General features: G+C 38.2%; 5 protein-coding genes across 11 annotated transcripts in view; 1 reads left to right on the forward strand and 4 right to left on the reverse strand.

Annotated features, from left to right (window-relative positions):
- Positions 1-13,848: 13,848 nt before the first annotated feature.
- LOC133556491 (uncharacterized) lies at positions 13,849-74,014 on the forward strand. 3 transcript variants are annotated; one of them, XR_009807528.1, is made up of 17 exons: positions 13,849-13,981; positions 21,347-21,458; positions 24,672-24,765; positions 28,928-28,982; positions 32,937-33,077; positions 33,155-33,315; positions 33,400-33,498; positions 37,925-38,070; positions 38,158-38,329; positions 41,856-41,968; positions 42,090-42,177; positions 43,602-43,661; positions 61,245-61,367; positions 61,749-61,869; positions 64,057-64,184; positions 71,144-71,283; positions 71,434-74,014. XR_009807528.1 is itself a non-coding variant. In XM_061906458.1 (12 exons), exons 1-12 carry the CDS (start codon positions 13,870-13,872, stop codon positions 43,653-43,655), a joined length of 1,347 nt encoding a protein of 448 aa, XP_061762442.1. In that variant the 5' UTR covers positions 13,849-13,869; the 3' UTR covers positions 43,656-44,671. The 3 variants fall into 3 exon arrangements, 1 of the variants encoding a protein (XP_061762442.1); XR_009807529.1 differs by having other exon boundaries at positions 71,440-74,014; XM_061906458.1 differs by lacking the exons at positions 61,245-61,367; positions 61,749-61,869; positions 64,057-64,184; positions 71,144-71,283; positions 71,434-74,014 and having other exon boundaries at positions 43,602-44,671.
- LOC133556489 (apoptosis-inducing factor 3-like) lies at positions 47,472-101,184 on the reverse strand. Of its 2 annotated transcripts, XM_061906456.1 has the most exons (20): positions 100,989-101,177; positions 78,491-78,653; positions 71,130-71,343; positions 68,462-68,571; positions 68,270-68,379; positions 68,158-68,202; positions 67,994-68,090; positions 64,048-64,160; positions 63,770-63,856; positions 62,115-62,206; positions 61,916-62,046; positions 61,716-61,831; positions 61,562-61,633; positions 57,997-58,060; positions 57,841-57,917; positions 54,074-54,191; positions 53,890-53,988; positions 53,728-53,803; positions 53,482-53,586; positions 47,472-49,411 (listed from the first exon to the last, which is right to left on the reverse strand). In XM_061906456.1, exons 2-20 carry the CDS (start codon positions 78,519-78,521, stop codon positions 49,369-49,371), a joined length of 1,800 nt encoding a protein of 599 aa, XP_061762440.1. In that variant the 5' UTR covers positions 78,522-78,653; positions 100,989-101,177; the 3' UTR covers positions 47,472-49,368. The 2 variants fall into 2 exon arrangements, with proteins under 2 accessions (XP_061762440.1, XP_061762441.1); XM_061906457.1 differs by lacking the exon at positions 53,482-53,586 and having other exon boundaries at positions 100,989-101,184.
- Positions 101,185-113,399: 12,215 nt separating this feature from the next.
- Positions 113,400-137,551, reverse strand: LOC133556492 (leucine-zipper-like transcriptional regulator 1). Of its 4 annotated transcripts, XM_061906461.1 has the most exons (21): positions 137,382-137,551; positions 136,940-137,212; positions 135,841-135,903; positions 135,710-135,766; positions 135,551-135,630; positions 135,361-135,469; positions 133,840-133,923; positions 133,708-133,765; positions 133,489-133,628; positions 133,216-133,417; positions 130,900-131,010; positions 130,735-130,827; positions 130,550-130,645; positions 127,892-128,066; positions 127,646-127,815; positions 127,262-127,545; positions 126,839-126,988; positions 123,402-123,507; positions 123,215-123,295; positions 122,740-122,863; positions 113,400-113,927 (listed from the first exon to the last, which is right to left on the reverse strand). In XM_061906461.1, exons 2-20 carry the CDS (start codon positions 137,116-137,118, stop codon positions 122,747-122,749), a joined length of 2,355 nt encoding a protein of 784 aa, XP_061762445.1. In that variant the 5' UTR covers positions 137,119-137,212; positions 137,382-137,551; the 3' UTR covers positions 113,400-113,927; positions 122,740-122,746. The 4 variants fall into 4 exon arrangements, with proteins under 4 accessions (XP_061762445.1, XP_061762444.1, XP_061762446.1 ...); XM_061906460.1 differs by having other exon boundaries at positions 136,940-137,551; XM_061906462.1 differs by lacking the exons at positions 136,940-137,212; positions 137,382-137,551 and adding an exon at positions 136,120-136,370.
- Positions 116,334-121,363, reverse strand: LOC133556493 (putative claudin-24). The gene has a single exon (XM_061906464.1). The coding sequence runs from the start codon at positions 118,831-118,833 to the stop codon at positions 118,087-118,089; it is 747 nt and encodes a 248-aa protein (XP_061762448.1). The 5' UTR covers positions 118,834-121,363; the 3' UTR covers positions 116,334-118,086.
- Positions 137,552-140,489: 2,938 nt separating the features above from the next.
- Positions 140,490-144,179, reverse strand: part of LOC133556494 (galactosylceramide sulfotransferase-like) — an 18,544-nt gene continuing 14,854 nt past the window's right edge. Inside the window, exon 4 of the mRNA XM_061906465.1 lies at positions 140,490-143,671. Within this exon, the coding sequence (XP_061762449.1) occupies positions 142,549-143,671 (1,123 nt within the window). The 3' untranslated portion in view covers positions 140,490-142,548. The remainder of the gene's footprint in view (positions 143,672-144,179) is intronic.

Consider the following 144,179-nt stretch of genomic DNA (forward strand, 5'->3'; position numbering starts at 1 on the left):
GTGGTGCTGGAGCCTATTCCAGCTGCACTCGGGCAGAAGGCGGGGTACACCCTTATAAGTTGCCACCTCATCGCAAGGCCAACGCAGATAGATGGGCAACATTCACACACAAGGGCCAATTTAGTTTTCCAATTAACCTATCCCCAGGTGAATGTCTTTGGAGGTGGGAGGAAGCCAGAGTAAAAAAAAAAAGTGCAAGGAAGGTCAATGGAAAACTGGATTTTTCGTTTCTCAAAGAACAAAGTGATTAAAAAAAATCTGAAAGAACAGTGATACTCATGCATTTATTCTAAGGAAAACAAAATACATGTGGTACGAAAATGTCCATCCATCCATCCATTTTTTACCACTTGTCCCTTTTGGAGTCGCGCGGGGTGGTACGAAAATGTACTCAAGCAGTTAAATGGGCACATGTAGCAACAACTGCAGGAAAAGGCATTGAAATATCCATCCATCCATTTCCTACCGCTTGTCCCTTTTGGGGTCGCGGGGGCTGCTGGAGCCTAACTCAGCTGCATTGGGGCGGAAGGCGGCCTACACCCTGGACAAGTCGCCACCTCAAAATCATCAGGATGTATTTAGCAAAACTCCAGCAAGGCAATCCATAATCCCCATAATCCTTTTGAGAGTTTACACCCAATTTAGGGTGTGTTTTTTTTAAGAAAAATAAACCTGGACGCTCCATTGAATGCACACAGGATGAACAGTCAACTGGAAGATGTCAAGTACAGGAAAGGGCTAAGCAAAGCAGCGTTCTATTATCAGAATGTTATTACTGGCGAGGGAAAATCGCCATGCCTTAGTGTGAGTAATAAGAGTGCCCCTTAAGAGTGTTTTAAAAAAAGAGCTGTTTCTTTGCTAATTGTTACGCTTTAAGCAGCAAAAAAAAATTTGAGTAACAAGCATCCCTTCCTTAGAATGGCGTAGCAAATGTCACAGCGAACCTCATTTGATCCGACCAAAACATCTGGTCTTACTCAGTATCATCAGCTTATAGCTAGAGATGGACATAAATGTGTTTTGTACCTTGTAAGTGAGTCTGAAGGACAGTGCTTAGAAGAAGAAGTGGACGATATTCATTGAATTGGAGAAACAAATCATCAAAAACATGACAGTGTCATCAACTTGGTGATGCAATTTGAACGTATCACTGCTAGTCTGCACCATACTGAAGCAGAATGAGTCTATCAAAAGCTAAGAAAGTTAAAATAATATACAAACGGCAGATGTTTATCCATGAAATATTGATAAGATGCTGCGATGAGGTGTCGACTTGTCCAGGGTATACACCGCCTTTCGCCCGATTGTTGCTTAGATAGGCACCAGCGCCCACCGCGACCCCATAGGGAGTAAATGCTGTACATTATTATCACATTACTTCATAAAACTGCTATAGTTTTTAGTAGTGCATTCCTTTGTATTGTTTTTATACAATATTTATTAACTAAAAGTTTGTTTTTCTGTTTAAAATACATGTCAAATGTTAGGATTGTGCTGTTTATGGAGGGGGCAAGCACCATTGATTTCAATTAATTTCAATAGGAGAGGTTGGTTTAAGATACAAGTGTTTTGAGTTAAGAGCTCTGTCAAAGAACCAATTAAGCTCGTAAGTTGAGGTACTACTGTGAAACAAACTATAAACGTATTTTTAGATTTTTCAGTATGCAGCTTTGAATGGAAAAATGTTGGTCACATCTCACCTGGGAGTTTCAAACATGAATCTTTTAGAGAGTAATCAACAAGAAGAACACTACATTTCACTGTTTGTCCCTTGTGGAGGAATAGATGCTTTGCTATGTTTAACATGTGTATGTTTTACATACACTGCCCGGCCCAAAAACTCTGTGATACTTTGTTGGACAGCTTTTAAATGCCAAATATTTTTTGGGGATGTCCATAGTAATAATCCAGCCAATCTACGATCATCTGTAATAATAGAACACACATACTGGACACCATCCGAAAAGGAAATGGGATTTAAAAAAACTGAAATTAAAACATCTACTGTTGTTTTTACAGTGTGTTACTGTAAATGGAAAAACTGTACCGCTGTTGTTTTTACGGTAAAATTCTGGCGACTCAGCTACCATTTTTTTACTGTAAATTATGCAATTGTTGTTTTCATACTGCATTACTGTTACTAGAAAAAAAACATTATTTTACAGTAAAATTCTGGCGACTAAGCTGCCAGTTGTTGTTTGTTTTTACCAAAAAATATCATTTACTTTAACAGTTGTGTGCTCCTCTAAAAAGAAAAAGTACCACTGTTATTTTCAATGCAAAATTCTGGCGACAGCGCTGACATTTTTTTTTTACCGTGAAATCTGCGGTCGTTTTTTTACAGTGTGTTGTTACTGTGACTGTAAAAACGACACCACTGTTATTTTTCCAGTAAAATTCCGGTGATTGTGCTGCTAGTGTTTTTTGTTTTTTTTTAACCATAAAATCTACAGTCGTTTTTACAGTGCGTTACCGCAAATATTAAAATTGTGCCACTAAAATTTTAATGGTAAAATTCTGGTGACCGAGCTGGCATTTTTTAAAAGCAAAATCTACACTCCTTTTTACGGTGCGTTGCTGTATATGAAAAAAATGGTACGACTGTTATTTTTTCTAAAAAATGTTGGCGAATGAGCTGAAAGTTTTTACAGGAAAAACTACTGTCTTTTTTACAGTGTCTTAGGTTGATTGGCAACACTAAATTGACCCTAGTGTGTGAATGTGAGTGTGAATGTTGTCTGTCTACCTGTGTTGGCCATGTGATGAGGTGGCAACTTGTCCAGGGTGTACCCCGCCTTCCGCCCGATTGCAGCTGAGATGGGCTCCAGCGACCCCCCGCCACCCCAAAAGGGACAAGCGGTAGAATATGGATGGATGGATAGATTAAATAGAAAAATTGTAAAGTAAATAGAAAAATGGTACTAGTGTCATTGTTACCATCCAGTTTTGCATAGTTGGTAGAGCGGTCGTGCCAGCAACTTGAGGATTCCTGGTTCGATACTCACCTTCTGCCATCATAGTCACGTCCGTTGCGTACTTGACCAAGACACTTCACCCTTGCTCCTGATGAACTCTGGTTAGGGACTTGCATGGCAGCTCCCACCATCAGTGTGTGAATGCGTGTGTGAATGCGTGTGTGAATGTGGAAATAGTGTCAAAGCGCTCTGAGTACCTTGAAGGTAGAAAAGAGCTCTGCAAGTGTGATTGTTTACCATTTAAAATTCTGGTGACTGAGCTGCCATTTGTTTTTTTTTTACCGTAAAACCCACAGACGATCATGTTTACAGTGTCACTGTAAATGGAAAAACAGTACCACTTCTATTTTAAGGTAAATTCTGGTGACCGAGCTGCCAGTTTATTTTACTGTAAAATTTACGATAGTTTTTACAGTGCGTAACTGTCGATGGAAAAACAGTACCAGTGTTATTTTTACAGTAAAATTATGGCGAAAGAGCTGCCAGTTTTCTGCCTTAAAATCCACGGTTGTCCTTTTCAAAGTCCATTATTCTTATTATTATGTTAAAAAACTACTGATACGATTACGTTAAAATTATGGCGAAAGAGTTTCCTTTTTTTAACCGTAAATCTATTCTTGTTGTTTTCTCAGTGCATTACTGGGACTGTTTTGCTACCAGTAGAACTGGTGCTTTACAGAGAGTAAATTGGACAATGAAAAAGGAGGATTACCTCCAAATTCTTCAGGACAACCTAAAATCATCAGCCTGGAGGTTGGGTCTTGGGCGCAGTTGGGTGTTCCAACAGGACAATTACCCCAAACACACGTCAAAAGTGGTAAAGGAATGGCTAAATCAGCTTAAGGTTTTAGAATGGCTTTCCCATAGTCCTGACTTAAACGTGTATGGACAATACTGAAGAAACAAGTCAATGTCAAAAAACCAACAAATTTAGCTGAACTGCAGCAATTTTGGCGTGTTCAAAAATTCAACCAGAAGCTTGCCAGAATCTTGTGTATGGTTACCAAAAGTGCCTTTTTGCAGTGAAACTTGCCAAGGGACATGTAACCAAATATTATTATAGCTGTATGTATACTTTTGACCCAGCCGATTTGGTCACAATTTCAGTAGACCCATAAAAGAACCAATCTTCATGAATGTTTTTTGTGACCAACAAGCATGTGCTCCATCACTCTATCATAAAAAATAAGAGTTGTAGAAATTATTGGAAACTCAAGACAGCCATGACATTATGTTCTTTACAAGTGTATGTAAACTTTTGACCACAACTGTATGTATTAAATTAGCTGGAGACAAAATATTTGATTTATAAGGAATAGTTCCTACTTTGCAGTAAATCATGCATCGCGGTCTTGCCCAGAACCAATTAACAGCGATAAACGAGGGACGACTGTATACTGGAACTGTGGGCCAGCTCTATACTCTCGGCAGGGTCTTTGAGGTTGCATGGGAGTTTGCCCAACCAGTCTACATGTGCTTTGTGGACTTAGAGAAGGCATTCGACCGTGTCCCTCGGGAAGTCCTGTGGGGAGTGCTCAGAGAGTATGGGGTATCGGACTGTCTTATTGTGGCGGTCCGCTCCCTGTACGATCAGTGTCAGAGCTTGGTCCGCATTGCCGGCAGTAAGTCTGACACGTTTCCGGTGAGGGTTGGACTCCGCCAAGGCTGTCCTTTGTCACCGATTCTGTTCATAACTTTTATGGACAGAATTTCTAGGCACAGTCAAGGTGTTGAGGGGTTTTCGGTTTGGTGGCCGCGGGATTAAGTCTCTGCTTTTTGCAAATGATGTGGTCCTGATGGCTTCATCTGGCCGGGATCTTCAGCTCTCACTGGATCGGTTCGCAGCCGAGTGTGAAGCGACCGGAATGAGAATCAGCACCTCCAAGTCCGAGTCCACGGTTCTCGCCCGTAAAAGGGTGGAGTGCTGTCTCCGGGTTGGGGAGGAGACCCTGCCCCAAGTGAAAGAGTTCAAGTACCTAGGAGTCGTGTTCACGAGTGGGGTAAGAGTGGATCGTGAGATCGACAGGCGGATCGGTGCGGCATCTTCACTAATGCGGACGTTGTACCGATCCGTTGTGGTGAAAAAGGAGCTGAGCCAGAAGGCAAAGCTCTCAATTTACCGGTCGATCTATGTTCCCATCCTCACCTATGGTAATGAGCTTTGGGTCATGACCAAAAGGATAAGATCACGAGTACAAGCGGCCGAAATGAGTTTCCCCCGCCGTGTGGCGGGGCTCTCCCTTAGAGATAGGCTGAGAAGCTCTGCCATCCGGGAGGAACTCAAAGTAAAGCCGCTGCTCCTCCACATCGAGAGGAGCCAGATGAGGTGGTTCGGGCATCTGGTCAGGATGCCACCCGAATGCGTCTCTAGGGAGGTGTTTAGGGCACGTCCAACCGGTAGGAGGCCACGGGGAAGACCCAGGACACGTTGGGAAGACTATGTCTCCCTGCTGGCCTGGGAACGCCTCGGGATCCCCCGGGAAGAGCTAGACGAAGTGGCTGGGGAGAGGGAAGTCTGGGCTTCCCTGCTTAGGCTGCAAGCGGTAGAATATGGATGGATGGATAGATTAAATAGAAAAATTGTACAGTAAATAGAAAAATGGTACTAGTGTCATTGTTACCATCCAGTTTTGCTTAGTTGGTAGAGCGGTCGTGCCAGCAACTTGAGGATTCCTGGTTCGATACTCACCTTCTGCCATCATAGTCACGTCCGTTGCGTACTTGACCAAGACACTTCACCCTTGCTCCTGATGAACTCTGGTTAGGGACTTGCATGGCAGCTCCCACCATCAGTGTGTGAATGCGTGTGTGAATGTGGAAATAGTGTCAAAGCGCTCTGAGTACCTTGAAGGTAGAAAAGAGCTCTGCAAGTGTGATTGTTTACAATTTAAAATTCTGGTGACTGAGCTGCCATTTGTTTTTTTTTTACCGTAAAACCCACAGACGATCATGTTTACAGTGTCACTGTAAATGGAAAAACAGTACCACTTCTATTTTAAGGTAAATTCTGGTGACCGAGCTGCCAGTTTATTTTACTGTAAAATTCACGATAGTTTTTACAGTGCGTAACTGTCGATGGAAAAACAGTACCAGTGTTATTTTTACAGTAAAATTATGGCGAAAGAGCTGCCAGTTTTCTGCCTTAAAATCCACGGTTGTCCTTTTCAAAGTCCATTATTCTTATTATTATGTTAAAAAACTACTGATACGATTACGTTAAAATTATGGCGAAAGAGTTTCCTTTTTTTAACCGTAAATCTATTCTTGTTGTTTTCTCAGTGCATTACTGTAAACTAAGAAAAAGCGCGTACATACCACTGTTATTTTTTACAGTAAAATTTTGGCGACCAAGCAGCCAGTATTTTACCATCAAATCTGTTTGTTATTTTTAGTTTTTTTTTTTACAGCGTATTAGGTTTGATCGTTGTGATTCAAATCCAAACTAAAATCATCATTACCTATGTCGTTATTTCAGTGTTGTTTGCAAAGCATGTTGCTTGTTTTAGATTTACTTCCGTCACACAGTTAGAAATGTGATGAATGAGGATTTTGTCTGCAGACAAAACCTGCCTGCAGCCAGTCAGCAGACTATAAGCAAATAAAAGAAACGCTCATGGGGAAGAAAAATATAGAAAGAAGGCCTGTAATTATCAACAAATGTAAAACTTATTTCGCGAATGTCTTACTTTGAATTTTATAACTCAGAGAATAAAGACACTGGTGGCTCAAAGGAACTTGTGTTCCTTTGTGTGTGTTTCTTTTCACCTCAGGCTGTGATGTTACTTATTTTGTTTTGTTCAACACAATTTTGTTAATTTTGGTTACTATTTATTTTATTCCTAATCAGTTATACAAAGATGTTGCTGAATATTTAGGATTTATAAATACAATTACGTTTAAAACAAACCATAATAAAATTAGGATTGCGACTCCCCACATCCAATACAATACAAGAAATTTAGCAAATATGGTATTGATAGTATTTTTACTGGGATAATAAAGTTTTGGCACTATTATTATTATTTTTTTGTTCTACTAAGTTATAATTAGACCTTTCCTGTATTGTCGTTTTTTTCCTCCTTTTTCCTGTATGTAAGTATGTACAGCTTATGCTTATATATATATATATATATATATATATATATATATATATATATATATATATATATATATATATATATATATATATCTATAAGTTCAGGAACGGGCAGAGCCTAAACATACAGTCGTGGTCAAAAGTTTACATACACTTGTAAAGAACATAATGTCATGGTTGTCTTGAGTTTCCAATAATTTCTACAATTCTTATTTTGGTGTTCCTGTAATTAAAGGCCTCACTTTTTCTCCTCCAAACACATTACTGGGTATTAAGGCCAAACAGCTCAATTTTTGTTTTATCTGACATTGCATGGACAAAGATAAGACCTTCTGGAGGAAAGTTCTGTGGTCAGATGAAAGAAAAAATTTGCTGTTTGGCCACAATACCCAGCAATATGTTTGGAGGCGAAACGGTGAGATCTTTAATCCAAGGAACACCATACCTACCGTCAAGCATGGTGGTGGTAGTATTATGCTCTGGGACTGTTTTGCTACCAGTAGAACTGGTGCTTTACAGAGAGTAAATTGGACAATGAAAAAGAAGGATTACCTCCAAATTCTTCAGGACAACCTAAAATCATCAGCCTGGAGGTTGGGTCTTGGGCGCAGTTGGGTGTTCCAACAGGACAATTACCCCAAACACACGTCAAAAGTGGTAAAGGAATGGCTAAATCAGCTTAAGGTTTTAGAATGGCTTTCCCATAGTCCTGACTTAAACGTGTATGGACAATACTGAAGAAACAAGTCAATGTCAAAAAACCAACAAATTTAGCTGAACTGCAGCAATTTTGGCGTGTTCAAAAATTCAACCAGAAGCTTGCCAGAATCTTGTGTATGGTTACCAAAAGTGCCTTTTTGCAGTGAAACTTGCCAAGGGACATGTAACCAAATATTATTATAGCTGTATGTATACTTTTGACCCAGCCGATTTGGTCACAATTTCAGTAGACCCATAAAAGAACCAATCTTCATGAATGTTTTTTGTGACCAACAAGTATGTGCTCCATCACTCTATCACAAAAAATAAGAGTTGTAGAAATTATTGGAAACTCAAGACAGCCATGACATTATGTTCTTTACAAGTGTATGTAAACTTTTGACCACAACTGTATGTATTAAATTAGCTGGAGACAAAATATTTGATTTATAAGGAATAGTTCCTACTTTGCAGTAAATCATGCATCGCGGTCTTGCCCAGAACCAATTAACAGCGATAAACGAGGGACGACTGTATACTGGAACTGTGGGCCAGCTCTATACTCTCGGCAGGGTCTTTGAGGTTGCATGGGAGTTTGCCCAACCAGTCTACATGTGCTTTGTGGACTTAGAGAAGGCATTCGACCGTGTCCCTCGGGAAGTCCTGTGGGGAGTGCTCAGAGAGTATGGGGTATCGGACTGTCTTATTGTGGCGGTCCGCTCCCTGTACGATCAGTGTCAGAGCTTGGTCCGCATTGCCGGCAGTAAGTCTGACACGTTTCCGGTGAGGGTTGGACTCCGCCAAGGCTGTCCTTTGTCACCGATTCTGTTCATAACTTTTATGGACAGAATTTCTAGGCACAGTCGAGGTGTTGAGGGGTTTCGGTTTGGTGGCCGCGGGATTAAGTCTCTGCTTTTTGCAAATAATGTGGTCCTGATGGCTTCATCTGGCCGGGATCTTCAGCTCTCACTGGATCGGTTCGCAGCCGAGTGTGAAGCGACCGGAATGAGAATCAGCACCTCCAAGTCCGAGTCCACGGTTCTCGCCCGTAAAAGGGTGGAGTGCTGTCTCCGGGTTGGGGAGGAGACCCTGCCCCAAGTAAAGGAGTTCAAGTACCTAGGAGTCTTGTTCACGAGTGGGGTAAGAGTGGATCGTGAGATCGACAGGCGGATCGGTGCGGCATCTTCACTAATGCGGACGTTGTACCGATCCGTTGTGGTGAAGAAGGAGCTGAGCCAGAAGGCAAAGCTCTCAATTTACCGGTCGATCTATTTTCCCATCCTCACCTATGGTAATGAGCTTTGGGTCATGACCAAAAGGATAAGATCACGAGTACAAGCGGCCGAAATGAGTTTCCCCCGCCGTGTGGCGGGGCTCTCCCTTAGAGATAGGCTGAGAAGCTCTGCCATCCGGGAGGAACTCAAAGTAAAGCCGCTGCTCCTCCACATCGAGAGGAGCCAGATGAGGTGGTTCGGGCATCTGGTCAGGATGCCACCCGAATGCGTCTCTAGGGAGGTGTTTAGGGCACGTCCAACCGGTAGGAGGCCACGGGGAAGACCCAGGACACGTTGGGAAGACTATGTCTCCCTGCTGGCCTGGGAACGCCTCGGGATCCCCCGGGAAGAGCTAGACGAAGTGGCTGGGGAGAGGGAAGTCTGGGCTTCCCTGCTTAGGCTGCAAGCGGTAGAATATGGATGGATGGATAGATTAAATAGAAAAATTGTACAGTAAATAGAAAAATGGTACTAGTGTCATTGTTACCATCCAGTTTTGCTTAGTTGGTAGAGCGGTCGTGCCAGCAACTTGAGGATTCCTGGTTCGATACTCACCTTCTGCCATCATAGTCACGTCCGTTGCGTACTTGACCAAGACACTTCACCCTTGCTCCTGATGAACTCTGGTTAGGGACTTGCATGGCAGCTCCCACCATCAGTGTGTGAATGCGTGTGTGAATGCGTGTGTGAATGTGGAAATAGTGTCAAAGCGCTCTGACTACCTTGAAGGTAGAAAAGAGCTCTGCAAGTGTGATTGTTTACCATTTAAAATTCTGGTGACTGAGCTGCCATTTGTTTTTTTTTTACCGTAAAACCCACAGACGATCATGTTTACAGTGTCACTGTAAATGGAAAAACAGTACCACTTCTATTTTAAGGTAAATTCTGGTGACCGAGCTGCCAGTTTATTTTACTGTAAAATTTACGATAGTTTTTACAGTGCGTAACTGTCGATGGAAAAACAGTACCAGTGTTATTTTTACAGTAAAATTATGGCGAAAGAGCTGCCAGTTTTCTGCCTTAAAATCCACGGTTGTCCTTTTCAAAGTCCATTATTCTTATTATTATGTTAAAAAACTACTGATACGATTACGTTAAAATTATGGCGAAAGAGTTTCCTTTTTTTAACCGTAAATCTATTCTTGTTGTTTTCTCAGTGCATTACTGTAAACTAAGAAAAAGCGCGTACATACCACTGTTATTTTTTACAGTAAAATTTTGGCGACCAAGCAGCCAGTATTTTACCATCAAATCTGTTTGTTATTTTTTTTTTTTTTTTTCTTTTTACAGCGTATTAGGTTTGATCGTTGTGATTCAAATCCAAACTAAAATCATCATTACCTATGTCGTTATTTCAGTGTTGTTTGCAAAGCATGTTGCTTGTTTTAGATTTACTTCCGTCACACAGTTAGAAATGTGATGAATGAGGATTTTGTCTGCAGACAAAACCTGCCTGCAGCCAGTCAGCAGACTATAAGCAAATAAAAGAAACGCTCATGGGGAAGAAAAATATAGAAAAAAGGCCTGTAATTATCAACAAATGTAAAACTTATTTCGCGAATGTCTCACTTTGAATTTTATAACTCAGAGAATAAAGACACTGGTGGCTCAAAGGAACTTGTGTTCCTTTGTGTGTGTTTCTTTTCACCTCAGGCTGTGATGTTACTTATTTTGTTTTGTTCAACACAATTTTGTTAATTTTGGTTACTATTTATTTTATTCCTAATCAGTTATACAAAGATGTTGCTGAATATTTAGGATTTATAAATACAATTACGTTTAAAACAAACCATAATAAAATTAGGATTGCAACTCCCCACATCCAATACAATACAAGAAATTTAGCAAATATGGTATTGATAGTATTTTTTGCTGGGATAATAAAGTTTTGGCACTATTATTATTATTTTTTTGTTCTACTCAGTTATAATTAGACCTTTCCTGTATTGTCGTTTTTTTCCTCCTTTTTCCTGTATGTAAGTATGTACAGCTTATGCTTATATATATATATATATATATATATATATATATATATATATATATATCTATAAGTTCAGGAACGGGCAGAGCCTAAACATACAGTCGTGGTCAAAAGTTTACATACACTTGTAAAGAACATAATGTCATGGTTGTCTTGAGTTTCCAATAATTTCTACAATTCTTATTTTGGTGTTCCTGTAATTAAAGGCCTCACTTTTTCTCCTCCAAACACATTACTGGGTATTAAGGCCAAACAGCTCAATTTTTGTTTTATCTGACATTGCATGGACAAAGATAAGACCTTCTGGAGGAAAGTTCTGTGGTCAGATGAAAGAAAAAATTTGCTGTTTGGCCACAATACCCAGCAATATGTTTGGAGGCGAAACGGTGAGATCTTTAATCCAAGGAACACCATACCTACCGTCAAGCATGGTGGTGGTAGTATTATGCTCTGGGACTGTTTTGCTACCAGTAGAACTGGTGCTTTACAGAGAGTAAATTGGACAATGAAAAAGGAGGATTACCTCCAAATTCTTCAGGACAACCTAAAATCATCAGCCTGGAGGTTGGGTCTTGGGCGCAGTTGGGTGTTCCAACAGGACAATTACCCCAAACACACGTCAAAAGTGGTAAAGGAATGGCTAAATCGGCTTAAGGTTTTAGAATGGCTTTCCCATAGTCCTGACTTAAACGTGTATGGACAATACTGAAGAAACAAGTCAATGTCAAAAAACCAACAAATTTAGCTGAACTGCAGCAATTTTGGCGTGTTCAAAAATTCAACCAGAAGCTTGCCAGAATCTTGTGTATGGTTACCAAAAGGGCCTTTTTGCAGTGAAACTTGCCAAGGGACATGTAACCAAATATTATTATAGCTGTATGTATACTTTTGACCCAGCCGATTTGGTCACAATTTCAGTAGACCCATAAAAGAACCAATCTTCATGAATGTTTTTTGTGACCAACAAGTATGTGCTCCATCACTCTATCACAAAAAATAAGAGTTGTAGAAATTATTGGAAACTCAAGACAGCCATGACATTATGTTCTTTACAAGTGTATGTAAACTTTTGACCACAACTGTATGTATTAAATTAGCTGGAGACAAAATATTTGATTTATAAGGAATAGTTCCTACTTTGCAGTAAATCATGCATCGCGGTCTTGCCCAGAACCAATTAACAGCGATAAACGAGGGACGACTGTATACTGGAACTGTGGGCCAGCTCTATACTCTCGGCAGGGTCTTTGAGGTTGCATGGGAGTTTGCCCAACCAGTCTACATGTGCTTTGTGGACTTAGAGAAGGCATTCGACCGTGTCCCTCGGGAAGTCCTGTGGGGAGTGCTCAGAGAGTATGGGGTATCGGACTGTCTTATTGTGGCGGTCCGCTCCCTGTACGATCAGTGTCAGAGCTTGGTCCACATTGCCGGCAGTAAGTCTGACACGTTTCCGGTGAGGGTTGGACTCCGCCAAGGCTGTCCTTTGTCACCGATTCTGTTCATAACTTTTATGGACAGAATTTCTAGGCACAGTCAAGGTGTTGAGGGGTTTCGGTTTGGTGGCCGCGGGATTAAGTCTCTGCTTTTTGCAAATGATGTGGTCCTGATGGCTTCATCTGGCCGGGATCTTCAGCTCTCACTGGATCGGTTCGCAGCCGAGTGTGAAGCGACCGGAATGAGAATCAGCACATCCAAGTCCGAGTCCACGGTTCTCGCCCGTAAAAGGGTGGAGTGCTGTCTCCGGGTTGGGGAGGAGACCCTGCCCCAAGTGAAGGAGTTCAAGTACCTAGGAGTCTTGTTCACGAGTGGGGTAAGAGTGGATCGTGAGATCGACAGGCGGATCGGTGCGGCATCTTCACTAATGCGGACGTTGTACCGATCCGTTGTGGTGAAGAAGGAGCTGAGCCAGAAGGCAAAGCTCTCAATTTACCGGTCGATCTATGTTCCCATCCTCACCTATGGTAATGAGCTTTGGGTCATGACCAAAAGGATAAGATCACGAGTACAAGCGGCCGAAATGAGTTTCCCCCACCGTGTGGCTGGGCTCTCCCTTAGAGATAGGATGAGAAGCTCTGCCATCCGGGAGGAACTCAAAGTAAAGCCGCTGCTCCTCCACATCGAGAGGAGCCAGATGAGGTGGTTCGGGCATCTGGTCAGGATGCCACCCGAATGCGTCTCTAGGGAGGTGTTTAGGGCACGTCCAACCGGTAGGAGGCCACGGGGAAGACCCAGGACACGTTGGGAAGACTATGTCTCCCTGCTGGCCTGGGAACGCCTCGGGATCCCCCGGGAAGAGCTAGACGAAGTGGCTGGGGAGAGGGAAGTCTGGGCTTCCCTGCTTAGGCTGCTGCCCCCGCGATCCGACCTCGGATAAGCGGAAGAAGATGGATGGATGGATGTACTGTATACTGTATATATGTGTGTGTGTATATGTAAGTGAAAGTGCCCTTTATCCATTTGTCTTTACTATTGAAAAACTACAAACAAAATAATTATGAATATTACAACTAATCACTATTCTGTATATTTTATTATTTTTAAATATATTTTGTTGTTCGTTCAACGCCCAACTTTTCATTTAGTGCACAATCCTACTCTTGCGCACCATTGTTTCTTGTCTGTGTGCTTGAAATAAAGTTTCAAAAAAATGTTTAAACTTTTCCAGCAATCATTTGAAAAAAAACAAGAAACAACTTGGTGTCGAAGCCAGGATGTAATGAATATAAGCGGCTGAAGAGGGCGTACTATCCCGCCTAAATACGTCCCTGTGTAACACTGAAAGTCTTCCCCAGCTAAACTGGAAACAGTAACACACAACAGGTGTTTCCGGTAAGCGGGTTGGTCATGTCTGCCAGAAAGGCTCGCTCGGTGGCGAACCCTTTGGAGTCTGCTATCACTTCACCGAGTGAGAGGATACTGAAAGAATGTCACAGTTTGTATGTTGACAGCGAAAACGGTAAACAATAACGACAAAAACTAAGTCGCTTAGTGTGAGTTTTGCCATGCAAGGCAGTGTTTCCCACAGGTCAGGCATCTATTTGTGGTGGTGTGGTCGGGCGGCGGGGGGAATGGGGGGTGGCAGCGGCGATGACCAAGAAGAACGCGGAGTTGAAATATAATTACAATACTTTATGTACATATTTATATACATATTTATATAATATTTACATATTTATATAATATGTAACTACAAGCTCCATTCACAGACAGAGTCCCATTGCTTTTATGGGCGGTCGGGCAAGTCATAAGCCGAAAAATAATAATAATAATATTTGTTTTTATTATTATTAATTAATTATTATTATTATTTTTTTGTGGCGGCCGTAATTCTTTCGTGGCGGGCCGCCACAAATAAATGAATGTGTGGGAAACCCTGGGGGAACTAACGGCGGTAGGGAGGACCAATAATAACTTTGGGCGGGTTACAAATATGCCCCGCGGGTGCTCAAATGTGCTGTGTATAATCAAAATGTCTCCTAAATGTTCGTGAAATTTTGAACTGTTATATCACTGCTGCTGTCTGTCAGTATATACGGCATTTGACATTGGACACTCACTGGTCCTCATCAGTGGCTGTCACAAGTTGTACTTAGGTGGGAATCCTACATTGTATCACACAATTGTGTTAGTCGGGATGGAAAACGTGTCACTTTTCTGCACTATGCAATGAAACATCCATCCATACATTTTCTACCGCTTATTCCCTTTCGGGGTCGCAGGGGGCGCTGGCGCCTATCTCAGCTACAATCGGGCGGAAGGCGGGGTACACCCTGGACAAGTCGCCACCTCATCGCAGGGCCAACACAGATAGACAGACAACATTCACACCATCGCAGGGCCAACACAGATAGACAGACAACATTCACACTCACATTCACATTACATTTTTAAAGGCCTACTGAAATGAGATTTTCTTATTTAAACGGGGATAGCAGGTCCATTCTATCAATCAATCAATCAATCAATGTTTATTTATATAGCCCCAAATCACAAATGTCTCAAAGGACTGCACAAATCATTACGACTACAACATCCTCGGAAGAACCCACAAAAGGGCAAGGAAAACTCACACCCAGTGGGACGCCAGTGACAATGCTGACTATGAGAAACCTTGGAGAGGACCTCAGATGTGGGCAACCCCCCCTCTAGGGGACCGAAAGCAATGGATGTCGAGCGGGTCTAACATGATACTGTGAAATTCTATGTGTCATACTTGATCATTTCGTGATATTGTCATATTTTTGCTGAAAGGATTTAGTAGAGAACATCGATGATAAAGTTTGCAACTTTTGTTCACTAACAGAAAAGCCCTGCCTTTACCGGAAGTCACAGACGATGACGTCACCCGTTGAGGGCTCCTCACATCCTCACATTGTTTTTAATGGGAGCCTCCAACAAAAAGAGCTATTCGGACCAAGAAAACGACAATTTCCCTATTAATTTGAGCGAGGACGAAAGATTCGGGTTTGAGGATATTGATAGCGACGGACTAGAAAAAATAAAAATAAAGTTAAAAACGCGATTGCATTGGGACGGATGTTTTTAGACACATTTACTAGGATAATTCTGGGAAATCCCTTATCTTTCTATTGTGTTGCTAGTGTTTTAGTGAGTTTAATAGTACCTGATAGTCAGAAGGGTGTGTCCACGGGTGTCTTGAGGCCAGTGTCTGATGGAAGTCGACGGCAGCTGTATGGACGTCACAAGCTCAGCTGATCTCCGTTAAGAGGCGACTTTTTACAACAATTTTCTCACCGAAAACTGCTGGTTGACAAGTGGTCGGGATCCATGTTCGCTTGACCGCTCTGATCCATAGTATAGCTTCACCTACGTGAATTTTAAACAAGGAATCACCGTATGTTTATGTGGCTAAAGGCTAAAGCTTCCCAACTCCATCTTTCTACTTTGACTTCTCCATTATTAATTGAACAAATTGCAAAAGATTCAGCAACACAGATGTCCAAAATACTGTGTAATTATGCGGTTAAAGCAGACGACTTTTAGCTGTGTGTGTGCGCAGCGCTAATATTTCCTAACAGTCCGTGACGTCTTGCGTACACGTCATCGTTCCGCGACGTTTTCAACAAGAAACTCCCGGGAAATTTAAAATTGCAATTTAGTAAACTAACAAGGCCGTATTGGCATGTGTTGCAATGTTAATATTTCATCATTGATATATAAATTATCAGACTGCGTGGTCGGTAGTAGTGGGTTTCAGTAGGCCTTTAAGTACCAATTATTGTCTCTCACACACAAACACACACACACACACACACACACACACACACACACACACACACACACACACACACACACACTAGGTGTGGTGAAATTATCCTCTGTATTTGACCGATCACCCTTGATCACCCCTTGAGAGGTGAGGGGAGCAGTGAGCAGCAACGGTGGCCGTGCCCAGTAATCATTTTGGTGATTTAACCCTCAATTCAAATCCTTGATGCTGAGTGTCAAGCAGGGATGTAATGGGTTCCATTTTTATAGTCTTTGGTATGACTCGGCTGGGGTTTGAACTCACGACATACCGATCTCAGAGAGAACATGTGTTCTTCCCTCCAGCAACTACCCTTCGACTACATTGAGGACTTTTTTGTCATTTTTTTGTTTTGGCTGTCATTCTGGTTCTGTTACTCCAGGGGTGTCAAATGTACGACGTCGGCCCGAGGGCCGGAATAGGCCCGCGAACAGGTTTTATCCCGCCCGCGGGATGAGTTTGCCAAGTGTAAAAATTAATCTGAAATTGTTGAATGAAAAAACAGCTGTTCTCAATGTGTCCACTGGATGTCGCAATAGCAATTCTTTGTATCTTAGTAGATGATGCTACATACGTCCATAGCAATTATTTGTATCTTTGTAGATGATGCTACATATGTACAAAACAAATCCCATGATGTTAGTACATCAGTCGAGGAAAATCATCAAACTACATAAACTACGTACTGTAAATTGATTTTGATGTCATTTTTTTTTTTATATCTTGATAGATTGAAAATTAACACCAATGAGTTGACTGATGAACATTATCACAAAATTTATTCAGAAAATATAAATAACGACAAATAAAGATAGAATACTATTAACCGCAAAATGTAGGTGTAAAAAACCCCAACAACATTATGATTTGTACATTTTAGAATGTGATTTTTCTATCTTTAAACAAATAGAAAAGAATGTATTTTATTATCACTGTACACAGGTACAATAAGATTAAAAGCAACTCCAGTGTACAGTATCAGTGCGACAGCCAGGAAATATGAAAAACATAGGAAGAAAAGAAAGAAAAATAGGAGGTAAGGTGCACAGTCCATTCCTTAGAAGAAATGGTCAGAATGTGTTGTTTACAGGAGTAAATATTATACTACAAACCCTGTCTCCGTATGAGTTGGGAAATTGTGTTAGATGCAAATATAAACGGAATACAATGATTTGCAAATCCTTTTCAACCCATATTCAATTGAATGCACTACAAAGACAAGATATTAGATGTTCAAACTCATCAACTTTTTTTTTTTTGCAAATAATAATTAACTTAGAATTTCATGGCTGCAACACGTGCCAAAGTAGTTGGGAAAGGGCATGTTCACCACTGTGTTACATCACATTTTCTTTTAACAACACTCAATAAACGTTTGGGAACTGAGGAAACTAATTGTTGAAGCTTTGAAAGTGGAATTCTTTACCATTCTTGCTTCATGTATACTTTCAGTCGTTCATCAGTCCGGGGTCTTGTTGTTGTATTTTACGCTTCATAATGCGGCACAAATTTTCGATGGGAGACATGTCTGAACTGCAGGCGGGCCAGGAAAGTACCCGCACTCTTTTACTACGAAGCCACGCTGTTGTAACACGTGGCTTGGCATTGTTTTGCTGAAATAAGCAGGGGTGTCCATGATAACGTTGCTTGGATGACAACATATGTTGCTCCAAAACCTGTGTGGACCATTCAGCATAATGGTGCCTTCACAGATGTGTAAGTTACCCCTGCCTTGGGCACTAACGCACCCCCATACCATCACAGATGCTGGTTTTTGAACTTTGCGCCTATAACAATCCGGATGATTGTTTTCCTCTTTGTTCCGGAGGACACCACGTCCACAGTTTCCAAATGTAATTTGAAATGTGGACTCGTCAGACCACAGAACACTTTTCCACTTTGCATCAGTCCATATTGGATGAGCTTAGGCCCAGCGAATCCAGCGGCGTTCCAGGGTGTTCTTGATAAATGGCTTTCGCTTTGCATAGTTTTAACTTGCACTTACAGATGTAGCGACGGGCTGTAGTTACTGACAGTGGTTTTATGAAGTGTTCCTGAGCCCATGTTGTGATATCCTTTACACACTGATGTCGGTTTTTGATGCAGTACTGCCTGAGGGATCAAAGGTCCATAATATCATCGCTTACGTGCAGTGATTTCTCCAGATTCTCTGAACTTTTTGATGATTTTACAGCCCGTAGATAGTTTAATCCCTAAATTCCTTGCAATAGCTCATTGAGAAATGTTCTAAAACTGTTTGACAATTTGCTTACAAATTGGTGACCCTCGCCCCATCCTTGTTTGTGAATTACTTAGTATTTCATGGAAGCTACTTTTATACCCAATCATGTCACCCACCTGTTCCCAATTAGCCTGCACACCTGTAGGATGTCCAAATAAGTGTTTTATGAGCATTCCTCAACTTTATCAGTATTTATTGCCACCTTTCCCAACTTCTTTGTCACGTGTTGCTAGTATGAAATGATAAAGTTAATGATTATTTGCAAAAAAAAAAAAATGTTTATCAGTTTTGACATCAAATATGTTGTCTTTGTAGCATATTCAACTGAATATGGGTTGAAAATAGTTTGCAAATCATTGTATTCCGTATAATTACATCTAACACAATTTCCCAACTCATATGGAAACGGGGTTTGTATATACATATACAGAAGCATTCAGATTGTGGGTGGAAAGTAAAAATTGCACACAGTGAGGTGCTAAACTATAAAATCAATCCTTATGAGAGTTCACCAGGGTTATGGCTTAAGGGAAACCCACTATCTGAATGCTTCTGTAAATATGTATATAGCATAGTATTTATTCCTGTAAACAACACATTTTGAACATTCGTTCTCAGGATTGGACTGTGCACCTTAACTCCTTTTGCACAATTTTTCTTTCTTGTCTTGCTGAAGTTGTCGTACCGTGATTTTACGAGTTTGGCCCACTTGGGAATAATTTTTTCTCCATGTGGCCCGCTATCTAAAATGAGTTTGACACCCTTGTGTTACTCCTTATGGAATAATTTTTACATAATTAGTTTTTTTCCGCGATGAAAAGTCAATTTGATAATGTCTTTGTAGGTCTTGGTTTCCAAAGTGGGGATTGTGTACAATTGCCACAGGGGGCACGTGAATTTCAACACTAATAATTGTGAACAGTGGGGCAGATCACACACAGCGTGGTGATGCACACTGCAGTGCAGACAGGAAGAAAAGAGCTATACACAAAGCTGTTCATTGTTGTGTACTATATAAACAAAATAATATGTTTGATTCTTATGCTGTGCATTAAGAGTGCTCAATATTGATGGTGTCATGTGCTAAATGATAGCTGGTTCTTTCACTGTACGTGCTGCTGTGACTAATAATTAATTTAAGTTTCTGACCTGTTAGCCCATAGGTGTCAAACTCAAGGCCCGGGGGCCAGATCTGGCCCGTGACATCATTTTATCCGTCCTGCAAACACCTGGAAATTATGTGTCGACAAAGTACTTAATATTTTTTCCCTAAATGTAATTGATTTTTTTCATTTTGATAGAAAAAAGATATGTACTGCTTGAAATAGCTTGCCTTTTAAACTTTAATAGTATCCATTGTTGCAACAAATATTACAGTATATTGTAATACTTTCCAAAATGTTTTTGCCTAAATAAAAATAAATACTTAAATATCTGCTTGACTTATGATTTTACAGCAAACTACCCATCAAATTAATAAAAATGACTATATTTTACGGTGTTCTTTACAGCATATTACTCTAAATTGAAAAAACTACCATTTTTTTGCATTAAAATTCTGTGGACTGAGCTGCTATATTTTTACTGTAAAATCTTGTTTTTAACGGTGCAATACTGTAAATGGAAAAACGATACATTTGTTTTCACGGTAGAAAATCTGGCAGTTAAGTGGCCAGAATAGAAAAAAAAAAACTCGTACTGTTTTTCCATTGTAAATGTAAATTTAACACAAAAGTTATGGCAAATAAGCTGCAAGCTTTGTCCGTAAAACCCCCTCTCAAAAAACAGTGGTACGGTTTTTTCATTTACCTTAAAATATTGTCAAAAAATATTAAAAAAAAAAACTACAGTAAAATGTTGTAAATGTAAAGTTTTTACTCTAAAATCAATAGTATACTTAAAACAATTTATATAATTAATAATGAAATCCAGTGGCATACATTATTCGCTGTTACAAGCGGCCCTCTGATGGCAGCCATAACTGCGATGTGGCCCTCAATAAAGTCTAAGTGATACAATAAACAAAACATTCCTTCTTGGCAAGCAGGCATCCTTGATTTAATTTTATTTGCCTTCTAAAACCACAGAATATTCAGACACCTTGCGCATAGTCGCCATAAACCTGCAGCTCAAAGAAGTGTGTCATCTATTTACCCATCTATATCTATGGCTGAAAGTGTCGCTGGCCCGCGGCCGCACTGTATGAATATTATTCTCCTGTCTGTTTTATTAATCTATAGTATTTACATGTTCCCTCTTCTTCGCTGGTTACTCTGTGCAGAAATGCGGTTCATGTTCGCTTTCTGTTGAAGTATACAAAGCATTTCTTTTTTTCTTGTTTCGCTACTTCACATTCAAAATAGCTTAGCACACCTTGGTTAGCACACCTTGGTTAGCATGTTCTCCTCTTCTCCTGCCTCCCCTGTGTGTTTGCGCTGAAAATGCATTTTAGAACCGTCTGTATTACTATACTTAACATTTGTAAAGCGATATTTGGACATTTGTCCATCAATTCAGCATTGTCCATGGTCTAATCGTGATGCATCACAAGGTTGTTACATCACTAAGGTTGTTACATTATCAGAAGCAGCAAGAAATGGATTCATGTCATCATTGAAGTTAAGGGTGAATCATTGCATATATAGTACATTGTTTAATAATGTGCCAGTTCACGAGTGTGAAAGTTTGTATATGTTAATAACATTTTCAAATGTTCTCTCACCTGTTTTATCAATCAGCTTGCTTTCAAAACCCCTAAGTTGTACATGACCTGTTTAATGTACTACATGTGTTTGATGTGTATTGTCTAGGCCTGGTAAAGATTGCCAGCAGCCAAGGAGTACGCCTTCTTCCCCCCAGAAAGAAGATTATTGTGATGATCATGGGGAACCATTCTGCCGGAAAAAGCTCCTTCATCAACTGGTACGATAATCCAGTCAAAATGTTTACATGCCCTATATTAGTCTGATTTCTCCAATACAATAATTTGTTTTCTTCTGTGTTTCATGAATAGACCTTTGGTTCTCAACATTTTTTCAGTGATGTACCCCCTAATCAAAGCAAAGCATTTTTGTTTGAAAAAAAGAGATCTAAAGAAGTAAAATACAGCACTATATCATCAGTTTCTGATTTATTAAATTGTATAACAGTGCAAAATATTGCTCATTTGTAGTGGTCTTTCTTGAGCTCTTTGGAAAAATAAAAATAACTAAAAACTTGTTGAAAAATAAACAAGTGATTCAATTATAAATAAAAATTTCTACACATAGAAGTAATCATCAACTTAAAGTGCCCTCTTTCGGCATTACAATAGCGATCCATCTGGAATCATGAACTTAATTCTAAACATTTCTTCACAAAAAAAATACATCTTTAACATCAATATTTATGGAACATCCATCCATCCATCCATCATCTTCCGCTTATCCGAGGTCGGGTCGCGGGGGCAACAGCCTAAGCAGGGAAATCCAGACTTCCCTCTCCCCAGCCACTTCGTCTAGCTCTTCCCGGGGGATCCCGAGGCGTTCCCAGGCCAGCCGGGAGACATAGTCTTCCCAACGTGTCCTGGGTCTTCCCCGTGGCCTCCTACCGGTTGGACGTGCCCTAAACACCTCCCTAGGGAGGCGTTCGGGTGGCATCCTGACCAGATGCCCGAACCACCTCATCTGGCTCCTCTCGATGTGAAGGAGCAGCGGCTTTACTTTGAGTTCCTCCCGGATGGCAGAGCTTCTCACCCTATCTCTAAGGGAGAGCCCCGCCACACGGCGGAGGAAACTCATTTCGGCCGCTTGTACCCGTGATCTTATCCTTTCGGTCATGACCCAAAGCTCATGACCATAGGTGAGGATGGGAACGTAGATCGACCGGTAAATTGAGAGCTTTGCCTTCCGGCTCAGCTCCTTCTTCACCACAACGGACCGGTACAACGTCCGCATTACTGAATACGCCGCACCGATCCGCCTGTTGATCTCACGATCCACTCTTCCCTCACTCGTGAACAAGACTCCTAGGTACTTGAACTCCTCCACTTGGGGCAGGGTCTCTTCCCCAACCCGGAGATGGCACTCCACCCTTTTCCGGGCGAGAACCATGGACTCGGACTTGGAGGTGCTGATTCTCATTCCGGTTGCTTCACACTCGGCTGCGAACCGATCCAGTGAGAGCTGAAGATCCCGGTCAGATGAAGCCATCAGGACCACATCATCTGCAAAAAGCAGAGACCTAATCCTGCGGTTACCAAACCGGAACCCCTCAACGCCTTGACTGCGCCTAGAAATTCTGTCCATAAAAGTTATGAACAGAATCGGTGACAAAGGACAGCCTTGGCGGAGTCCAACCCTCACTGGAAATGTGTTTGACTTACTGCCGGCAATGCGGACCAAGCTCTGGCACTGATCGTACAGGGAACGGACCGCCACACTAAGACAGTCCGATACCCCATACTCTCTGAGCACTCCCCACAGGACTTCCCGAGGGACACGGTCGAATGCCTTCTCCAAGTCCACAAAGCACATGTAGACTGGTTGGGCAAACTCCCATGCACCCTCAAGAACCCTGCCGAGAGTATAGAGCTGGTCCACAGTTCCACGACCAGGACGAAAACCACACTGTTCCTCCTGAATCCGAGGTTCGACTATCCGACGTATCCTCCTCTCCAGTACACCTGAATAAACCTTACCGGGAAGGCTGAGGAGTGTGATCCCACGATAGTTGGAACACACCCTCCGGTCCCCCTTCTTAAAGAGAGGAACCACCACCCCGGTCTGCCAATCCAGAGGTACCGCCCCCGATGTCCACGCGATTCTGCAAAGTCTTGTCAACCAAGACAGCCCCACAGCATCCAGAGTCTTAAGGAACTCCGGGCGGATCTCGTCCACCCCTGGGGCCTTGCCACCGAGGAGCTTTTTAACTACCTCAGCGACCTCAGCCCCAGAAATAGGAGAGTCCACCACAGATTCCCCAGGCACTGCTTCCTCATAGGAAGACGTGTTGGTGGGATTGAGGAGGTCTTCGAAATATTCCTTCCACCTGTCCACAACATCCGCAGTCGAGGTCAGCAGAACACCATCCGCACCATACACGGTGTTGATAGTGCACTGCTTCCCCTTCCTGAGGCGGCGGACGGTGGTCCAGAATCGCTTCGAAGCCGTCCGGAAGTCGTTTTCCATAGCTTCCCCGAACTCTTCCCATGTCCGAGTTTTTGCCTCCGCGACCGCTGAAGCTGCACACCGCTTGGCCTGTCGGTACCTGTCCACTGCCTCCGGAGTCCTATGAGCCAAAAGGACCCGATAGGACTCCTTCTTCAGCTTGACGGCATCCCTCACCGCTGGTGTCCACCAAGGGGTTTTAGGATTGCCGCCACGACAGGCACCAACTACCTTGCGGCCACAGCTCCGATCTGCCGCCTCGACAATAGAGGTGCGGAACATGGTCCACTCGGACTCAATGTCCAGCACCTCCCTCGTGACATGTTCAAAGTTCTTCCGGAGGTGGGAATTGAAACTTTGTCTGACAGGAGACTCTGCCAGACGTTCCCAGCAGACCCTCACAATGCGTTTGGGCCTTCCAGGTCTGTCCGGCATCCTCCCCCACCATCGCAGCCAACTCACCACCAGGTGGTGATCGGTAGAAAGCTCCGCCCCTCTCTTCACCCGAGTGTCCATAACATGAGGCCGCAAACCCGATGACACAACTACAAAGTCGATCATGGAACTGCGGCCTAGGGTGTCCTGGTGCCAAGTGCACATATGGACACCCTTATGTTTGAACATGGTGTTTGTTATGGACAAACTGACGAGCACAAAAGTCCATTTATGGAACATGTTTACAACAAATCTAGCTGTCAACACTGAATATTGCATTGTTGCATTTCTTTTCTCAGTTTATGAACTTACATTCATATTTTGTTGAAGTATCATTCAATAAATATATTTATAAAGGATTTTTGAATTGTTGCTATTTTTAGAATTTATTATTTTTAAATTTCACGTACCCCTTGGCATACCTTCAAGTACCCTCAGGGGTAGGCATACCCCCATTTGAGAACTACTGCAAAAGACTGTATAAAAATTGATGTATCTTCAAAAAATGCTACACTAGCATTTAGAATATCGTATGCATTTACTCTCGTTTTAGGTATGTTGAGGAGCATATCCAAAAAACTGGTGTTGCCATTGAAACGCAGGGCTTCACATTCATCACAAGTGGGCGTAAAAGAGAATCATTGACGGTAAGAAGAAGTGCATGCTACTTTCAAGTAGGAAGGAATGCTACCATGCAGTTTGGTGTTTGTGTGAAATTCGGATGTCCCTTGTGAAGGTTGATCTATTCATTATTGGCTTGTTTGCCAGCACATCTCCTTTGGCATGTTAGGGCCGACCAGTGGCCACATACAGACAGACATACACGCACACAAAATACAAGCAGTAACTAAAACAAAAAACACAGTGAACATTTGTCGTAACAATCTACATTTCAATTTTAAATTGTTTTTTCCCCATATTAAATAATAACATTAGCTCGAATTTGTTCCAATGTCAAACCATTGCCACCACAAGATGTTGATTAACTGACTGGTTAAAGTACATTTTTAACATTCTTCTCTGTACATGTGTAATAGTACATTAACATGTCATTGGTTTCACCCTATATTGATCTTTTCTGTAGTTTCTACATTATTTCATTGTTTCCTGCATTTTCCTTGTATTTTGTGTTGATTTCCGATCAATAGTTTTTATTTTAATAGATTCCCTTCTGTTTTTTCTTGTTCTGTTGCAACGTAAACAGAGATCACAACACCGAAAGTATAAATACCCGAAGTGGCGTGGCTACAGAATAGAGTCTTAGCATGCATGTTATAGAATTTTACCTGACATTTTCAATGATAATAATGTTAGGAAATTGTCTATTTAAAATAATAAAATTGGACAACTAAGTGTCAAAAAGAGCCTAAAGAGGTTGGTAGATGAGAATGAATCTAAAGGTCAAATATAGTGTAGAAATGCACCCAGTTGCAGGAAATGTCTTGATTTTCAAAATGTTCTTTCGGGACATGCATGGCAGCGCTTTGTGCCCATAAAAATTTTCTTTTTTTGTCATTTGTCCTCTTTTTTTCCTCAAAGGGTGCTTAAATATCATGTGGTGTACCTCAGGAATAATACTAAGACCTAAATTATTCATTCTCTATATAAATGACATTTGTAAAGTTACAAAAGATTTAAAGTTAGTATTATTCGTGGATGATACAATAGTGTTTTGTTAAGGAGAGAACACAGAAGATAATAGAAATAACAGAATAAATTAACAAATCAAAAACATGGTTTGACAAAAACAGACTATCGTTGAATCTTAGTAAAACTAAAATAATGCTATTCGGTAACAGTACAAGAGAAAGTCAAACACAAATACAAATAGACGGAATAGAAATTGAAAGAGTAAATGAAACCAAATTTCTAGGTAAAATGATTGATGATAAATTGAACTGGAAATCTCATGTAAAACATATACAACATAGAGTGGCAAGAAACACATCAATAATGAATAAAGCAAAACATTTTCTAGACCAAAAATCACTTCATATTCTCTGCTGCTCGCTAGTGTTACCATATCTGAGTTATTGTGTAGAAATATGGGGAAATAACTACAAAATTACACTTCATTCATTAACGGTGTTACAAAAAAGATCAGTTCGAATAATACATAATGTTGGATATAGAGAACATATGAACCCTTTATTTATTGAATCAAAAATACTGAAGTTCCACGACATAGTGAATTTGCAAACAACTAAAATTATACACAAAGCAAACTACAACCTGCAACCCAAGAATATACAACAATTCTTCTCAAAAAAAAGAAGAGAAATGTAATCATAGAGAAAAATGTAATTTAAAAGATTTGTATGTACGTACAAGACTTAAGACCTTCAGTATATCTGTAAGTGGAATTAAATTATCGAATGGATTAACCAAATAAATCAAACGATCGACTAATATGATCCACTTCAATAAACTCTTCAAACTTAGTGTTTACAAAGTACAAAGAAGAAGAACCATGGTAAACATTCTGAATTTATTTCATCCATCCATTCATTAATTCTCAAAATAATCTTATTCATTTCATCACATGAAATTTAACTTACGGTTCATCACCAATTATTATTTATTTATTTATTTTTATTGTGATTACAGTATATTGTGAAAAAATTGAGAACAATAAGTGAACAAAAGTTTTAGCAACTGTTATGTAAAAGAAAAGGGGTAGAATTAAACAAGCTCTGCTTCTTCTTACTCCTTTTCAAACATGTTGAAAAGAGAAACTGGAAATTGTGATGTATCATGTTGTATGTTTGCATGTTCGATATAAAATCTAACTCAAATGCTTGGCGGCTACTTCTTTGAAGGTGGCTGCTACTTCTTTTTTGTAAGTGACGATTATTTCTTCTTTTTTGGTGCGGGCTATTTCTTCTTTGTTGGTGATGGCTATTTATTATTTGTTGGTCTTGCTTTTTCTGTTTTGTTGGCTGCAGCAATTTTTTTGTGGGAGGCAGTTATTTCTTCTCATTGGTTGCAGCTATTTCTTCTTTGTAGTTGGTGGCTTTTTTTTTCTGCGTTAGTGGCGCTTTTTATTCTTTATTGGCGTCTGCTATTTTTTGTTCACAACGGCTATTTCTTTTTTGTAGGTGGCAGCTGTTTGTTTTTCGTTAGTGGCGACTCGTTCTTTGTTGGTGCCAGCCATTTCTTCTTCATTGGTGGCAGCTATTTATTCTTTGTTAGCAGAAGCTATTTCGTCTTCGTTAGTGCAACTATTTCTTGTTTGTTGGCGGTGGCTATTTCTTCCTTGTTGGTGGTGGCTTTTTCTTCTTTGTTTATTGAGGCTATTTCTTCTTCATTGGTGGTGGCTATTTGTTTAAGTCGGGCATCGAAACTAGGAATCTAAATGAAAAACATTTAACAGTTCCATGAGAAGTGGAATGTTAGTCCTGGTTCCCATCGATGTTTGATGCCCAACCATAGTTATATATAATACACCTCATTCATAATGAATTCATTTAAATTTCAGAACATGTCAAGGGCCCATAAAAATAATGAATTCATTTAAATTTCAGAACATGTCAAGGGCCCATAAAAATGGTTGCTGGCCAAGAAAGGCCCCAGGCCTCACTATGAACACCCCTGGCTTCGGGTGCTACTCTCCACACCTGTCTCTTAGGCAATCAGACCCCAGAATAATGAGTTTGGTTTATAGCACCCAGACACTGGTTCATTATCTTCCGTACGTCACTGTGCAGTTAGGTTGTGTCCCTTATGTTTTTGGATTTATCTCATTCCGAGCTGGAAGCTATATTAATCACCTGTAGGTCAAGCTGGTGCTACTTCATTTATCACTAATAAGAGGACATTTAACCAGCACTTCGCCTGCCGTCTCTGCATCCTGACGTCATGCCAGCAACAACAAGCCTTAACATGATGTTAAGAGCTGCATTTAATGACATGCTCCTCACACATTTCTCATTTGACCAGACTTTTACATCTTTGTTATAAATCCATGTATCAATCTGCCATTGCCATGGTTATCCGAGAGACACCATTGTCCAGTACTTTTCATCTTAAGTAAGACTTCTTTAAACTTACTTAGTGCTTCTCTCCGTGATGTTCTACATCATAGGAAATATTGGCCATAAAAGGAGACAGACGCCACAATGTTGCTAGTTTAAGTAGTTTGCTATCCCCGTTGAGAAATACCTAATTCACACAAACGGTCTCTTTACATGGAATAGGGATGTTCTGATTAGGGTTTTATGCTGCCGATTCCGAAACTGATCATTAATGAGGGAGATGGCCGATACTGATACCAATAACGTGCATTAACTGTACATTTTTCAATGTATTTTTTGTTGAGAAGTATTGACAGTTAAACTACCTTATTCTCTTCCTCTGTACGTAACATGTTCAGCCTTGTCCTCCAGTGTTAATGGTACTTGATAATGATACTTCTTAAGATACAAAGAAATGCAGTAACACAGGTGATTATTAATAGTTTAGAGGAGCAGCTTCCCACTGTGCGGAGATACCTAATTGCTAGCTACTTTGTCAGCCGGCAGACCAAAAATAAATACAGTGTCAGCCAGATGAGATCGGCAGTTGTGCTGGGCAATAAAATGCATTAATCGGCAACGATGATCACATACTTTTTCAGAAAAATCTCCCGATCAGCAAATCCTTAGAATAAACAGACCCAGCAGGAACCTACATTCTTTGCAGATATTCTCCTGCTCTGATATCAGAGAGAAAGACTAGTAAATCATATTGCAAGCACTCTAAAGAGAGCAGACTTGCTGCTGAGGAAACGACTACATATCAATTCTCTCCTCCTCTTCCTTTTTTTCACAGGGGAATGCAACACTTCATCTATACCCCCATTTTCGACCGCTCCTTGAGTTTAAAGGTAAGCCTTTTTCCATAAAGATAACCGCTCATTTTGGATCCCCACGTTAGCACCATGCTCTGACCTAGTCCATTGTTAAAGATAATATGTGATTACTTATTGTAACAGACACAAAAAGACAATTGATTTTACTGTGCAAAGTAAAGACTTTTATCACATTAATTTATCAGTACGTATGTCTTTTGTCACACAATGCTTCCTCGTAAATCGTGAATAAACCTCAATCATGCCTGAGTCATCCAATGACTTTCAAATGCACATCAGTACTATTTGTCCCTGACATGATTATGACGGAATCGCTCTGATTAAAATCAGTCTTCTAAGACAATTGTTATTCCTGCATCGGCAGTGGTCTTGAGGCTGGGGATGACAAGCTGCTCGTGTCTGGGTGTGTCTGCCGAGGGGAGGCAGTGGCAGGGATGCAGAGATGTCCGGGGGGTGGGGTGCGGTAGGGGGAGTCTGTGCATTGATGTATGCTTGTGCAGTGGGAATGAAGGTTCACTGGGTGCTGGCAGTACGGTGTGAGTCACAGCAGGGCGGTGTAGGCAGGAGGAGCTGCCGAGAAATGTCCGAGCCATAAGAGACAGCACAGCTCTGCTTCTGTGGCCCCGGAACCTCGCCGGATCGGCTCTGGAATACAAGGATGCTTTTTTTGTTTTTTGTTTTTTGTTTTTAATTTAAACGTGGTGCTACCGCTTGGAAATGCTCGAGAAGAGGCATTTGTTTGCCTTGCAGAAAAACTGAAGATGACTCATCAGAAATGCTGTATGGATCCTTACATAAAAGGCAGCTGATTATTCAGTTGGGGGATATCCTTTAAAGTCTTATCGCTAGTCGTCATCTCAGGAGTTTTAATAGCAGATTTTTAGGTTTTCTCTAAATGCGTCTTGTTGGGCCCGTCTATTCTATGAAGTGATCTTCCCTTCGTTATTACAGGATCATACGCAGGATCCACTTCATGGAAACATAGCACTAATTGGTGAGCTTCAGCTCTCTCAGGTGTTGCTGTGGGAATCACTTCAATAGTTTATATTAGTGTCAAACATATTTTAGGCTTCTGTACTTACCTTGACACAAATGTCTTATATGTCAAAGGAACAGCTTTGTGCAGAATATAGCAACAATTAACCGGTTTTGCTATTAAGAGTAAATATAAAAGTCAGTTATTTAATCGCAACAGCCCCACTACACAGTGTGTTTCAGTCCTCTTCACTATAAGAGGAAATTATGCTATGTTATTTTAAAGTTAAAGAACCAATGATTGTCACACAAACACTAGGTGTGGTGAAATTTGTCCTCTGCATTTGACCCATCCCCTTGATCACCCCCTGGGAGGTGAGGGGAGAAGTGGGCATCAGCGGTGCCACGCCCGGGAATCATTAATGGTGATTTAACCCCCAATTCCAACCCTTGATGCTGAGTGCCAAGCAGGGAGGCAATGGGTCCCATTTTTTTTATAGTCTTTGGTATGACTCGGCCGGAGTTTGAACTCCCAACCTACCGATTTTAGGGCGGACACTCTAACCACTAGGCCACTGAGTAGGTGGCCTAGTGGTCGACACAACATGTACTAAACAAAAACAAAGTTACACCAGCGGTTCACTCGCTTATTTGCACTTATCAAGAGAGACGCTAGTATGCTACATTAGCTAAAGTCAACATTGTGATAACATTTCGAGTACTTAAACAATTACAATAGAGGACAGTGGCTCACTCATTTGCAAAAGATGCCGAAATAAATTACCGGCTAATGTGTCTAATACATCCAATATGGTGCAGCATTTGTGGCATCACCACCCAGCTTTACCCGGCAAAGCAAAGGTAAGACATAATAACAGTTAAATTATGGTAGTGGCAAGTTACTTACTGAAGAATTGAGATGGTAAAGAGTTAAATATGGAAGTATCACTTACAACCAGTACCTCAGTGTTGAGTCAGTTCAGTGTAAACAAACAGCAACAGGTTCACTTGTCAGTGGCTTTATTCAGTGACATTTAACGTTCGATTAATTTTTCCCCTGTGTTGAATAAACTATAGGCATTGTAAATTAATATAGCAAGTGTAAAACACTAACACAACATCAAGATCTTGTAGGATAACCACACTATGTGATTGGATTGAATTATGTGCATTCCAGTTATTATTAACACAGTATTACAAAGAATATTGAAAATGACAAAAAGGCATGAATGACAGTTGATGACAATAACACTTGAGTTTATGAGTAGCATTTTTCCACTGGATCAATACAGTTAATGTTAGTCTTATAAATAATACAATAATAATAAGTGTTTTTATTTATTATTTTGTACTGTTATTATAATGTTATTAATTATTATTGTTATTACTGACAGTAATAAATAACATCAACATCGCTCGTGTCTGATTTTATAATTTTTTGTTGTGAAACTAATCTATACCTAATAATTGTGTAACTGTGATTACTCCGACTATAATCGTACAGTCAAAAATCTATAATTGTTGCATCCCTAACAGGATACACCTCTTTGCTATGTGCTGTCTGATAGCTGCATTGATGTTGGTTGGCCATGTTGATGTGAGAGCAACATAAGGGAATGCTAATGTTCCACATCGAGCATCTCCACTATGTGCAGCACAAGGATGTGATTTGTGTTGCCTTCTGACACCTGCTACGCTCTGTGAAATACCCCTCAGTGTCATCGTGTGTGTGTGTGCCTGTGTTTGAAGAAAGAGAGGGGGTTTGTCAGTAGTGTCGTGCGAGAATGCGGCGGGTAGGTCTCAATAGTTGTCCTGTTCTGGTGGAAGTGTTGAAATCTCAAAGTGCGTTGCCTCACAGTCGTTCTTCACTGGCTAGCTTTATGTCCTAGCTAAAGCTGCCAGTTGAAGAGCTGTTGTGTGTAACCATGACAACAGATCTCTCCACACCAGGGGATGGGGCAGGGGAGAACTGTAACTTGGCAAATTCATGTACTGTATGTGTTAAAATTATCACTCATGTTCCTTTATGAAGTCATTACTAGAGTAGTTGTTTTGTCCGATGTTGTCCATACTTGTTTTTAACTAGATGGCATGCATTTAAAGATACGAATAAGTGGTCTTATTTTTTTATGTACACTACTTTAGTTTTTCCTATCTGGCTTGTGCAAAATGTATTTCGATAATTTGAATTGAATGGAATTCTCTCCGTTCCAGAGGATTTTCAACTGTAACTGGAGGAAGTGGAATGAAAGTCATTGCCATTTAGAGAAATTCCCTTTATCCAAGTACTCGAAATAATTTGTCATGTGTCAGGAAGATTTTGGCTTAATTACTTAAATTAGTTTACAAACACTAAAGTTAAACCTCATGTTCCCTCCATTTTGAGTACCCATTTGTAATATTCTTTTCACTTCAAAATGAACAAGAAATGACACAATGTTGGTCAATGCAATAATTTATTCAATCAAATTTGTCAATTGAGAGGCTTTCAAACAAATGTCTTAAAAGGGTTTGGCAACCATTTTGAGTTCTAGGATGAAGTGAAACATTATAGCAAATTAAGTATTTCTCTACTATTTTCCCCAATTTATAAGTTATAATACATAAAAATAATATCTGACTTATAGAATTTTTTTTCATTTGCTGTAATTAAAATGTAATGTGTACAAGTATTAATAATATTTCTATAAAATATATGAACCAGTCATGTATGGACTATACTATTCTGGAATACACCAACAATATTAATTGGGACTTCCTTGAATTTTGATTTTGCTTCTTTCAATTCAAATTGCAATTCTACTTTCTATTTGCCACCTCATTTAAAATTCATAGAATAGATTGGAATTCGAGTGACATTTTTCAATTTAATTCAGAATTTGGCACACACCTGTTTCTTGTTGATTAACTCTGAAAAATACTTGTGTTGTACGTAATTTATGTGATATTTTCCTACTTCTGCATGCCTCACAAATTGTGTATTTTATATTACAGGTGTTATGGACTATCTATCTGCTGAGATATCCACCTCCAAGCAGAAGAAGTTCAGCCTTGTGACCTTTGTGGACACACCAGGCTTAGTGGATGGGGACATGATCTACCCTTTTAATGTTAACAGCGCCATCACATGGTTAGGTAAGTCCTCTGTATAGCGGAAAATGGGCACTATATATATATATTTTGTAAGGTTTCATTGTTTCTTTGTTGTGCAGGAGAGCAGTCGGACCTGATATTTGTGTTCTTTGACCCCATGGGTCAGGCGCTGTGCAAGCGCACGCTGAACATTGTGGAGAAGCTGAGTGAGAAGTGTGGGGACAAGCTGTTGTTCTACCTCAGCAAAGCTGACGAAGCTGGAAAGGAAACCGATCGACAAGTGCGTAAGCTGACAGCGTGTTTTAACTTTGGTCATTTAAAAAAAACGTCAGCTAATTGATCCCAAAATAATTTTTATGTGCAGAGAGTGATGATGCAGATTGTCCAGGAATTGTGCCGCCGCCCAGGTCTCAACAAATGTGGTTTTGAAATGCCAACAATATATATCCCTAACCCGCAGAAGGTAGGTGTTTGCTCACATTCTTTACAATGCATGTACCCAAACCAGCCACAACATTTTGACTACTTTTACAATCTAATTATCAAATACAACAGGGGTGTTCAAAATGCAGCCCATAGGCCATTTTCGCTTCGCAGCTAGTTTTTTATTGGCCCTTGACATGTTCTGAAAAATCAAATAATTCATTAAAGGCATATTTTATATATAACACTACCATTATTTGCTTGGTCACATACTGTATAAATCAAAAGTGTACATAAACAATGTAGATTCATTTTAGATCAACTCTACAAAATGTATCTAAGTGGTCCCCCATGTTCCTTTATTTTTCAGTATGTTGCCCTTTATAAAAACATTTTTTGTACAGTCCTGAATTACAAGAACTCTATCGTAAATGTTACTTTGACAAATATGTTGCTCATTTAAAGGCTGAATTTAATAAAATGTAGCTTGCAATTGTGTACATTTGCACTGTATCACACTGGGCGCTTTTTCTAATATTTGGTCTTTTTTAATGTACAGTAATCGCTCTTTTATCGCTGTTAATTGGTTACACACATGACCGCGATAAATTAATTTGCACTAATGTAGGAATCATCAATTATTAATAAAATATTTTCATGGTTCTAGCAACAAAAAAAACTGTCTCCAACCTTCTAAATAAATACTCCTCCCTAAGTGCTACCTTACCGTAGTGGAGGAGTTTGCGTGTCCCACTGATCCTATGTTGTCCGGGGATTCAAAGCCTCTGGGAGGGTCTTCCATGACAAACAGGTCCTGGGTGCGGAACCCGACAAAGAGCAGCTCAAAGACTTCCGTGAATAAGAAAAAAATTGAGGACCAAGGTTTGCCTCACCTGGATGCGGGTCACTGGAGCCCCCCTCTGGAGCCAGGCCTGGAGGTAGGGCTCGATGGCGAGCGCCTGGTGGCCGGGCCTGCCTCCATGGGGCTCGGCTGGGCACAGTCTGAAGCGGCAACATGGGTCCTCCCTTCAATGGCCTCACAACCCATAGAAGTTGGGTGCTTTGTGAGCTGAGCGGCAGTCGAAGGCAGGGCCCTTGGCGGTCCGATCCTCGGCTACAGAAGCTAGCTCTTGGGAAGTGGAACATCACCTCACTAGGGGGGAAGGAGCCTGAGCTGGTGAGCGAGATAGAGAAGTTCCGGCAGGATCTAGTCTGTTTCACTTCGGCACATAGCAAGGGCTCTGGAACCAGTTCTCTCGATAGGGGATGGACTGTCTTCCACTCTGGCGTTGCCAGCAGTGTGAGTTGACGGGCAGAGGTGGAAATGCTTGTTGCCCCGCGGCACGGAGCCTGCACGTTCGAGTTTAACCCAGTAGACGAAAGGGTATCTACTCACCGCCTCCAGGTGCGGGGACGGGTTTACGCACCAAACACAGTTCAGAGTACCCGCCCTTTTGGGAGTCCTTAGAGGGAGTACTGGAGAGTGTTCCCTCTGGTGATTCCCTTGTTCTCCTTGGGAAAACCTCAAGAGGCGTGATTGAGAGAAACGGCCGCCCTGATCTGAACCAGAGTAATGTTTTGTTATTGAACTTCTATGCTCGTCAGATTGTCCGTAACAAACAGCATGTTCAAACATAAGTATGACAATATTTGCACTTGGCACCAGGACACCCTAAACCGCAGTTTGATGATCGACTCTGTGGTTGTGTCATCAGATTTGTGGTCAGTCAGATGAAGAGAGGGGTCGATCACCACCTGATTGTGAGTCGGCTTTGATGGTGTGGGAAGATGCCGGACAGACCTGGCAGGCCCTAACATATTGTAAGGGTCTGCTGGTAACGTATGGCAGAGTCTCCAGTTAGATAGAGTTTCAATTCCCACCACCGGGAGAACTTTGAACATGGTATGGATTTTGAGTCCGAGTGGGCCATTTTCTGTGTCACTATTGCTGAGACAGCTGATTGGAGCTGTGGCTGCAAGGTGGTAGGTGCCTGCCGTGGTGGTAATCCCAGAACCCGCTGGTGGACACAAACGGTGAGGAATGTTATTAAGCTTATGGAGTGCTATCTGGTCCTGTTTGCTCATGGGACTCCGGGGGAAGCGGATAGGTACCGACAGGCCAAGCGGTGTTTGGCTTCAGTGGTCGCGGACGCAAAAACTCTGACATGGGGGGAGTTCGGAGAAGCCATGGATAACGACTTCCGAATGGCTTCAAAGCGATTCTGGAGCACCATCCGCCGCCACAGGAGGGTGAAGCAGTGCACTGTCAACACCGTGTGTGGTGTGGATGATGTGCTGCTGACGTCGACTGTGGATGTTGTGGATCGGTGGAAGGAATACTTCGACGACCTCCTTAATCCCACCTGCACACCTTATAATGAGGAAGCAGTGCCTGGGGACTCTGCGGTGGGGCTATTTCCTATTTCTGGAGCTGAGGCTGCCGAGATAGTTAAGTTCCTTGAGGCTCTGGATGCTGTGGGGCTGTCGTGGTTGACAAGACTCTGCAGCATTGTGTGGACATCGGGGGCGCTGCCTCTGGATTGAGAGAATGGGGTGGTGGTTCCTCTATTTAAAGGGGAACCGGAGTGGTGTGGTCCAACTATCGTGAGATCACACTCCTCAGACTTCCTGGTAAGGTCTATTCAGGTGTACTGGAGAGGAGGCTGTGTCGGATAGTCGAACCTCAGCTTCAGGAGGAGCAGTGTGGTTTTTGTTTTGGTCGTGGAACTGTGGACCAACTCTTTACTCTCGGCAGGATCCATGAGGGTGCATATGAGTTTTCCCAACCAGTCGACATGTCAGTGCCAACGTGTTTAGTGGTCAAAGTTCTTCTATACAACAGGAGCACTGCAGTGTTTTCAGAAACCTGCTGCAAAAATGTTTGTTCCCAAGTTTTGAATTGAACTCGAGGGCCGTTTTGGTATCATTCCTGGGCAGGATTTGGCCCATGGGACCCCAGATGAATAGTCCTGAATTACACTTTTTAGTCACCCTTACACTCTTTTAATCCAATATTGTAACGCTGCCTAAGGCTTGATCTTGTTTGGTCTCATCACGTGGCCCATATTACTTTAATATCTATATTTTTAGTCTATTTAGCCAGTTTTTGCTTGAAAATGCTTAATTTAGGGCAAAAATGTTGTAGGATATCCTTAATCAAAGAAAAACATATGTGATTTGGTGAAGCCGCAATATTTCAAGTTTGGTGTGGCGAAATGTGAAACCAAAATATTAGGAACGGTCACAAAAACCACTACACGGAAGATGTTATTCAATAATACTGTGATTCAATCAAAATTGAGCATAAATATCTTTTTAAACCTTAGGGAATTTTTTTGTTCTTTTAGGTACATTTGAGCTCTATTTTTGGCCACAAGTTCAGTTGTGTTAGTCTGATTAGAATCATTTTTTTCTTAATAAGGTTTATCATGCTCAATTTTAATATATTTATTTACAAGTCTTTAAAATATCGACGATACACTGGGAAATAATTTTTGTCCAGTTAAGTCCCGCCAGGATGAAAAGTCCCCACGGAGTTAAACATGTATAAAAAACTTTGATTCATATTTGTTAAATTTTTTTCTGCTCAAATATTTTAATAAACTTTATTCCTAAATACAAATGGCAAACATGTCACTGCAGAAAAGCCAATCCTGCATCAAAGCCGTGCACACATACAGAAGCATTCTTAGAGAAGTAATGAACAATTTGCCGTCATGTTGTAATGATAGAATCTATATATTTAATAAAAAATAATGCTTATTGTCCAAATGGCTACTGTTAGCTAACGACAACCAAAGCTAATGCGCATGCATGTGTTACGCACGTATGTAGTTTCGTCATATAGCCGTAAGACGGTTGAATATAACGCTTAAAAAACATCGGAAAGTTAGCGGCCTTTAGGCATCTGAAGAGTTGCCAAAAGCCTCTTTAACTGCTATTTAATTACATATGCCCCAGAGGGTGAAATGCAAAATGTTTGACACAGCTCTTGTAATGGTCATCTGTGTGTATAAAATCAAATAATGAAACAATAATAGAGCCGTCTTGAAAATCACATGAGTTCATTTTTTAGGACCGTGTGCACCATGTTTTTTTCCTGTAGTGTTGTTTTTTATTAAATACCATATCCTGTTCTAGCTAGAGGTCTGGATTTAAGCATTAGATGTCCTTGAGGTCAAATACCATTGATTAGGAATGCAATCTATTTCCTGTGTGCTGCTGATGGCTAGAAGAAGAACATTTATTTTAATGCAATAAGATGAGAGCACAGGCCGTTGGTCATCCCCCTTTGACAGTGGCCCTAAATCATAGCACCATGCTGATTTAAAGCTGCAAAGACCCAATCAGCATCCTCTATTTATGATACCATTTGTGTCCAGACTACCTGAACTAAGTTCTGCTTCTGCCACACTAAAGTGCATGTGCCACCCACACCGAAACTGAAACGTATGTGTCTCGCTCAGCCAAACCGCTGTGTGAACCAAATCGACGGAGTTTGTCAGACCATCGAAAAGACCATCAACCAGGCTGTGCAGAGAACTTTGGACCAGTTAGAAAAAGACTGTGATCTAATTTGCTTTACCATCAGCAGCAGACTACAACAGGACAGGTGAGACGCCTCAACTACAACATAACACAAAGCAGGTTATATGTGAGAGTATGATATTGTATTTATCCCCTCTTGTATAACCTGCAGAACTGATGCCTCATACAACAAAAGCGTTCGACTGCACTCGTTCGTATGTGGTGCTATGGGAGTTGTCCTTCCTCTGCTCTTCATTCTCAGTTTCATTCTGAGCACTTTCCCCAAGGAGCAGCTGAGTAATCTGATGGGAGAGGGGCTGGCACACACCCTTTCTGTCTGTACAGTGAGTCCCTTAGTTCATACTCATTAGGGTCTCTTATAGTTAAAAAGGGCTGCAATCATTTGTATCTCCCAATATGATGCAGCCTTAAACATTTTGGGTATACAAACACGTGAAAACTTGATATTTGCCGCAAAGCTAATCTACTAAACTTGTGTACAGAAGGCTGTGTTTCTTAATTGAGCAAAATAGCAAACGCAATCCATTTACCGTGTCTGCCTTCATGTATACGCAGAATATATGGTGATTATCAGAACGTCTATATTTAGTACGCCTCTGCAAGTTGGCACAATTACACACACATGGCTGTGAGAAGTAGGCGATCAGGCTATGAAGACAGATGATTGAGAGATAGAGAATATCCCATCTTTGTGGGTGTCTCCATAAAGTATTTGGACTGTCAGAAATACAAATATTAGACATATTGTTTATTCAGCAATATAATTTTATAATATCATAAGTGCTAGATAAATTAAAAGTGAACTGCCCTTTTTTAAAATGTTGTCTATCGTTCACAATCTTGGAACACAGAATGTATAAAAAAAAATACATCTCTCAACCTAACTATACTGAACAAAAATATAAACGCAAAACTTTGGTTTTTGCTCCCATTTTCCATGAGTTCAATTTTTACTACATACACAACACACCTATTCCTCTCAAATATTGTTCAGAAATCTGTCTAAATTTGTGTTAGTAAGCATTTCTTATTTGCTAAGATAATCCATCCCACCTCACAGGTGTGGCATATCAAGATGCTGATTAAACAGCATGGTTATTGCACAGGTGTGGCTTAGGTTGCCCACAATAAAAGGCCACTCTGAAATGTGGAGTTTTGCTTTTTGGGGTCAGAAAAGCAGTCAGTATCTGGTGTGACTACTATTTGCGTAATGCAGTGCAACACATCTTCTTTGCATATAGTTGTTGATTGTGGCCAGTGGATTGTTGGTCTACTCCTGTTCAATGGCTGAGCGAAGTTGTTGGGTATTGGCAGGAACTGGAGCACACTGCGGTATACGCCGATCCACAGCATCCCTAATATGCTCAATGGGTGACATGTCCTGTGAGTATGCTGACCATGCAAGAACTGGGATGTTTTTAACTTCTCGGCATTGTGTACAGATCATTGCAACATGTGTCGTGCATTGTCATGCTGCAAAATAAGGTGATGTCTCGGACGAATGGCACAACAATGGGCCTGAGGATTTCGTCACGGTATCTCTGTGCATCCAAAATGCCATAAATAAAATGCACTTACGTTTGTTGTCCATGACATACGCCTGACCATACCATAACCCTACCCCCACCATGGGCCACTCAAATCACATTGACATCAGACAACAGTTCTCCCACTCGATGCCACACACACGTTCTGTTATTTGCTCTGAACAGTGAAAACTGGGATTCATCTGTGATTAGAACACCTCTCCAATGCGCCAGACATCATCAAATGTGAACATTAGCCCACTCAAGTCAGTCAAGATGTCTAAGAGATAGGTCGAGACCCCGATGAGGACGACGAGCATGCAGATGAGCTTCCCTGAGACAGTTCCTCACAGTTTGTGCAGAAATTATATGGTTACGCAAACCAATCGTTGTCCGAGTGACTTGTCTCAGACAATCATAGTGGTGCACATGCTGGATGTAGAGCTCCTGGGCTGGTGTGGTTACACGGGGTCTGCAGATGTGAGGCTGGTTGGACGTACTGCCTAAATATCTGAAACGCTTTTGGAGACAGTTCATGGTAGAGAAATGAACATTCAATTCACGGGCAACAGCTCTGGCGGCCATTACTGCAGTCAGCATGCCAACTGAACGCTCCCTCAAAACTTGCGACATCTGTGGCATTGTGCTGTGTGATAAAACACAGTGGCTTTTTATTGTGGGCCGCTAAAGGCACACCTGTGCAATAAACTTGGTGTTTAATCAGCATCTTTATATGCCACATCAGTGAGGTGGGATGGAGTATCTTGGCAAATAAGAAATGCTCACTAAAACAGATTGACAGATTTGTGAACAATATTTGAGAGGAATAGGTCATTTGTGTATATACTAAACATTTTAGATCTTTGAGTTCAAGTCATGAAAAATGGAAGCAAAAACAAGTGTTGCATTTATTTTTTTGTTCAGTGTAAATAAAAGTCCACTTACAGCAGAGCCAAAGGTAGGGCCTCCATTCCGCCCATAGAACCCAATAAATAACCATCCAAAAACCGCCAACAAAACTTCCTTTACATTTTCTGTCCTAAATATTAACAAACTAGTGATATTGTTAATATAAGCGCTAACGCAGACAAACTATAACAGCGCCGTGATCACAAGCTTGTGTGTTTGTATTAACATCACTGAGTGGTAAACTGCTTCCTTGCTCATGAAAGATTATTCTAGAACATAAATCATTCCTCTCACCTGGATAGTAAAATGATGAGAACGTATTCTGACAAATTGGTACACTTTTACAGCCAATTTAGACCGGACAATGGCAAGAACAACACGAAAAAAAGCTTGGTTTCACCCCCCCTTTTTAGCGGAATTATAAGTCAATCTTAAACTGGAATATAACAAGATTCTATTAATCAACATCCTAATGACAGCAGACCTTATACAGTAAGTGATGTTTTATTATGTTTGTTGGCTCTCATGAAGTCTGCAGTGAGTGGTAATCTGATGTTGGGAAAAACTAACAAATGTAATGTATTTTTTAAATTAATGCGCCTGGTATTCTTAAAATTATCAAAATACATAAATAATAAATGTTATTATAAATGTGCCCGTTACAATATTGCATATTTACGTACAGCATGTATATAAAACTTCAATATAGGTGTTTGGATGTTTTTTTAGGGCTTTATCACATTTATTTACAATTTAGAATGCATAAAATAATTTATTTATCGGTAATTGGTGTTTTTCACATAGGAAATATATTATATATCCTATATTTAAAAAAAAAAAAAAAGCCTGTCAATATGTAATAGATGTAATATAAAGTCTGGATCATTCCAGATGCACCATTACAACACCCAAAGCGCACTTTCAGCTAACTAAAGTAGGTTATGTTGTCTAGAATAGGTGGTACTTTATAGTTATGTGCTGCATGTTCAACAACACAACGAAAAGCTTCAGGTTGGACCATATGACTCCATAAATGTGAAGGGAAACAAGTGTCTCCATTGTGACAGCCGGCATACACACAAACATCTCATTTAGATAGCGAAGTCTGCACCACATTTGCACTTATCAATTGTACACACAGTTTTAGCAGATTACCTGCAACACACCCACTAAGAGTAGACACAATTTTATAGTTTGCACACGCTATTAAGCTTGTGTTATTTGGATCTTAGTTGATCAGGCCTTTTATTTATTTTTGCATCAAACCTGAGCATTGTTTTTTTGTTTTTTTAATGAAGAATGTGTCTCACAATTTAATTAATGGCTCGTGCTAATGAATTCCCTGTTGTGACTTACAGTATGAGCGCATATAGTTGCATTAGGACCCCCTTTTTCTTCTTTATCCACTTTATAGGGAATTGTGATGTACCTATGGGAGTGGATTCCGGAAGATGGGCAAGTTGTCTTTGTGATCCTTTTTGGAGCCTTTTGTTACCTCCTACTTTTCCTCTCTAAATACTTCTCTGGGTAAGTAACACAAACTATTTTATATAAACCATTAATCTAGTAATCAAAAACAGAAGGACAATGGTTCGATTATACATACAATGCTTAATTCTAAGTTAATGCCATGATGTTCCACTTCTAGTCAAGGAAACAAGACTCTAACAAAGAAGGAGAAGAGAGTGATGACAGAGTACAGTGATTATATCCAGGATATCGTCAAAGCCAAAAAGGTTAGACAGACTCACTAACATTCCGTATATGTCCGCTTTGTAACATAGCATCTTCGATAACCACAGAATTATGATTTTGTTTTTGCTAGCTACAATGGATGACATTTTGTAATATTTATGAAGTAACATCATCCAAAACTACTTATCTGTCTGTGAGTTCAAATGTAGTCATGTTCTAGCATGCAGAATTGTACAAGGAATAGTGCATGCGGGATATGTGGTGTCAAAACCGGGACACAGTAGAAAGTCTAGGGCAGGGCACCATACCGGTTCCCAGGTTCAGTACAAAACTTGTGAGACAAACAACTTTGCAGGAAATTCCAAAATCATTAGAATGCTCCTATTGTGTAGAGGAACTTGGACCACTGTAACACTTTGGCAGATCCTTGCATTGACATTTAACATTGCCAAGCAAACATAAAAAATTGGGGTCCAAACTTGTCATTTACTTAACTGAGGCATTCCTCAAAGCACCCCTCTAAGTCCTTTTTGGGACACTTTTCTGTTAAGTGATTTATGTAATCAAGGTGTTGCTGTAGCTTTTTTTTACTTAAGATGCAGTCAGTAGTCATTTGTTTATTTTCTTTAGTTATACTAGTGGTGTTCTTCAAGGTTCCATTTTAGGTCCTCTACTTTTCATCAGTTGGGCTATTTAACTGGTAGCTTGAGCGTTCAGTTCAAAGAAACTTTTGACGGACTCAGTTTTCTACTTTGCCCACCTGCCCTCAACTAAGTCCTTCTTTAAAATGCTTTGTTTTTTCCCAAATTATATTTGAGGCAAATGTCTTTAAAAACTTAATTGCTTCTACATTGTGTCATTACATGCTGCAAAGTAGTACCTCGGTTTTGTATGCCCCACCTTTTATAATTATTTGTTTTTTGACGTAAATTTTCACAATAACGTTGCCCCGGATTTTGTATACTGCCTGGGCTATTTTATGGCCAAACATCGCAAGTAAGAAAGTAGTTTGCTTACCCACGTATCATTCACGGAATTGAATGCCAAAACAGAGAATCATGCGCAGTCTGTTTGATTTTTGAGTACTGAGTATGACTTCAAAATAACCCAAAATGGGGCTAAAGAGAGTTGCAAGTGTCAGCACTTTAATAAAAAAGGTGAGAAACATGTTTTAAATCAAGAATATTCAATAAAAAACATTTATGTATCCATTTCATTAGTCATTAATGTAATTTTGCATTTTTTTATACGTATAAATCTTTGTTTTTCATAAAGTGTGTTTTAGTTTGTGGGTGTATGAAATGGATAAGTGGATTCACATGATTTCTTATGGGAACAATTGATTGTTTTCCTGTGACCCTTTTGAAATGGAATAATATAAAAAAAACTAGGTACCACTATACATATTTATCTCATAAAGTGTGATTCTTGTGAATGTACCTCTCATAATTCTTTTTTTCCACAGGGTAAATTGTATGAATGGTACCTCCAGCAATGTGCTGCAGAATATGACCTTTGACTCCGGGTAAGCGTCACATGTATGTACAAACCCCGTTTCCATATGAGTTGGGAAATTGTGTTTGATGTAAATATAAACGGAATACAATCATTTGCAAATCATTTTCAACTCATATTCAGTTGAATATGCTACAAAGACAATATATTTGATGTTCAAACTGATAAAAAAAATGTTTTGCAAATAATCATTAACTTTAGAATTTGATGCCAGCAACACGTGACAAAGAAGTTGGGAAAGGTGGCAATAAATACTGATAAATTTGAGGAATGCTCATCAAACATTTATTTGGAACAGCCCGCAGGTGTGCAGGCTAATTGGGAACGGGTGGGTGCCACGATTGGGTATAAAAACAGCTTCCCAAAAAATGCGCAGTCTTTCACAAAGAAGGATGAGGCGAGGTACACCCCTTTGTTCACAACTGCGTGAGCAGTCAAACAGTTTAAGAACAACGTTTCTCAAAGTGCAAATGCAAGAAATTTCGGGATTTCAACATCTACAGTCCGTAATACCATCAGAAGTTTCAGAGAATCTGGAGAAATCACCCTACATTAGTGGCATGGCCGGAAACCAACATTGAATGACCGTGACCTTCGATCCGTCAGACGGCACTGTATCAAAAACCGACATCAATCTCTAAATGATATCACCACATGGGCTCAGGAACACTACAGAAAACCACTGTCCCTAAATTCAGTTTATCGCTACATCTGTAAGTGCAAGTTAAAGCTCTACAAAGCGAAAACCATTTGTCAACAACATCCAGAAACGCCGCTGGCTTCTCTGGGCCCGTGATCATCTAAGATGGACTGATGCAAAGTGGATAAGTGTTCTGTGGTCTGACAATTCCACATTTCAAATTGTTTTTGGAAATATTCGACATTGTGTCATCCGGACCAAAGGGGAAGCGAATCTTTCAGACTGTTATCGACGCAAAGTTCAAAAGCCAGCATCTGGCTTTTGGGGTGCATAAGTGCCCAAGGCATGGGTAACTTACACATCTGTGAAGGCACCATTATTGCTGAAAGTTACATAGAGGTTTTGGAACAACATATGCTGCCATCTAAGCGCCGTCTTTTTCATGGACGCCCCTGCTTATTTCAGTAAGACAATGCCAAGCCACATTCAGCACGTGTTACAACAGCGTGGCTTCGTATCAAAAGAGTGCGGGTCCTTTCCTGGCCCGCCTGCAGTCCAGACCTGTCTCCCATCGAAAATGTGTGGCGCATTATGAAGCGTAAAATACGACAGCGGAGACCCCGGGCTGTTGAACAACTGAAGCTCTACATAAAACAAGAATGGGAAAGAATTCCAGATTTCAAAGCTTCAACAATTAGTTTCCTCAGTTCCCAAATGTTTATTGAGTGTTGTTAAAAGAAAAGGTGATGTAACACAGTGGTGAAAATGCCCTTTCCCAACTATTTTGACACGTGTTGCAGCCATGAAATTCTAAGTTAATTATTATTTGCAAAAAAAAATAAAGTTTATGAGTTTGAACATTAAATATCTTGTCTTTGTAGTGCATTCAATTGAATATGGGTTGAAAAGGATTTGCAAATCATTGTATTCCGTTTATATTTACATCTAACACAATTTCCCAACTCATATGGAAACGGGGTTTGTAAACACAGCGCTGGAAAAAGTGGCTGTGTAGTGTTTGGTGATACACTGGGAAGTTTGTACTTATACTGACAATCATCTACCAAATATTGCGGCCAAAGGCACATTTACCAGTTTTACTAATTAGAAAGTGCCTTTGATTTTCAATATTCTCAAAAGACTGATTATTGAATTCATAATGTGAATTTATTGTTTCAATATTTTGTAGGCCGCTTTACTAAATTTGTTTTCACTTAATTTATTCACATTTTCTATGATGTCTTTATTATACCATCCCCTCAAACTTCATTGCTCTGATTCTCTGTGTCTTTGGAAACAGAAGAATGTGATATTTTAATGGGCCAAGCTGCGACAGTACCTGGGCATTCTAGTTTTTTATTGTCATACCAGTAACACTTCAGTCGTTTTACACTCCCTTGCCACAGCATTAGGTAAACGTGCTTAATTTAACGAGATCAAAAATGTAACCTATAACAAAAATGTTGCCTTAACAATGTTGATGATGATTATAGCGTCAAATTACATCCTGCTGAGTTCTGTATTTTGGTTATCTAATTAAATTGTGGGACTGGGGAAGATTATTACAAACATCTCGGTAGGCTGCATTGCAGTTGTATACAACTACAATAATACACAATAATTTTAAATATAATTAATGTATATAAACATATATATACAGTGGGGGAAAAAAAGTATTTAGTCAGCCACCGATTGTGAAAGTTCTCCCACTTAAAATGATGACAGACGTCCGTAATTTTCATCATAGGTACACTTCAACTGTGAAAGACAGAATGTGAAAAAAAAAATCTGGGAATTCACATTATAGGAATTTTAAATAATGTATTTGTAAATTATGGTGGAAAATAAGTATTTGATCAACCATTCAAAGCTCTCACTGATGGAATGAGGTTTTGGCTCAAAATGTCACGATACATGGCCCCATTCATTCTTTCCTTAACACGGATCAATCGTCCTGTCCCCTTGGCAGAAAAACCACCCCAAAGCATGATGTTTCCACCCCCATGCTTCACATTAGGTAGGGTGTTCTTTGGATTACAACTCAGTGTTCTTCTTCTATTTTGGTTTCATCTGACCACATGACATTCTCCCAATCCTCTGCTGTATCATCCGTGTATCAATTTTGGTATAAACTCAACTCGTCGTGTTTGGAGGAAGAAGAATACTGAGTTGCATCCCAAGAACACCATGCCTACTGTGAAGCATGGGGGTGGAAACATCATGCTTTGGGGCTGTTTTTCTGCTAAGGGCACAGGTCGATTGATCCGTGTTAGAGAAAGAATGAATGGGGCCATGTATCGTGAGATTTTGAGCCAAAACCTCCTTCCATTAGTGAGAGCTTTGAATGGTTGATCAAATACTTAATTTTCACCATAATTTACAAATAAATTATTTAAAATTTCTACAATGTAAATTCCTGTTTTTTTTTTACATTCTGTCTCTCACAGTTGAAGTGTACCTATGATGAAAATTACAGACCTCTGTCATCATTTTAGGTGGGAGAACTTGCACAAACGGTGGCTGGCTAAATACTTTTTTGCCCCACTATATATATATATATATATATATATATATATATATATATATATTTCTAATTTTAATTGACTGTGGATTCATGTGCTGGGTCTCATTACATTGTGCGGGTGTATCTTATTTTGTCCCCAGTGGTTAGTTTTTATCATGTAGTAGTGAAACAACCCCATAGTTATGAGCTTATTCTATGGTGAGGTCGTTTTTACTAGACAAATTAACTTTTGCTCCAAACTGACACAATTTTTTAAACTGGAACATGAGATGCGAGTCAAAAGCTGTGGCTATTTTAGTGTTTGGAAACTAGAAATTTTTTTTAAAAATAAACAAAAGAGAATCAAATATTTGAGTGGCATTGATAACACTGGTTTAAAAAAATATTCATTAAACTATTTTTTTTACACATTAAATAATCATTTGTATTGTGTGTGGTCTGAGTTGGTTGGGCTGAGTTTTGAAAATATTTTCAACAATATTTTTATTTTATGAAACTCATATGTATAGGAATATTTTACTGCCTCAAAATGAAAAATGTCAAACATGAACTTTAAGTCTGTGAAATTCATTAAATATTTTCTACCGACCTTTTTCTTTCCTGTGTTTTGCATTTCAGTGATCATTAGTACAGAATAATGAAGTGTTTAGTGAAGCAGAATAATTTTATTTCAAAGATGTAGTTAAAAAAGCCCTCCGGCTTTGTAGAAAGAACACTTGAGTATCGTACATCACCAATGCCTCTAGTTTATACAGACAGAACCCAAGAAGTAGTAATTTGATAAAACATATATTAAAGCAAGACATTCCTTTCTTTTTGAGAAGTACAGGGTGACCATGCAGGCTACGAACCTCAGTTCCCTGAGTTAGTAACAAAAACATCCCCATGGAGGAGACAGCTATCAGCAATTGGCATCATTAATTATGTCATCATTTTATCAATCAATCAATCAATGTTTATTTATATAGCCCTAAATCACAAATGTCTCAAAGGACTGTACAAACCATTACGACTACGACATCCTCGGAAGAACCCACAAAAGGGCAAGGAAAACTCACACCCAGTGGACAGGGAGAATTCACATCCAGTGGGACGCCAGCGACAATGCTGACTATGAGAAACCTTGGAGAGGACCTCAAATGTGGGCACACACCCCACCCCCCTAGTAATGTTGATGTTGAAGGCAAGCATTAATATGGAATCAAATGAATCAAACTTGATTTGTCCAAACTACTAACAAGACAGTCAATAAACAGAGGTATATTTAAATGTTTAAAGGTTATTTAGTACACTTTAAAGCTGCATGTTTGTGTGTGTGTGTGTTTGACATACACTCATAAGCCACAACATTAGGTACACCTGCATAGAGATTCACTGCTATTTTTGACATTTTTTATTGGGCGCATGTGTACTTAATAAAGTGTCTTGTGAGCATTTCTAGGCAAAAACAAAGATGTGTCATGCAAATATAAGGCCTTCATACAAAAATATGGAGGTAAATTTGTGTCTTTATTACCCAAAGCTTTTTTTGACACTGAATGTACTGTATGTACCTGAATTTTATGCGATCAACCTGATTTTTTTTTACATCCTTCTCTTCAAATATTGCTGAGTATTCAAATAAAGAATGTGAGCAAAATGCATTAATGTTTAAAAATCAATTTTGTAGAAATACCGTGTTAATAAAAATTCAGTGCAGAAATTTTCATAATTCACGACCCACTGCCGATAAGTTAAAATTAAAGCAATCAGTCGTGTATTAGAACCAGCCAATGAGGTGTCAAATTTGCAGTCAAGTGACACTGGTCTTGCGAAGGCAAAGAAGAAGTTTATGCAGCTCTACACACTATGTGTACAACTACCTAGGCACCTCATTGGCTGGTTCTGATACAACATTGATTGCTTCAGTCTTAATTTGCCGGAAGTGAGTGTTGAATTTTGAAGCAACAAATATTCCTGCACTGAATCTTTTTGCACTAAATTTTAAATTTATATAGACAGAATTTTTAAATGCTGTATTTTAACACACTGAATTTTTAAATACACATTTTGCTCACACATTTTTATTCAATGAAATTGTCAGCACACTTTGATGTACAAAAGAATTCAGTTCACACAAACGCAAAAAATTTAGTGACATAAATTCATTTTCAAAAAAAAAGCTTTGGTAATAAAGAGACAAATTAACCCCCATACAAGAACGCCATAATTTCGCTATATAAAAAAGGATCTTCTCAAATAATGTTTCTATTAAGTTACAGTGCATTCAGGATTAAAGCTATATACAGTATTATTAATAAAAAAGAATCAAGGCCCATCCGAGGAAACATGTAAATGGCATCTTGCAGCTGAATCCACTATTGTCTTGAAACATGAAAACCTGGGTCAAAGACATCCTGCTGACTAAAAGCTCTCTCACGTCAGAGAGTCAGTCAGCGACATGTTTTAGTGTCTTGAACAGTCACAGTCCACGGACCGGGATAGCTGCCCTGTGTGTCAGCACCATTTAGTGTCCAAACGCCGAGTGCTTGCCTGGTCTCTGCCCAAGTGAAGTCATTGGGAGCCCTTGTCATTCAACCAGGAAATGTCTCCAGTTCTGCAAGAGAGACACACATTAATATGCAGGTTGTGAGACATTACTTTGAACAACTATTTTAAGTGTTACTACTTGCCAAGAACGCCCACCAATTTTAGTGATTTGGTTCCGCACACGGATTAACACAATTCTGAGTCGAAATAATTACTTTTAAAAGGAGTAAAAAATTTTTTTAGGACCTTCTAGATATGTTCAACATTATGAGAGCCCTCTTGACATTAAGTAACACATTTAAGTCACCTTTACGCACTTTCCATGCAATATAATAATGCTGCCTCAAACTGAGCCAATCAGTGACCACGATACTGAACAGCGCGCTTTGACTGGTTTGGTCTTCTCTAATGGCCAATACTACTGTAGTATTGATATCTTTAGTTCATTTAGCCATGTTCATGCTTGAACATGCTTAATTTAGGTCCTAAACGCCGCCGGCTTTTCTGGGCCCGTGATCATCTAAGATGGACTGATGCAAAGTGGAAAAGTGTTCTGTGGTCTGACAATTCCACATTTCAAATTGTTTTTGGAAATATTCAACATTGTGTTATCCGGACCAAAGGGTAAGCGAACCATCCAGACTGTTATCGACGCAAAGTTGAAAAGTCAGCATCTGTGATGGTATGTGGGTGCATAAGTGCCCAAGGAATGGGTAACTTACACATCTGTGAATGCACCATTATTGCTGAAAGGTACATACAGGTTTTGGAACAACATATGCTGCCATCTAAGCGCCGTCTTTTTCATGGATGCCCCTGCTTATTTCAGCAGGACAATGCCAAGCCACATGCAGCACATGTTACAACAGCGTGGCTTTGTAAAAAAAAGAGTGCAGTTTACTTTCCTGGCCCGCCTGCAGTCCAGACCTGTCTCACATCGAAAATGTGTGGCGCATTATGAAGCGTAAAATACGACAGTGGAGACCCTGGACTGTTGAACGACTGAAGCTCTACAGTACATAAAACAAGAATGGGAAATAATTCCACTTTCAAAGCTTCAACAATTAGTTTCCTCAGTTCCCAAACGTTTATTGAGTGTTGTTAAAAGAAAAGGTGATATAACACAGTGGTGAACATGCCCTTTCCCAACTACTTTGGCATGTGTTGCAGCCATGAAATTCTAAGTTAATTATTACTTGCAAAAAAAAAAAATAAGAGCTTATGAGTTTGAACATCAAATATCTTGTCTTTGTAGTGCATTCAATTGAATATGGGTTGAAAAGGATTTGCAAATCATTGTATTCCGTTTATATTTACATCTAACACAATTTCCCAACTCATATGGAAACGGGGTTTGTAATATACTGCAAAGCCAGCTGACGTCTTTATGTGAAGAGAGACCCGCCAAGTAACCCTCGCTTGGCATGATCATCACAACTTTATGGTAAATATACTGTACAGCTCATTGGTTTAAGTTTTACTATCCAGCTTTTTAACTTCTTTTTACACTTGTATGACAGTTAAGAATGCTAAAAATCACAATACATGAAGTCAACTGCCTCCAGCAAGCCTCCCTCTCTACCTCCGTATACACTTGCATGTCCAAAGGGTAAGTCATTTTATACTTTATGGTTGTGGTTTTAATTGTTTTCCATCATGCATACAGTTACAATATGGCACATCACATCATTCCAGTTTCTCATTACAACATGTCTTAAAATGAGTAGTAAGAAGCAGAGTTTATTTAATCCTACCAATTTTTAATACATTAGTTTGTTTTCTTCCTGTGCTCAATATGTAACACAAACAAATAAGTACCACTAATAATGTTTTCATAAACAAATAGTTGTTTTTTTGATTCACATAATAAGATAAATTAAGTTATCTCAATTATGCTGTATTTATTTAAAAAAAAAAAGTAGTTTAAGATGTTTGTTGGATTTTTCTTCCTTGTACTTTGTAAATACTTAAAAATTGTTTCAACAGTTTTTTAAACTGTATCATATTAGTACATTGTCAAAATAATTCCCCTCCCTCAGTTTCTATTAGTAATTATTTTAAAGAATAATTATTGTACATTTTTGTGTAGCAGGTATATAAGTTTAGCTGTTTGCAAATGCATCAAATCATTTAATTTCTATATTTTTGATTGAAGGGTTTGAATGTTCTCTGTAACCGACATTATTAATACAGTAAAATTGCTATTGTGCATCATAGCTTAAAAGTAATGTAAAGTATTGTTTTATTATTACAGTAATTTCTTCTACTTTAAGTTATCTAAATGAACAGTTATGTTTAATGTTTTCAAATCACAATTCAAATATGATAATTAGTATATAGTTACATACAGTTATTTTCGCACCAAGCAAACTAACCTACTACCCAAGAATGTACAGCAATTCTTCTCGACAAAAGAGGAGAGGAGCCATATAGGAAAATATAATTTAAGACATTTGTACACATGTACAACACTTAAAACATTTAGCATATCAGTATGTGGAATTAAATTATGGCATGGATTCATCAAAGAAGTAAAACAAAGTACTGGTATGATTCAGTTCAAGAAACTGTTCAAACCTCAAATCTTCGCAAAATACAAAGAAGATATAATAAACATCTTGAACATTTTTAGAAAACTCATCTCACAGGTAAACCATAAATTACGTAACTATTTATTTATGAGAACTTGATTTACTGTGTATAAGTCAATTTTTTTATGCATTGAATTTTTTTTTCATATTATATATTCATTCGTTTATTCACGTGTTTATTCACCGTTGTGTTACAAATAGAGAACAAACAAATGAGATAAAACTTCTATGATACAAAAAAGGTATGTCCATATTTTATCTATGCATTTAATAATTGTTCTCTTATTATATATTTATTCGTTTATTCATGTATTTATTCAGCGTTGTGTTACAAAATAGAGAACAAAAAATTGGGATAAAACTTCTATGAAACGAAAAAGGATAGGAATAAATAAGTTCTGTTTCTTACTACTCCTTTTTGGACATACCGTAATGAAACAACTTGAAATATGTGATGCATTACATTGTAATTGTAACTGCATTTTTATGAACTGAATTTTAAAACACTATCATTTGTTAAGTAACACAATATTAAATGCTGAAGTGTAAAATTAGCAAAAAATCTAGCATGCTAATATAGGAATGCTAACAATTTTGCCGCAGGCCATTAAAAAATTAGCTATGTGCCACCACTAGCCCCTGGGCCACACTTTGGACATCCCTGCTCCATAACTAAAAAAATGAAATAACTGGAAATATGTGATGCATTACATTGTAATTGTATTGTATGCATGTTCAAAATGAACTGAAACTAACAGACAATTGTGAAGCAAGTAACATGTAAATCCTCTAAAACAGGGCTGCCCAAAAAGTTCCACTAAGAGCCACAGACTGACAAATCAAAGGCTGCGAGGGCCATTTTGGTAGTTTTCAACTTCAAAACCTGTAAAATATATAGATTTTTTAAAAATAACTAGAAAATGTATATTCAGTAAAAATGTTGTGTTAATGCTGACGAGCCAAAATCGAACTGATATGCTAGCAGCACTGTGGCCAGATAGGTAACAAAAGTATATTAGCAAATTGAGCCAAAAAAAAAAAAAAAAACTACCATGCTAACAGTATAATGCTAATATGCTAACAATAGCATGCTTACAGTTAGAATTAATGAAATACCAAAACACATGACACTGAGGTGTAAACCCACAAAATTACCTAACAAATATTTGTTTTATGCACTGCATTTTTATGAACCGAATTTTAAAACACTGTATCATTTGTCAAGTAACACAATATTAGATGCGCAAGTGTAAAATTAGCAAAAAATCTGGCATGCTAATATTAGAATGCTAACGATTGTGCCGCAGGCCATTAAAAAAATTAGCTATGGGCCACCAATAGCCCCTGGGCTGCACTTTGGACACCCCTGCTCTAAAATGTTAAAGTAGGGCTCAAATAAGGAAACTTCACTACCTTAGCTGGTATTTAACTTGTCATGTGATTCAAGTCACATGCTGGAGTATTCTCCCCCCAATTGTCAAAAAAAGTACAGGACTTAAAGACCATTGTAATCATGACCAGGTTTAAGTATAGGATGGAGACTTACTCCACATCTCGTTTCTTAATCGTCTTTCCGGATCCTAAGACCTCAACCACTCGGGACACAATGGGATCATAATTCATGCTGGCGACCGCAACCACCTCCTCTCCCCTGTAGAAGACCCGGTCACAGAAACAGTAATCACATGAAAATAGCCTGACATCGATTCATAAAAATACTTAATAAAATATACACCTGGGAAAATTGCATTATTCATAACAGAGAGACAGCATAGACTGAAATTATACCAACCTGGTGTAAAATGCGACAAATCTCAATTCATCCAGATCGCCTTGGATGATGACATCATCAAATCCGTCACCATAACCTTAAAAAAAGTAATGTAACGGTGAGTTCTTTAATGTACTGTAGTAGTACATGACTTTACAGCTAGGGGGCAGTGGGCCTCCATACCAGCATATCGTATGGTCTTTCCAAACATGGCTGACCAGAAGTAAGGCACCGTTTTCATCTCAGTGACTCTGCCCATCATGCTGAGAGCTGCTACTCTTCCTGCCAATGAGGTGAATGTATAAAAATAAAAAAATCAATATCACAATTGGTCCCAACAATAATGAGTTATATTGAACACGCCCACCGTGCACATGAGCCATTTGCCAGTGAGGGATGTTGACCTTCTTGTTGTTGCGCGGTGGAAAAGGAAAGGTCACCACATCGCCCCCAGCAAAGACACTGTCCACATTTGTCTGCATCATCTCGGAGACAGATGAAAGCAACAATATGGATTATAGAGACCTTAATATAAGCCTCTCAAAGTGGTGGTAATATAGGTGACACGTCTAGCTAGCATCAATGCTAATGTTACCATTGCTAGTTTTATACAGTACTTTTAGAAGATTTAACATACTAAATATTGACAATGTTTATTACTATTACAAAAACATGTTTTGTTAGTGTTTAGCTTCAACAGGAACATTTTATCAGATAAGATGATGGGGAACTAACCACTGCAGGGCACATGTAAAATTACCTATGACAAAACTTCACAAAGGGATATTTTTTGCTCACTAGATGCAGCTACCATGGTCATTTTTTATAGGTTGTAATTCAAATTCCATTTGAGAGATTATGAGGGAAAAAATAAATAAATAATAAACATACCGTATTTCCTTGAATTGCCGCAGGGCATATAGTATGCGCCTACCTTGAATTACTACCGGGTCAAACTCGCTTCCCAAAATAAATAGCGCATGCTTAGTATTACCGCCTGGTCAAACTAGTGACGTCACTAGTGACACTTCCCCTGTCATCATTTTCAAAATGGAGGAGGCTGATTTCAATACTGGTAATTTGAAATCGCATAAAGGGAAGAAGATTAAGAGCTATTCAGTAGGATTTAAGGTCAAATTTTTACTGCATACCTTTGGTAAGTGCTGGAGTGAGAAGATGTATTAAGATAAAGAGGTTTTAAGATAATTAGCGCATGCTTACTTTTGTTGCATGCCTTTGGTAAGCACAGGAGTGAGAAGAGGTTTTAAATTAATTAGCGCCCCGGCGGCAATTCAAGGAAATACGGTAGTCTGTTTTGAAAAATTGTTACATAATGTCAGTGCTGTTTACTTGGCAACTGCCCCACACAAGAAACCAAGGACAGGAACAGCCTGTAGGAAGACAGGCAAACCGGCACACACTAAACAGATTACGCAATGAAATGCCCTATAAGGTATATACACAGGTACCCCAATTTACGAGCTTAATTGGTTCCGCAACACAGCGCTTATCTCAAAACACTTGTATTTAAATAATCCAATTGAAATTAATTGAAATCAATTTAAATGTATGTCATGTATGTTTTTATAGATGAAAGCAGAAACATCTTATTGGTTATTTAAACTTTTGTTATATGAAATGAAAATAATTTTATTTCAAATATAGTTATTGCTCTTCAACACTGAAGAAGAAAATCTAAGTTTTTTTTATTTTATTTTAACTTATAACATGCCTTTTAGAAATAAAAGTACACTTTTAGATCCATCCATCCATCCATTTCCTACCGCTTATTCCCTTGGGGGTAGCCGGGGGCGCTGGAGCCTATCACAGCTACTATCGGGCGGAAGGCAGGGTGCACCCCGGACAAGTCGCTAACAAACATTATATAAAAAACAATACAATAAGAATTTACTACTAAAAACTAGAGTAGTTTTATGAAGTAATGTAAATACAGCAGAGAGGATCAGCAGCTTCTCCATATTTTCATGGATAAATATATGCGGCGTTACACTCATCCTGCTTCAGTATGGTGCAGACTAGCAGTGGTATGCTCAAATTGCCTTCCACATTTATGTCCATGTCTAGCTATAAGTTCACTGTGACATTTGTGACGTTAAGAAATTGTTGGGATGCTTGCGATTCGAATTTTTGCTTGCAACTCAAAGCATAACAATTAGCCGAGCAACAGCTAGGTCTTTTCTCAAAACACTCCCAAGTTGGGGCACTCTTAAGTTAAGGTACCATTGTACAGTATGTAACTGATACCAACTACCTTAGCTGGTATCAGTACGTTGAGTAAACTTCAGTACCAGACACCTTAAGAACTGCGGAGAACAATAGATTTGACAGCCTACTTATTAGCGCTGCTCAACTCTTAGTCACTGAAGAAGTGTGGCGAATTAAACATTAGGTCACAATGATCTGTTCTTGTCAAATAGCTGTACATATATCACTTAGCATGCCAGTAATTTACTACTGTTGGTTTGTATTGTCTTCAAAGTACATTGTATTGTACACCTGTAGCTAGAGGAAGAGCAGGAACTCATAAAGCAGGCTTGTGTACAAACCCCGTTTCCATATGAGTTGGGAAATTGTGTTAGATGTAAATATAAACGGAAGACAATGATTTCCAAATCCTTTTCAACCCATATTCAATTGAATGCACTACAAAGACAAGATATTTGGTGTTCAAACTCATAAACTTTATTTTTTTTTGCAAATAATAATTAACTTAGAATTTCATGGCTGCAACACGTGCCAAAGTAGTTGGGAAAGGGCATGTTCACCACTGTGTTACATCATCTTTTCTTTTAACAACACTCAATAAAGGTTTGGCAACTGAGGAAACTAATTGTTGAAGCTTTGAAAGTGAAATTCTTTCCCATTTTTGTATTATGTAGAGATTCAGTCGTTCAACAGTCCGGGGTTTCCGCTGTCGTATTTTACGCTTTATAATGCACCACACATTTTCGATGGGAGACTGGTCTGGACTGCAGGCGGGCCAGAAAAGTACCCGCACTCTTTTACCACGAAGCTACGCTGTTGTAACACGTGGCTTGGCATTGTCCTGCTGAAATAAGCAGGGGCGTCCATGATAAAGTTGCTTGGATGACAACATATGTTGCTCCAAAACCTGTATGGACCTTTCAGCATTAATGGTGCCTTCACAGATGTGTAAGTTACCTATGCCTTGGGCACTAATACACTCCCATACCATCACAGATGCTGGCTTTTGAATCTGCGCCTATAACAATCTGAATGGTTATTTTCCTCCTTGTTCTGGAGGACACCATGTCCTCTGTTTCCAAATATAATTTGAAATGTGGACTCGTCAGACCAAAGAACACTTTTCCACTTTGCATCAGTCCATCTCAGAGGAGCTCGGGCCCAGCAAAGCCGGCGGTATTTCAGGGTGTTGTTGATATAAATGGGTTTAGCTTTGTATAGTAGAGTTTTAACTTTCACTTATAGATGTAGCAACCAACTGTAGTTACTGACAGTGGTTTTAGGAAATGTTCCTGAGCCCATGTGGTGATATCCTTTACACACTGATGTCGGTTTTTGATGCAGTACCGCCTGAGGAATCAAAGGTCAGTAATATCATCGCTTAAGTGCAGTGATTTCTCCAGATTCCTTTTGATGATTTTACGGACCATAGATGGTAAAATCCCTAAATTCCTTGCAATAGCTCATTGAGAAATGTTGTTCTAAAACTGTTCGACAACTTGCTTACAAAGTGGTGACCCTCGCCCCATCATTGTTTGTGAATTACTTACAGTAGCATTTCATGGAAGCTGCTTTTATACCCAATCATGGCACCCACCTGTTCCCAATTGGCCTGCACACCTGTGGGATGTTCAATATAAGTGTTTGATGAGCATTCCTCAACTTTATCAGTTTGTATTGCCACCTTTCCCAACTTTTTTGCCACGTGTTGCCGGCATCAAATTCTAAAGTTAATTATTATTTGCAAAAAAAAAAATATTTATCAGTTCGAGCATCAAATATGTTGTCTTTGTAGCACATTCAATTAAATATGGGTTGAAGATGATTTGCAAATCATTGTATTACGTTTATATTTACATCTCACACAATTTCCCAACTCATATGGAAACGGGGTTTATAGAAAAATACCTTGTTTACAGTGATGAAGCCCTTTGAGTCCATGTGAACACCGCTCTGTTTCAAGAAACTTGTTGCAGGAACACATCCTGCAGGATAGATTGCAGTCATTTTATTAAAAAAACGCACTTTACAGAATGTGCTTAGTGCTTTAATGTTGGACATCACCTGTTCCAACTACGCACACATCTGCTCGCAGGACTTTGCCACTCTTCAGTACCACTTCCTTTAGCTGTTGGAACATCACATACACAACATTTAGGTTTAGATTGTCATTGTAAAATATGAAAACATATTCAGCCCCCATTTAACAAAAATAAAACCTTCCTAAAAATTGTCTTAAGTCACAGCAATGGCACAACACTTAAAACCATCATATCAGTCTTGCCTTAAGGCACAGCAATGGCACAGGACTTAAAGTTAAAGTCCCAACAATAGTCACTCATACACTAGGTGTGGTAAAATTATCCTCTGCATTTGATCGATCCCAATGTTCACCCCCTGGGAGGTGAGGGGAGCAGTGAGCAGCAGTGGTGGCCGCGCTCGGGAATCATTTCAACCCCCAATTCCAACCCTTGATGCTGAGTGCCAAGCAGGGAGGCAATGGGTCCCATTTTTGTAGTCTTTGATTTACTGTAACTAAAACCTTCATCACATTAGTCTGTGGAATAAAATGATGGAATGGATTCAGCAAAGAGGTCAAATGATGTACTAGGGCTGTGTAGTGCCATGAATTAATTAAAAAAGATACTACACTGCCTTTGAAAAATACCAGTATTTATTTTTTACATGGACATGACGGTGCGCTATGGTGACATTGCTAGTAGTATGAGCCGAGGCGCATGTCGCGAGTCAACACATGCACACGGCAATTACACGTGCAAACGGCGTGGAGACAGAAGAGGGATTTATTTTAGCTTAAAAACTAACAATAAATGTGGCGCTATAAACACTGAAGCGCCTCTGTTTTGAAAACTTAGCTAACTAGCGGCTAACATCCATCAACAGTGTTTTAGCAACTTCTAAAAAAGAAAATTAATCTTTGCCTCCGTGGTGACAAATAAACTACCGTTCTTACAAGTATCATCCCCGCAGTGTAAGGAATAGATAAACATGCTTCACTACACACCATAGGAAGGTACAATGGCAAACCACTAAGAGCAAGTTAGCTAGCGCTCCTGAATGTAAACAAAGTATCAAAATACATTTTGGTACAGGTACCAAAATATCGGTATTGGGACAACACTAGTGGGACAAGCGGTAAAAAAATGGATGGATGGATAGTCCCAAGTCATATTTGTCAGTCTGGCCAACAGATAAAATTGTCTCCATTCTGTTTTCAAAGCTGTTAGGTTGTAAGTGACTTTTAGTTATTACTTTTAAATCTGAAATCTGTAACTGCAAATTATATAAAGATAATAAATTATTAGTTATATAAATGTTTTGAAATATTATACAATTGTCACTTAATTTGATTATTATCACATACCATTGTTTACCAACAAACTGATGGAAAACCTGTTTTGGAATCACAAATCAAAGTGACAGGGAGATATTTCCGGTTTCAGTGTGAGAAAACATCTGTTTTTCCAATTTTTTTTGTGTGTTTCTGGTGACTAGTGATTTTAATTTTAGTTATATGAAATGAAAATAAAATCAAACCAATTTTTTAGATCTAGTTATTGCTCGTCAACACTTAATTTTTTGTGTTTTAAAATGGAATTCAAATAAACCAGGGATATTCATTTAATTTGTTTTGGGGGCCATATTTCCAGAAAGCTAAGGACCAAATGTTGAACTAAACTCAGGGACCACCGGTTGACTGTCCCAAATGATGAAAAAAAGAGGACCTAAAAGTGAAACTTGAGCAACACCACTAGTAAAAAAGTTAAACAAATGACTACTGAGTGCATCTGAAGTGAAAAAGCTACAGCAAAACCTCTGTTACATAAAACACATTACAAAAAAAGAGTGTGCCTGCCAAAAACAGGAGGGTTTAAAGAACATGTATGTTTTTTTGCATTTGAATAGTAAATAAATGCAAGTACAAGTCTGCTTACAATGGAGCCTATAGTAGTCGCTCTATCTTGCCTTTAAAGCGATTAAAAAACATCTCCATCAATGTTTCATATATATGTCATGTACAGTATTAACAGACATATTCATGGTAACGTGTAATATTTACATACTTGGCTCATTTTAGGCATACGGCGGCACATTAATAAATTTAAAAAAAGGATCACGACTTTTGCATTGTCCTTGGACAACATCACTGAATATTACTCCCTGCCAATTTCATTGGAGCCAACAAACATATTAACACATCACTTACTCTTTACAAAGTCTGCTGTCACTAAAATGCCAACTGTTAGGATGCTAATATATTCCCGTTTAGATTAATAATGATTTATAATCCTTGCGAAGAAAAAAGGTGGCTCGAACCAAGTGTTTCTCTAGGTCTTTTTCGCCATTCCAGGGTTTAAATTGGATGTCAAATTTGACCAATTTCTGGTATTATGACCTCATCCTTGTACTAAACAGATGAGAAGTATTATTTTTGACCTAGAATAAACTTTCACAAGCTCCGAGCCAACGAAGCAGCTCACCAGCTGGTGACGTCAATATAGCAGCAAAATAGTTTGTTGGCATTAGCGCTTATAATTACAATATTGCTAATAATTGGTTAATATTCAAATGTATATATTAAATATTCAAAATGTAAATGGAGTATTCCTGGCATTTTTTGGATGGTTATTTATTGGGTTTTATTAAGCGGAATAAAGCGGTAGAAAATGGATGGATTGATTAGCGGAATACAGAGCTTCTTATTGACTCCAATGTAAGCGTATTTTTAGCTATGTTTATTTACGAGTTTGAATGCATCAAAAAAAGAAAACCGTGTTCATGTATCTCATAAAAATGTTGAATTATAGTCAAAATTCCCCCAAAAGTCCAATTCCCCTTTACAGAGCTGCCTTAAAGGAATAACCCAGTTATGTATGTCACAAGTTTGGATCCCAGTGTTCTATATTAGCTAGCAAGGTTAAAATTTCAATGCATGGATCTGCCAATGTGTTAACAGTGGTCCAAGTTCCTTTATACAACAAGAGCACTCTCATATTTTTCGCAATTTGCTGCAAAAATGTTTGTTTCACAAGTTTTGAACTGAACCTTGAGGTGTAATGATGTCATTTCTGGGCTGGATTTGGCCCCGGGGCTGTGAGTTGAATATCCCTGAAATAAACCATGTTTTTCAATTCCCAAGCAAAAATAGCAATTACTAAAACATATGTCCACCCTACTTTCTGCACTTGTACAATTTGAAGGGTTAATTTGTTTGCGAGATTGTACAAAAAATATGCAGCAGACTTTTCTGTACACACGTAATGTGATTAACATATTTTCTTCTGTTACAGTCCACTTGCATTGGAGCCAAATGGTGCAGTACTTGGCCAGATCCAGCAGAGAGAGCTGCACCTGCATTGGTGGAATACCCCGTTACATTATGTAATTTTTTTAACCATCGAACAGGTCAGCAGGTATGTTTAGGATTGGGTAGAGATCTGCCTACAGCTGAGTGTTGGTCTAATCATAATATTGAAATGGAAATATTTTGTGCAATCTTTCTACCAAACAAACTGTCATGTATGATGGAGATAAAAAAACAAACTGTATGAGAGTCTGGTTGCTGACTAAGCGTCATGTCATGCTGGGTCTCTCACTTTGTGAATACCTGTCCATGATGGCCAACCATCTCTGACACCTCATTCAGCATGTAGAACTTCACTCTGTTAACTTCAAAGAGCTGCAGAATTGATATAGACAACACAAAGAATATGATTGCTTCGTTTGCATTTGAACAAGCAGGGTATTTACAGCATCCATACCTTCATTATGGCTTTCCCTACTTTCTCCCCTAGAGCTTTTTTAAACGGGACTGTCTCGACCCCAATGATGGAGACGGAGTGGGCCTTGTCCGTCAGAGCTGCAGCCACCTCCATACCTGCCAACAGTCTCAATCAACACTTAAAATGTTGAGACGTAAGTTTGAAAATGACAAGTTGCTTTGACTTATCTATTTTCTTACCAACAAAAGAAGTTCCTACAATCACAGCATTCTTGTTGTTGGCCAGCCTGGCTATGCTGTTAGCGTCCTCAGGTGTCCGAACATGAAACACATTCCTGACATCTTTGCCATTGTAGTTCAGAGCTTTGGGCCTTTTAAACAGAGACTTGAAGTTATTTTGCAAGCAAAAACAAAGTTTGAAGTGGTAATTTCGACTGACTTGTTTCCTGTTGCGATGAATAGTTTTCTGTATTCCATCCTCAGTCCGTCTTCAAAGGTCACACAGCGTATTTTCACATCTAATGCCACCACCTAGAACGATATTATATATTAGTCAGTTTTGATGATAACACATTTTTTTTAATCGCAAGCATTTTGGTTTATTTGCAGTTTCTATAAGGTTACTTGCACTTTTGACTTGTACCATCAGAGTTGCTGACCCCTCATTGATGTAAAGCACATAACTAATTTTGCACTTAAAATTGATGGAAATTACACCATTGGAGATTAAATGTTTTGGATTTCAATAAGTAACTGATAGGTTCCAGCCGCCCCTTGATCCCGAAAGGGACAAGTGGTAGAAAATGCATGGATGGAATTTCTTTATCATCATCATCATATTCATGATTATTTCTTGTAATAGTTATTATTTAATTTTATGCCACTAAGTTTATTTGCATTTTCTTTAACTGGCTATATGGAAGAAATCACATAGTTCTACTGCCTCATAATTAGATTGTTGCTGTCCATGTAGACCTACTGTAGGTTTACATTATACCAAATACTAGAGATGTATGATATTGGCTTTCTTTACTTGCCGATATCAAATGTGCCGATACTGGTTACAGTAGCACTACATTTACGATACCGATATATGGATCAATGGTCATATGTCATTTAATGAATGGACACATTATACCTCCTTTACCGCATTTCTCAAATGAACACTGCAAGATCAAATACAAAAATAAAAAAGTAACATATTTATTTTCAACATTTGTCAACTTAAATAACATGTATTCCTGCTACCAACAAGTAAGACAGTTTAGTCTTTTGGGTAAATTCACAAATAAAAATCTATGAAAAAAGGCTGTATAACTACAGTAAAAACATTTGAAAACTGGTCATTTCTATGTGACACTAACCTCAAAGTATAAAACTCTGGACTAATGCATTCAATGAAACTATAAACTGGGTTTAGCTCTGTATTTTTTATTTCAGTACCACTTATTATTTTGCTGCATAAACGCTGCGTGTGACTCGAAGTGGTGCATTTGAAAATACAGCTTCACCATTTTAGTCATAATTTTTGTGATTCAGAAACTTCCCAATGACTTTAGCTCCAGACTTCTTTTAGATATTGTCATTACTGCCAGAAGTGATGAAAAGGTGTATTACACCTCAATACAGGCCACAGCTGAGAAACCAATATTTTTTGGTAGTCCCTTAAGGGGCGCTCGCAGCCCAACAATAGGCCCTATGGTTAAAAAAAACTGCCTTATCGCACAATGTTATCAAAAATATCTAAAAATCTGCTCGTCACCTTGACTTATGATTTCAAAGCAAGTTATCCATCATTTTGTAATTAAAAGTATAACGATTAAGATAATTAAAATAATTGTATCAATATATCATAAGACGATTATACATTTATATTCATATATATTCACGATTACAAGCGGCCCTCTGGGGGGCAGCCGTAACGGCAATGTGGCCCTCAATGAAAACAAGTTGTACACCTTATCCGATATCACTACTGACAGAGAAAACGATACCAATATGATACAGTATCACCATTTTATACCTATTCCCCAGGGGCGTTTATGTTGGACATTCCTAGCATGTATGGTTCTTTGTGAGGTCACCACCTCTTACCTCCTTTTCTGTGAGCAGTTCAATGTCATGGTCCTGCAGAAAGTCCATGGAACGTAACCTCAGCTGTTCCGCTGTGCTATCTAGGGACTGAGGGGTAGTACATTAGTGCTGAATGCATCCATAAAATGAAACAATATTGTCATCACTCCCACAGGTTTGAGGACCAACATAAAAAGCACCTCGGACATTATTACGGCCTACGTGTTTAGAGTATATTGTGTGATGGTGTAAGTTTTTACCATCTCATATACCACTCTGATTAGGCTCTGTGTACAAACCTTACTCAGTTTAGGCCTGTCATAAGGAGGATGTCTGTCCATGGTGCACATGACGATGCGGTCCGTGAAGCCCTCTTGCCTCAGCGTCTCCGCACACACCAGACCTGCTGGACCTGCACACATCAATCATCACTCAGGTACATTCTTTTCAACCAAAATTCTTCTTGACAGAATGAGCGAGTGGGTGAGCGGCACAAAACTAGCAAGATGTCGTCATATCTTGTGAAAGTTCAGTTCAGGATTAGTTTAGGACGTTTTTTTTTTTCGTTTTTTCTTTGGCTTTCTGTAGCCAGAGAAGTAAAGAGTATACTCTGTATCTGAAAGTAAAGAGACAAACCCCGGAAGAGAATATTTATATTACCATTATTTTTAAAGGGAAATTTTGTTTTTAAAAATGAATAAATGAGGGGTTGATAGTAGTGACCCCGAACTGTATTTCAGAACTGATATGTGTGCGTATTTTGTTTCGTGATTGATTTATGATAATACAAAGTAAAAATCCAGCACATCATAATGCAGTCTCTCATCAGTCAATTGGTTGGAAATTTAATTTCAGTCATCCCTCGCCACATCGCGCTTCAACGCTTCAAATATTGCGGGTTCACCAAATTGCGGACTTTTTATCTGTTTTAACGCAGGTTTTACATATTGTTGGCCTACAGTAAGCATTTCCATGCATAAATGTGGCTAAATGGACAAAAAATATCTATACTACAGTAGTATTAGCCACTAGAAGAGACCAAACCAACCTTTGGGCAGGCAGCATTGCTATACTGGATTAAAATGTATTACTTCTTTTCTACAGGACTCTCAGAATGTAGAAAAATATATTTATAAATGTTGAAAATAGATTTTAAAAATAAAAATCTATTTTCAAACTTTATACATATACTTTGCTGTTCTATTTATGAAAATATTACATTTATGATTAATTATTTTTACTTTGTGGAAATTAATTTATCTCGGTGCATTCTGGAACCAGTAAATAGCAATAAACGAGGGACGACTATGCATTGAAGACTCCATTTATGAACCACAGAATGAATAAAAAAAAATGCTTTGGTGTACGAACCTTGTCTTTGTGTACAAAAGTTTTATCCACCTATCCATAGCCATTGTGGGCAGGCTGATAGATCTCAGGTTCCTATTCAATCAGTGCTGCTGTTAGCTACTGTGCTAATTCTTGTGTGTTATAAATGGGTTTTTTTAGCCTTTTTAGCCATTTTTCTAGTTTTGTTATTTCAATATGAGTCCAAAGAAAGCAATGGACAAACTACAGTGCATTTGAAAAGTATTTGCAGGGCTTCCCTTTTTCCACATTTTGTTGTTACGTTACAGTCTTATTCCCAAATGGAATAAATATATTTTTGTCCTCAAAATTCTACACACAATAAATACCCTATACTGACAATTGCTAATTGATTATAAAATTTTAATTAAATACAAATCACATGTCCACATGTATTCACAGCCTTTGCTCAATACTTTTTTGATACACCTTTGGCAGAAATTACAGTTTCAAGACTTTTTGAATACAATACCACAAGCTTGGCACACCTATCTTTGGCCAGTTTCTCCCATTCTTCTTTGGCCATTCCTCTTTGCAGCACCTCTCAAGCTCCATCAGGTTGGATGGGAAGCTTTAGTTTTCATTCAGGATGTCTCTGTACATTGTTGCATTCATCTTAGTCTAGTCAGGGAGATGACCAAGAACCAGACAGTCACTTTGTCAGAGCTACAGCATTCATTTGTGGAGAGAGGTGAACCTTACAGAAGGACAACCATCTCTGCAGTAATCCAACAATCAGGCCTGTATGGTATAGGACTGGGGTCGGGAACCTTTTTGGCTGAGAGAGCCATGAAAGCCAAATATTTCAAAATGTATTTCCCTGAGAGCCATATAATATTTTTTAACACTGAATACAAATAAATGCGTGCATTTTTAAGTAAGACCAACATAGTATAATAAGTCCCTTATTCTTTTTAATAAAATTGTTATTCTAAAGTTAACCAATAATAAATATAATACTTCTTACCATTAATGCGACATCTTGAACAGGTGTGATAGAAAACGGATGGTTGGATTAAAATGGATGAGAATGTTTTATAATTTGAACATTATTTTTAACACTGATTACAAGCGGAATTATTCATTACTTATGTTAAGCAATGTCAGCTAAGATTTATCTGAGAGCCAGATGCAGTCATCAAAAGAGCCACTTCTGGCTCTAGAGCCATAGGTTCCCTACCCCTGGTATAGGGGCCAGTCAAAAGCCATTTCTTAGTTAAAGGCCTACTGAAACCCACTACTACCCACCACGCAGTCTGATTGTTTTTGTCAATGATGAAATATTAACATTGCAACACATGCCAATACGGCCTTTTTAGTTTACTAAATTGCAATTTTAAATTTCCCGGGAGTTTTTTCTTGAAAACGTCGTGAAATGATGACGTGTACGCGTGACGTCACGGGCTGTTATGAAATATGAGCGCTGCACACACACAGCTAAAATTTGTCTGCTTTAACGGCATAATTACACAGTATTTTGGACATCTGTGTTGCTGAATCTTTTGCAATTTGTTCAATTAATATTGGAGAAGTCAAAGGAGAAAGATGGAGTTGGGAAGTTTAGCCTTTAGCCACACAAACACACGATGATTCCTTGTTCAAAATTTCCGGAAGTGGAACTTTATTATGGATCAGAGCGCGGTCAAGCGAACATGGATTGCGACCGAGTGTCAACCAGCAGGTTTCGGTGAGAAAATTGTGGTAAAAATTCGCTTCTTACCGGAGATCAACTGAGCTTGCCCTGTCCATAAAGCTGCCATCGACTTTGCTGAGACATTGGCGTCAAAACACCCGTGGACAAAGCCCTCCGGCTATCAGGTACTGTCAAACTCACTAAAACACTAGCAACACAATAGAAAGATAAGGGATTTCCCAGAATTATCCTAGTAAATGTGTCTAAAAACATCTGAATCCGTCCCAATGTAATCACGTTTTTTTTTTTGTTTTTTTCTAGTCCGTCGCTATCAATATCCTCAAACACGAATCTTTCATCCTCTCTCAAATTAATGGGGAATCTGTCGTTTTCTCGGTCCAAATAGCTGTTTTTGTTTGAGGCTCCCATTAAAAACAATGTGAATATGTGAGGAGCCATCAACATGTGACGTCATTGTCTGCAACTTCCGGTAAAGGCATGGCTTTCCTGTGAGCACCAAAAGTTGTGAACTTTATTGTGGATGTTCTCTACTAAATCCTTTCAGCAAAAATATGGCAATATCGCGAAATGATCAAGTATGACACATAGAATGGACCTGCTATCCCCGTTTAAATAAGAAAATCTAATTTCAGTAGGCCTTTAAAGGTTTGCCAAAATGCACCTGAAAGACTCTCAGACCATGAGAAACTAAATTGTCTGGTCTGATGAGACAAAAATTAAAACATTTGTGGAAACGGCCACTCTAGCAACAGATCCACGCTGATTGGTAGAGTATATAGACAGGTGTGCCAAGCTTGTGGCATTGTATTAAAAATATTTGAGGCTGTAATTGCTGCCAAAAGTGATTCAAAAAAAGGATTGTGCAAAGGCTGTGAATTCTTATGTATATGTGATTTTTTATCTGTATTTTTTATTTATTTTTGAATTTGTTAAAAATATTTAAAAATCACATTGTCATTATGGGGTATGGTTATTCCATTTTGGAATAAGGCTCTAACCTGAAGTAAAGTGCTGTGAATACATTCTGGGTGCACTCCATGTGTGGTTTGAAACATTCAGGAAGTATCTACACTGCCTTACCCGCCCTCTGCCTCAAATCAGCAGAACGCAAACAAGATTAACTGAAATGGTAAAGTGGATTTATTTTTTATTCTTCGTAATTCTGTGAACTAGCTGTTAAAGTTTAGGAGTTTGTTTTATGTGTGTAGCCACAAGATACTGACCTGATCCGATAATTAGAACATGAGTGAAGCATGTGTTCGAGTTAATGACTGCTGAACATCGGGCCATGGCCTTCGACCTTTTCTGTGACTGAAGAGCCTGTAAAATATATAAGCCTTATGTTTATTTACCTGCAATATTTATTCCTCTTAAAAAAAAGTGTCACCTGCTTGTTTGCCCGGATGATGACCTTGTCCTTTTCAACTCTGACCTGGAACAAACAGACATGAGCCTTGCTTACACAACTGTTCAGTTAAATGTGGTAAGAGACAAATCACCTGGAAGGTGGGCAGGCAGTCCAGACCAGGGAAGTCTTCTATATCGCCTGTTGCAATGTTAAAACATGCGCCGTGCCAGGGACAGCGCACGTGTCCCTTTGACAGCACACCTTTCACAACAAAACACCTCCCTTACATTTTCAATGACGATTATTTAAAAAAGGAATGTAAAATTTGCTTTTATATACTTACCTTTGACCAGAGGTGCGCCATAGTGTGGACACTTGTGGCCCAATGCTGAGAACTCGCCGTGTTCTTTAATCAACAAGGCTCTGCCGCTTCCCAAGTCAACTTCTCGCATCCTTGAAAAGAATAATTGAATTCAGTTCCATTTTAGTGCACTACAGTTATCACTTCTGATGTATTTTCACATAATCTGGTTCTGTTCAAGGCTCAAGGTGTTGTATACTTATTCGTTGGGTCTTTAGCTTCTATTCACAACTTGCAGCAAATTAACCCAGTGATTAATCTAGTAAAAATGAGTGAACACGCCAAATTAGCTGTTCGTAAGAAGCTTCACTTTGGTCTTTGAGACCTTTAAACAGTAGTGGATCAGAGAGAATAGTGTGTCCTCTTTTTAATTTAAAATCTGTTCCTGTTTATACCTTGTATTCACCCAATTTAAGACCAGAGGTGGGTAGTAATGGCACAACATTTACGCCGTTACATTTATATATGTAACTTTGTGGATAAATTGTACTTGTCTGAGTAGTTTTAATGCAGCATACTTTTTACTATTACTTGAGTATGCTGGTGAACTATATTTGGTTTAATTCTGATTGCCACATTTATTTATGTCATAATTATTTGTAATCTATTGACTGCAAAGGCGGATTCATTTGGCTCATTAGAGAGACTTCTACCAGCTGGCTCTGCCACATGACTCAGTTTCACCAATAAAACAGAGCCTGACAGTCACATGACGGCACTCATGCTACACATTGTGAAAAGTGACGTGACGTCAGACGAAAAAAAAGAACATTTATATATCATGTGTTGTCATCCGTGTCAGTAAAAATGTTCACATTTCACACTACAATAATTGTACTTCCAATTATAGAAAATATGTTGCGGTAAGTTGTAGATGTTTTTATGTTTTAGCTGTGCTTAAATTAGCCCTGTTATAACATCATAAGTAACTATAAAATGTGCATCTTCTGTAGTACAGGCACACACATGCAAACAAACTACGGTTGTAGTACAATTACCATTAAAAATAGCAACTAAATAAATCAGAAGTTACTCACTAGTTCCTCAGCACTTGAGTATGTTCCTCCCCCCCACCCCCCGCCCCACCCCACAGATAGTTTGAAAATTGTATCCATTGCATAACATTGTATCTATACTTACATTAAAGAAAACAAAAAATATATGTAGCTCGAGTATTGTCGTAGGGATTAGAATACAGCAGGGCAGCATGGTGGTACAGGGGCTAGTGCATGTGCCTCACAATACGAAGGTCCTGAGTTCGATCGCGGGCTCGGGATCTTTCTATGTGGAGTTTGCATGTTCTCCCCGTGACTGCGTAGGTTCCTTCAGGGTACTCCAGCTTCCACCCACCTCCAAAGACATGCACCTGAGGATAGGTTGATTGGCAAGACTAAATTGGCCCTAGTGTGTGAATGTGAGTGTGAATGTAGAAAATGGATGGATGGATGGACTTACAACAAAGGATAACTTTATTAACATAGTTATTTGCGTGTAACAGAAATGCATTAAAGTGTATCAACTTGCTGGAAATGAAAAAAACACAAATTAAATCCTCATTTAATCTATAAACATTTTTTGACAGACTTAAACCATTTGATGCTGATTTTTTTTATTTTATTTAAATAAAATTTAATAAACTCAACTAATAATAATAAATACAAATTGATCATTAATGTTAACTAAGGAGCACAATATATAAACACTTTAACCTCCAACACAAAAATAAATACAACAATTTCTGCAGATTTGTTTTAATCAAAATGAGGAAGTTAGCGTCAATGGCTACATACAATAAGCATATTTTGTATTGCACAGCTTCAGAAAGCGGGTAGCATGATATTGCATGGTACTGATAAAGCATGTTTCCCCAGATCACACGTAGGGTGGCTCCGCCCCACTATTTGAGAATAACTGTTCTAAAGTAATAACAATACCATTTTTGGCTACCCTACCCACCTCTGTTTAAATACTCACTTCTGTTCATTTAAGACCTTTAAATATTCTTACTCATATTAATTCCCAAGGCAGTAAAGTTGTTCTATATTTGAATTTTTTTCTATATCAAAATTGTCAATATTTTCAAAATTGCTTTAAATGGAAATATCATATACAGTACTGCACTGCACATGAAGGAATCAATAAAGTACTATCTATCTATAGTAAATACTAATTATAGTTGTATAATTTTAACCGTTTTAAGACCAGTATGTTTACATAACTCTATGATGGAAAAAACAGAAATAACAATCAATGCAAAAACACAAATTATGCCCCTGCACTGTTTACAAACAACACTAAAAGGAATTTTGCTTCATGCTTTCGATGGGACAAAGTAGCGGCCCTGGTGGACAATTTTTTTTTTTTTTTCAATAATCAAAGATGACCAAATACCCAATTTCTTATACTAAATTATCATATTAAGTAAAAGTTAAAGTACCAATGATTGTCACACACACACACTAGGTGTGGTGAAATTTGTCCTCTGCATTTGACCCATCCCCTTGATCACCCCCTGGGAAGTGAGGGGAGCAGTGGGCAGCAGCGGTGCCGCACCTGGGAATTATTTATGGTGATTTAACCCCCTATTTCAACCCTTGATGCTGAGTGATATAAACACATTGGTGTTGAAAACAAGGTTTCATATGCTTACTGTCCATTTTCCAGATCTTTGACATGGCAGACGGAGGCCTCCACGTAGTCCCGTGATTTGTGGTACGCTTGGAGAGGGGTGGAGTCGTCGTCCGAGCTGTGCCCCAGGGCCCCATTTGGCCTGCAGTCCGCAAAGGGACTTGCCTTGCCATTAGGTGACAGGCCGTCCACCTCTTTTTCCTTTTCCAGCAGAGATAGTTCCACTTTGACTTCAACTGCACAACACAGACATTATCCTGTTAGAAAATACTGTTCTTGACATTTCACTGTGCATTCTCCTATCTGTTGTCTTTTCTCATTTAAAGGAACAGATCTCAGCTAAAAGAGGCAGCCCAAACTCGAATTGAGGACAAATCAAGTGTGACAACTCCTTCAGTGAAACAAATGGAAGATGGGATAAGGTGTCTGGACTAATTTAAAGGGCAAAAATGCCTTCTTTCTTGCTTTTTTTCTCATTCATTCCACAGTCTTAAAGCTCATGAACTGTCTTCTAAGCAGCAAAACATTTAACATGGGAATATTTTAGTGCTGTCAAACAATTTTGAATTTGTAATCAGATTAATTACAATGAATCACAATTAGACATATTATTCATTTTCATATATATTAATGGTGATTTTGCATGTGCAAATAGACTCAAAAAAGAGGGTAAAATACAGTGGAACCTCGATTCACAAACTTAATTGGTTCTAAAACAGGGTTCGTAAATTGAAAATTTCATATAGCGATGCACAATACTCCATAAGAAACAATGCAAATATAAATAATGGGTTCCAGCCTCAATAAAAGTCCATATTTATGTGGTTTGTACACTTTGAACACATGAAGTGCTATACAGAATTATATATCAAAGAAACATAACAAGGGGGTGATGGATCAACTTTAGATTTAGTAACAGGCCAAAACGACGACAACTGTGGCAGGGGACAGTGGCAGCGATTATCTTTTCAAACGCTGGTCTTTTTTGGCGATGTACATCCATTTTCTTCTTTACATTGTTCCTGATGCCCAACCTTTTTTTTTTAAATTATTTTTAGCCTATGTGCGGTTTTCTGTAGCAGGAGAAAGAAACTCCTCCTTCTGAGTTATCAATGGGCAGCGCTTGCTGTTCTCAATCACATGGCTACTTTCAATATGGTTTGCATATATATAAAGGAGCGAGGTCTGGGTGTGCAAATCTAGGCAGACATCTGCGGTTGATTCCAAGTAGATTGTGATGTAACAAATGAATATGCTTGGATTTTTGCGTGCGAACACTTTCATACATCTGAAGTTTTACTGACGTACGCCATTTCCTGGATTTGTTAGTACGTCCATATTTCGTAGGAAAGCCACGCAACTCTCTGAACATGAGGCCCTTGTTCTACAGAATGTACATAGTACTTTACATGACTGTTCAGTCATGTTTTTTTGTACTCATATTTCGGATAGAGAGGATCACATTGACAGCAGCCTGTCATTACCGAATCAACTGCACATTTGTGACAGTAACACTACTTGGACAAACTGCCTGAAGTGCATTGCTGGAGACGATAAGGGATTTTGAGGAATTATTCGCAGCAGATGTGTCAATGACATTACATGTTTTAATGAAATTAATAATAACAAATGAATCCGTATTAAAACATTCCTTTTTGACAGCCTTAAAATATTTATATATTTAAATTAAGTCTATTTAAATGTAAATTGTATTATCTAAATGTCATTTTAATGATAGTATAGTACAATTTAGCAAACTATATATGAACTATGGTTGACTCGATACCAATATTTTGGTACCGGTACCAAAATGTATTTTGATGCTTTTCAATACTTTTTTTAAATAAAGGGGACCTAAAAAAAATTGCATTATAGGCTTTGTTTTAACACAAAAAAATTATGGTACAATAAACATGTTTCTTATTGCAATCGAAGAATAATCTTGTCATTAAATAAAATAGTGAACATAGTCTCCTGAAACTGCGGAAGTTAGTTTGCTTAAAAGAAACATCAGTTTTTCTGACTTTTAATAGTAAGTAAACAAACAAAGGCTCCTAATTTGTCTGCTGACGTATGCAGTAACATATTGTGTCATTTCTCATTCTATTATTTTATCAAAATTATAAAGAACAAGCTGTAAAAACTGATTACTAATATACTTGTTAATTTACTGGTCATATCTGGTTATTTTTAGTCTCAACATCATCTATCTACACTTCTGTTAAAATGTAATAATCACTTATTCTTCTGTTGTTTGGATACTTTACATCAGTTTTGGATGATACCACAAATTTAGGTAATGATCCGATACCAAGTCGTTAAAGGGTCATACATTGTTCATAATTTAAGTTCTCGTGTCCAGGGACAGTGTATGAATATAATATGAATTTAAAAATAAACTTTTTTTTCCCCGATAAAAAATACTAATGTAATCATAGTAGTATCGATTAGATACGCTCTTGTACTTGGTATCATTACAGTGGATGTTAGGTGTAGATCCACCCATGGCGTTTGTTTACATCGTGACGCCGGTGAGCTATTGTATCCTATTCCTCGTCCTGCAGGGATGATACTTGTAAGAAACGTACTTTATTTGTTGCCATGGAGGCGAGGATAAGTAATTTAGAAGTAGCTACAACACTGCCCATTGCGGATGGACATTAGCCGCTAACTCGCTGGCCAGGTTTTAAAGCACATCTACCGGAGGGTATTTCAGTGTTATAGCTTCACCTTTATCGTTAGTTTTTAAGCCAAAATGCGTCTGTCTACACACTGTGTCTGGTTGTAAGTACTCAGTGATTGTGCGCTGCCGAAGAAGCTCATCTGCTCGTAAAGCCAGCAATGTCATGACGTGACAACGACTTGCCGTCATGCCTGAAAAAAAAAAAAAATATATATATATATATGGCGAACCGGTACTTTTCAAACAGAGTATAGTACCGTTTTTGATTCATTAGTATCGCGATACTATACTAGTACCGGTATACCGTACAAGCCTAATATTAACGATGTGATTTCTTCCTTAATGCAAAGATTGAGGACAATATCTACACATAATTCAATTAAAAATGTGATCCCATTTTCCAACAATAAAACAGCACAGTGCCGTGAACATTTTCATTTAGGCCCTATATTAAATTAGATGCTTTTATTTTCATTGCACACATAATACAATGAAACTTGGTTTAGAGTTCCACTTCACTTTCTAGCAGCATGAGGAGATTTTAAAAGAAATACTATAAATACTATGAATATAGGATTAAAGTTGTTAAAAATAGGGATGTGTTAAGAAAGTATAGTACAGGTACAACAATATACACAGAAAATATACATTGGCAGTTAGCATTAAAAATAATAGGATCTTGGTAACTGGTGGTTTTGCTGACATTTATTGCACTTTGATGCCATATATTGCGCTGTTGTTTGAGTTTTCATTAATGCATATGAAACTATGGGCACAACTCCAGCAGGCTCTATCTGTTTGGATTTGAAAATGTGCTGATTGTCCAGGTCTTACACACAGTAATCTGGCTGGAATGTTGTCCCACTGAGTAAGTCTTAATTAAAAGTAATGGAAAATCATACGTGGGGCAATGGCCGGGGAAATGAAAGTAAACGATTTTTAGAGTTGTAAAGACTCACCTGACACTGCGGCAGTTAGTCTGCTTAAAAGAAACATCAGTATTTCTGTCAGTTAGTTTGGTGGTCAGACAGATCGAGTGCTTTTATGTTGTCGTGTTCATACAGATGATGAATCCCTTTTTTCCACTTCACCACCGACATGTGATGCATTCGCCACGTGTTTCATGAAAATGCATGCAGCATCAACTATCATGTTTTCATCAACTATCAAATTGTTCAGCTAGTTCATGGCACAAAATTCCCAGTTTTCCCAGAATTCCTCGTTTTCTGGGTTTTTTTCTCCAATAAAAATAATTGGACAATTTTGCAACCTGCACAATTCTCACTTTTCTTAACCGAGTCACACAATTCCACTATCAACACACTCCACTCATCCTGGACAAACCAACAATGTTACCGGTTCAAAAATTCCCTTTTTGTTTGGAATTTCCGCATTTAAAACTGCAATATGTCCACTCTTTTTTCTTTCGACGACTTCCCACATTTTTCAGCTGTTTTAAACCATTCCACCATCAAAGATAATGTCTGAAACATGCCAGCATGCTAACGCTAGCATTTTAATGTTAGCAATGTGACTTTATTGGTTAATTTTGCAGCTGTACACCTCATAGTCGTATAACTTTGTAATTGAAACATGCTGAATGTTGGCATTTTTAGCTAGTTTTGCTGCTACGCGCCTTTAAGTTTTATATATATCACAAATATTAAATATATATATATATATACATATATATTACATATATATATATTATAACATTATTATATTATATATATTACATATATATGTATGTATGTATATATATGTGTGTGTGTGTATCTATACATACAAGTACATATACTGTATATATACATATATACTCACATTTGTATATATATGTGTCTATATGTATATACTGTACATATACATGTTATTTATACAGTATACTTTATTTATATATATGTGTGTGTGTGTATCTATACATACAGGTACATATACTGTATATATACATATGTGTGTATATACTCACATTTGTATATATATGTGTCTATATGTATATACTGTACATATACATGTTATTTATACAGTATACATTATATATATGTATATATATATACAGGACTGTCTCAGAAAATTAGAATATTGTGAAAAAGTCCTTTATTTTCTGTAATGCAACTAAAAACATGAAAATGTCAAACATTCTGGATTCTTTACACATCAACTGAAATATTGCAAGCCTTTTATTATTTTAATATTGCAGATTATGGCATACAGCTTAAAAAAACTCAAAAATCCTATCTCAAAAAATTAGAATATTTCCTCAGACCAAGTAAAAAAAAGATTTATAACAGCAAAACAAAATCAAACATTTGAAAATGTCAATGAATGCACTGAGTACTTGGTTGGGAATCCTCTTGCACGGATTACTGCATTAATACGGCATGGCATGGATGCAATCGACCTGTGGCATTGCTGAGGTGTTATGGATGCCCAGGATGCTTCAATAGCGGCCTTTAGCTCATTTGCATTATTGGGCCTGGTGTCTTTCAGCTTCTTCTTCACAATAACCCACAAATTCTCTTTTGAGGTTCAGGTCAGGGGAGTTGGCCGGCCAATGGAGGACAGTGATGCCATGGTCAGTACACCAGTTACTGCTGGTTTTGGCACTGTGGACAGGTGCCAGATCATGTTGGAAAATGAAATCATCATCTCCATAGAGCTTTTCAACAGATACAGCTTCAATAGCCGTATTCCCATGGTCAAGCCACTCCTGAACTCTAGACAACGGAAGTTCCCTCTGTCAGCAATGGTTTGGGGAGCCATGTCAGGTGCTGGTTTTGATCCACTGTGTTTCATCAAGTTCAGAGTCAATGCAGCTGTGTACATGCTTCCATCTGTTGTAAAGCTCTATGGAGATGATGATTTAATTTTCCAGCATGATCTGGCACCTGCTCGCAGTGCCTAAACCAGCAGTAACTGGTGTACTGACCATGGCATTACTGTCCTCGATTGGCCTGCCAACTCTCCTGACCTAAACCCCATAGAGAATTTGTGGGGTATTTTGAAGAAGAAGCTGAAAGACACCAGACCCAACAATGCAAATGAGCTGAAGGCCGCTATTGAAGCATCCTGGGCATCCATAACACCTCAGCAATGCCACAGGCTGATTGCCTCCATGCCACGCCGTATTGATGCAGTAATCTGTGCAAAAGGATTCCCAACCAAGTACTGAGTGCATTAATTGACATTTTCAAATGTTGGATTTTGCTTTGCTGTTATAAATCTTTTTTTATACTTGGTCTGAGGAAATATTCAAATTTTTTGAGATAGGATTTTTGAGTTTTCTGAAGCTGTATGCCAGAATCAGCAATATTAAAATAATAAAAGGCTTGCAATATTTCAGTTGATGTGTAATGAATCCAGAATGTATGACATATATATATATATATATATATATATATATATATATATATATATATATATAATTTATAATATAAACAATAGCTAAAGACCAGTGTACTATTTTAATATGCATGTTTCAGTATACGTGTAGTAATCCTCTTGCGTAAGATGCCGCAATAGCATTAAAATTCCTCCCCCGTACAACACTATATAGAGCAAGCAGAGTGGGCTGGACATAAACCCAAACACATAACCCAGTGTGACGATGAGTCAAAATGGAAATGAATGGCTTCCGAAGTGAATACCAGCAGATAGATTCACTACCCCTGGAACATATAGTCTTCATTTATAAGATAGATATACACGTTCACATACCCATTTTTGTGCTGTTACCTGACTTGACTAAGTAGAAAAAGAGTTATGTGACAGTACACAGTGTCACGCCAAATAACTAAATCAATTATTTATCTAAAGATGTCAAAAGCTGTGCATACTATCGCTTGTCTCAGCACAGAAGGACAAGTTATAAAATAAAAAAACATTGTCAGCTAAAATGTTAGTCCACACATGGGAACAATCAGGATTTAACGCGGCTTGTGTTTAGTGTTCTGCTTAATATAAAGAACATGCTTAATATAAAGAACATAAACAAACAAACAAAAAAAGCTAAACTAATGCAACGATTTTTAATGATTAAAGTTTATCCATTCTTTCACAGCAGCGGTCTCAAACTTAGCTGGTCCATATATTCTGACCTTCTCTTTAACTTTAGAGTTTAGTGGCCCATGCACTTTTGGCTGGCTAATAGTTAAATATATTGTATTGAATCCTACAAGAGACCAAATACAATAACAATGCAGACACTAAAATGACAGCTGCACAACAAACACACATTGAGCAACACAAAGAGCAACTTTCTGTAAGAAAGCAGGGAACTCAAAGCTGTCAAAATAAGCAATTTTAAATGAAATGTTACATTTATAATGCCTAACATAGCTGAGCGTCACAATAGCTGGAGGTAGAAGAAGTGAACAAATACAATCCCAAGGTTAAAACGTGATTTGGAAGTAACCACTTTGTGAGGCCCAGCCTTACCATGACTCTATCTTCAGTGGCCCCTAGATAAATTGAGTTTGGACCCCTGTCTCACAGTTCCAACCTACTCTACATCAATGTATCAAAATGTTAGTGTTGGTGTGATGCAGTCCTGTTCTTCATCACTACAAACTACAACCTCAATTAAAACATGTTTTAAGTTAAAACCTCTCTGATGGTTTTAATGTTTACTTATTACTTCGTAAAAACACTTATTGTTTTGTATCCATTTAAATTGTGCAGCTCTGCGTAAAAGAGTTTGTCACCTGGTTTGGGTTTGGAGAAGCATCCTCCCATGGTGGGCCTGGGATGGAAGGACAACGAAGAAGACGCCTCTAACTCCTGGGGTGTAGTAATGTCACAGAAGTGGAGGTATGTGACCCTGCAGGTCTACGCTGGACATCGTACACATCAATTCTTCCTCATAGCCTGCATGGATACACGAAAGCATCGCATCAACAACACACGACATCTCTGCATCCTTTCACATGCTACCTTGTACAGTAAAGACAAAAAGCACATTGTTTACCATCAATATACATTACATTTTACAGCACATGCCCTTGTCCACGGAGAGTGTCATTTTAAATGTATACATTTTTTCCAAAAGATAAATTACCATCATTTTTCACAATTATCAACACAGGCTTTAAATCCAATTGTCCTGTAATATACATTGTAGTTGTCTACTGTACAACCATACATACAATACTATTTAGTTTACAATGTTTCGAAGACTTGACACAACGGTCCGTCTGTAAGTTTTATCTTTTATAAGATATTTTTGTTATACCATTATACAAATTGTACCACATTTCCCACAATAATTTCAACAACAATTTTCTGTCAATGTGTTTTAGACAGACAAATATATTTTTTGCATTTTTTATTCATTGTCTTTCAAATCAAAACTGGTTGAAGTTTATTAACTGACCCATTAAGAACAGAGGGTCAAAGATCTAATTTGTTTAGACAGTTATTCATTAGAATATTGTAGTCACGTGTTTTTGTAAATTCTACTATCATCTTTACATATAGTTTGTATTATTTTGCTGTCGCTTAAGTCATTTTAATGTAAAAAAAAAAATGTTTTATGCTATTCTGTATAGTGAATCTTTGCATATCTGTGAGTGAGCATTTGCGATCCCGCAAATTAACAGATCGCTGTTAAAAAAAGTATTTTTTTCCAAAGAAAATACAACTCTTTTACCCATAGCTGGTAATAGTTTCTAAATATGCAATATTAAAAATTATGAAATGTACAGTGTGCATTAATGAGATAGTTTTTGTGATTAATCACACGTGTTAAATTTGACAATCTTGAATAAAAAAATCAAAAAAAAGTTTTAGGTTCATTTTTGAACATTTTTAATTGAGATAAATAAAAATCACAATCCGAATATGAATACATTTTTTGTGTACTCTTAGCTCAAAAATAAACCGCACTAATAATTTGTGTTTATAAATGATTGATGAGATATTTTTTGTGATTAATCACATATTAGCTTTGACAATCTTCATTTAAAAAAATAAAATAAAATTTGTAATGGATTGTTGAAAGTTTTTAATCGAGATGAATAAAAATCGCGATCCAAATGTGAATCGATATTTTTGTGCACCCTAGCTCAAAATAAACTGTGCTAATAATCTGGGTTTGTACAGGAATAATGAGATATTTTTGTAATTAATCTAATGTGTTAATTTTGGCAATCCTAAATAAAAAAAAACATTGAAAAAAAAAATTTAATTGATTTATAATCGAGATAAATAAAAATCACGATCCCAATGTGAATTGATATTTTTCTGCACCCTTAGCTCAAAATAAACTGCGCTAATAATCTGCGTTTATACATGAATAATGAGATATTTTATGTGATTAATCACATGTTAACTTTGACAATATTAATGGAAAAAACAAATTGCATTGTATACAGCTATTGTCTATTGTGGAGGTTTTCAACAGCAAGTCCACGTCCCCCAAAGGCAGTCCTTCTCAAATAGTGGAGTAGGCCCCTCTGGGGGGGAACAGTGCAATGCCAGAGGGGTCGCATGTGACACAGGGAAAACATTTTTTTGCCATACAAAAGTATGATGAAGCTTCACTGTAACCACGGTGGGTGACAAGGGAAGTCCGGCATGTTGTTTCCTTTAATGTTAATAAGTTTACAATGTTATGCAGAGGTATAGTTATACAAATGTTATGGACAAATTATACTATTTATAGTTATGGTTGGGGGGTGCGAAATATGATCTTCTTTCGAGGGCGGTCGCAATAGAAAATGTTTGAGAAGCACTACCCTAAGGCATGGGTATTCAACAAAATTGAGTTACAGTGCTGTTTTAAAGTCCATCTGCAAAAAAGCTAGTCAAAGATCATCTCTTGTGCTCATCTCAAAAGTGTTTTCAGAAACTGCACAAAAATGTGAGTCTCTCACAAGTTTTTTTTAACTGAACTCGTGGGCCAAATGATGAAAAAGAGAGGACCTAAAATGGAACCTTGAGGAATACCTCAGTTTTGTGAATCAGAAGTTTGGACTCCAGTGTTCTATGTTCGCTAGCAAGGATCTGACAATGTGTTTACACTTGTCCAAGTGCCTCTACACAACAGGACCAGTCTGGTGTTTTTAGACCTTTACTGCAAAAATGTTTGTTTCTCAACTGAACTCCAGGGCCGGTATGGTGTCATTGCCGGGCAGGATTTGGACCCTGTTCTAGGAAATACTGCAGGGGGTCATAAAATGTTTATATTGACCTTTACATTTTCCACAAATGTAAATGCACATCAACATTGGTCCAACACACTGTAGTGAACAGACAAGTGGAGGATACATGGATACAAATGGTCTTTCAGTCACCAATACACACATTTAATACTTAGTTCTTTCAAGAAGGGCAGAGGTTTATTCACCTGTCAGTCCAACAAGGAGGACCTGCCCCTAACAATGCTATGCCAATTACTAGGCTTTGTCAGGATCCCTGTGATTGGTCGACCGCTTGTTCTTAGCTCGCAGCTAGTTTTCGTTCAAGAGTTTGGATGAGAAACAAATATAATGTTGTAACACGACACCACCTCAGAAAATGAGGTTTAACAAGGTGCCCTTAGGACAGTTTAATTGGATTTATTCTAACTTTTTTAGGATCCCTGCATAGAAAACGTTGAAGACCCCTGGTCTCGAGTCAACTTTGTTACAATATGGTCTCAAAACATGCAGCTCAGTGAAGATAAGTTGATAGATGGTCTTAAATCACAACTGGAAGCAGTGAGGATTATGGTGTGAAGCCACGTACCATCGCTAGTCGCTTTAGGGGGAGATGTAGGCAGCTCCACAACACAAGGGATCGTGGATGTAGCACAAGCCTGATGACCAGGCTAAAGTGTAGAATGGACTCTGGGGATTCTGGAGCTGAATCTAATTGAATGACTATAACCTTCACTTTTTGAGGTGGCGACTTGTCCAGGGTGTACCCCGCCTACCGCCCGATTGTAGCTGAGATAGGCACCAGCCACCCCAAAAGGGAATAAGCGGTAGGAAATGGATGGATGGAACCTTCACTTTTAGTCATTTTGGGGCCAAAAGCAAACAATGCCCTCCACATACCACATAGAAAAATAAACTAGGTGAATTATTATGTGAAACTACAATGTCAGATGCTTATTAAAGCTTGGTGAGTCGCGCAATGAGTATCAATGAGCCCAACAATTTTACTGTAATTTATAGAAAGTTAGGATACTTACTTTTAGTAACGTGTAAGCGCATTAGAACCGGATGTGTGATGATGGGAATTTTGTGAAGGCTGGAAGTATGTGACTGGTCGGAAAAAGAGAGCTCTTGATGGTGGCCGTGTTTGATCGAGACCAGACTTTTGGCTTTAAAATTGGTTTTGAATGTCCTACAGTACCTCCCAAACTTGTACTTCATCTTGCCAGACTCTCGGTTACAATGTTTTACCATTTAGAGCACTTTAATACTCACAACATCTTTGATGAAAAGCATCATGCTCCACTTGCATTCTGCACTGACAGCAGATCTTGCTGTGTTGATCACATACATTCTGTGTCACTGAGAAAAATCTTGTGTAGTTTTAATAAAAACTGTTTGCTTTCTCCACTCAACTTGGGTAGCTGGTTTGTTTTTTAATTTTCTTGCGGAATCAAGTCAGTAGCATAGAATAGTCGATTGCGTGAGAAGGGGAGCTGTCAAAAACGATCATGATTGATTAAGCATTTGAAGACAAAAAATAAATATTTTTTTTAAATAGAAGAAAACTTTAATAAAACTTTAAAGGCCTACTGAAACCCACTACTACCGACCACGCAGTCTGATAGTTTATATATCAAAGATGAAATCTTAACATTGCAACACATGCCAATACGGCCTTTTTAGTTTACTAAATTGCAATTTTAAATTTCGCACGGGGTATCCCATTGAAAACGTCGCGGAATGATGACGCTTATGTTGACGCGTGCTTGTGATGTTATTGGTTGGAGCGGATATGTTCTCCCAGCACCACTCACGGCTAAAAGTAGTCTGTTTTTATCGCATAATTTCACAGTATTTTGGACATCTTTGTTGCTGAATCTTTTGCAATTTGTTCAATTAAAAATGGAGACTATAAAGAAGAATGCTGATGTTGGAAAGCGGTGGATTGCAGCTGCCTTTAGCAGCCGGTGTTTCTTTGTTTATTGTGAAGCTTTAACACAGAGCAGTCATGCAAACATGTTTCTCTACCACATGTCAACCAGCAAGTTTTTGGATGGGAAAATTGTGATATTAAGTCGGCTCTTACTGGAGACTTAAGCGGATTATGCGACCTCCTGCAGCAGCTGTCAAAAAGCAGCTGTGATCTTGGCTCCTCCATGGCTTCCATCAGAGACACTGGTGGTCACCACAGCACCCTGACTTTCAGGTATGAATTTATAATCTCACTAAAACACTACTAACACAGTAAACAGATAAGGGATTTTCCAGAATTATCCAAGTAAATGTGTCTAATAACATCTGAATCGCTGCCGTCGCCTTTTTTTTATTTTTTTAAGTGCTTCACTCTAACTTTCCTCATCCACGAATCTTTCATCCTCGCTCAAATTAATGGGGAAATCGTCGCTTTCTTGGTACGAATCGCTCTTGCTGCTGGTAGATATGATTATAAACAATGTGAGGATGTGAGGAGCCCTACAACCCGTGACGTCTTACGCGCATCGTCTGCTACTTCCGGTACAGGCAAGGCTTTTTTAGTAGCGACCAAAAGTTGTGAACTTTATCGTCGAATCCTTTTTCGCAAAAATATGGCAATATCGAGAAATTATCAAGTATGACACATAGAATGGACCTTCTATCCGCGTTTAAATAAGAAAATCTAATTTCAGTAGGTCTTTAACTCTTTATTTTTCTCTAGGCCCTAGGCAACTGCCTGTGTATGCCTCATGGTAATTCCGCCTGTGTTTTATTGCAAATGTTGTTACCCAATCAAGCTATTCGGAAGGTTTGGAAAGGGATGAATGAGATTTGTGTGTGTATATGTATTTTTATGGTCTCCGAATGTAATCCTCTCAATTGCAAGGATCTGCTGTAATACTGGAAAAATGTGAGCATGTCCAGTTTTTTGAAGCTATATACTTATACTTATTCATCTTATTCTTGGTCTTATCTACGTATTCTTTTTTCCTCTTTTTCTTCTTTCTCTTTGTCGTTTTTTTCGTCTTCTTCTTCTTTGCCTTCCTATTCATTTTCGTCGTATTCTTCGTCTTTTTTTTCTTCTTTTTCTCCGACTTCTTCTTGGTCCTCTTTTTCATTATCGTCTTTTTCTTCTTGTTATTCTTGTCGTTGCTCTTCTTTGTCTTTTACTTCATCTTTTTCTTCTCTATCTTCTTGTCCTACTTGTTATTGTTCTTCTTTGTCTTTTTCTTCTTCTTTGTCTTCTTGTTCCTCTTCTTCTGTTTTTTGTTCTTGTTTTGCTTCTTGTTCTTCGACTTCTTATTTTTCTTTTTTTCTTCTTGTTCCTCTTCTTACATGTTCCTCTTGTTTTTCTTCTATATCTTTTTGTTTTTCATGTTCTTCTTCTTTTACTTATACTTGTTGTTCTTCTACTTCTTTTTGTTCGTCTTGTTCTTCCCATTGTTCTTCTTCTACTTGCATTTCTTGTTTTTCTTGTAGATGAGTTTTTTCTTATTATTTTACTTCGACTTCTTGTTCTTATTCTTCTTGTTTGTTAGTAGAAGTAACAGAAGTGGAAGTACCAGTAGTAGTATTTTGTCAGTTTCTTTCAAATGAATTTAAAAACCATGATATAGTAGAACATTCGCATGCTATAGTTTTTTCCCCCCAATCTTGCGTTATACAATCAGTAATCATTTAGTGCTTTCATGTCATTTGTCAATATTACCTCGACAATTGTTTTGCTTTATCTTTGTGCCATGCTTGTGCTTGTAATAAGGAAGCAAACGTGCTAATTGGGAACATTTCGTCACACATGGATACCTTTGTTAATGCATATTGCATAAGGGAACTGTTGAATATTAACAGCACTTCGATACCTATTAACTCCCTCGTCACAGAGCACATTTAAGGGAAACGAGGGGCCCCTTGTTTTGTTGCCACATCAGGCTCACATCTCTAGCAGCTCTGGTATTTGAGCCTCACATACATACAGTTGCTCCCCACAGAGCTCAGGCCACTATGAATGTGAGCAGGTTGTGTCGCACAACACGCAACTATCAGCCAGCAAGTTATCCTTGTGAAGTAAAAAAAACGAAAGAGCTACTTGCTATTCTGGGCACATATAATGTTCTTGAACTTCAGGGAGGAAGGAAAAAAGTGTCCCTTGCTGAATAGATGTGTGCTTTTTAAAGTTCCAAATGAGAAGTGGAAAGATCCCCACTGTGACTGGCCTCTTTGCAACAGCAGATACACTTTGCAAAGTCTTTTTCCACATGACAACTGTCCCGTGAACAAACATTTTATGTTTTGTTGCACTAAACTGAGCTGTTTGTTCCTACTAATTACTTAATAGCTATACTCAAACATCAGAATTAAATGCATAATTAGATAGAACCTTTAAGGATGAAATTTCTTGTGAACGAGTCGCAAACAATCTTAGCTGGGCAGGTATTGACCAAGATTTTTCGATAGAGATGGTGATTTAAATAGGTAACATTTTGGTTATTGAATCATTATATGAAGGCATAGTGTGGAAAATATTTACATACAGTTGTGGTCAAAAGTTTACATACACTTGTGAAGGACATAATGTCATGGCTGTTTTGAGTTTCAAATAATTTCTACAACTCTTATTATTTTGTGATTGGAGCACGTGTTTGTCACAAAAAACATTCATGAAATTTGGTTCTTTTATGAATTTATTATGGGTCTACTGAAAATGAGACCAACTTTACTGGGTCAAAAGTATACATACAGCAATGTTAATATTTGGTTACATGTCCTTTGGCAAGTTTCACTGCAATAGGGCACCTTGGTAGCCATCCACAACCTTCTGGTGGAATTTTTGACCACTCTTCTTGACAAAATTGGTGCAGTTCAGCTAAATGTGTTCGTTTTCTTCCATGGACTTGTTTCTTCAGCATTGTCAACACGTTTAAGAATAAAGACAACGCATCCCAGCTACAACTGGGTTTTATTAACACAGATACAAATGTACATACGACAGATATTGCCCTCCAAAATAGTCTCTCTCTTTTTGCTGAAATAACATTAGAGGAACTACTACGGGGGGCAGCACTGTGGTAGAGGGGTTTGTGCATCTGCCTCACAATACGAAGGTCCTGAGTAGTCCTGGGTTCAATCCTGGGCTCGGGATCTTTCTGTGTGGAGTTTGCCTATCCTCCCCGTGACTGTGTGGGTTCCCTCCGGGTACTCCGGCTTCCTCCCACTTCCAAAGACATGCACCTGGGGATAGGTTGATTGGCAACACTAAATTGGCCCTAGTGTGTGAATGTGAGTGTGAATGTTGTCTGTCTATCTGTGTTGGCCCTGCGATGAGGTGGCAACTGGTCCAGGGTGTATACCGCCTTCCGCCCGATTGTGGCTGAGATAGGCACCAGCGATGAATGGATGGAACTATATTTACGGCATGTAAATGGGATAAAACAAACAACATGTTTACTTGACCCACTTCCTGGGAAACTTATCAAAGAACTGTTCGTAGTATTAGGACCATCAGTGCTAAATATTGTAAGCTTATCACTTTCCTCTGGTGCTGTCCCTCTAGCATAGAAAAAAAAAAACGGTTATTCATCCTCTGCTCAAAAGACCTAACCTCGATCCTGACCTCATGGTAAACTACCGGCCGGTGTCCTACCTTCCGTTCATTTAGAAAATACTCAAAAAAATTGTTGCACAGCAGCTAAATGAACACTTAGCATCTAACAATCTCTGTGAACCCTTTCAATCCGGTTTCAGGGCAAATCACTCTACAGAGACAGCCCTCGCAAACATGATTAATGATCTATTGCTAACGATGGATTCTGATGCGTCATCTATGTCGCTGCTTCTTGATCTTAGCGCTGCTTTCGATACCGTCGATCATAATATTTTATTGGCGCGTATCAAAACACATATTGGTATGTCAGACTTAGCCTCGTCTTGGTTTAACTCTTATCTTACTGACAGAATGCAGTGCGTCTCCCATAACAATGTGACCTCGGACTATGATAAGGTATCGTGTGGAGTTCCCCAGGGTTCGGTTCTTGGCTCTGCACTCTTTAGCATCTACATGCTGCCGCTAGTTGACATCATACACAAATACGGTGTTAGCTTTCACAGTTTTGCTGATGACACCCAACTCTACATGCCCCTAAAGCTGACCAACACGCCGGATTGTAGTCAGCTGGAGGCGTGTCTTAATGAAATTAAACAATGGATGTCCGCTAACGTTTTGCAACTCAGCGCTAAGAAAACGTAAATGCTGATTATCGGTCCTGCTAGACACCGACCTCTATTTAATAATACCACCTTAACATTTGACAACCAAACAATTACACAAGGAGACTTGGTCATGAATCTGGGTATTATCTTTGACCCAACTCTGTCGTTTGAGTCACACATTAAGAGTGTGACTCAAACGGCCTTCTTTCTTCTCCGTAATATTGCTAAAATTTGTTCCATTTTGTCCACTAGAGACGCTGAGATCAATATTCAAGCATTTGTTACGTCTTGTCTCAATTACTGTAACATATTATTTTGGGGTCTCCCTATGTCTAGGTCAGTGTTTTTCAACCACTGTGCCGCGGCACTCGAGTGTGTCGTGAGATACAGTCTGGTGTGCCGTGGGAGATAATGTTATTTCACCTAAGTGGGTTAAAAATATTTTTTGCAAACCAGTAATTACAATCTGAAAATGTGCCGTTGTTAAGTGTCTGCACTGTCAAGAGCTCGGCAGCATAACCATGTAATATTCTTCCATATCAGTCGGTGGCAGCAGGTAGATATTTGCTTTGTAGATGATCACAATATGCAGACGACAGCGGGAGACAGTGTGAAGGAAAGGTATATAACGCTTCAACCAAAAATAAACAAAAGGCGAGTGCCGCTAAGAAAAACCATTGAAGCTTCGGGATGGCTATGCAAAATGAAACTAAATCTAAACTGGCTGCAAAGTAAACAGAAACAGAATGCTGGACGACAGCAAAGACTTACAGCGTGTGGAACAGACGGTGTCCACAAAAGTGCATTCGTACATGACATGACAATCAACAATGTCCCCACAAAGAAGGATAGTAACAACTTGCATAGTCTTGATTGCGAAAACAAATCAGGTGTGGGGAATAGCGCTCAAGGAAGACATTGAACTGCTACAGGAAAATACCAACAAAACAGGAAAAGCCACCAAAAATAGGAGCACAGGACAAGAACTAAAACACTACACACAGGAAAACACCAAAAACTTCAAAATAAGTTACGATGTGATGTGACAGATCGTGACAGCACACTTACTTTGAGACAAGAGCTAAAGTTTTGCATGGTTATTTATGATTTGAATTCATAACCAACAATTGTGAGAAGTACTTTTTATTTTCAATATCGGCTGCGGAGTTTAACTTTTTTATATTTTCTGCCGGTGGTGTGCCTCAGGTTTTGTTCAATGAAAAAAATGTGCCTTGGCTCAGAAAAGGTTGAAAAACACTGGTCTAGGTCCCCCACATCTGCGGTACACTACTAGGTTTCTCATTGCTATCCCATTGGGTTGAGTTTTTTCTTGCCCTGATGTGGGATCTGAGTCAAGGATGTCGTTGTGGCTTGTGTAGCCCTTTGAGACACTCGTGATTTAGGGCTATACAAGTAAACGATTGATTGATTTAAGTCAGGACTTCGAGAAGGCCATTCTAAAACCTTAATTCCAGCCAGTGCCTAGGTCGGTACTTTAAGAATGGATAAGAACATGCATATATTCGTAAAAAAAAAATTAATTAATTAAACAATATCTTTTTAATTTTACAGAAATATGTGACATTCTGACTGGACTAGTAATTAAGATACTTTATTAATAAAAAAAAAACAAAAAACTAAAGCTGGAAGCAGCGTTGAATGGGCCCCCGTACTCTCGTGGAGGGGTTTACACGAGTCAGCTGGAAATGTTACAAAGTACAAAAGCGTATCTAGTCCAGCGGTTCTTAACCTTGTTGGAGGTACCGAACCCCACCAGTTTCATAAACACATTCACAGAACCCTTCTTTAGTGAAAAATGAAATGTTTTTTTGTTTTAAATTCAAGACAAAGTTATGTTTTTGGTAACACTTTACTATGGGGAACAAATTTCAATTAACAAAGACTTAATTTAGAGTTGTTTCGACACTAAGGGAACATATTCTACGTAATAAAGACTTAATTTAGAGTTATTTAGTTAGGGTTAGGCTTATAATGGGGCCATGCCGAATAAGGCATTAATAATGACTAGTTAAGAGCCAATATGTTACTAATTTGCATGTTAATAAGCAACTAATTAACGGTGAATATGTTCCCCATACTTAAGTGTTACCATGTTTTTGTACTGGTGCACAAAATGAACGGTGCATGAACATCACCTTGTTCATACAGCAAAACCAACACAGTGCATAAACTCACAACAACTTACACACCTGCAAATCAGTCAGCTGTTGCCGTATCCGTAATACACCGAAAAGGGAGAAGTTTGTATTTACAGGATGAGTCGGGTGTGTTTTGACCTCCACTGAACCCCTGAGGCCGACTCGCCGAACCCCTAGGGTTCGATCGAACCCAGGTTAAGAACCACTGATCACATCAATATCTTTTATCCTGACAAAATCTTTTTTCTTTTTAAAAAAAATTATTATTATGTTCATATATTCAGGAAATATGTCCTTGGACACATGAGAACTTAAATTATGACCGATGTATGATCCTGTAACTACTTGGTATTGGATCGATACCTAAATTTGTGGTATCATCCAAAACTAATGTAAAGTATCCAAACAACAACAAAATTAGTGTTTATTAGATTTTAACAGAAGTGTAGATAGAACATGTTAAAACAGAAAATAACTAGATATTACCAGTAAATGAACAAGTAGATTAATATATTTTTTTTACAGCTTGTCCCTTAAAATTTGGATAAAATAATAGAATGGAAAATTACACAATTTGTTACTGCATATGTCTGCAGACTAATTAGGAGCCTTTGTTTGTTTACTTACCACCAAAAACAAGTTGTCTAGTATGTTCACTATTTTATATAAAGACAAAATTGTTCTTCGATTGCAAAAAGAAACAGATGTTTGACGTACCCCAAGATTTTTTGTTAAAATAAAGCGAATAATGCCATTTTTTTGTGGTCCCCTTTATTTACAAAAGTATCGGTACCAAAATATTGGTATCGAGACAACCCTAATGTGCATAATGGATTACATAGCATCTCTCTCTCTGACCTTTTATGTGAGGTAAGACTCCATGTAGTTTGGCAGAGACATTTGTCAGTTAAATCACCATAAAAAACAAATCATATACTGTAAATCTTTTAACTGTATATCCACCGAGTTTGGAAACAATTAGGAATGGGGCATCATGACCTAATTATGACATAATTAGTGTTCTGACGAGCCATATATTGCCCAAGATTTGCGCATCACCTGCTACTGCGCATGCGTGTGAGTGTAAAATAGGGAAAGAGATGTTATGAAGAGCAGAATGTTAATTGTTATTAAACAAACAACAAACCCATCATTCAGCTTACCTTCCAAAAACACTTAATTATAGGTGTTATTTGACATTATGTTAAAATGTTGTGTTTTATTATTACTAATGTATTACAGGGGTGTCCCCATCCAATTTGGATGTTGGCGATTGCTCCGATAGTAGCAAAAAAAAAAAAAAAGTATCTGCTGATACTGACTTCTTAAATCTCTGTACAAGCAGTCTGGCAGCAAGTTTATTGTACTTGTGCAAAGCTGGACAGCCAGTAAACATATACATGTCTTTCAATGAGCACACAAGATTTATCTCTTCTTATATTTTAGTCAAATCATTTACCAAAGATAAAGATGGCTATAGGCTACAAAGAGCTAGCAGTTACGCAACAATTAAGCACACAATAGCACATAAGCTAGACATACTGTACATGTTGAGTGTCCTTCATTGAACAACACTGCAGTCTGAAACACCACATCTGTCAGTATAAACATATATCAAATAGTTGTAATTACATATTACTGACACATACAAAGTCTGCAAGGCAGAAGCATATTAGAAAGTATCCAGTAACAAACCTGTCCGCATCATTCAACTGACTGCACCATGAAGTTGGCCCAATTAATTATTGTAAAAACTATGTGCCCCTCCCCCACACACACAAAAATACCACTCCACTTCAATTTAAAGACAGCATGAGTCCATTCCAGACGATAATAATAAATAGGTCAGTGTTCTTTTTTTGATTAATTTCACCTTGTCTAACTATCCACACTACAAAATAATATAAGTCTGTATGATTCCTGCTGATACCATATCAGATTAATATCAGTATCGACCAATACTCAAGGCACCAATATCAGTATTATACTAGAAGTTAAAAAGTCATATCAGGATATTTATACTGTATAGCCCAAGTCATTTTGAAACCAGGTTATAGTCCCTATTACTAGAAACGACTGGATAAAAAACACAAAAATGAATATCGACATGAATGTGTAAAAACAGGAACCGTATTGTGCATATTTTTATTTGCATACAGTTGTGGTCAAAAGTTTACATACACTTGTAAAGAACATAATGTCATGGCTGTCTTGAGTTTCCAATCATTTCTACAACTCTTATTTTTTTTGTGATAGAGTGATTGGAGCACATACTCGTTGGTCACAAAAAACATTCATGAAGTTTGGTTTCTTTTATGAATTTATTATGGGTCTACTAAAATGTGACCAAATCTGATGGGTCAATCAAAAAGACATGGACAAAGATAAGACCTTCTCTAGTAAAATTCTGTGGTCAGATGAAACAAAAATTTAGCTGTTTGGCCACGATACCCAGCAACATGTTTGGAGGATAAAAAATGTGACCTTTAATCCCAGGAACACCATTACTACCGTCAATCATGGTGGTGGTAGTATTATGAAATTACAATGAAAAAGGAGGATGACCTCCAAATTCTTCAAGACAACCTAAAATCATCAGCCCGGAGGTTGGGTCTCGGGCACAGTTGGGAGTTCCAACAGGACAATGACCCCAAACACACGTCAAAAGTGGTAAAGGAATGGCTAAATCAGGCTAGATTCAAGGTTTTAGAATGGCCTTCCCAAAGTCCTGACTTAAATGTGTGGACATTGTTGAAGAAACGAGTCCATGTCAGAAAACCAACAAATTTACCTAAACTGCACCAATTTTGTCAAGAGGAATGGTCAAAAATTCACCCAGAAGCTTGTGGATGGCTAACAAAACGGCCTTATTGCAGTGAAACTTGCCAAGGGACATGTAACCAAATATTAAAATTGTTGTATGTATACTTTTGACCCCGCAGATTTGGTCACATTTTCAGTAGACCCATAATAATTTCATAAAAGAACCAAACTTCATGAATGTTTTTTGTGACCAATGAGTATGTGCTCCAATCACTCTATCACAAGAAAATACGAGTTGTAGAAATTATTGGAAACTCAAGACAGCCATGACATTATGTTCTTTACAAGTGTATGTAAACTTTTGTTCCACGACTGCATGTGCTATGTTTATTTAGTTAATAGTGTTTTAAAGCTGGAAGGAGTGTGCAGTGTGTACAATAAACCAGCTCTGGAAGGATACCAAAACAACGCATTTAGGAATTAGTTTCCTTCACTTATTTTAACAATTACACGTTTTTATAGAAACAACAAATTGACTTAAAAAAAAAAAAAAGGTGCCACGCTGGTGTTCCAGCGAAGTTATTTTGCTCCAAACTAAAGTAGGTTAAGCAGATTTGGTCGCCACAACATATGACGCAGATGCCAGTTGCTTGCTGCAGTGCTAATAATCCAGCCTGCAAACAAGCTGTCACTTTCACTCATTTCTCTTCTAATGTAAGAACACTCACAGGAATGTCGGGGGAGAATTAGCAAATGCAGCTTGCTCCGTCGGTCCAACAACCGACCGACCGATCCATAACCTGACTGAGACCAAGAAAAGCAGGAATGTTGAGCACCAACACCCACATCCACTACAGGTCTACAATCTTATACTTTAACTTATAGACATCAACACACCAAAAAACATTAGTTTTGTTCAAACTAAATTCTGTGCAGGGAAGTAGATGCTGTTCAAATGACACACACTTTAATTAAGTTAAGTTAAAGTACCAAAGATTGTCACACACACACTAGGTGTGGTGAAATTTGTCCTCTGCATTTGACCCATCCCCTTGATCACCCCCATTTATGGTGATTTAACCCCCAATTCCAACCCTTGATGCTGAGTGCCAAGCAGGGAGGTAATGGGTCCCATTTTTTTATAGTCTTTGGTATGAACTCACAACCTACCGATCTTAGGGCGGACACTCTAACCACTAAGCCACTTAGTAGGTAATTAAACACTTGTCTGGAATGTTGGCCCTCAAGTTGGCGATTAGTCCCCTCTGATCTTCGCCTGATAAAAGACAACAGCTCATTGCGATCTAACGACACACTTGTTAGCTGACCACGCCCCCTTTGCCTTGCTTTGTATCTCCTCTTGGCTTATAGAATTCGAGATAAGCCTTCGCCTGTTGAGCAAAAGCTGTCAGAGGTCACCTGCTTTGTTTACTCGCAGCTTACAACGATTTCAATGGAAAATAAACGACACCCCTGCATAAAGATTCAAAATAGGATGAATATGGTTTCTGTTTAGGTTACCGAATCCGGAACTTTTTTGGCACCGAACAAATCCCGTCGGACCACCTGGGTTGTGTGTGACGTCACGTCCGGTTGTTGACTCAGCTCTTAGCATTTTGGCAATTGGCCGTCACTCAGGCAGCACTGAGAGCAGACTCAGCCAAATTACCGCCAGATAATGTTGCAATTTTCAATGGCATCCATCCATCCATTTTTTACCACTTGTCCCTTTTTATGTCACGGGGGGTGCTGGAGCCTATCCCAGCTGCATTTAGGCTGAAGGCGGCGTACACCCTGGACAAGTCCCCATCTCATCACAGGGCCAACACAGATAAACAATTGACATAAAAAAAATGCTCCAACGTAAGTTAAGTAAGGCTCCACTTTTCCAAAAATGTGCTAATTTGATGCTAATATACATTGACTTTGCTATTGGCATGCTACTGATCAGCATTAGCGATATTACATGGCGATTTCAACACCATCAAATTTGTTCATGAAAACTACAACTAAAATGCACGTTACAATCAAACAGCTGGTGCGTAATAAGTACAATACTTAAACTATTACCACTTTGTGGGGCGCAACAGACAGCAAAGACTAAATCGACCAACACAATACTGCTGTATAACGTCTTGGATTTGCAACTGTAATTGAAACGGGGACGGGGTGTTGCTGTTGGGAGAGTGGCCGTGTCAGCAACCTGAGGGTTCCTGGTTCAATCCCCACCTTCCAGCAACCTTGTCACGTCCGCTGTGTCCTTGAGCAAAACATTTCACCCTTGCTCCTGATAGGTCGTGGTTGGGCCTTGCATGTGTGAATGGGTGAATGTGGAAATAGTGTCAAAGCGCTTTGAGTACCTTGAAGGTAGAAAAGCACTATACAAGTATAACCCAAACTTAATGTTATATCTGCAAATGTGACTCAAACATGTGATAATTAAACAAGATATAACAGGACTGCAGTTATCATAATCAGCTCATTGGATAATGATGAAATGAAAATTTTGATTTATTAACACACACTAAAAGTACCGAAAATGTATACTTTTTAGAAACCGGTATCGATTCCCAGGAACAGAGAATTTGAATAGTATTGGTTTGAACGTGAACGGCACCCATTCTATTTTTGTCATCTACTCGTTGTACATGCTGGTGGACCACCCTGGACACCAGCCGATGTTCTGTTAGCACTAGCATAACATTACTCACCAGAGTTGTGTGCAGGGTTTGTACAAACTGTCCAATATTTGACGTAATCAACTGAGAATTAGTCAGATTTTTTTGCATTGGTTTTATTGTTGCCTGTAGGTGACTAGCTGGCACAGCTAAAGTATGTCCGGCAACAGTGGGGAGGCGCTTCTAAGTTTGACCCTGGCCTCCATGGCGGCAAATAAACTATATTTCTGACAAGGAGTACTACTTTTAAATAGTAATTCATTATAGTTACACGGTACTTTACCAAAAAAGTTATTAAATTACTAACATAATTGGTGTTTAATAAATGTAATTAATTACTGTGGAAAGTCATTTATGTGTAACTTAAAAAGAATAAAAAATATAATATCAGGCATAGGCAGTATAGACGTTTCATGAGAGCAGTGTGTGTGAGTGCCTTAAGGTTTAATAAACAAGCCTTGTTATTCTCCCACAACACCTCCTTGTTGTTGGGTACAACAGATTTGGCCAACAAAAATAAAGAGGAGTCACACCTCTCGCATCGAATACACAATCTTTACAGCCTTCGTTCAATTCGATGAGATGACAAAATATTTGAGCTAGTATTGATGTTATTTGAACACTGATATAGTTTGCAGTTAAATAAAGGAGGAGTGATCATCCCTGTAAACAAACTAAATGTTTTATAAACAAGTTGTGACAACGTTCACGACACATCACCGGCTGCATTTTTCCCTTACCTCATTAACTCTCAGTCACAGCAGCTAGACGATGCTGTATTGACAACATGAAAGCAACATCAAATAGTTTTTTCCTTCGCTGTATACTTTTAGTGTGGGGACAAGTGTGTTTGTGTCCAATATTGTCCACACCTTTCTCCATCTAAACACAGCAGTGCACTCTTATACGCACAGCAGGAAGTGAGGGAATATGACGTTAAACCAAGAGCTTGGCACTGTTTACTCCGAGGGGAAATCTCTGGAGCAAAGTCCGTGTAGTTTGTCCGCCATGATTATCAAGCCAAACGACACTAGCGCGCAGTCGCCTGACTTTGTGTTGCCGAAAATGCATTAATAAATGAAGTTTTTTCTGTAAATAAAAAATTAGATGGTATTACTAACCGTTGGGAATTTTATCGTGAATGATCATTATACCGTTTACCATTACAACCCTAGTCCATTAACAAGTAAAAAGTCAAGGGCGGTCACTGCATGTTCTTGCCGTCAAATTTTTTTAGGGCACGACGGCAAGTGCCGCAGTTAGATTCGAGCCCTGTGTGTGTGATAGTGTGTGCACTTTGCCGACATGTTGTTTGCTGTGTGATGTTGCCTCTTCCTGTTGAATATCAAGTTTCTTTTAGTACGGTGCTGGTTGTTACTTTCATTAGTAAATAGTTCATTCCTGTATTGAACTTGCTGTGCTTTTGACGTTGTCTTGTTGACACACAATTACATCAGAAGTAGCGTGCCACGTTACATTAAAGACATCGGTAACGGCATTGTAACGTACGTAAAACTAATTTATTACATTACTGGGGACGGCGTGGCGCAGTTGGGAGAGTGGCCGTGCCAGCAACCTGAGGGTTCCTGGTTCAATCCCCACCTTCTACCAACCTCGTCACGCCTGTTGTGTCCTTGAGCAAGACACTTCACCCTTGCTCCTGATGGTTCTTTGTTAGGGCCTTGCATGGCAGCTCCCGCCATCAGTGTGTGAATGTGTGTGTGTATGGGTGAATGTGGAAATAGTGTCAAAGCGCTTTGAGTACCTTGAAGGTAGAAAAGCGCTATACAAGTATAACCCATTTACCATTTACTTGTTGCTACTACGGTGTTATTATTTAACGCTGTTAAAGCAGAAGACAATAAGCGATGCTAACATCTAAGCTATCTTAAATGTAATCTAATAGAACAGTGGTTCTCAACCTTTTTTCAGTGATGTACCCCCTGTGAATTTTTTTTTAATTCAAGTACCCTCTAATCAGAGCAAAGCATTTTTGGTTGGAAAAAAGGGATAAAGAAGTAAAATACAGCACTATGTCGTCAGTTTCTGATTTATTAAATTGTATAACAGTGCAAAATATTGCTCATTTGTAGTGGTCTTTCTTGAACTATTTGGAAAAAAAGATGTAAAAATAACTAAAATCTTGTTGAAAAATAAACAAGTGACCCAATTATAAATAAAGATTTTACCACATAAAAGTAATCATCAACTTAAAGTGCCCTCTTTGGGGATTGTAATAGAGATCCATCTGGATTCATGAACTTAATTCTAAACATTTCTTCACAAAAAAAAGAAATCTTTAACATCAATATTTATGGAACATTTCCACAAAAAATTTAGTTGTCAACACTGAATATTGCATTGTTGCATTTCTTTTCACAGTTTATGAACATATATTCATATTTTGTTGAAGTATTATTCAATAAATATATTTGTAAAGGATTTTTGAATTGTCGTTATTTTTAGAATATTTTTTTAAAAATCTCACGTACCCTTTGGCATACCTTCAAGTCCCCCAAGGGGTACGCGTACCCCCATTTGAGAACCACTGTAATAGAACAATGACAGAATAGGTGCTTTGTACACTTTACCGAAAGTGTAGCTGGAACGGCATTACAGAGAATAAGCAGCTATGGATAGAAAATGAGCAAACAGATGGATAAGAGTGTACTGTAGAGAGAATAATATCAATCAATCAATCAAAGTTTATTTATATAGCCCTAAGTCACAAGTGTCTCAAAGGGGCACAAGCCACAACGATCCCACATCAGGGTGAGAAAAAACTCAACCCACCAGGATAAACAACAAAACATAACATCGACACTATGAATACACATGTCGAAATGACCCAATACTGTGTGTTATTGTGTACGTCAGCAGTTTTTGCAAAATATGTATCACAATGTGTTTTTAGGCCATATTTAGCATTTTGCATGTCAGACAGGCTACATGAACTTTTTAACCTCGCCAATATACAATATATTGTAAGTAACATTAACACAATACGGTGTGCCTTCTTTCTGCACCATTCATTGTTAGGCAGAACGAACAAAATAACATCTTTTTTTTTTTTTAATTTGTCGTCCAAATATCAGTCATCAGAAAATGAGTCGTCAGTGGCAGAATCAGTGTGTATTTAAAAAGACATCGATCATTAGGGGTGCACAAAAAATCCATTCACATCCTAATCCCTATTTTTATTCCTTCCAATTTTTAAATCGATTCATAATTTTCAAAAATGTATTACACAAAAAAATTGTTTTTTTCTTTATAACAATTATTTTTTTTAAAGACGATTTGAGGCCATTTTCATGCAACCGGAAGGAGCTTTTCTAATATGTAACCTGTTTTGAAAAAGCTTTATTATAATTATTCTACCAATTATTATACATTGCGAGAATCGGTTTGAATAAAGAATCATGTTAAATCAAGAATCGATTCTGTATCGAATCATCACCTCAAGAATAGAAATAGGACAGAATCAGATAAGTACCCAAGGATTCACACCTGTACAGATCAAGTTTGTTGGCATTTTACACGCGCATTAACTTTATATTAGGGCTGTCCCAGTTAAAGCATGCAATTATTAAATAAAAAATCACATTACTCATGTACACATGCAGATTAATCACGTAATTAATTTTGTCTGCACAAGCTTTAACCGCACATAGAGATGGTTATCTGAAAGGTCGTGCGGGTTGTTATACGCTCCATGATCAGTCAGTGCAAAGGTCCATCCATCCGTCCATCTATTTTCTACCGCTTGTCCCTTTTGGGGTGGCGGGGGGTGCCGTAGCCTACCTCAGCTGCATTCGGGCGGAAGGCAGTGTACACCCTGGACAAGTCGCCACCTCATCGCAGGGCCAACACAGATAGACAGACAACATTCACACTCACATTCACACACTAGGGCCCATTTATCAGGACAAAGGTGAGGTAGAATTTCCAACAGGTGTGCTCACTGGCAAATTTTACTATGGATAAAAATGTTACCAATTTTGAGTAAATACTGTAAATGACATGAGTGCCAGTAAAACAATTACATTTTAATCACATTCAGAAGTATGAATAATCAGATTTTTTTAAATATTTGACAGCAGTTATATGTAATAACTATATTTTAACATATCCTCATGTGTAAATTAGTTCAACAAAGTAATTCAAATGTTAAATGATTGGCAATTCAAATAGTCCATCCATCCATTTTCTACCGCTAGTCCGGTTTGGGGTCGCGAGGGTGCTGGAGCCTATAAGATACATTTATATCACATTTCTTTAAATCAGTGCTTCCCAATTATTCGTGCGCCACCTCCACTCTATAATTTGTCAATTAAATTGTTATAAGTACACCTCTGCATAACATTGTATTCTTATTAACATTAAAGAAAACCAAAAAGAAAGAAATATAGATCAACTTACAACAACAAATAACTTTATTAACATTGTTTTTAGTACGCAGCTAAAAAGATTTAAAGAGCACCATTTTGCCTGAAATTAAAAAAAATAAATTAATCCTTACACAAACAATAAACATATTTTGATTTTGAACAATGTGATACTAAGGTTGATTGGCAACACTAAATTGGCCCTAGTGTGTGAATGTGAGTGTGAATGTTGTCTGTCTATCTGTGTTGGCCCTGCGATGAGGTGGCGACTTGTCCAGGGTGTACCCTGCCTTCCGCCCGATTGTAGCTGAGATAGGCGCCAGCGCCCCCCGCGACCCCGAAAGGGAATAAGCGGTAGAAAATGGATGGTTGGAATATCAATTAATGATAATACATTCAAATTGATCAGTAAGTAACATTAACACAAGAGCACAAAATATAAAAACATCTTTTTTTTTTTATATCAAATTGCAGAAGACAGGATTATTGGCAACAATGAGGACGTTTTCCATTACACAGCTTTTGAAGCGGGGTTTGAAGCAAGATACTGATAAAGCATGTTCCTTGCGCCCCTTCATGTCCCACTTCATTTTAGAGGGACAATTGCACAAAACCAATTAATTACACTTCATAAGTGAAAGGGGGAGCAATGTAGGAAAAATAAGTCATTAGTAATGAATAGATCTTTGTAAAATACTACAATAAATACATATTTGGAACTATGAGTGGTTAAAGTAGTAGTAGTTGTAGTGCACACAACAATTTTTTCCTAATTTGTAAAGTTGGCAAAATTGACATTTGAGGGATAAACGAACTCAGATTTCATGCAAGCCGTTTTTTTTGTGTTTTTTTTTTTAAGTGCTAATGTCACATCTTCTACACAAGTGGTTCTCAAATGGGGGTACGCGTACCCCTGGGGGTACTTGAAGGTATGCCAAGGGGTACGTGAGATTTTTTTTAAATATTCTAAAAATAGCAACAATTCAAAAATCCTTTATAAATATATTTATTGAATAATACTTCAACAAAATATGAATGTAAGTTCATAAACTGTGAAAAGAAATGCAACAATGCAATATTCAGTGTTGACAGCTAGATTTTTTGTGGAAATGTTCCATAAATTTTGATGTTAAAGATTTATTTTTCTTTTTTTTTTTTGATGAAATGTTTAGAATTGAGTTCATGAATCCAGATGGATCTCTATTACAATCCCCAAAGAGGGCACTTTAAGTTGATGATTACTTCTATGTGTAGACATCTTTATTTATAATTGAGTCAGTTGTTTATTTTTCAACAAGTTTTTAGTTATTTTTATATATTTTTTTCCAAATAGTTCAAAAAAGACCACTACAAATGAGCAATATTTTGCACTGTTATACAATTTAATAAATCAGAAACTGATGACATAGTGCTGTATTTCACTTCTTTATCGCTTTTTTTCAACCAAAAATGCTTTGCTCTGATTAGGGGGTATTTGAATAAAAAAAAAATCCACAGGGGTACATCACTGAAAAGTGAAGTGAATTATATTTATATAGCGCTTTTTCTCTAGTGACTCAAAGCGCTTTACATAGTGAAACCCAATATCTAGGTTACATTTAAACCAGTGAGGATGGCACTGGCAGCAGGTGGGTAAAGTGTCTTGCCCAAGGACACAACGGCAGTGACTAGGATGACGCAAGCGGGGATCGAACCTGCAACCCTCAAGTTGTTGGCACGGCCGCTCTACCAACCGAGCTATACCGCCCAAAAATGGTTGAGAACCACTGTTTAAGCAGCTGTCAAAAGTTGGTAAAGTTTCGAAGATTACGTCACGCTCTCACCCAGCATTTCTAACAGTTAAACATGCTATGAGAATATAATAATAATAACACTAATAATAATAATAAGAGCTTACCAAAAAGAGCCGTGGTCATGAAGCAGATGCAGGAAGAAGTCCAATACACAACATTTTAACATATTAGCACAACTATCTTCTTCGCCACTAGAGTATCCCTAGTCCGTGTGTCGTCCTGATGCAGCACAGGCTGTGGTGTGTGTGTGTGTGTGTGTGTGTGTGTGTGTGTGTGTGTGTGTGTGTGTGTGTGTGTGTGTGTGTGTGTGTGTGTGTGTGTGTGTGTGTGTGTGTGTGTGCGTGTGTGCGTGTGTGTGTGAGGGCCCCCCTCCTACTCCAGCAGCAGCGGCAGACTGAGCCCACCGGTCGTGGGAGTTGCTCTCCTTCGCTGGCTGAGCCTGCAAATGCAGCACAAAGAACCTTTGCCAGTTCCTTCGCTGTATGCAGTATTGATGGAGTTGCTGAGGGGATGCTAACACAGCATGTATTCTCACTGTCCCCTCCTCTCTGCACCTCCCTCTGCTCCCAAACACGCACTCACACACACACACACACACACGCACACTCACGCACACACAGAGTCGCTTTTCAGTGCAGGTCTTTTCAGCCTCGCCCTCAGATGTTAACGACTGGAGTTGCCAGTTAATCCTGATCAAAGATCTCCTTGCTGCACTGCCCGGCCCGACCGAATGTTCCCCAGGCAAGTGTTATTGTTACTCACGGTTTCAGCCAGATTTCTATCAATGTGTAATATTACCAGCCGCGAGCACAGGAACTTTAAGTCAACATCAAACGGCTTGGATGGTGTGGTTACTTCTACTTGGAGTGTGTGCAAAATAAATCAAACACATGAGTTACACCAAGTTTAGAATTTTTGGTCTAAACTTTGCTCAATGCAACCCTAGACCTGACCCTGACCCAGTAGCGCTACTTTGGTTACAAAATGAAATAAAAAACACACAAAAAATGTTCTATACAGCAGCTTAATGCCAGCATATGTACAGTTGAACCTCGATTTACAAACTTAATTGGTTCTTGAACACGGTTCATAAATGAGAAAGTTTGTAGAGTGAAGCAGAGTTCCCCGTAAGAAACAATGTAAACATTAGTTCTAGCCCTGACAAAAGTCCCCATTTTAGTATAATAATGCACACTTTGAAGACACTATCATGTTTGTGCAGTGTAACCTCTACTTAGGAACTTAATTGGTTCTTGAACATGTTTCATAAATGGGAAAGTTTGTATAGTGAAGCAGAGTTCCCCATAAGAAACAATGTAAACATTGGTTTTAGCCCTGACAAAAGTCCCTATTTTAGTATAATAATGCACACTTTGAAGACACTATCATGTTTGTGCAGTGGAACCTCTACTTGGCACTTAATTGGTTCTTGAACATGGTTCATAAATCGGAAAGTTTGTATAGTGAAGCAGAGTTCCCCGTATGAAACAACGTAAACATTGGTTTTCTGTGTTGGCCCTGCGATGAGGTGGCGACTTGTCCAGGGTGTACCCCGCCTTCTGCCCAATTGTAGCTGAGATAGGCGCCAGCGCCTCCCGCAACCCCAAAAGGGAATAAGCGGTAGAAAATGGATGGATGGTTTTAACCCTGACAAAAGTCCCTATTTTAGTATAATAATGCACACTTTGAAGACACTATCATGTCTGTGGAGTGTAACCTTTACTTAGGAACTTAATTGGTTCTTGAACATGGTTCATAAATGGGAAAGTTTGTATAGTGAAGCAGAGTTCCCCGTAAGAAATTATGTAAACATTGTTTTAGCCCTGACTAAAGTCCATATATAAGTAGAAGAATACACACTTTGAAGACACTATCATATGTGTGTACAGCAGCAGTTGGACCTTGATTTACAAACTTAATTAGTTCTTGAACATGGTTCATAAATGGGAAAATTTGGATAGTGAAACTCAGTTCCCCACAAGAAACAATGTAAACATTGGTTCTACCCTTGACAAAAGTCCTTTTTTTAGTAGAAGAATGCACACTTTGAAGACACTATCACGTGTGTACAGTGGAACTTCGATTTACAAACTTAATTGGTTCTGGAACGTGGTTCATAAATGGGAAAGTCATGATAGTGAAAAAAAGTTCCTGATAAGAAACAATGTTAACATTGGTTTTAACCAGACAAAAGTCTCTATTTTTGTTGAAGAATGCACACTTTGAAGATAATATCATGAGTGTACAGTGGAACCTCGATTTACAAACTTAACTGGTTCTGGAAGGTGGTTCATAAATGGAAAAGTTTGTATAGTGAAACAAAGTTCCCCATAAGAAACAATGTAAACATTGGTTTTAACCAGACAAAAGTCTCTATTTTTGTTGAAAAAATGCACACTTTGAAGACACTATCATGTGTGTACAGTGGAACCTCGATTTACAAACTTAATTGGTTCTGGAATGTGGTTCATAAATAGGAAAGTCATGATAGTGAAAAAAAGTTCCTGATAAGAAACAATGTTAACATTGGTTTTAACCAGACAAAAGTCTCTATTTTTGTTGAAGAATGCACACTTTGAAGATAATATCATGAGTGTACAGTGGAACCTCGATTTACAAACTTAACTGGTTCTGGAAGGTGGTTCATAAATGGAAAAGTTTGTATAGTGAAACAAAGTTCCCCATAAGAAACAATGTAAACATTGGTTTTAACCAGACAAAAGTCTCTATTTTTGTTGAAGAATGCACACTTTGAAGACACTATCATGTGTGTACAGTGGAACCTCGATTTACAAACTTAATTGGTTCTGGAACGTGGTTCATAAATGGAAAAGTGTGTATATTGAAGCAGAGTTCCCCGAAAGAAACAATGTAAACATTGGTTTTAGCCCTGACAAAAGTCCCTATATAAGTAGAAGAATGCACACTTTGGAGACACTATCATGTGTGTACAGCAGCAGTGGGACCTTGATTTACAAATGTAATTGGTTCTGGAATGTGGTTCATATATAGGAAAATGTGTATAGTGAAACAAAGTTCCCCATAAGAAACAATGTAAACATTGGTTTTACCCAGATAAAAGTGCCTATTTTTGTGTAAGAATGCACACTTTGAAGACACTATCAAGTGTGTACAGTGGAACCTCGAATTACAAATTTAACTGGTTCTGGGACGTAGTTCATAAATGGAAACGTTTGTATAGTGAAGCAGAGTTCCCCATAGGAAACAATGTAAACATTTGTTCTAGCCCTGACTAAAGTCCCTATATAAGTACAAGAATGCACACTTTTAAGACACTATCATGTGTGTACAGTGAAACCTCGATTTACAAACTTAATTGGTTCTGGAACGTGCTTCATAAATGGGAAAGTTTGTATAGTGAAATAAAGTCCGCCATAAGAAACAATTTAAACATTGGTTTTACCCAGACAAACGTCTCTATTTTTGTTGAAGAACACACATTTTGAAGATGCTATCATGTGTGTACAGTAGAACCTCGATTTACAAACTTAATTGGTTCTTGGACATGGTTCATAAATGGGAGAGTTTATATAGTGAAGCAGAGTTCCCCGAAAGAAACAATGTAAAAACATTGGCTCTATCCCTGACTAAAGTCTATATATAAGTAGAAGAATGCACACTTTGAAGAGACTAATACGTGTGTACAGTGGAACCTCGATTTACAAACCTAATTGGTTCTGGAACATGGTTCATAAATGAAAAAGTTTGTATAGTGAAGAAAACTTCCCCGTAAGAAACGATGTGAACATTGGTTCTACCCTGACAAAAGTCCCTATTTTAGGAGAAGAATGCACACATTGAAGACACTATCATGTGTGTACAGTGGAACCTTGATTTACAAACTTAATTGGTTCTCGAACCTGGTTCATAAATGGGAAAGTTTGTATAGTGAAGAAAAGTTCCCCCTAAGAAACGATGTGAACATTGGTTCTACCCTGACAAAAGTCCCTATTTTAGAAGAAGAATGCACGATTTAAAGACACTATCATGTGTGTATAGCAGCAGTGGGACCTTGATTTACAAACCAAATTGGTTCTTGAACAAGGTTCATAAATGGAAAAGTTTGAATAGTGAAGCAAAGTTCCCCATAAGAAACAATGTAAACATTGGTTCTACCCCTGACAAAAGTCCCTATTTTAGTGTAAGAATGCACACTTTGAAGACATTATCATGCGTGTACAGTGGAACCTCAATTTACACACTTAATTGGTTCTGGAACGTAGTTCATAAATTGAAAAGTTTGTATAGTGAAGCAGAGTTCCCCGTAAAAAACAATGTAAAAATTGGTTCTACCCCTGACTAAAGTCCCTATATAAGTAGAAGAATACACACTTTGAAAACACTATCATGTGTGTACAGCAGTAGTGGTACCTTGATTTACAAACTTAATTGGTTCTTGAACATGGTTCATAAATGAAAAAGTTTGTATAGTGATGAAAACTTCCCCGTAAGAAACGATGTGAACATTGGTTCTAACCTGACAAAAGTCCCTATTTTTGTTGAAGAATGCACACATTGAAGACACTATCATGTGTGTACAGTGGAACCTCGATTTACAAACTTAATTGGTTCTGGAACCTGGTTCATAAATGGGAAAGTTTGTATAGTGAAGAAAAGTTCCCCCCTAAGAAACGATGTGAACATTGGTTCTACCCTGACAAAAGTCCCTATTTTAGAAGAAGATTGCACACTTTGAAGACATTATCATGTGTGTACAGTGGAACCTCAATTTACACACTTAATTTGTTCTGGAACGTAGTTCATAAATTGAAAAGTTTGTATAGTGAAGCAGAGTTCCCCGTAAAAAACAATGTAAAAATGGGTTCTACCCCTGACTAAAGTCCCTATATAAGTAGAAGAATACACACTTTGAAGACACTATCATGTGTGTACAGCAGTAGTGGTACCTTGATTTACAAACTTAATTGGTTCTTGAACATGGTTCATAAATGGAAACGTTTGTATATTGAAGCAGAGTTCCCCATAAGAAACAATGTAAACATTGGTTTTACCCAGACAAAAGTCCCTACTTTAGTCTAAAAATGCACACTTTGAAGACAGTATAATATGTGTACAGTGGAACGTCGATTTACTAACTTAATTGATTCTTGGACATGGTTCATAAAAGATAAAGTTTGTTCAGTGAAGCAGCGTTCCCCGTAAGAAACAATGTAAACATTAGTTCAAGCCGTGACTAAAGTCCCTTTGGGCGAGTGGCACTTCTGACAAGTTTGTTTCCACAAATGTGGTACCATGCGCCGGTCAGAGCTCTGTCACACCAATTTTTCCAGTGAATGCGAAACGGCCTTGGTCCGGCTTCACCGCGAGTGGGCGCTGCCCTCTGCCGTCTGGCAATCCCCAACGTTTACTTTGTCCCTCCAGAGAAGCAGAAGCAAATAAAGTAGGTCCTGGCTTGATAAATTATTTTGTGCACACTTCTCTTTATCAGGTGATATTTAAAACATGATCCCATATCCCCATTTAGCTGCCCGGGTTATGCCTGTACATTATTCTCTCATTTGAGGCCTCCAGAATCAGCATGTCCTCATCAATTTGTGTCAACAAGATGAAATCAACTCTGGGAACCTTTGACAAGTTGACTTCATGTCCGTCACCGCCCATTAGGACCTTTCAACAGGTAAAATAGGATCTGCCTTGAAGACGTAGTATTTTATTTTGAAAGTAAACCGGATACCTTATTTCATGTTTGTACATAAGTTGAATTGAACGGATTTGTTGTAGCATCCGGCAAAAATAGAAGCTCTGTGTATATTTAGCGCTGGAATGCGGTACAGCAACGGCATGTCGGTGACGTTCCGCAAGCAGTGGAAACGGACACATTGACTTGAATAAAATCGGAAAGAGTCCACAGACGCGCGTATATCAGTCCGCGGCCGTTCCGTATTCAGTGGAAATTTAGAGTTAGAGATAACTTTGTGTGACCAGGAACACTTTAAATGTGTCCAAACTCTCGCAGCCTTGCTGTATAACTTCGGGTAGCTGGACAATTACTGAGCTAGCATTATAGCTACGTAGTTGGCCCTTGGCTTTCGGCATCTTCACTTTGAGGATTTTATCAGCAAATGGGGTTTTGTTCCGTGTGGAAGGGGGTGTGGTCGGCGTGCTTCCTGCAGGAATGGGGTGTGTATTGACCGGCCTTGAAGCACAGCTAGCAGGTGATTGGATTACCCAGTTGGGGCCTATCATCCAATCGCCTGCCATGCTTTTCAGCAGCAGCCGGGCCGACACACGAGGATGGAGTTAGAGTTTGAGCCAGAAGATTCTCCCGCGCCCGAGACCACGCCAAGAGAAAGATACAGGACTGAAAAGTTGCTGTGCAGACTGCTGACCTGGCGCATATTTCTCCAATAAAAACGTTGTTAAACCAGACTACCCGGCTATCATGGAGATTTGTCCACATCAGGTGAACCCACGGGAGAAAGACTTCCACATTCCACTTCAAATCTTTTAAGTGTGATGAGACCGAAAAAGATGCCAGGACGGACCTTTATTTCAGTGAAGGAGAAGACACTCCCGGGACACAGGCCAGTGAAGGATCGCCTCACACTGCTCGTTTTTGCTAACGCTCGCGGTGACTACGTGAAGTAGTCAGTCCCAATCTCCCAGAGTGTTGAAAAATGCCAAAAATATTGGCAGACACAAGGTCAAATGATTTTCCTTTTTTTGTTTTTAAAGACAGTGGAGGCTAAACCCTGAGTAAAGACATTAATAATAATAATCATTACTATGTGTTATTATGATTATTATCCTACATGAATCAGATAATCTCTATGAAGTAAAGGAAAACGACATATTTTCATTCATATTTACAGGTTGTATGATTATCAAAACTCACATTCTGTCTACTTTATATTCAATTTATAAAGTAAAAAAAAAAACAACACAAAATTTTTTAATAGAATTTAAGGAATTATGTAAGGAGTTTTTTAAAAGTCCTAATGACGCCGCCTGTTTGAAAGCATGATTAAATTGATTATTGAAGGAAGTAAGACATAAATAAGTAAATATTATGTTCATTTTGATCATGAGTTATCACGTTTTTAAGGCTGACATGTACGCTGAACACCGGATTGATTGATTGAAACTTTTATTAGTAGATTGCACAGTTCAGTACATATTCTGTACAATTGACCACTAAATGGTAACACCCCAATAAGTTTTTCAACTTGTTTAAATTGGGGTTTATGTAAATCAATTCATGGATCCAAACACTGATGATATGCATGTATGTATATGTTTATGTGTATACACAATGTATGTCAAATTAATAGAAACAAATGTTTAAATTGTATTTAATTACAAACCCTGCTTCCATATGAATTGGGAAATTGTGTTGGATGTAAATATAAACAGAATACAATGATTTGCAAATCATTTTCAACCCATATTCAGTTGAATGCACTACAAAGACAACACATTTGATGTTCAAACTCATAAACTTTTTTTTTTGTGCAAATAATAATTAACTTAGAATTTAATGGCTGCAACATGTGCCAAAGTAGTTGGGAAAGGGCATGTTCACCACTGTGTTATATCACCTTTTCTTTTAACAACACTCAATAAACGTTTGGGAACTGAGGAAACTAATTGTTGAAGCTTTGAAAGTGGAATTCTTTCCCATTCTTGTTTTATGTAGAGCTTCAGTCGTTCAACAGTCCGGGGTCTCGCGCTGTTGTATTTTACGCCTCATAATACGCCACACATTTTCGATGGGAGACACTCTTTTTTTACAAAGCCACGCTTTGTAACACGTGCTGAATGTGGTTTGGGCTTGTCTCGCTAAAATAAGCATGGGCATCCATGAAAAAGACGGCGCTTAGATGGCAGCATATGTTGTTCCAAAACCTGTATGTACCTTTCAGGATTAATGGTGCCTTCACAGATGTGTAAGTTACCCATGCCTTGGGCACTAATGCACCCCCATACCATCACAGATGCTGGCTTTTGAACTTTGCGTCGATAACAGTCTGGATGGTTCGCTTCCCCTTTGGACTGGATGACACGATGTCGAATATTTCCAAAAACAATTTGAAATGTGGACTCGTCAGACCATAGAACACTTTTCTACTTTGCATCAGTCCATCTTAGATGATCTCAAGCCCGAAGAAGCCGGCGGCGTTTCTGGATGTTGTTGATAAATGGCTTTCGCTTTGCATAGTAGAGCTTTAACTTGCACTTACAGATGTAGCGACAAACTGTATTTAGTGACAGTGGTTTTCTGAAGTGTTCCCGAGCCCATGTGGTGATATCCTTTAGTGATTGATGTTGGTTTTTGAGACAGTGCTGTCTGAGTGATCGAAGGTCCCGGTCATTCAATTTTGGTTTCCGGCCATGCCGCTTACGCGGATTGATTTCTCTAGTCTCTTTGAATTTTTTTTTATAATGATATGGACCGTAGATGTTGATATCCCTAAATTTCTTGCAAGTGCACTTTGAGAAACGTTGTTCTTAAACTGTTTGACTATTTGCTCACACAGTTGTGGACAAAGGGGTGTACCTTGCCTCATCCTTTCTTGCGAAAGACTGAGCTTTTTTGGGGAAGCTGTTTTTATACCCAATCATGGCACCCACCTGTTACCAATTAGCCTGCACACCTGTGGGATGTTCCAAATAAGTGTTTGATGAGCATTCCTCAAGTTTATCAGTATTTATTTCCACCTTTCCCAACTTCTTTGTCACGTGTTGCTGGCATCAAATTCTAAAGATGATTATTTGCAACAACAAAAAAACGTTTATCAGTTTGAACATCAAATATGTTGTTTTTGTAGCACATTCAACTGAATATGGGTTGAAAATTATTTGCAAATCATTGTATTCTGTTTATATTTACATCTAACACAATTTCCCAACTCAAATGGAAACGGGGTTTGTATTTCAACTATTAGCACAGTTGACTGTTGCACATTTATGAACTACAATGATTACAACTAATTGTTTCATGTAAAATGATGCCAATATTTACTGTGTATCCATCCATTTTCTACGGCTTGTCCCTTTTGGGGTCGCGGGGGATGCTGGAGGCTATCTCAGCTGCATTCTGGCGGAAGGTGGCGTACACCCTGGACAAGTCACCACCTCATCGCAGGGCCAACACAGATAGACAGACAACATTCATACTCACATTCACACACTAGGGCCAGACCCTTCTAATCAAAATTTAAAAGGCTAATAATAATAAAACAGTAAGTGATCAAAGACCAAAATGGGGCCACAAAGCCTATTAAATCACGGTTTAAACCCCTCATTATTTTTTGAAAATGGGTGGACCTCCACATTGTACCACCTCTGAGGTTTCCTTCCTCTCGTAAGACCTTTAAAGGTTATTGACACAAGATGATGAAGAGGGTGAGTCATTGGCAGCAAACAACGTATGGATGCTCGGGCCACCATCACATGAATCCACTTACAGACGTGAATACCAGCTAGTGTGCAAACTATCTTTGTGAGCGTCAGCTGTCACACAAAGTCAGATTGATCCTACAAGCGTGTTTCTGCATGAACGCGAGCATGCAGACTCATTGATGTCCTGTCGGCACAGCACAGGAAGTCACTACGTGACATTTTGTGAATTCTAATCATCACCCATGTGCATCGACGACTCCCCGGGTGTAAGGCCCGCCCCTTGAAGAAAGTCAATACAGACTCACTGCAGCAACACTCATATTTGAAACATAAATTACTTTTTCATACCAAAGCTTACAAACTACAACTACAGTATATATATATATATATATATGCTTTTCAGCTCAATTATATACATGACGTCCTCATCCCCCGAGATTTATGCTCATATCAATCAATACATCGACGAGATTTACTGTGCATGATTTTAAGATTTTAATGTACCAAATGATGCCTGATTTAAAAATGGAAAATAGTACATGATTAAAATGGTGTCATCTCTTAAATAATAATCATTGTGCAAGTTGAGATTGACGATTCACACTCATAGGATCCAAAATTGACCAGCTCATGAAAGTCAGCAATATATTTATATACATTTGTACAGCAAGCAGGTAGGACTTGGATGAGTTTATTGAACTCATGCAAGTCATTATATATATATATATATATATATATATATATATATATATATATATATATATATATATATATATATATATATATATATATATATATATATATATATATATATTCAATAATAATAATAATAATTCAATATCAATTATTTGGGGCGCGATTCGATTTTAAATCGATTTTTTTCGATTCAACGCGATTCTCGATTCAAAAACGATATATTTCCGATTCAAAACGATTTTGTATTCATTCAATACATAGGATCTCAGCAGGATCTACCCCAGTCTGCTGACATGCTAGCATAGTAGATTTTTTTTTAAAAGCTTTTATAATTTTAAAGGATTATGTTTTATCAAATGATTGCAATAATGTAAATTTGTTTTAACTATTAAACAAACCAAAAATAAGACTTATTTCATCTTTGTGAAAACATTGGACACAGTGTGTTGTCAAGCTTATGAGATGCGATGCAAGTGTAAGCCACTGTGACACTATTGTTCTTTTATTTAAATTTTTATAAATGTCTAATGATAATGCCAATGAGGGATTTTTAATCACTGCTATGCTGAAATTATAACTAATATTGATACTGTTGTTGATAATATTCATGTTTGTTTCACTACTTTTGGTTTGTTCTGTGTCGTGTTTGTGTCTTCTCTCAATTGCTATGTTTATTGCCGTTCTGAGTGTTGCTGGGTCAGGTTTGGTTTTGGAATTGGATTGCATTGTTATGGTATTGCTGTGTATTGATTGAAAAAAAAAATAGATTTTTAAAAAATGAGAATCGCGATTGAAATTCGAATTGATTTTTCCCCAGACCCCTAATATATATATATATATATATATATATATATATATATATATATATATATATATATATATATATATATATATATATATATATATATATATATATATATATATATACATGCTGCCGCTGAATAACAACCCCAGAACATACATGATGCTGCCACCACCATGCGTCACTGTAGGGATGGTATTGGCCTGGTGATGTGCGGTGTCTGGTTTCCTCCAAACATGACACCTGGCATTCATGACAAAGAGTTCAATCTTTGTCTCATCAGACCAGACAATTTAGTTTCTCGTGGTCTGAGAGTCTTTTAAGTGCATTTTGGTAAACTTTTTACATAGAAATCGCTTCCGTCTGGCCACTATACCATGTAGGTCTGATTGGTGGCTTGTCCTTCTGGAAGGTTCTCCTCTCTCTGACAGAATGACCATTTCTTGGTCACCTCCCTGACTAGACTAAGATGAATGTGAGCAAACTACAAATACATCCTGGATTAAAAACAACACTTCCCATCCAATCTGATGGAGTTTGAGAGGTGCTGCCAAGAGGAATGAGAGAAACTGCGCAAAGATAGGTGTGCCAAGCTTGTGGCATCGTATTCAAAAAGACTTGAGGCTGTAAATGCTGCCAAAGGCGCATCAGCGCATCAACAAAGTATTGAGCAAAGGTTTTTTAATACTTAACGTACATGTGATTTTTTATGGCCTTGAGGTTAGAGATTCCGCCCAGAGATCAGTAGGTTGTGCGTTCAAACCCTGGCCGAGTCATACCAAAGACTATAAAAATGGGACCCATTACCTCCCTGCTTGGCAGTCAGCATCAAGGGTTGGAATTGGGGGTTAAATCACCAATTTTTTTCCAGAGCGCGGCCACCGCTTGTGCTCACTGCTCCCTTCTCCTTCCAGGGGGTGAACAAGGGGATGGGTCAAATGCACCACACCTAGTGTGTGTGTGACAATCATTGGAACTTTAACTTTTATTTTTAATAAATTGGAAGAAAAGTTCTACATTAGTTTTTTTCTGTCAAGATGAGATTGCTGAGTGTACAGTAATGAAAATTGAAATTAACTTTTATTTTTAATTATTTTGTAGAAAATTTCTACATTTGTTTTTTTTGTCAAGATGGGGTGCTGAGTGTAAAATAATGAAAATTGAAATTAAATTGTTCGATGTTATTAAATAGCCGCAATGAAACAAAGAATTAACAATTTAAAGAGGTGTGAATACTTTCCCTTCCTTCTATGTGTGTGTATATATATATATATATATATATATATATATATATATATATATATATATATATATGCGTGTGTGTATGTATGTATATATATATATATATATATATATATATATATATATATACATACATACACACATTCATTGCATCTCCATGGTTTAATGACAGTTTAACTAATTTACGCTTATCGAAGCTCTGAATTGTGTTTAGGATTTTCTGGCACCACCTGGTGTTTAGGAGCGCAATTAGACCAAAACAATATTATCTTGTTTTTCAATCTGCAAAAATTAGATTCAGTTGGTTTTCATGGATAAAGCATATATACCAGGATTACAGGCTGTTAAAAAAGAGTAACTATAATAAGAGTCAATTGGGCCGAAAGAGGTCTCAAGAGAAAGCGTGTATACTTTATTTGTACATTTTATTCTTACAACATTGCAATCAAAAATACAATGACATTTTATTTTAGAAAAAAACCTGTGAAAAACATCCTGGTAAAATTTCAACTGAACAATCCATCCATCCATTGTCCCTTTCATAACACATTAAATCACCCAAAAAATAAAAAAAGATCTGAAAAAAGCAATAACAGAACACAATCAAGATGAGAAAAGTCTGCAGCAAAATATAGAAAGTTTGCAAACTCAAATCATCACCAGAAAAAATTAAGTCTCTGATATGTGCCAACAAATGAAGATCTTTCAAGAAGAAATGGGCCAACAAATGAAGACCCTTCAAGAAGACAACTATATACTGTGTAATATCATAGATGAAACGGAGCAGGATAAACGAATGAATGATATCATCGTGACAGGGCACCGAATTAAACCAATATCCTATGCGAAAGCTGTGAATAATGAAGGTAAACCAGATGAAATGGATCTTGTCTCAGCAGAACAGCAAGTGGTCAACGTCCTGCAATCAAAGGAAATTGAAATTGACATTAATACCATCGAAACATGCATCCCACTGAACAGAAGAGACAACAACGCCACTCCAGTCGTGCTCGTGAAACTCGTAAACAGAATATCTAAAATGGCATTGCTGAGACAGGGAAAGAAGCTGAAGGGAACAAATGTGTACATGAATGAGAATCTCACAAAACGTAATGCTGGAATCGCCAAGAAAGCACGCGACTTAAGAAAGCAGGGAAACATCCAGGGAAACTTGGAGCGCCAACTGTAAAATCTACATCAAGCTGAATGGATGTCCAGAAGCAAGACTACTTGTCGTCAATGACATCAAGGACCTGGACAAATATAAAAGTTTACACAGCTTCCACAACAACGATGATAATTGACTCTGACAGAAAACAAGCACCTAAATTCCACATCAACACGACTATGTTCCAAGGGACGACTAAAAAAGAAGACCGAGTGTCAGGATTGTATCCACCTACACTTATAGAGATTATTGAAACAACATCAAAGATTGGTGAACAAGAAAATATGGAACTAAAAAACTTCTGCAACAAAGATCACAAAAAAACAGGATTTGGAAAACGATATAGATCCAGATACAAATGTTTTCTCCCACATCAGTAATAATTGTTTTTATTACACAGATGAGCAATATAATAGCAACATTAAAAGTGATAACAAATTGTTAATTATTCATTTTAATAGCAGAAGCTCGTATGCAAACTACAACAACATTAAGAACTTTTTGGAACACATCAACAAACCCTTCAATGTGATCGCCGTCACAGAAACATGGATTTATGATTAAAAAGGAATATATTTTTGATCTGGAAGGACATGAACTAAACTACATCAACAGAACCAACAAAAATGGAGGAGTAGCTGTGTATGTGATGAAGAACCTGAACTACAAATTGGTAAAAAAAAACATGTCATTTGCAATAGATATCTTAGAATGTTTTACCATTGAAATACGTCAGGAAAAAAGCAAAAACATATTCATCAGTTGTATATACAGATCACCAAAGTCAAATATAGAAACATTTGAAGAATGGATCAAGGCAACTTACATGGACAATGGTAAAAAAATAATTTTCTTATGCGGTGACTTTAATATTGACTTATTGAACCCTAACAAGCAAAAGTCTATTGATGACATCATTGATACAATGTACAGCATCAGTTTATATCCTAAAATCACAAAGCCAAGCAGAATCACAGGACACTGTGCCACGCTTATTGATAATAGTTTTACCAATGATTTTGATAATAACACTACAAGTGGTTTACTTATAACCGACGTTAGTGATCATCTGCCAGTTTTTACAATATATGATGGAAATTGCAAAAAGAACATGGAAGACAAAAGGACATTTTGAAGACTGTGCACAGAGAAAAGGATGATTGATTGCTTTCAAAATTGAGCTACAAAGGCAAGATTGGGACAATGTGTACAATGAAAAAGAGGTTGATGAAGCATATGAAAATTTCTTAAACAAGTTCATAATACTTTACAACAAACATGATCCATGGAGACAACTCAGTAGTAAGCAGGGAAAGAATAATCAACCATGGATGACAAAAGGATTAAAAAATGCTTGTAAGAAGAATACACTATATAGAAAATGTATAGCACAAAGAACTACAGAGGTGGAAATTAAGTACAAGTATAAAAACAAATTAAGAAACATACTACAATCATGTAGAAAAGAATATTACAGTGAATTATTGGACAGGAACAAAAATAATGAGAGCAACATGGGGCATTCTCAATAGCATTATTAAAAATGGCACTAAGAGGGATTACCCCCAATACTTCTTAGACAGAAATAAACATAATGACAACATAAAGGAAGTAGTTGAAAGCTTTAATAATTACTTTGTAAATATTGGACCAAAATTGGAAGAAAGGATTCCAGACCCAGTTTCAATTGAGGACTATAATGATACCATAGAGCGAAATCCAAACTCCATGTTCCTCAGTAATGTGACACGGGAGGAAATAGTTACAATCGTGAAAAAATGTAAATCTAAGACTTCAACTGATTGTAAGGGAATTGATATGGAAACGATAAAAAAAGGTTATTGAAGAAATCTCAGGACCATTAATGTATATTAGTAACCTATCATTTCAAACAGGTACATTTCCAAACAAACTGAAAATAGCTAAAGTTGCACCAATTTATAAGACTGGAGACAAACATCTATTTACAAATTATAGACCTGTTTCTTTACTTCCACAATTTTCTAAAATCATTGAAAAACTGTTCAATAACAGATTAGAGAGTTTCATAAATAAATATAGAATACTCAAAGAGAACCAATATGGACACAGAGCTAATGTTTCAACTTCAATGGCTTTAGTTGAAATTACAGAAGAAATTACCAATGCAATAGATGGTAAAAAAATCACAATATTTTAATCAAAAAACTACAACGATATGGCATCAGAGGGTTAGTATTAAACCGGATAAGAAGTTATCTAACGAACAGGAAACAATACGTGAAGCTAAGCGAACACACTTATATAACGCTAAATATATCCTGTGGTGTACCTCAAGGATCAGTACTAGGACCTAAATTATTCAATCTCTAAATAAATGACTTTTGTAAAGTTACAAGAGATTTAAAGTTAGTATTATTTGCGGTATGATACAACAGCGTTTTGTTCAGGAGAGAACACACAGAAGATAATACAAATAATAACAGAAGAAATGAACAAATAAAAAAAAAATGGTTTGACAAAAACAGACTATCATTGAATCTCAGTAAAATTAAAATAATGCTATTTGGTAACGGTAGAAGAGAAAGTCAATCACAAATACAAATAGACGGAATAGAAATTGAAAGATTAAATAAAACCAAATTTCTAGGTATAATGATTGATGATAAATTGAACTGGAAATCTCAAGTAAAAAATATACAACATAAAGTTGCAAGAAACACATCAATAATGAATAAATCTAAATATGTTCTAGACCAAAAATCACTTCATATTCTCTACTGCTCACTAGTGTTACCATATCTGAGTTACAGAGTAGAAATATGGGGAAATAATTACAAAAGTACACTTCATTCACTAACAGTGTTACAAAAAACATCAGTTAAAATAATACATAATGTTGGATATAGAGAACATACAAACCCTTTATTTATTGAATCAAATATACTGAAATTCCACGACATAGTAAATTTGCAAACAGCTAAAATTATACACAAAGCAAACTATAACCTGCTTCCCAAAAATATACAACAATTCTTCTCAACAAAAGAAGATAAATATAATCTTAGAGAAAAATGTAACTTAAAACATCTGTACGCACGTACAACACTTAAGACCTTCAGTATATCTGTATGTGGAATTAAACTATGGAATGGATTAAGCAAAGCAATCAAACAATGTACTAATATGATTCACTTCAAGAAACTCTTCAAACTTAAAGTGTTTACAAAGTACAAAAAATAAGAATCATGATAAACATTCTGAATTTATTCGCCCATTCATACTTTCATTCTCAAAATAATCTTATCTCATCGTATGGAATAAAACTTACTTCAACAATTATTTATTTATTTTTATTGTGATTACTTATGGAGTATATTGTGAAGACATTGAGAACAGGAAGTGAACAAAAGTTTTAGCAACTGTTATGTAAAAGAAAAGGGGTAGGATTAAATAAGCTCTGCTTCTTCCTACTCCTTTTCGAACATGTTGAAAAGAGAAACTGGAAATTTTGATGTATTATGTTGTATGCTTGCATGTTCGAAATAAACTCAAACTCCACTCAAAAATTATTCCCGGGCGTTGCCCCCGCTGCTGCTCACTGCTCCCCTCACCTCCCAGGGGGTGAGCAAGGGAGATAAGTCAAATGCACGGAATAATTTCGCCACACCTAGTGGTTACTTTAACATAAGGAACACATGTAATGCCTGTTTTGGGCCTTAGGGGTGCACAAAGGTCAAGCACTACCTCATTAATTTTCATGTCAAGTGGTTAGGAAATCAAACATTTTAATGTGATTGGCTTGCAAATGACCAAAAGCAACACAATTACATATCACATAATTATGGAAACATATGTCAATCAGAAGTCACATTTTGGATTTGACACTAAAACTGGTGACAGGTGGAAAAAAATGCCATAGAAGAAACAATTACAAAACCTCAGTCTTGCGGTAGTGTTGTGTCCCGTGTGTTACATGAGTCTTGTTGTTCGTCACACAATGTGTGTGCGTGTCGTAGTCCGCCATGCACACCGCTACAAAGAAAAGCGTTCCTCCTGTGATCAGCGCCAGGCCTCCAAACCATCCTGAAAACATGGCCTCTCCGTGCTCCCAGCGCGGCATCACGTCGGGAAAACCTCTGTCCCAGAACTCCACCACGGTGTTGTAAGCAACGATGGACACAGGAACCAGCGTGCTGAACCCTGACACCCAAGCCAGCACCCCGCCCAAGACCAGGAGCCGTCTCCTCTTTCCAGGCTGCTCCAAACACACGTGGATCCCATCCAGTCCCGGCAGAGCGACCAGCAGCGCCAAAGCCCCGATGCATACTGACACTAACATCAGCACCCTGGCGATCTGCAGGTCCACTGGAAGTCCCAGCAAGGAGTCATAAGTCTTGCACTGAACCCCAACCTCCTCAGTGTAGAGACACATGTGCCACAGTCCAGAGTACCAGTTTTCCACCTCGTTCAGGTCCGAATTCATCGTCTTCCACAACGGTAGGAAGGTTGTGATCAAGGAGGTCACGAGACCCCCGAAGGTGACGAAGACCGCCGTCCTTTGCATGGTTTTAGCTGTGAGGAGAACCATCTCTTCCTTTACAACCTGCTTCAATGTGGAGGGATCCACAGGAGCCACATAGTCAATCCCACCTGCCCACATTTGAGGCTCTTTCATTAAAAAAAAAAAAAAAAATCGCAGTATATTGCCTGACAACTACTTTTTTTGTTCCAGCGCCCAATGCAAAGACAGTGAAGTCTGTTTTTTAGATGAAACCTTAGAGTTCTGATGGCATCCTGCACCGAGGACAGCAATGAAACATGAGCTCAAAAATTAAGACGTGGACTAGAATGGATTCTTTCTGTGCTGCCGTGTGGAACTCAGGTCAGCTCGTTCATTTGTTTTCATTAAAAAGTGTGATTTGACAAGTGGCAATTGTGACAATTTACTTCCTTTTTCTTAAGACATTGGCGCTCAACATATTTAATTGCCTTTTGATCTTTTTTAAAATATATTTTTAAATATTTTTCCAAGATTTGAATTTTTTTTTAACTGATTGCATCATTCAACTGATAATAATATCATATAATAAACAAATAACTTAAACTTGATACTTTGTAAAGATGCTGGAAATGTGATTTTCTTTTGAAGAATAATAAAGTATATATTTATCTACATTCTTTCAGCAATTTCTCAAACACAATTATACTCAACTCAAGCTCCAATTCCAGTTATACCACATCAGTAGAAGAGGACAAACAATAGAATAATAGCGTGGGGACTTGTGTCTTTACGACACGAATACTGTATTATTGCATTCAAGGGGCTCCATGGTGTTTTTATTCTACATTCAAAACATGTCCTTGTGGTCTAGTTTAGGGGTTTTTATCCTTTTTTAACTCGGGACCAAACTTTTCCACTGCGGAGGGGCCCCAAGCCCACTCAAAAACTAACACTGTATTGGTAATCTTACTCTTGATTTTAATCATATTCATGAAAATATCTAACAGGGCTATGAATCTTTGGGTATCATACAATTCGATTCAAAACAATTCTAGATTCAAAATCAATACTTTTTTTTAATAACATTGGGTGCCAGTTCTATGAATAACTACACTCCTCCATAAAATAGATAAGCAGCTCTGATGAATTTCTATATTATTTAAAAGAAAACGGTTTGTGTTTTATAAAATTCTACCCAAAACATTTAATAAAGTCAAACACAAATAAGGCAACTAGAGAAGTATCTAACACTTCTCTTTTCTAAAGTAAATGTGTACAGCAGATATAATCATCTACATCAACAATATGATTTGCCTGAATGGCTGGACAGGACTGACTAAAAAAAATATATATACATTTTTTTAACTTTTCTTAATCGATTAAGAATAGTTATTAATAAGAATCGAGATTGTTCGAAAATCTATTTTTTTTTGGGACAAACCAAGTAACTTCAAAACCTAAAAACATACAGTTTACAACATTGTCAAATGATATGAAACCATTTGTTAATCATAAATATTATTATCAGGGCTTAATCAAATACAGTATACTGCAAAAGAAAAGACTAAAAAAAAACACAGATGAACAATCAATTACTTACATGTACGTGGTGCTAAAATAAATAAATTCTAATTAAATAAATAAATAATAATAATATCCAGTATACTGAATGTTTTTTTAAATAAACTCAATACAATTTAGACAATTTGATTAAGATATGATTCTCAATTCAAAACGATCCTCTCGATTTATTACAATAAAATATATTTTTTTAAATACATTTGAAAGCTTGTCTTGTTGCTGGTGTTAGGGCAAAAAAATTCTTAAAATGAAAATCAATTCTGGAAAAGGATGAATCTATTCAAAATCAAAATAAATGACAATTGCCATTTGGATATGAATTATTTTTTTCCAACCCCCTTAATGTTTAATGTTGCAAAGATTGACCTAGAATATAGTCTATGTTAATTGGTTCCGGGCCTGGCAGTGATACATGTTTTTCCACAAAGTGGGATTATATTCATGACAAATTTTTATAGCAAGAGCATAGAAAACAGTTTACAGCTTTCTAAATACAGTTGTTATCATCATTAGAATCTCCTAGACATGAAATAACACTCAAAAAGTCACCTTTACACTCCTTTAATCCAATATAGTTGGCATAAAAGAGAATAAGTCATATACTGTGCTGACTTTAAAAGCAGTATGGTTAGGCACCCTTTTAAAAATGTTACATTTGAACATTTTCTCCATATAGTATTTCTTTGCATTGCTATATTGTTTTGTTATAATATATACTGTATTGGGATTACCCCGCCAATAGAGCTAAACATCATTTCAATGCTTAGTGTCCTGAGTTGCCAATAAAATATGTCAACTCAATATGATTAAACATGATTTCCAGGATGTGGCGTGTAACATACAGAATATTCCTGGACTTATTATATTTCTTACAGTTAGTTCCAGACATATTTGGACCTTAACTAATGAGTTATTTGCCTTTTTTACTATTTGATATTTAAGATATTGTTTTGCTTATCCTCATTCGGGACACGGGCAAAATCCTAAAAACTCTTGTTACTGTCCAAATACTCTTGGACATAACATACATATGGATATGTGCATTTAACTTGTATGTGTTCTTTATGGGTTAGTGACGCTACCAACAAACGGCAAAAAAAAAAATAATATATATATATATATATATATATATACATATATATACATATATATATGTATATATATATATATATACATATATATATATATATATATATATATATACACGCACACATATATATAAATATATATATAAAACACACATGGGTAAATACAGATGTGGCTGTTTGAAAAGCCATAGTAAATACAGATGTGGCTAAATATACATTACTAAACTGTCAGATAAACATGGATAAAGTATGCAAATGGTGCTTAACATTATGTGTGCCCTGATCCAGCTTTTCACTTCCTATACCGATATTAATCCAGCACAACAGGAATCATTCATACTTTTATTGTATTGTAGTGTGGAATGCTACAAAAGGTTTGATCTACTGAAATTACTCCAACAAAGAACAATTGTTGGTATGAAAAACACTCACCTATTTATTATTCACCGACTGGAATGGACATATCCATCCATTTCCTACCGCTTGTCCCTTACAGGTTCACGGGGGGTGCTGGAGCCTATCTCAGCTACACACGGGCGAAAGGCGGGGATTATGCTATCTTTAATTTAATTTCACGGAGTGGTAATTGTTTATGGCGACGCCTAGTGGTCACTATAATAATGTTTAGCACATGACTTAAGATGCAGTAAATTGAATGATGCGGACACGCTTGTTACTGGATACTTTCTAATATGCTTCTTCGATTAGACTTTGTATGTGTAATATGGAACTATATTTATTTAATACTTGTTTGTATTAACACATGTGGAGTGTTTGACTGCAATGTTGTTCAAATAAAGACACTTATTACAGGTTTATAGCTTGTGTGCTTAGCTGCTGTGTAGCTGCTATCTTTTAGTAGCCTACAGCCTACCTTTTGTAAATGACGAACAAAATACAAGAAAACACCAACATTGTGTGCTTATTGGAGGACAATTACATGTTAACTGGGTGTCCTGTTTTGCACAACACTCTGCAGGTCTGCTTGTGTCAGAGCTTTTAGATGCAAGTCGGTATCATCTGATGCTTGTTTTTTGGGGGGGTGGGTGGGGTGATATCGGCCCGAAAGCTGATTTCAATATCAGGTTGGGACACCCCAACTTAATACCCTAGATGTAGTGGGATAAGCATCGTTACTTATGATGTAATGTTTCATGTAACGATGTAGATCCAGCCAGTAACAAGTGTTATGTAGTTTGATGGTAAAAGCAGAAAAGGGACATACGGATGCAAAATGGGCAGACAAAATAAATAACACTGATATGCGGAATGAGGAAAAGAGCAATCAAACAAAGGAGGTGTTAGGGAGACTGAAACATGCAAATGAAAGAATAAAGGGAGGAATGACGTGGAGACATTGTAAACAGTTTAAGGGAGAGGAGGGAGAAATGAACAAAAGAGCAGCTCTTGCCATCGTCCTAAATGTCGGAGCCCATCTCGGCACACTGCTTGTCTGATATATGTGACGCTAGAGACTCTATGATGTCCAACAGCAGCAACTGGCTGAGGGATCGCAGGTTGGGGAGCTTGGAAACCTTTGGAAGGGGAGGAGGAAAGAACAAATTAAAAAGGGAAAATAATAAAATAAAATACAAGTCAAAGAAGAGTCCAATAAAGCTGCACTGAATTTGCTCATGCTGAAAAATATGACGCAAGCATAACAAAAACATCAGTGACAAAGGGTTCTTGGGATAACAAACAGGAATACTAAGAGCGGTTAAGTGAGGAGGTGCTTGTTCAGCCGGCCGCCCTGTAAACATGGAAGGCGCTCTGCTAGCGGGCCAATAGTGTCAAGTCTCCTGCAAAGATGACGTGACTACAAGGTTAGCTCAGCTGCAGCGAGTGGGCAGCAAAACCCTCAGGGCGCCGAACATGAGCCCACCCACCTTGATGAACTGGTGGACGATAATGTTGAGGCAGTGCTTCTTCATGTCCAGGGCCTGTGTCTTATCGGCCGCCTCCAGGATCTGCAATGAAGGAAAACATTGGGACTAAAATAAGACTGGAGACAAGTCTTTTGACCTATCAGGTCGCTGCACAAAGTGTAGACTCCTCCCATTAATACATCAATACCTGTAAGACATTCTCCACAGTCACATTCATCTCCAGGTTCTGTTTGCAGTACGCCTGCAGCCTGTTGTTTGAAAAGCCATAGTAATACGGTGCAGCAAACAGATAACTGTTCAAAGGTCAAGGAAAACAGACAGGTTCACTTTTGTGTCATTACATTTAAAATTATGATCCTTAGCACCTACCTACGTACCTGTACAACTTTCATATCACTTACCGCAGTGGCCCCCAACCTTTTTGTATCCGTAATAATTTGTCGCGCGGCCCGGGGGGGGTGTCCTGTTTTTTCTTTTGCTTTTTTTTCTTCTTTGTCATGAAAAAGGGAGTTGTTTGTGGTTGGTGCACTATTTGTAAGTGTATATTGTGTTTTTTATGTTGATTTAATAAAAAATAAAATAAAAAAAATATATATATCTATTTTTTTTTAAATAAAAAATTCTTCTGCGGCCCGGTACCAGTCGGGGACCACTGACTTACCGTTTATCAATATATTACATTGAACAAAGGGAGCTATACTGCTGAACCAGCTCTTGTATTAAAAAATCCCACAATGAGGAGCAGCTTGAGTGTGTTCTACAGTTCCAGCAAACACCACTAGATAGCCCTGTAGCCTAATTTTAGATCCTACTTCAGCATCCTCTGCTGAAGGTTTTTTTGCAGGCCAAGGACCACTAAACTAATGGAGTTATGGATGTATGAAATTAATGTTTTAAATTAAAGTGGTCCTAAAAGTACCTCGTTATTCAAATAATACAGCCAATCGCTAGCTGGCAGGTAGTGTGCTAAAGGGCCCTTCTAATGCTGACTACATTAACACTAATTTAATAGTTCTGGACCAGAAAATGATTTCGACAGGTAAAATTACCCCCCCGAAATAGGCACAGTAGGTTTTTTTGTGCTTGTTTTCTAACGAGTTTCAGCACATTTTGGAACGCCCACTTTTGGCTCCAAACGGTGAGCAGGCCTGCATCAGCCTGCTGACATCACCTACAGAAAACTGGAGGCAATTTCATATTGCGTAGTTTGTGCTTTGGTAGCATCTTCATGCAGAATGTGAAGGAATTGTCAAATATGTCTGCCAGATGCATTGTTGCAGGTCGTAGCAATACGACTAAAGAAAGAGTCCGCATGTATAAATTTCCAAATGATGGCAATATGAGGAAAGTATGGACCTATCCTGTCAAATTGACTCGGACAAAATGGGAGTATAGTTTGCAGTGAAGAAGGTTTTTGGTCTGAGTTTGAATGGAAAACATGTAAAAGACTGCATATCAATTCTGAAAATGGAAGGGGTGTGTTAAAAATACAGTTAGTTATTTACACAATACTCAAAAACTAATAAATGATAAATGGGTTGTACTTGTATAGCGCTTTTCTACCTTCAAGGTACTCAAAGCGCTTTGACATTACTTCCACATTTACCCATTCACACACACATTCACACACTGATGGAGGGAGCTGCCATGCAAGGCGCCAACTAGCACCCATCAGGAGCAAGGGTGAAGTGTCTTGCTCAGGACACAACGGACGTGACGAGGTTGGTACTAGGTGGGATTTGAACCAGGGACCCTCGGGTTGCGCACGGCCACTCCCACTGCGCCAATCTATATTGTGGGTACTGACTGACAAATTCATTTTAAGACAAAATTATACAAAGAATACTTGTTACTGAAGTATCTATCAGTCATCTAGGCAATATGGGTCCTTTTAGGCAGTGGTCCCCAACCACCGGGCTCGATTGGTACCGGGCCGCAGAATAATTTTTTATGAATTTAAAAAAAAAAAAATTTTTATTAAATCAACATAAAAAACACAAGATACACTTACAATTAGTGCACCAACCCAAAAAAACCTCCCTTTTTCATGACCCAAAAAAAGAAAAAGAAAAAAAGAACCCCCCCCCACAGGGCAACGGGACAAAAAGGTTGGGGACCACTGCTTTTAGGGATGTAATGGTAAACGGTATAATGATAATACACAGTACAATTTAAGACAGTAATACCGTTTATCATTTTAATTACCGAAAAATTTTAATTTATTAATGCACTAGCACTAAAATAATAAAAAGCAACTACTCCGACTTTGCCCCGTAGAGTTCATCTCGAAGAAAACGGAGGCGAGCGCTTCATTTAACTTCATTTTTCCTCGCTTCATAGTCTCAGCGTGCGGTCAAGAGTGCACTGCTGCTATTAAATGACGACAGGTGTGGACAATATTGGAAACAAGCGCATTTGTCCCACCCTAAAAGTAAACAGTGGAGGAGAAAAATATTTGATGTTGCTTTTATTTTCTCAACACACAGTCCTGCTGCTGGGACAGAGAGTTAATGAAGTGAAGAAACATACAGCAGGCGATGTGTCGGGAACGTTGCCACAACTTGTTTATAAAGACTTGCCGTTTGTTTATTAGGATGCTCACTCGTCCTTTATTTAGCTGCTAACTTTTTCAGTGTTCCAATAACATAAATACTAGCTAAATGTTTTGTAATCTCTTTGAATTAAACATAAGGCTGTGAAGTTTGTGTATTAGATGTGAGAGGTATCACTAGTGTTAATTTTTGTTGGCCAAACTGATTTGGTGTGAGTTTTCCTTGCCCTTATGTGGGCCTACCGAGGATGTCGTAGTGGTTTGTGTTGTGGTTTGTGCAGCCCTTTGAGACACTAGTGATTTAGGGCTATATAAGTAAACATTGATTGATTGATTAGTCAAACTACTATGTGTTTTATATTTATATCAAAAAGTAAACACAATGTTTTTACATTTTGTGGATGTGTTAATTTCACAAATGTAATACTTTAAAACATATTCATGTGACAGCATGTTGTAGTATTGTTTTATAGTGTATAGTTAATCCCTATACAACATATTTCTGGTCAAACTCTTAATGATGTGTCATGATGCAGCAACTTTTTTTTCTTTTTTTCTTCTTTGTCATGAAAAAGGGAGGTTTTTGTGGTTGGTGCACTAATTGTAAGTGTATATTGTGTATTTTATGTTGATTTATTAAAAAAAAAAAAAATAATAATAATATATATATATATATGTATATATATATATATATATATATTTTTTTTTTTTATAAAAAATTATTCTGCGGCCCGGTACCAATCGGGCCGCGGCCCGGTACCGGGCCACAGCCCGGTGGTTGGGGACCACTGCTTTAAAGTGTATTTAAAATGCATTTACATTTTTGCAAAAATACATAGGAAATACAAAGACATTTATTCAAATAAAGTCTTATCAACCAAAAATTTCATGATCACCCTGTAGTAGCTCTGCGGACTCCTAGGGATAGCGGATCCCTGTTAAAGACTTGTGCTCTATGATTTTAAACTATTAACTCATCCATGTGGACGCTTTCTTCAAAACATGACCCTCTATCTTGACATAAAAGTGAAAGAATTAAAAGCAAACAAAGGGTTTGATTTTGAAAAGGATACAGAGAATCCTCAGGAGGCATGTTGACATCTCCGTAGTAGATGTAGCGCAGCATGGATTCGAACGCCTGTTGACTTGGAACCATCTCTCCAATGGAAATGTTTACCTGGCCATCCTCTGGCATGAAGGAGCGGAACATCGCCTCAAAGTAACTGAGGCGTCAAAGAGTCAGGTTAACAGTTGTGTTGACAAAAATAGACAGGATTAAGATGAATTATTGTCTATATCTAGTTTTCTCGGTTATTCCTTAAAGGGACATTTCCAGTGTGAACATGCAGAACGAGACAAGGGTTTGATCAGTTGTCTCTCTAACAACTAATTAAAATGTCCTATTGCGACAATGGTATTCGAACAGTAACACATCTAAGACTGTGCTTCTTTTCCACATTAAAAGAACACAAGAGTGCTCCTGCTGGGAACAGTACCTTGAACGAGCTGCCAGGATGGCTTTATGAGCAGGTCTAGGGTGTCCATCTAACAGCAGAATAATGTCACAGAATTCCAAGCCGCCTCCCTCCAGATAGGCCTTCATGTCCTGCACCAGGGAAGTGCCGATGTCCACCGGCTGGTCCGAGTACAACCTGGGAGGAGGCTGTTGCTTTCGTCGGACAATCTCTACGATAAGCGGCGTGGATAGACGTTCGAACTCCCTCGACATGATCACCTGGTTGAAGTGTGACTCTTTCACTACAAAGTTAAGGCAATGCTCCTGAAAGAAGATATAAAATGTTGGGAGTGGAAGCAATTTCTTCATTTGCCCTCATGTTTCAATAGATCACCATCACCACCAGAGGTCAGTAAAACAATACCTTGAGCTGGTCAAGTTGGAGCTTGTTGGCGTTTTCACAAACACTGAGAACGTTCTGGAGGTCGACAGAAGCTTCAATGTACTGCACACACAGCTGCTCCAAGCGGGAGAGCTTAAAACTGAGCGCCAGTTTGTAAACATCCATGATTAGCAGAACATCTTGAACATGACCTGAGTAGAGTCAGAAGAAACAACAATGACGTGACTGCTTGTGGATTTGGTCAAATATTCTAACTACTTCCGTTACCTCTGCGTGGGTACAGGATCTTATCTGTGTAGAGGAATTGCATTAAGACTTCAAAAGGCTGGGCTTCGGCTTCCCTGATTGATACCTCCAGTAGTTGGCTTTGGCCACCTGGGACATGGCTTCCTCCTCCTGTGGCCCCCTCATCGCTCTCTGCACTGCTCTCCTGTTTGGTCCTCTGAGACACATTTCGAGTGATCCACCCAGGAGAGATGCGGATAGAAAACGTGGATTTTAAGTATGTGCTTAGAATGTACATTCGCTTGAGGGCAACATTTGGTAAACCTGCACAATCTAACTACATCTACAACAAGAATTGCTCAAGAAAATCCATCTTTACATTGATTATAGTGCTAAGTTTTACGAGTTATTACACTGTTTATTATTGTAATATTTTGCAGTGTTGTACAACTGCATTACAACATATTGTATTAAATATATTTTTAATAAAGTAGTACCTCGAGATACGAGTTAATTGGTTCTGTGACGCAGCTCCTTTTTCAAAAAATGTGTATAGCAAAAGGTTGTCGCCAATTAATACGAATTTAAATCAATGTAATGCGTGCAAAGCAGCACAATTTTAACATGTAACATGCCTTTTTAAAGGGGAACTGCACTTTTTTGGAATTTTGCTTATCATTACTAAAATATATACAATCATTTCACAATCATTATGAAAGACATGACGACGGAATAGTTTTTTTTGTTGTGCATTCTAAATATTAAATAAACATCCACTTACAGGGAAACCAATGGGACATCAACTATTCCGCACATAAAATAAAAAAAAACATTAAAAAAGTGCCAACGATACTCCATTTACATTTTGTGACATGAATATTTACCAAGTATTAGTGATATTTTTATTATAAGTGCTGACACACACAAACTATTTAAAGCAGCGACGTAATCACTTTTGTGTCTCCATATATTTACATCATCGAGTGGTCTGCTGTTTCCTCGCTTCCCTGCAAGTTTATTGTAGATCATAAATCATGCTTCTCACCTGGAAATGAGACATCCGAGTAGGTAATCCGACAAGTTGGGACACTTTGACAGCCATTTAGGACATGGAACTGGCAGGAATGATACAAAAAGCACTTGCCCGCGCCCCACCCCGTTTCTTCGCAAGGATGAGAAATTCCTTACCTAAATTGGAATATATGAATATTTTAGCATTCAGCGTCCTAATGACAGATGACGTTGCACAGTAAGTGATGTATTACTATGTTTGTCGGCTCTCATAAAGTCTGCAGTGGGCAGAAATCAGTGACGAAGAAAAAAAAAGCAAACGTGATGCGTTTTTTGAAATATACGCTTATAATGATCAAAATACGTAAATATTATCATAAATGTGCCCGTTACTACATTACATATACACTAACATCAAGTATATAAAAACTCAATGGAGGTGTTTGGATGTTTTTAAGGGCTCGATAGGCAGAATTGAACGGCTCGCACACGCTCCATTGTAAGCAGACTTTTGATCGCATTTATTTAATATTTAGAATGCATTTTAAAAAAATACATGTGTCATCATGTCTTTCATAATGATCCTGAACGATTGGCAAAATTAAAAAAATAGTGCACTTCCCTTTTAAAAAAAATTGCTAATTTCCAGATAAGACATTTTGTATAAAAACAATGCAATTAAATGAACTACAAACAACAACAGTAGTTTTATGAGGTAATGTAATAATAATGCACAGCATTTACCTTGGACTTCTGCTGTATTTCCTTAGAGCTGCTGCTTCGTCAAAAGCACCATCAGCAGCTTTTTCCATATTTTTTTAAAATATTAATACTTTAAAATCCAACACTGGCAGAGGAAACTCCACTTTTTTGGGGGAATTTTGTCAATCATTCACAATCCTTATGTAAGACAAGAACACATATTCATCCATCCATTTCTACCGCTTGTCCCATTAGCTTCTTTTTCCAAGCGCTGCCCCTTCACACCTTTTTCTTTCCAATGGTTTGAAAAACAAGGTTGTACAGGTCTAAGTTAATGCTAGCCAGTAAGACCAGATGTTTTGCTGAAACCTTATTCGGTTAACTGTGACATTTGTTACACCAACTTGGGGCTGGGAGGCTTGTGAGCCGAATTTTTGCCTGCAACCTAAAGCATAGCAATTAGTTGAGAGACAGATATCATCTGGGGACGGTGTGGCTCAGTTGGGAGAGTGGCTTTGCCAGCAACCTGAGGGTTCCTGGTTCAATCCCCACCTTCTACCATCCTGGTCACGTCCATTGTGTCCTTGAGCAAGACACTTCACCCTTGCTCCTGTTGGGTCCTGGTTAGCGCCTTGCATGGCAGCTCCTGCCATCAGTGTGTGAATATTTGTGTGACTGGGTAAATGTGGAAATAACGATTTGAGTTCCTTAAAAAAAAAAAAGTTAAAGAAGTGCTATACAAGTTCAGCCCATTTACTATTTACCATCCCAAAAACTCATAAACTGGTGCACTCTTATCGCAAAGTATTAATTAATTAATAGTATATATTTTAGTACACAGCAAGTATTTTATAAATGGAAAAGTGTGCTCTCTGGTACAGAGGACACATCACAACCCAATATTTAGTTACACCAGGCCATTTCATAAATGGTCAGCTCACTATAGCCATGTTGTGATGTGACTCATGTGTTTTCTCTGGTTCTGACCTGTCTTTGTCTATCCCGAGCCTGCAGGATTTTCTTGCGCAGCCACTGGCATCTCGCTGTCACAATGGCAATGTGTCCTAAAACTCTCTCCTCCCGCTGTAACAAAAAAAATATATAAAAAACTAAAAACATTCTCACTAATAAATATGTGAACGAGTGCATAACTATTGCAGAGTGAAACCCACTTCTCCCAAGATAAACTCCACATCACAGAACTGACGGTTCTCCCATAGTTTGCCATAATCTTCATGGAGAGTACACTTTGGATAGCAGGAAAACTACCAGAAGAAGAAAGTAATTACCTGTAATATTAGTACTGTTTAATAAAATACAACGACAACAATGCCAACCTGGAATCTGTACATCTCTCCGCTGCGAACATTGTTGTCCACAGTCCCTCCAAAGATGTACATTGCATCCTGGATCACAGCAGCTGCATGGAAGAGCCTTCCACTGGGCATCTGAGGAGGCAGGGCAAATATGAATTTAAAATTAATAACACAGTGGAAGCTACAAAGTCAAATAACTATAACATTTTCTGGAAAAACATTTCTTCAAAAAGTCAAACTGCTGTCAACCATAAAGACTTCAGCCCAGCTCAGCAAGCAACTAAAAGATCAAAACTCCACAGAGGTATTTTCAGCGTGATGATATCGAATGTCACGCAAGTTAATACTTTCCAGTTTTATTGTACAGCAATTCAATTTAATTTAATTTTGAATTAAATTGGCCCAAATGTGTGAATGTGAGGTCTATCTGTCTGTGTTGGCTCTGCGATAAGGTGGCAACTTGGACAGGGTGTACATCACATTCCGCCCGAATGCAGCTGGGATAGGCATCAGCCACCCCCGCGACTCCGAGAGGGACAAGCGGTAAAAAATGGATGGATGTATGAATTAAATTGTCAAACAAGTAAATATTTTCCAGTTTTGTTGTACAGGACTTAACTTCTTTCTACACTTGAATGCCAGCTAAGAATATTCAAAAGCGTGAGGCACTAAATTGACTCACATTTGGCAACGCATCGTCTCTACTTTACTATAGATCTGTCATTCCGCAACAAAGGTTGATTAACTTTTATTGTAGTGTTTTATTATTCCACTATATTCTTCTATTATATTGGTTTACTTCATGTTTATTTTGCCTGTAGTTCCAAAAAAGCGTTTATAATGTTGACAGAGTTATTTTTTTGACCTTCTATTGAAATGTATTTTTGTAAAAGCAAATACATAGTGGTATCTCTTTTTCTATACAACCCACTTTATCAAAAAATTTTGCCAAAAGTTTGCTTTGGTTTTTGTATGCTTTTGAATAGCCAAACTTTGTGCGTAACAAACTACTACTACTGCTACCCAATTTGCCTGTATATCACAGAATCAAATGCCCAAATAAAGAATTCCACGCGTTTGTGAGTCTGCAGTCCTGGGTTCAAATCCAGGCTGAGGATCTTTCTGTGTGGAGTTTGCATGTCCTCCCCGTGAATGCGTGGGTTCCCTCCGGGTAGTCCGGCTTCCTCCCACTTCCAAAGACATGCACCTGGGGATAGGTTGATTGGAAACACTAAATTGGCCCTAGTGTGTGAATGTGAGTGTGAATGTTGTCTGTCTTTCTGTGTTGGCCCTGGGATGAGGTGGCGACTTGTCCAGGGTGTACCCCGCCTTCCGCCCGATTGTAGCTGAGATAGGCGCCAGCGCCCCCCGCGACCCCGAAAGGGAATAAGCGGTAGAAAATGGATGGATGGATGGATGTGAATCCGACTTCAAAAGTTAGGACTTTACAGCCAAGGAATAATTTAATCATCTTTATTACATTTGCAGTTTATTTTTTCATAGAATGCACACACAATGCACAACTCTGTGTCTTTCTCATTACTTCTTATGGGAGCAGGATCAATCAAGCTACTCAATGCAGAGTTCATACGATGAGGCGTTCGAGCGAACTGCGTAATTCTTAGTATTAGGCAAATATGCTTTTAGACGGTCTGTGCTTCTTTTTTTACTGATAACAGCTGCAAATTAATCCAACTTCGGGCCACAGAAATGTAGAAGTGCCAACACTTTGATGAATAAGGTGAGAATGACTTTAAATTCAAGAAAAAACTGGCCGCTAATCGTCTGTCTTCATCAAAGAGTCAAAGCTAAAGGTGATATTAAATTTTCAAAAATTTGATTTGTCATTTATACAGGTATGTATTTAACAATGTTTTCTGCATGAAAAGTATACCTATTTCCTATAACATGTGTTTTGTATTAATATTGTGGGTGTTTGAAACAGATTATTGTATTTACATTACACGTTATTGGAAAAATTTATTTGGTTTTATGACAATTTGGTGTATTTTGGAACCGATTACAGTGGAACCTCGATTTACGAACCACAGGCCGGATTAAAATATGCGAACGTTTCATCCTCCCATTGTGTGCCTCACAGCGCAGCCATATTCTGCCCAGCAGCACATCCATTGTGAGCGGGCTAATTGATCTCCGATTTTAATCTAGTCAGCACAGCACTGCTGTCGTTAGCTACTGTGCTAATTGCTACTTTGAGTGCTTTTTATGTGTTTTTAGCCTTTTTTTAACAACATTTTTGTTGTCAATATGACAAGACAACGGACAAGAGATTTGTGGTTTGAAACATTCAGAAAGTATACAGAGCGCCTTTTATACCTCGCTGTCCAGGCTGGGATGGATCACCTCCCATGTCTGAGAGTCCACATCATAGCAATGCAGCTCATTGGGTAGAGTGTTGTCAGCAGCACCTCCAAATACATACAGGTGACGGTCGAAGGCGACCATTGTGTGGCCGTAACGCCGCTGGGGAGGCGGTGGAGATCCTCGTAGTAAATGTTCAGTGGGAATGCGGGTCCACCTGCAAGGAATGAGAATCTAGCGTTAGCAGCTCTCAAATAACTCTCACGCTGTAGCATAGTTTTTTCTCACATGTGGCCATTGAACTCAAATTGGAAGAGGTTGTTGGTGATTTTGGCCCCACTCTGGCCGGAAAATACAAACATCTTGTCCCTGCATACAGCGACGGGGAAGTTGCAGCAAGATGGAGGTATCTCACCGCTCTGGTCGATCTAATTGAGACACAGGATTTTGGGTGTCAGCACATGAAAGTGATATACTAGTGATATACAATCAAACTGATATACTGGCCTCTTCCCAACATGCATGCTCTCTGTCCTGCAGACTGATGGTCCACATGTCATTCAGCCTAAGTGAGAGGAGAATATACCTCGTGACTTTGCACACATGGCTGTTAGAAATATTCTGTGTTATCAAACATACCTTGCATTCCCGTCATAACCTGCAAATATCCACAGCTTATCACTGTAAACCGTGGCGCCGTGTGCAGACCGAGCCACTGGCAAGCTGAAACAGGAAGAATAGAGCAATAGTAAGTCAAATAAATTATATTAATTGAACTTAGTAATACTTAATAAGTAAAATATTATAAATAATTAAAATTATATAAATAATAAAATAGTGGAGTGATACAGTTTGAAAATGGGCCTTAAAATAAGCAAATACTTATTGAAATATTTGAAATTTGGGGTTTTATCCTATTTTTTCTTAATTACTAAATATAGTGGGAAATATACAGTGGCCTTTGACAATTAAGAAAACATTTATTTATTTATTTTGAATACTTCAGTCCGAAGGTCTGCTAAAAGATTGACTTGTTTAAATTGGTTAAAACATATTTTAATTTTTTTTTTGCAATTTAGGGGATTTTGCCCTTTTTAGTCATTTGGGGTCAAATTTTAAGTGTATTTGAGGGACCTCTTAAAGGAAAACTGCATTTTTGTGGTAATTTTGTCCATCATTCACAATCCCTATGTTAGACAAAATGCACATCTTTTCCCTTTCCGTGCATTCTAATTAGTGAAAAAAATGCTAGTACGCGGCGGCTTAAAATCCGGGTAATTAGGATTAATCTATTCCACCTTTAAAAAACAAACAAACATCTAATAACGCCAACAACGCTCTATTTATACTGCGGTGAACTCCAAATGGCAACATAGGTATTGTAAGAACTAACACAGAAGAACTACTTTTTTGGCGTAGTGAGACATCGCCTTGCTCACACTGCTCCTCTGACCATTAGCTCTTCAATGTTGTTAGCTACTTGATATTATATGGTTCTCAACAAATGAAAATGAGCATTACATCATTACAACATCGTTAGGAATAATTAATTTTTTTAATGTATGGTTCCCCTTTAAAAAGGTTCATATTATGATTTTTCTAAATTAAAACACTTCCTTGTGGTTTACATAACATGTAATGGTGGTTCTTTGGTCAAAATGTTCAATATATAATATTTTACAGACCATTTTCAATCCACTGTCTGACTGTCTCCTCAGGATGCTCTGATTTATATGGTATAAATTTACCCAAGGTGATTTGTGTGAGTCTACCATTTTAGTTATTTTAGTTTAGTTCTTTTTCACTATCCTCTTGTTGTGAGGCAGACTGGCTTGTACATGGACGTGCAACCTCGACTATTGCCATTTCTAATACTAATTAGCTTATAGTTCAAACTTAATCTGTCAGTAGACTCCTTATAGAGGCGCTAAAAACTACAACAAAGATGGCAAGGAGAAGACGCTGGTGAATTGGAGCCACGCAAATAAGACCGCCACCAAAATGGTGCATCCTGAAGAGAGACAGAAAGCAGTGTGAAAAGATTTTGACAAACACACCACCATTACATGTTATGTAGATTACACAGGAGTGTTTTAAATGTAGAAAAATATCATAATATGACCCCTTTAAGGGTTTTAAAAAAAAATCACAATATATTACCTCCCATCCACTTTCCATTCAGTCCACTGCCCCGTGGCAAACTTGTACTCAAAAAGATCATTTTTGTTTTTAAGGTTGGAATTGGAGTATATATCTCCAGTGTAGCCCCCTGGAATACAGTTAGAAGATATGCATCAAATCGGCATACCTTTAAAATGTGAAAATATTAGAAGTAATAAGAAAGAGGTACCAAAAACAAACATGCTGCTGCTGTAAACAACAGCTGAATGGTGGTAGCGGGGAGCAGGTGGAGTTCCTGTGGTGAAGGCCCTGTAAAAGATAATATAGTCAAGTACACAACCACAGCATACATTCATACTGTACATTATATATATTTTTTGATTATTACCGACACCATGAGCAGTCCTTCACGTCAAAGCGCAGCAAATCATTCAACATATTCTTTCTGGTGGGTGATGATAGACAATTTTAACATAATTTATGTTGCAAAAAAAATAACAATTTAATAACTGTACTTACCCATTGTCTCCCCCAAACACGTATATAGCATCTCTGTATGCCACAACTGTGTGTTTGCTGCGCCTGTGAGAAGGGCAAAAAAAAGGTCAAAGTGAATTACATAAACATTTGTATGGATGTTAATTTGTGTCTTTATTATAAAAAATTTTTTGGATACTAAATTTATGTAAATTAATTATTTTTGTTTAAATTCTGTGAACTGATTAAAAACATTTTTACATCAAATTACGCAGACAATTTCATTGAGCAGCACGGTGGGTGAAAGGTTAGTGCATCTGCCTCACAATACGAAGGTCCTCAGTAGTCCTGAGTTCAATCCCGGGCTCGGGATCTTTCTGTGTGGAGTTTGCATGTTTTCCCTGTGACTGCGTGGGTTCCCTCCGGGTACTCCGGCTTCCTCCCACCGCCAAAAACATGCACCTGGAGATAGGTTAATTGGCAACACTAAATTGGCCCTTGTGTGTGACAGCGAGTGTGGATGTTGTCTGTCTATCTGTGTTGTTGCTGTGATGAGATGGCGAATTGTCCAGGGTGTACGCCGCCTTCCGCTCAAATGCAGATGAGATAGGCTCTAAAAAATGGATGGATGGATGGATGAATTTCATTTAATAAATAATTATGAGTAGATGTTTTGTTAAATATATTCACTTAGTCAAAATAGTGTTTTAAAATTCATTGTAAAAAAAAAAATCAGTGCAGAAAAATGTTGTGTAAAAAATTCAGTGCAGAAATATTTGTTTCTTCAAAACTCCAGTAAGTTAAGATTTTTTTTTTTTACGGAAAGCGAATTCTGAATTTCGAAATAGCGACTATTTCTGTACTGAATTGTTTTGCACTTAAAAATTTGACACTGAATTTTTATATACAATAGAAGGTTTTTTTACCACTAAATTTAAAACACGCTATTTTAAAAAGTGGATTTATAAACACATACATTTTGCCCACATATTTTCATTCAATTAAACTGCCAGCATAATTTAATGTAAACAATTTAAATTATGTTACATATATCCAGTGTCAAAAAAGATTTTATAATAAAGACACAAATTAACCTCCAGGCATTTGACCATTTTCAATCTGATGCTTTCAACAAGTTTACCTTGCTCCAACAAACTCATCACACGGAGGGAGTCTTCTCCAACGATGAACAGTTTCAAAAGGACCAAAATTAAGCGTGAGGTATTCCACGCTGTCCGAACAACTGTGGTCGAAGTCAACACTGGGGGCCACTTTGGTTGATTTACACGACATTTTGCCCCAATCATCAAAACTGAGCATGTGTGATTATCAGGGCCACTCATCTGCTGCTAATGTCATCGTTGATGTCAAATCTCCAGCCAAAACTCCCTTTCAGCTGTCAGGCATTTTATTGCTGGCAAAGAAACACAAAATACCAAAAGTAGTTTTAAAAAAAAGTATAAAACTAAAGGGCCTAAAACTAGCTTCCGGTTAGCACTGGCAATGCTAAAAACAACAGCTAGCTACAGAGCTAAAGCTAATATGCATAACAGCGGCAAAACACTACAGAAATGTCGAAATACCTTGACGGAAACCACTCGATAATATTGGACTTTTTTTAGCTCTATCAGTTGGTGGTTACCCTGGACTTAAATGAGCGCAAACATGATTCTACTAAAGATACAAGTAGGACGAAAGAGCTGTCATAGAAGCACACAGTCGTCCTGCTCCGCAATGACGTCACAACTCATGACTGCCAGTCGACTCGAGGCGGGTATACTTCCGGTGTTCCAGAGAGACAGTGGAGAGGGTGAGACAGCACTTTTTACTATTATTAGTACAGTATTTTGTTTGTTTATATGATAATATTGATTGGACCAGTGAATTTAATTATTTTTAAATATTATTTTTTACATATAGTTTCACTAATAATAACTATTATTCTTTACATTAAACATTAACATCAGGAGACAACTACAGCATATACATATATATATGTATATATATATATACATATATATATATATATATATATATATATATATATTTACATATATATATATATATATATCCATCCATCCATTTTCTACCGCTTATTCCCTTTTTAGGGACAATTTAGTGTTGCCAATCAACTATATATATATATATATATATATATATATATATATATATATATATATATATATATATATATATATATATATATATATATATATATATATATATATATATATATCCCGCCTTCCGCCCGAATGCAGCTGAGATAGGCTCCGGCAACCCCCCGTGACCCCAAAAGGCACAAGCAGTAGAAAATGGATATATATATATGTATATATATATATATATATATATATATGTACATTTAAATATATACATATATATATATATAAATATATATATATATATATATATATATATATATATATATATATATATATATATATATATATATATGTATGTATCCATCCATGAACTGGTTAATATGAACCTGTGACAATCTGTCACTTAATTTCTGTTAGTTTTTCGTGTTTTGTACTTTATTTCCTGTTCAGTGCTCTTATTTTGTTGTACTTCCTGTTCACTCAGCTGAGCACTATTTTTCTCTCACTTGCTGTTGATTGGCAGCGGTCCTCAGCTGCTGTCAATCAACATAGGTCTATTTATGTTTCACTCGAGCACTCCTCAGTGCTCGAAGTTAATATTATGTTGAGAACGTTTATCTGCACGGCTGCTTTATGTTTGCTTTTGTTATTTTCTTATGAGTACTAAATATTCTTACCTTCACTCTACTCTCCTGGATTCTTGCATACTCGGGGACACACAACTGCAGCCATGCGACATCCCAACAGAACCCCGACTTAAAGAAGTTGAAAAACTTATTCGGGTGTTACCATTTAGTAGTCAATTGTACGGAATGTGTACTGTACTGTGCAATCTAAGAATAAACGTTTCAATCAATCAATCTATCCATTTTCTACCGCTTGTCCCTTTCAGGGTCGCGGAGGGTGCTGGAGCCTATCTCAGCTGCATTCGGGCGGTAGGCGTCGTACACCCTGGACAAGTCGCTAACTCATCGCAGGGCCAACCCAGATAGACAGACAACATTCACACTTATAATGCATATCATGTTATACATGATATATTACATTTCAATTCCTCCTGCATTGAAAGCACAGCAGTTTATTGTGAGGTGGATAAATTATTGTGCAATGCTTGCATTACACAATGCAAGCATTTTTTAGCTGATTAAGATAAATTCATATCACACTTTTTGGGCGTTGTATATTTTAACAGTAACTGGAAGGATTTAAATATCAAGGATACATATACTGCAAACTCAGTATTTGCCTGATTTGCATACATATATCATTTCTGGTATTTTACATTTCCTCTGAATCGGACCTGCATTGTTGTTTCACCTTGTCCCGTAATATGTACTGTAAGTAACAAATTAAAACAATCTCATTTATAGTCGTAGTGGAAGTACTTTTTATTAAGCCTGTATTTATATATACAACTTCTTTCATTCAACCGAAATTAGGAACAAGGAGTATAAAAGACAAAAAATATTTACAGTTATACAATATTCAACCCTCATTGTACAATCGACCTTTTTGAAAAGTTACAGTAATCCTGCAGTAGATTGCAATATACATTTGTCATGCTTTACCTGACACATGAAACATGATGAATTGGAGGGGTGCACTATCCACTTTAGCTGGAAGTTGAGTGTTGAATATACTGTATTGGAAATGTGTTTTTTAGGCAATTCTAACTTTGACCACAGCATCAGATGCTATGAAGAGTGGAGCTTTCCATCATTTTCAGCAGAGTGCATTGCAAGATGATTAACCACCTCACTTACTGTCACGCGAGGTCCACCCAGGAATAAGGTCCCTTTCCTACTGTGCCCACATAACAAAATTGTATCAACACATCCCATATAAGTATTTCACTTTATTTTAACTGGCCATAAATGGAAGGTTGATACATTTTAAAATTGTAGGTGTTGTATAATTTATTGCATCCATCCATCCTTCTCCTACCGCTTATTCCCTTTGGGGTTGCGGGGGGCGCTGGTGCCTATCCCAGCTACAATCGGGCGGAAGGCGGGATACACCCTGGATAAGTCGCCACCTCATCGCAGGGCTAACACAGATAGACAGACAACATTCACACTCACATTCACACACTAGGGCCAATTTAGTGTTGCCAATCAACCTATCCCAGGTGCACGTCTTTGGAATCAAAACAAATAGTTAATGCATGATGAACACTAAGTGTATGAAACACCAATATATACATAACAAATATGAAACATAAGAGGGACAAGCAGTAGAAAATGGATGGATATTTTTACCTGTGTGTTGTGTTAAATCCATTTGGTTACTGTCAAGTGGCACATAGCCAGGAAATATAAATTAAATGACACATAAAATATTCACATATTCCTGTGGCAAGTATCCATAGTGTATGCAATGTATAATATTTACTTTTATTACTTATAGTATTGTTTAATGTGAAAATTTTTTTGTCATAACACACACAAAAAAACACACAGAGTATAGTGAAAAAAATGACAAGTGATACTGTACCCACCTTGAATAATGGCTGTTTTTGCCATCCTTTTGCAAAACTTTTTCATATACATGTGCTCTCATTTCATCACATTTTACATAAACACATAAACATTTGAAGATAATGTGGTCTTTATTTTGTTATTGATTCCTCCAGAACAATTTTATTTTACTATTTGAATTACAGACTTGAAAACAGGAACAGTACTACAACTTTTTGAGTATTTGTAGATTGTTAAATGTTTATTTAAAGCACCCATGAAGTCATAACAGTACAACACTGTGAATGTAAAGCAAGAAGCATCATATTTAAACATTGCAGGTCACTTATTATAATAACCAGTGAAATGCGGCAGGATTCGAGGCATTTTTGAGTTGAGTTTCATATGCTCTCATTAACGTTAATACAGGCTGCTTTGTAAGAGAATAATAAGAAGATAATAAAAAAAATATTATCAAATATGCTTTAGTCACGTGCTTACTTTTATTAAAAAAAACAAAAAAAAAACATTTGTGGTTATACCTTTTTACCTTTTTTCTTGTATTTTGTTTTGTTAGGTTTTTTTTGTTTTTTTTGCAAGAAAATATTATGTGGTACCCAATAAGCGCCTGCTAGCCCACGTACGCCGCCCCAATTTTGTGATGACTCAGTGTATGTGTCAACTAAGGGTACTACAGCGATTTTACATATAGGAAGTTGCTGACAAACAGAAAATATTATATATTGTATTTGAATTTTGAACTCGGTGTACACCACATGTAAAAAAAATTATAAAATAAACTTACAGAAAACTATCAAAGATATTCTGATGACTTCAATTGAGACACTTGGAAACAGCCATTGAAATGAAGATAAAAGGACCATCATGCCACTCTGTATTACTGTACTACTGTAATACTATCAAAAATAAGACCGGTCGCATGTTTGGACACTGGTGCCAAAAGACGTTCAATGCATACACATTGATACAGACCTATGTGACTATTTAATAGAAAATACATATGTAGTAGTGTCTATCAATTGATTTTTAAACTGTCAGCTATCTGTCACGCTCCAGATTGCATGCACACACAAACACAGTTGTACATGCAAGCTCTACTGATAACTCAAACCTTTTGGCCAAACAGAACTATTGATATCCCAAATAACACTCATGGTAGTTATATTAAGTAATCAAAGTTCCAGCCAGGAAGAAGAGGCTGTTGCAGTGTCCATACACACACTATATCACCCCAGCGACACACTTGACCACGGCTTGGATTGATACGGCCTTTTATAATTTAAAATTATTTTTTTTCTACGTGTACAACACTTTCCTTGTGGTCTACATTACATGTAATGGTGGTTCTTTGGTCAAAATCTTGCAAAGATTACATTTTACAGATCATCTTCAAGCCACTTTTTGAGACCGTTTTGTGGGTGGTTTTATTTTTAAATGCCTCCACTTCAACTTCCATAGCGAGTCGACTGACAGATATAAGTTCGAACTATACGCTGCTTTGTATTAGAAATTGCAACAGTGGAAGAGGCATATGCCTGTGCATGTACGGGGGGAAAATAGGAGCTTATTAACACTAGCGTGAAGCTCTTCGGGTAAATTTCTACCATTAATGGAGTTATCCGCTAACATAAAACTTGGGAAAAAAGTCACAATTAGGGCAAATTCCGAATGGCTTGTTTGGAGGAAGAAATGGGATGGCAAGATTGTTTTATAAATAGCTACACCAATGTCCATGGTTTGATTTAAAATTTTTAGGATTTATGCAGATCCCAAATACACAAAAACAGGTGCCAATAGGTAAGAACAGTTGGTTTTGCATACTCGGTTCCCTTTTAAGTGTTTTCTTTTTCAGAGATTACTGCGACATTCAAAGAGTTGGTAAAACTCCATTATGTACAATTTTCACAGAACCAAGAAAACAGGTTCCCCACCTAATTCAGAGATTTTTACTTAAGAAAAATATTCTTAAAAAATGGTAATCATACAGAAAACACAGTTAATGAAAAAATATTTATCTGATGAATTATTTGTTTTGAAATCTTTCATCAAAAAAAAGTGAAGTTCTGCCTCACCTGCCTACTTTGACCACACCCACCGGTAAAAATAAGATGTGACAGAACTGTAAAACCCTTCAGTAACTAGCTGTCCCTGCCATTTGTTGTCATGCCTCATCACCAGTTGATGATGGACCTGATGTGTCCCCACAGCTTGGTGACCCAGAGGTTGACGCCGAACTCGGTCAAGTACTGAAGCTCCGGCATCAACATTTTACGGCACAACTTCATTTGGGCCTCGTCTATGTTCTTCTTCAGGTTGTATCCCATGATGGATTTCTCTCCGATGGGCTGCCAGGGCTGCATGTCCGTCTCCTGGATGCTGGTGGCATCGACAGCGTGACCTTCCTCGATGCATGCGTCCGCCATCTCCGCGTTCCTCCGCCTGAGCTCCGCCACATCCTCTGCCATGCGACCCCGTCCGTACGCGTCTACTTTCTCCCAGAAGGTCTCGTTGAAGTGCTGGTACAACTTCCAGTCGAGAGCGTTCCACTGCAGGGCCCTGGCTCTCAGGTAGGGCGTCAGTTTGGAGACGGTTGAGCTGTTGCGGGCGTTGAGCTTGAAGAAGAGGAGGTCCTCCATCTCCCAACAGAGCGCGTCCTTGAGAAGAATGAGAGATTCCTCAAAGTGTTCCCTCAACATGACCAACTGGAAACGCTCTGAGATGGATCGGATCCCCTCGTCTACGCGTGGATCATCGAGCTCCAGCATATTTTCCTGTCCAAAGTCAAAGAACAGCAGGTTCTTGAGGTAGAATGCGTTAAAGCCTTCCGGGTGAAAGTAGTAATGGGGGTCACGGAGGAACTCGGCCAGCTTGTCCCCTCCTGGCATCCTCCAAGTGAAAGGCACCACCCGACTGAAGTAGTGGAAGGAGGACTCAAAAAGTTCTGCGGGGTCTCTGAGGATGGTGATGTAGGACGTGTCGACAGGCAACAGCTTGGCCACCTCGTCCGCATTGAAGCGCATGTGGTTACAGATGATGTTGAAACACATTCCCGGTTTGTAGTCTTTAACGTGGGAACGCTGGAAAAAGGCGGGGTAGAAGAAGTCGTTCCTGCTGTCAGGGAAGGCGAACCTCAGATGATGTTTCTGTCCAAAGCGGAACAGGATGTTGAGGAAGGTGCTGCTCGCCGCTTTGTGAGTCTTCATGAACATGATGTCCACTTTGGGGGTGCACGTCCTTTTTGATGGGCTGGACGGCTGGGATGGGCGATGGGCGCAGGAGTAAGATACTGGAACTCTGCAGGGATCACAGACCATCAAATACACACTCATACTTACACAACACTCACTCAAATTAAACTATTTTACAGCAAAACTGTCTCAAGGATGAAAAGTGATGTCACTAGGGCACGTTTGCTTATGAGTGATATCGTCCGATACTACAGTAATACCGATCACATGTATTAACTACATTTTTCCATACATTTAAGGTGAATGCTATTGGCAGTGTAACAAGATCAACACAACATTTAAACTAGTCTATCATTCTCTTTCATTACCTATAATTGTTTGAGCAAAACAAAGTCAGTAGTACACATTAAACATTTTGAGAGAAATTGCGTGTAAATGCTGATATGTGAAAACCGAACTAAAATGCTACCAAGTTGTTTGACTTCGGAGTCCAAATTATTTTTATTAGCAAAATTGGTTTGAAAAATGTTTGTTTCATGTTAGGGCTCGACAATTATTAAAATTTTAATTTCAGTTATGGCTTCTCACGATTATGAAAATATAAAAATTGAAAA

This window comes from Nerophis ophidion, linkage group LG07 (genome assembly GCF_033978795.1).
Source record: "Nerophis ophidion isolate RoL-2023_Sa linkage group LG07, RoL_Noph_v1.0, whole genome shotgun sequence".
NCBI lineage: Eukaryota > Metazoa > Chordata > Actinopteri > Syngnathiformes > Syngnathidae > Nerophis > Nerophis ophidion.

What these genes read in the sequence shown, in the direction of transcription:
- LOC133556491 (XM_061906458.1), top strand. Translation starts at nt 13,870, where the DNA reads ATGTCTGCCAGAAAGGCTCGCTCGGTGGCGAACCCTTTGGAGTCTGCT. An exon ending in ACCGCTCCTTGAGTTTAAAG is followed by an intron (nt 28,983 to 32,936) that starts GTAAGCCTTTTT and finishes TTTATATTACAG; the next exon opens with GTGTTATGGACTATCTATCT. An exon ending in CTCTCTAAATACTTCTCTGG is followed by an intron (nt 41,969 to 42,089) that starts GTAAGTAACACA and finishes TTCCACTTCTAG; the next exon opens with TCAAGGAAACAAGACTCTAA.
- LOC133556489 (XM_061906456.1), bottom strand. Translation starts at nt 78,521, where the DNA reads ATGGGAGGATGCTTCTCCAAACCCAAACCAG. An exon ending in AACTGCTCACAGAAAAGGAG is followed by an intron (nt 62,207 to 63,769) that starts GTAAGAGGTGGT and finishes ATATCGTTCTAG; the next exon opens with GTGGTGGCATTAGATGTGAA. An exon ending in TGGTTGGCCATCATGGACAG is followed by an intron (nt 58,061 to 61,561) that starts GTATTCACAAAG and finishes ATGTTCCAACAG; the next exon opens with CTAAAGGAAGTGGTACTGAA.
- LOC133556493 (XM_061906464.1), bottom strand. Translation starts at nt 118,833, where the DNA reads ATGAAAGAGCCTCAAATGTGGGCAGGTGGGATTGACTATGTGGCTCCT.
- LOC133556492 (XM_061906461.1), bottom strand. Translation starts at nt 137,118, where the DNA reads ATGCTCAGTTTTGATGATTGGGGCAAAATGTCGTGTAAATCAACCAAA. An exon ending in GGTTATGACGGGAATGCAAG is followed by an intron (nt 133,766 to 133,839) that starts GTATGTTTGATA and finishes CCTCTCACTTAG; the next exon opens with GCTGAATGACATGTGGACCA. An exon ending in ATGCCTCCTGAGGATTCTCT is followed by an intron (nt 123,508 to 126,838) that starts GTATCCTTTTCA and finishes ACCTTTGAACAG; the next exon opens with TTATCTGTTTGCTGCACCGT.